General features: G+C 39.0%; 4 protein-coding genes and 1 pseudogene across 7 annotated transcripts; 1 reads left to right on the forward strand and 4 right to left on the reverse strand.

Moving 5' to 3' along the window:
• Window positions 1–2571: 2571 nt before the first annotated feature.
• Window positions 2572–5463, reverse strand: LOC148868693 (expansin-A4). The gene is made up of 3 exons (XM_088972946.1): window positions 5139–5463; window positions 4177–4495; window positions 2572–3270 (listed from the first exon to the last, which is right to left on the reverse strand). Exons 1-3 carry the CDS (start codon window positions 5284–5286, stop codon window positions 2961–2963), a joined length of 777 nt encoding a protein of 258 aa, XP_088829072.1. The 5' UTR covers window positions 5287–5463; the 3' UTR covers window positions 2572–2960.
• A 24745-nt stretch (window positions 5464–30208) lies between these two features.
• On the reverse strand, window positions 30209–83776 carry EMB2730 (Ribonuclease II/R family protein). Of its 2 annotated transcripts, XM_088968989.1 has the most exons (15): window positions 83624–83776; window positions 83202–83496; window positions 82632–82791; window positions 82368–82481; window positions 82206–82283; window positions 82006–82137; window positions 65367–65585; window positions 64930–65112; window positions 64548–64610; window positions 64320–64426; window positions 64082–64231; window positions 62468–62627; window positions 51360–51755; window positions 36420–36644; window positions 30209–31040 (listed from the first exon to the last, which is right to left on the reverse strand). In XM_088968989.1, the coding sequence occupies exons 2-15, from the start codon at window positions 83471–83473 to the stop codon at window positions 30921–30923; spliced, it is 2379 nt and encodes a 792-aa protein (XP_088825115.1). In that variant the 5' UTR covers window positions 83474–83496; window positions 83624–83776; the 3' UTR covers window positions 30209–30920. The 2 variants fall into 2 exon arrangements, with proteins under 2 accessions (XP_088825115.1, XP_088825114.1); XM_088968988.1 differs by having other exon boundaries at window positions 83202–83776.
• Window positions 83777–85770: 1994 nt separating this feature from the next.
• Window positions 85771–109693, reverse strand: LOC148868695 (RHOMBOID-like protein 1). Of its 2 annotated transcripts, none has more exons than XM_088973644.1 (6): window positions 108691–109693; window positions 92518–92681; window positions 88120–88283; window positions 87756–88012; window positions 86697–86823; window positions 85771–86137 (listed from the first exon to the last, which is right to left on the reverse strand). In XM_088973644.1, exons 1-6 carry the CDS (start codon window positions 108978–108980, stop codon window positions 86015–86017), a joined length of 1125 nt encoding a protein of 374 aa, XP_088829770.1. In that variant the 5' UTR covers window positions 108981–109693; the 3' UTR covers window positions 85771–86014. The 2 variants fall into 2 exon arrangements, with proteins under 2 accessions (XP_088829770.1, XP_088829771.1); XM_088973645.1 differs by having other exon boundaries at window positions 88120–88229; window positions 108691–109672.
• Window positions 109694–119761: 10068 nt separating this feature from the next.
• On the forward strand, window positions 119762–130097 carry LOC148868696 (uncharacterized). Its single transcript, XM_088971069.1, has 4 exons — window positions 119762–120620; window positions 121348–121451; window positions 129617–129746; window positions 129854–130097. Exons 1-4 carry the CDS (start codon window positions 120510–120512, stop codon window positions 129890–129892), a joined length of 384 nt encoding a protein of 127 aa, XP_088827195.1. The 5' UTR covers window positions 119762–120509; the 3' UTR covers window positions 129893–130097.
• A 65-nt stretch (window positions 130098–130162) lies between these two features.
• Window positions 130163–133701, reverse strand: LOC148868697 (pentatricopeptide repeat-containing protein At2g01510, mitochondrial pseudogene; annotated as a pseudogene). The gene has a single exon (XR_016107477.1). The product of XR_016107477.1 is annotated as a pentatricopeptide repeat-containing protein At2g01510, mitochondrial pseudogene (transcript).
• Window positions 133702–138424: the final 4723 nt, after the last annotated feature.

The raw sequence follows: 138424 nt of genomic DNA on the forward strand, positions 1-138424 counted from the left end.
AATACTTTTTAGCATCCACTTAACATTATTCCTTCTGCGTGAACTTTATTTGCATCCATGCAAATGGGTTGAATGCAATTTGTGGTTTACCTTTGGGTCTTTTGGCCTCATGGGGCAAAGTGTTATATGTTAGACTTAGGTTGTGTTTGGTATCATTGTCCTTTCTATTTGTAACATTTTATATTGGTTAATATAAATGTTTAATAATTGGTTTTGTTACATCATATAAGATAATTATTTTTACTTAAAAAATATAAACATTAGATTAGGTATTAACATTTATTATAGAAACACCAAATTTTATATTTCTTCATAATAATATTAAATATTGTATTGATAACTCAAATCATTTATGGGATGATACCAAACACAATCTTAGTTAGCAGGTTAACTGGGTTTGGGTAGCAGGGATGCACATAGGGCTACTGACGATTGCAACCGACAATCTAGGCTACATGGTAAATTGCAGGAAGGTTGTTTGTTTAGGAGTGAAATAAGAAGTAAAATAATGTAATTCCCACTAAAGGTAAGAGAAAATGGTGCAAATCTTGTATCAATTTTTGGGATACAAAATTTGCACAAGTTGAAATGAGACGGCAAATATAAATTTTGTACTAGGTAGGGGGTGCAAAACATACTCACAAACAAAAGCATGCACATTTGAACCATGCATGATTTTTGCATCCACTTTGAAAGAGTGACTATAAATACAGCAAACACAAAAGTCTTGAACGAGCTAGCTCTAGCTCAACTATGGTTGTTTTGGGTTTTGGTAGGTTAATTTGGACAAGCCACAGAATTTGGCTAAGGTGGTTTAGGGTTTGGGAGACCTAGATACTATCTGAACCAAAAATTGCCAAAGCAATGAGTTGGGGTAGATGAGAATGAAGAAAGAAAGGTTGCTCCTCTTTGAACATTCTTATTCCAGCTCGACAAGATGGCCGATTGGTGATACCCATTAGAAATAGTGGTTGAGGGTCATATAAAAATATTGACTACGACATCCGACACAAGACTTTCCATGGTAGACGCTAGACCTCTCTGTCAAACGTTCAATGACCAACTAAACGAGTAATTAAAACTACCAACCTCTAGAGGTCCAAGCCCACCAAGGAGAACCCAACTAACAGAAATACAGAATAATGGTATAAGTATGTAAAGACAAGAATGCCCTTCACGTGGATAAGTGCAAAACAAACCGAAACAGGTGGGAACTGGGAAGTTGTATACTTGTATACTGTTTTCCTTTTTCACCGGTGAGTCAAGGACAGAAGTAATAATCGGGACCAATCGGGTCAAGTGAAAGAAGTAGAGGGCGGATTGAGGGGACAAAATGGTTGGGTCAGATAATGATCAAATTCTGAGCAAGTAAGGTTGGGGTTCCATTTCCCAATAGTTTTGGGTGAGCAGAAGTTACTATGAATCTCGTGAGTGACCCAGACCCACAACACCACTACCCACCAAAACAAACAAACTTCTGTGACCGGGGGAGACCACTATAGTATAAGCATCTGCCATGCCTCACAAGGAACTTATCCATCAATGAATAAGAAAGGTACTTGATACCAACAAGTGTTGCGAAAGGAATTGCGCAGGGACCCAAATGGGGCTAAAAAAAATTAAAACAAAACGAAAAGAAACAATACAAAAGAAAAAAAAAAAAAGAGTTAAGAGATAGAGATTTGTGAAGGCAAGGTATCCAAAGTTGTACAGAAACAACTAATAAGAAGATCAGGCACGGAGTGGTACACTTTGTGTAGTCGCTAGCCCAAGTGGGGGTTATGATAGTTGAAATTGATCTGATGACTTGGCAACAAATGGTTCGTTGGATTTCTACCAGTATCAGTACTACTAGGGGTTACCTTTTACAGTGTTCAGTCTATCTCAGTTTGCTTCACTGGCTTCCAACTTGCATTTGGTCTCAATGCCCACGCGCTTTCTCGATATACTACCAGTTAGGTGATCAGTCTACAATTTTAATTTTCAATTTTGTATGTATATGAAGACAGGTGCTTCGATTTAGCTAGAGTTGGTTAATTGGTTTATTGATCATCTTTGCTAAAGTCGGGCCAGGTTTTCTTTTATCCTTTTAGAGTAGGGAGACCCATTTGTTTGTGACTTTCTTTCTCGTCTCTATTGCCATGGACGGAATAGCATGATCATCACATCAGAATAAATTTGAACTTTGAAGTAGATGGACGGGACCGGCCTAAGGTTGTTTCCCTGGACCCTGGGCCCTCCATGTGCACCGTCTTTACGTCTTGACCTGCCCCCACCATTCCCCACATGATCTAGCTACAGCTGCCTTCTTAGACTCGCGCCCAACGCTCTAGGGACGACAGAAAGCCAAAGCGGAGATCCCTACATGTGCAAATACTGCCAGCCTATAGCCATTGGCAGATTAGTAATTGCCACCTTCTATAGTCAATACGGAGGCCCAAGCAATGAGATTGCAGAAACATCCTTTTGCGGTTTTGCCAAGTGCCAACCCACTAACATGCATGCCAATTAAAGTGAAGAACATCCAAGAAATAACACGACATATTGGTAATTGGAGTCGGAGAAATAAGGTAAGACACAAGCACATTAATTCATTCATTCATACCTTAATATTAATATAACAAAGTCTATGGAAACATATATTTATATGGTTAACACCTAAGAGCTTATAACACATATAACCTATGCAGGCTGCGGGCTACATATTTCTGCAACCACCTCAGCCCTGGTAAAAGTAACAACTAACAATCCGTCCTAGCTCACAGTCAAAAAGAGATTCTCACACTCACACATACACAGACTTCTCCCACTTCACTCAACCCCTTCTTCTCTCTTTTGCTTTCACTTTCCAATAAAAATGCAAAAAAAAAAAAAAAAAAAAAGAGCAGCTTCTAAAACGGCGCCAAAGAAATTAAAATTCCCGAGGCGGGAAATTTGAAAAAAGCCAAAAAAAAAGGAAACTAGACTCTGAAATTCTTTCCGGTGAAGGTCTGGCCAAACTGCCAATTGGAGGGAACGATGTTCCAGGAAGTGGAGGTGCGGCGATCGCTGCCGGTGATACGGAACGACAGGGACTGACCCACCAAGACTGCGTTTGATTGCCAGTTCTGGCCCCAGTTACGGCTCATGCTCATCCACCCGGTCTGCGATCCTTTCACGCTCACCTTCACGATGTCACCTGCTCCCGCCACGTTTGTGATCAGAACTAAGTTGAAGTAACGAAACCCGTTGATAGTGAATCTGATCCCTCCTTGCTTTCGGCATGGTACCCTGTCATCGCACGAAAGATAGTTTAGTCATTTTACTCCCATCCGGAGGTCAAGGACCGGGATTGTGGGAAAGTGCGGGCCACAGCGTAGCGCTCCCTTAAAAAACGAAGAGAAAGGACACAAGCAAACTACGAATTAAAAATTATATATTTTATCCAATCTAGACTTATAGGGCATTGTACATTTACGCGGTATTAGGACTATTATACTCTGTCAGTAGGGCTAGGCTAGAACAAGATCACATCTACATCTGATATGTTGACGCTACGGTCCGCATAATTTGTTTTTTATATGATAGATGACGTGTCCGTATTTTATTGGGGGTCGCAACAAATTGCTGCGACCGTGCGACTATGGTCGTAGTATGTTTAACCAGGAAAATGACCAAACATGCGCATGGGATGAAGTGAAGAAGCTACATCCCCTGCATGCTTCCTGATCAAAGGTTGGCCGGTGCAGTGGGCACGGTCCACAATCTACCCGAGCGGCCGATCATCTTTCATTGGAATGCTAAGTATCATTAGATGACGGAAATGCCCTTGCCATTTGGTCAACCAAAAAAAGGGTACCTAATCAAGTCGGGGTACGGGTACTAATTATTAGAGCGACTGGAAATGCGTGAGTGAGGAGGAGGGCATTTTAGGCCATTCAGCGAAACAAACCAAACCAGACGGAGATGGAAAGGAACAAACCACCGAAAGTGACCATAAACGCCCTCTACCTAAATTTAGTTAAAGGACAGAGCAGTTGGCATTAGTAATTTTGTCGAAGAGCCCGGTTTCTCAAGGCAAACTAATTTTTTTAATTAACGAAAATGACCGACGTTGTAACGAAAAGCACTGGGCTTGTGACAAAGGCCGGAATCTGACACAAAAGCGTGAAAGCGTATGGAGGGAGGGATGTTAACCTGCGAAAGGCAACGGGAACAATTCCAGCTCTGTACTCGGCGATCTTAAGGAACATGGGCATGGCCAAGTCGAAGTGAGGGCGAGGAGGGTTGCACCAGCCGCCGTTGTCGTTGGGGAGAGCGTAGTTAGGCGGGCAGAAGTTGGTTGCCGTGATGAAGATGGAGGGGCTGCCGGAATGACACCACTGAGGGTCGTTGGCGCATTTAATCTCGAAGCATGCGCCACAGCTCAGGCCGTCGTTGAAGAGGGCAGTGCTCAACGCGGCCGTGTTCACACCGTAGCCCTGGCTGTACAGGTTCCCGTATCCACAAGCTCCCCCTGCAGGGTTAAACAAGAAAAATGGTGTTAAATAAGAATTGGTAGTCCAAATAACCAGAGTATGTGAGATCTTTGTTGGTAATGGAGGACACGGAATGGTTCAGTCCTTCCCTTATCTGAAAATGTAAAACCAATGTAAAAATCGATTTCGATTTTCAATTCTTCCCATGACCAGAAAGGCAGAAAATGTAAAACCAATGACGCGTTTTTAATGCACTAACACTGCGCCACTGGAAAAAGTCACTACTAAAGGTAATTTTAGCATTCTTAGCTAGGAAATGCACAGATAGATGTAGAATTCTTTGCTTATCCAATGGATTGAGAACATGGGGTGTGGTGCTTATTAAGTTGCCATGGAAAACAGAACCAAAGTGGGTTCTCAAACTTCTTAGCAGAAAAAAGAGGATGTCGTCACATTCTGGATATGCAGTAAAATGTAGAAAGAAAACTTGTGATTAGACCGTTGTATGAGCGGGAGACACGACTGAATATGAAAACTCCGGTGACTTGAACCACTTTAAGTACCATAAGTTCCAAGGAGAACAGGGACCGGAAATTTGAGAAGCATTGCCGGAGACCACATGGATGACTCCGCGGAATCAGGTAAAAACAGTTGAAACGATAGTTATTTTCTGTTACGTACCCATAGTTCCAGAAGCGTCGCTCCCGCCGTAGAAAGTAGCATGGGCACTCTGCCATGGCCCTCCGGTGTAAACGCCAGGGATTCTGGCGTCAACGAGCGTCAAAAACGAGATAAGCAAAACAGCAGAAACCACATTAGCAGTAGCCATTTCTCTAGGAGCTCAGAGATAGAGAGAGAGAGGGGGGGGGGGGAAGGCGTGGGGGGTGTGCCGGGTGGTGGGATGAGTGGGAAGGGGGGGAGGAAGGTGGGCTACTTATTGAGAATGCGTGCGATGTAACGCAGGGGCAGGAGGCGAATTATGACACCGTAATTAATGTTGTTTGACAGTGTTGTAGAATAAAAGCGTTTATTTCTTACTTTTTACCCCCCAAAAAAAACAAGTAAAGTATTTTATTTGAAAACCATTTCAGTTGACGATACAAAAGGAAAATGGCCAATGCGGAATTTCGGTCCAATGTTCGAAATAAGATATCGCTCTTAATCCATCTCATTTGACTTAATTGCCCCTATGTATCCCTCCTTAGTCCTGAGTCCTGACATCACGAAGTTTTTCCGAAAAGCAGGGGTATTTCTTCAGATATTATTAATACGATCGACGAAGAAAAGGCCCATCAGAGACCGCTTTACTTCAATCGCAAGTTGTGCCGTTACCGGCGGTCGTGATTTGATGACTTTCTTTTTCTTTGTGTTCTTTCTCTTCCTTTCTGACAAGAGGTGGTTGCTGGTGAGATGGAATCCAAACCCCAGCTTGAGCAGTAGAAGCAGTAACAGCAGCAAATTACCCGCCCTAACAAAACCAAACCAAATAACCAATCATCCTACGTAGGGGCCTGTGGGACCCAATTGTCCGTATTCATCGGTCCACGTATTACGCCGGGCTTAAACCAATGCGTGGGTCCCATCTCGAGCCTCACGCAAATTCGCTGACTCTGTCTTCCCCCCTCCCCCACCACCAGCAGTCCAGCACAAACAATTGGAGGATTTACCTTTCCCTACTTTAACCTTTATCTTTTCTTTGTTATTTATTTATTTATTTAAGCGGCTATTCCTGAACACTACTACGATGTGCCCTTCCTTTCACTACGAGTCCGAGAAAACGTCCACAAGTCAAACAGTTCACTCTTCTCCTCCCCCATGAGTCCATGACCCATGTGAACCGATTAATTGGTTTGGTTACCTTCTTAATCTCCCTCCCAATTATGCTCCCTCCCTTTCTTTCACTTCTCCTTTTTCTCTCTTGAAAATCTTCTTTAATTATTTTATTTTTATAAATTTTAAATACAATAAAATATCAACATTATTTTTTAGCTTTTATTTATTCTTTCAATAAAAAACTCTTTTGCATTAAAATATATAAACATTATTTAATTTAAATCTGTGAAGGAAAGGCATATGGTGTAAGTCACGTACCTATGCTCTTCCTCAGAACTATGCCTATGCTCTTGGATTTTCCAATCAGAGATTTTTCTTTCCTCTCCTATTCTCCTTATCCATCACTTTTTGTTCTTTTCTTTTCCATCTTGTTTATCAATTTCCTCTTGTTTGCTACTGCTTTAATTTTTCTCTATTTTCCTTTTCTTATTCGAACCGTTGCGCTTTGGCATTTGCGTATGCTTATCATGTTTCTTCTCTTTCCATGTTTTCCCAGATTTTCCATTGGAAGTGTTAAATTGGACTATGTGGAGGCATTATTATACAACAAAACCACCTCATCATCCTCTCTGAACCTCACATGCATTTCTGAGCATGGGTCCAAGTGACAGAAGGGTCGATATTCTAGATCCTTTCTTCCAAACTGAAGCCACCTCTTGCCCTCTTGGAAGATCATAGCTCACAAATCCGATCGCTTCACCTCATCTTCTCAACCTTCCTAAATCAACTTCCAATCAAAGGTCCAGATCAGTTGGTCGGTGATGCATTTTTATACCGTAATTCATGAGAGGATGCACCGTGCATCATGCATGACCCACTGTCAACTGTCATATTTCATTCTAAAAATAAAAATGAGAAAAAAGAATCTCCCTTTCTCTCGTTTATCAAAAACATATCAAAGTCAAGGGCGACGGATGCGGTTGGGAGGGAACAGGGGAGAGCTCTATTACATGCAAGAGGATCCAAAAAGTGTAAATGGGCATTGACCACCGATCTACCGGATGGAGCGGATCAACCACGTCATCATCTAATCAACTGCCCTTCAATATGGGGAATACGTACACCCACCATGTGGGGCCCGGTATGTGTCATGAATGTGCCATCAAGACTCCCCCACCATCCACGTTACTTAGCTGGCATTAACAATACCTTTCTTTCGGAATCCTTCTCAGGGTAACTGAAGGGGTAGTGGGCCAATCATGATATGCCTTGCCATGCTAGATTGATAAATGGGCCTAACATGTATAGGTGCTTATGTGTACGGTTTATCACCTAACATGTATAGGTGCTTATGTGTACTATTGATTAACCAGTTGATCAATTTTGATTTGACTTCTTATATTTATACTATCAATATATATATATACATACACCAGATGGTTTGATTAACCACCAATGTTTTTGGGTTAATAAAAAAATCGAACTAATTGATTCAGTTAACCGTATTTTTTATTTTGATTTTTCGATTTTTTATGAGCACCCATATTCATGTGACTTATGGCTATGCCCAACACTAAAAGTAAAATCATAGATTGTACAAATTTTCATTTCTTCCCCCTCTCTTCATTTCTTGAGGCTGCATTCACTTGTGGTGTAAATACTGGATCAGTGTTATATTACACTTTAGTCTGGTTTTATAACCGTTTGAATTTAATGTTATTAAACATAAAAAATCAATGTAAAACACCGTGCACATGGAGTTTTACAGAAAAAATTTAGATTTGATAAAAGCATTTAAAACTTTACATCGACAATCCCCATTACAATTTATACTTTAAAACCAATCGATGTATAACTCTAATGGTGTAAGAATACATTTGCACCGCTGTTAAACACAACTTGAGTGTTTGTTTAAAAGAAGGGAAAGATAAAGAAACCTATATAAGGTTGTTGGTATAGGTTTTTTATTTTTTTCCTCTTTTCCCTATTTTTTCTTTCAAATCAAATATAAGCTAATAGTTTTACATTTCACCAATCACCACATGGCTATAAAGGAATTGATGATTTTCAAATACTCTCCCTCTGCCTCTTTAATTTTAAAGCGTTTGACCTAATGTGTACCGATCAAATCCCTTTTCTTTTTCTTTAAGTGGGTGGGTTGCGTTTTTTTATCTTGTCTCGAGATATATTAATGTGTTTTTTTTTTTTTTTTTTAATTTAAGGGGTTGAAAAACTTGGAAGGGGAAGAGAGTGGAGTGGGCATTGAGTGTCGACCACTCTCTTGGTATTCGAAACAAGAAGTGGTATCGAATATCGATTCAGTGTGAAGGTATATTGGTTGTCTCGGCAAGTTTGGTGCTTGATTTTGCATCGCATCGCTCCCTAGTCCGTAGTCCGTAGTCCGTAGTCCGTAACCACTAAAGCCGATACATAAACTACAATATCGTGTCGGTGACGCATGCCCAGAAAGAACTCCTCGCTTCAATCGTCCACTACGTATGTGTGTGTAGTTGTGTACGCATTGACCAACCTGCCCATGGTTTTCCTCATCATCTCATCATGTTGTTGAGCTGAACTATCTTTTGGGTATCCTGTTCCACTATATTTGGCTTGATTTTCGGAGCCAGGTCGTCATGGGCAACATCTCTGCTCTGTGTATCCATCTATGACTATGGGCCTGAACCAGAGAAAACCTAATCCCATTTACACTCCCACCGGTGGATTCAGGAGTAGAGCAGCTAAAGATTCATTGGCCCACATGTAGGTTGGTGGTTGGGCATGTTAGACCAAGGTTCAGTTGACCCACATTTGGCTTCCCTTCTTGGTCCTAGAATTAGATCTTTGCACAAATCTAGATTTCGTATGCACCGACATCCCTGTTTCCTACACGCTTTTCGTTTATCCATATGAAATTTTAGTTTAATTCGCCAGAATAGCCCCTAGGATCACTGTTTTAAATTATAAGGTACAAATGTAGAGAGAGGAAAATGGAAAATCCACATGACACGTTCTGGATTCCACATTCCCATTTGTATAAAAATCAATCTTTTTTTTTTTTAAATCTGAACCTAATAATGGGGAATGAAAAACACTCTTGAATTTATAAATCTCTTAATTTCATAGATCTGGTCTTCTGTTTGTTTGCAAAACGGTTTGAATTTCCTACGGAAGATCAAATCATGTACTGAACTATTGAATTTAATTTCATTCGTGACTCCTTTCATCGTACACCATTTAAGCAGATGGAGCAATATTAAGCCCTCCCAAATAGGTCCTAATTTGTGAATATATACAACCAAATCCATTTTAATACTGGACGTGGGCTCTGGCTCATCCTCATCTATAGTAGTATTATGGTAGCTACTCTTTCCCTGTCAACGATGGGTTGAAATAAATAAAAAGAGTTGTTACTTTGTGAAACTGAGCTGATCGAGGAGAGATCTATAAATTCATACTTTCAACCTGTCATGATTCATGCGGTCAAACCGTTCCAACTGTCACCCAACATCAATTCCAGTCCCGTTTAAATCCTAGACCCATAATTTGGTTAGAATCTTTGAAATTCTTGACTTCATCAAAACCATTGGAGACCAAAACTTTGATCTCATTTAAGGATTGATATCTTGATCATTATTTTTTGTCAAAATTGCCTTTTTAGCCTTAAATTTCAATTTCAATTTTTTTATTTATAAAGAATTAAAAATTGAAATAATAAATTATAAATCTCACCTAAATATATATATATATATATATGGTGGCATGTCAAAATTTGATCCATCCGGCTAGAATGGTTGAACAGCTAATCCATGACCTAGAGGGAAAAATGGTTCCACCTTTAAATTGGGTTTAAAACATTTATATAATTTGAAATTAGTGTTGTCAATCTCAATAAGTCTGGTCCAGGGAAAAATAGACGATTCCAATCCAGCAAATAAATGTGGAGAACTAGTTATTTTGTTAAATTGATGAACTTATTTTTTTTTTATTAAATTGATGCAATATGCATCATAATATGATAATATTACAAAGTATTTTATTTATGTGAAAGATAATAATAAGTATTGATGATAAGCAATCTCTGGTGCTCCCTGTTGACTAGTAGTTTAGATGCTGGATCGATTAGGTTGTTTGGTCGAGTTGCAAGAGAGAAGTAATTAGAGTGTCCAAGTTCCTTGACTCGAGGTGGGCATTCCGATTCTTAAGTTAGCGAGCTGGCATTTGATTGCAAGAGGCCAAGAGAGCTAAAGTGTTTAGAGAGCTAAATCGCATCTACCTTTTGAGGTTGGAGATGATGCCCTTATCTAGGTGAACTACCGTGAGCCTCATAAAACACACCTGGAATCTCCAACCCGTCTAGTTTGGAGGTAGTTTAACGCCTGGAGGTGGACTCCACATAAGTGGGTAATGGTTATCCAATCCCGCCCGAAGCGAGTAGAGTGATAACTAGCTCTTCGAACGTGGTGTTGTGATCTAAGGGAATTAGGCAATAGCCCCTTTTGCTAATGGGAGTTGGGTCAAATCAGTAGAAGCAGGTCGCCTCTTACGCCGACCTGAGGTCTTGCCTGGCTGTTCACAATTCAGCCTACTGGAGTGGTGGCAAGGTCCTCGATGTAGTTGTAAAGTGCCCGAAGTGCTCCTGGGGTTTGCTTATGTGGTGTCGAGGTGTCACTCTATTGTTCTACAATGCCACGTATCGTGATATCATTGGAGGATCAAATTACCCCTCATCGATTCCCCCTACTCTCAAGTCCAATGTGATCAGTCTGGTGAGGAAGTAGTCCTAATCTGAGGTGATTTGGTTTGAGTTCCATCCTTGGTCGTGGTCCGACCAATGGCTCAGGATTGAATTGGTTCAGTTGGTCTAGCCTAGGCACGAGGTAGCATACCAGGGACACTCGGACGCCATGTAGCCATTAGGTTTCATGGACATAAAAAATGCACTAAACTAATTTCGCCTCAGAACATGAACTGTCGCATCCTTGCAAACCTTTGAATCCAACTAATTTCAACCATCCATAGTTTGGTTCATTTGTCTATAAATAAGACCCTCAACTATCCTTGCGAACCGCTGTAGAACTTGTTGTTGTTGAAATCATCGGTGTAGTCAACGAGGTCAATCTTTTCATTCTAGGTGAGTGATCTTCCCCTTGATTCGTTCTTTGCTTTTATCATGTCGGGTGTCAAGTCCAGGGAAGAGGGGTTCGTCCTACCATGCTAAGGAGGGGTCCTCGATGTAGGAATGGCGAGGTTCCAATAAGGGAGCCTCATCCTCCCATCGTCAACCCAAAAGTAAGTTTGAGTTTGACCCCACCGAACTGGCTATTGAAGATGTTTATGAGCTCGTAGATTGATATAGGATACCAGACTAGTTCGGGTATTCCCTTCCCCTTGGGTAGTTCCCATGGGAGAATGACAATGATGAAGTCGCTTTCTTCAAGGAGGCCTTGAAAGCGGGTCTTCGGTTCCCCCTTCCCCCCCTTATTCCCAAGGTGCTGAACTGCTGTAATATTAGCCTAGATCAATTTCATCCCAACTCTATTAGTATCCTAGTCGGCATTATTTCTTTCTATCACCATGTCGGCTTCCCCCTAGATCTCAAGACCTTCGCCGACATATGCCATATAAAGAAAAATTCTTCCAGAACTCCCGATATGTATAGCTACTATCTATCCTACTGGCCTGAGTGTAAGTTGCTGTACGACTTCCCTTCCAAGGTACTAGACAAGAAGATGAGGTATTTCTTTCTTGAACGAAATGGTGGATGGCTGTTCTCAATGGCCTAGAGAGTGGGGATTAAGGACTTTGGGGAGGATACATTGAGTGAGCAGATGCAAATTAGGGTGCAACTCTTAGTGGATAGGAGGTCGAAGATGAGTGAATTCTTGATCGAGGAGAAGCTGATCCAAGTTGGGTTGAGTCCTTCGAGTAGGTCATCATTTCATGTTCTGGCATACGTCTTAACTTATCTTTGAACTTCTTATGTAGAAAACATATAGGGCATACCAACTTCCAGGCTATTCCAGGCTATGAGGAGGAAGAAGAGGAAGGTGACTCCCTAGGAAACTCCTTAGGTCATAACTTCTAAGCTCATAGGATAGTGTAGCTGAAGTCGTGCTAGTAGTTGACCTTGTCAAGGAAGAATGGACTTCTAAGGAGCCCCTTCTACAGCTCAGGGCCGAGGTGACCACTACATTGGACAACAGGGCAACTCTCGAAGAGAAACACACCATCATGGACTTTTCAGACAACCCTGTTAAAGAGCAAGGAGGCCATCTTTCCAAAGGAGGTCGCAGAGCTTAGTGAGTCACATCCCAACAAATTAGGTGGGAAGCTTATGCGCTGCCTCCCGGTGGTATGTACATAATCTCCTCCTTCATATTTAACACAATTTTTTAGGCGAACACCATGGCCCACACACTGTTCGGGCATGCCGAGAGGGGGGTTGCTAGAGCCCAAGTTCTTGAGAAGGTGATGTAGTACCATTCTTGCCTAGAATGAGCTAGTCGTCTTGTCTACAACCTAAAGGCCAAGATTGTCTAGGAGCGAACTGACAATGCCGACCTAGTAAGCACCATTGGATGTACCAAGAGTGAAAGTCGGGTAGGAACTCTTTAATCTTGGCCAGGGTGGCCAAATGGTGGGCTCCTGAGCCTCATACTTCCCATTCACTTAATTCACCACTAATTGAGAGTTGATGCACACCATGAGATGTTCACATTGACCTCTTTTGCTAGCGATAGCCCGACTATCAATGCCTCGTACTTAGCTTCGTTGTTTGAAGCTCAGAACACAATCGTAGAGCATACACTATTTTCACGTCGCTAAGTCCGTAGAGGATTAGTCCAACTCCACTTTCTCACTGGTTGGAAGCATCTTCCACATGGAGGATCCAAGGCTCCTCGTCCTAAGTCGGGTTGGGTGCCCCACTGGTAGTAGCCTCTGAGGAGGTCACAAGATCCACATCCTCAGGGGTTGACATGCTAAACATACACTTGACGATGAAGCCTGCCAAGACCTACACCTTGATCGTTGGGCATGGCTAAAACTGGATGTCATAATCACTGAGCTCGGTTGCTCATTTTTTCAACCTTCCTGAGACCTCGAGCATCTGAAGAACTTTCCTTAGAGGTTGATCAGTTAGGACTACAATGGTGTAGGCCTGGAAGTAAGGGCACAATTTGCGGGTTGTTAGCACCAGCGAGAAGGCTAACTTCTCGATATTCAGGTACTTCATCTCAGCAACATGTAGGACTTTACTTACATGGTAGACAAGTTGTTGCACCATGCCCACCTCACAAATTAAAACCAAGTTGTCTATCTCGTCACTCGCTAAGAGGTAGAGTTTTATCTCGTCTTCAAGTTCCGGTCTGGTTAACAAGGGCGATGAACTTAGATACCTTTTTAGCTTGTCAAATGTAAATTGCCACTCTTTGGTCCATTTGAAGTCTTGGTTCTTTTTTTATGGCTTTAAAGAATGGAAGGCACTGCCCAATCGACTTAAACATAGACTAGTTCTGGGCGGTTATCCGACCTGTTAGCCTTTGGACCTCTTTAATCGACCTAGGGGGTCGCATACCTAAGACGGCCTAGATTTTGTTCAGGTTGGTCTCGATGCCACATCGATTCACTATGTACCTGAGAAACTTACCCAACATGACCCCAAAGACGTACTTGTTCGGGTTGTGCTTCATGTTGTATTTTCTTAAAATATCAAAAACACTATTAGATTAGAAATTAAAGAATTTGAAAACTAGGTTTTCACAACCATGTCATCAACATATGATTCTATTTTATTTCCAATTAAATTAAAAAAAGCATTTTGTTTACAAGCTGTTGGTGGGTCGTTCTAGCATTTCAGTTATAAAGGCAGTTTTCTCCTGGTCGGTTGGATCCATTTGGATTTGGTTGTAACCGAAGTAAGCATCCATAAAGCTCAACAGCTCGAACCTTGAGGTCGCGTCTACAAGGCAGTCTATCCTAGGGAGTGGAAAGCTGTCATTTTGACAAGCTCTATTGAGGTCGCTGTAGTCAACGCACAAGTGTCATTTTTCATTGGCCTTATTTACGAGTACTGGATTTGTAATCCAGCTCGAATATTGGTACTCTCTAACGAAGTCTGCTGTGAGGAACTTCCCTACCTCCTCATCCACTATCCTCCACTAGTCCTAAGCGAGGTTCCTTTTCCTCTCCTTGACTAGTCTGATTAAAGGGTCAACATTCAGCCTAGGAGTTATGAAAGAGGGGTCTATGCTAGGCATTTTTACTGTCGACCAAGCAAAAACATATAAATTATTAATTAAAAAGTTTACTAGTTTAGAACATAGTGGTTCCATGAGGTGGACTTCAATCTGCACCATCTTCGTGAGGTCAATATCCGAAATAAGCACTAGGATGGTGTCTTCCATGGGGTGAGCTCCCTCGTTGTTGTTCTCTAGGTGTGGCTCAAAGTCAATGTTAATGGCTTGCTTTCCTTTTTCCCTTGAGCGTGGCCACATAGTACTTTCGTGACTCGAGATGATCTCCTCGCACCACTCCTACTCCATAGTTTGTCGAGAATTTCATCGACAGGTGATAAATTGACACCACGACTCTAAGGTGTATAGGACCAGCCGACCTAAGATGGCGTTGTAGGGCGAGAGAGTCACGACCATTAGGAAGTTGTGGTTGAAATGCGCCTGGTTTAGTGGTGAGTCCAATGTCACTAGCACTCTTATTCGGCATAGAGGCCGCACCACTTCTTCATTGAAGTTGACCAAGGGGACATCGGTTGGTTGCAAGTCCTTCCTCTCTAGCTCCATCTGCTCAAATGCTTCCAAGAAGATGATGTCCGCCGAGCTGCCAGACTTGACTAGAATCCGCTTTACCTCAATAATTTATCACTAACTTGACCACAAGGGCGTCATCATGCGGATACTGGATCCCGTGAGAGTCATCTTCGGTGAAGTAAATGACTTCCTCAATGCAAGGGCGCTTGGGCAGGTTCTCATCTTGATGCATGAGCTCTCAGACTAAGTTCTTTCTCGCCAAGGTACTACATCCTGCTGTAATGGACCCACCCTTGATCATGTTGGTTACACTACAGATGGGCCACTCTGTTGGTGCTGGGCCTCGGGGAGGCTAGTCCGTGTTCTGATCCCTACTCGACTACAGCGCTTCTCTAGGCTAATAGAAAGGTCGGTGGTGGTTTTCGTTCTCGATGAACTACTTCAAGCAACCACGACAGATTTGCTCCTCGATCTCGTCCTTGAGATTATGGTAATTCTGTATATCATGGCCGATGTCCCGATGGAAGTAGTAGTACTTATTCGGGTCCCTGTTGGCTAGGTCTCCTCTCATCCTAGGTGGCCACTTGACGTACCAAACCATCTTTATTTGCATCAAAATGTCTCCCCTCTTTGCATTCAGGGCAATGCAGTTATGGTTCTGAATGGGAGGGGTGCGAGAACGCCGTCTTGAGGATATGTTGCATCTATAGGGGAACTTACTTCTCTGTGGTGACCTATTGCATCGACCACATGGGGACCTGCTGCGTCTTGGCGACTTGATCTTCTGTCGTTGCTTACTACTTTCGAACACATCTTCTGACCTTTTGTGTTTTTCACTCAGCTCTAATCTGGATCTAAGCGCTTCCTCCGCCTTTGTTAACTTGGCCACTTGGTTGAGAAACTCCTTTATGGAGGCTAGAGGGTTCAACTTGACCTTCCAGCACAAGTTAGAGTGTCGGATGCCATTAACTACCACAATGAGTTAGATGGTTGGGTCGAGATTTGGAATTTGTAGTCGCTTCAAGTTGAACCGCTTGGTGTAATCTTGGAGCTTCTCACAGGTTGTTGGACCATGTTCAGTAAATTGGTCATCGACTTCAAGCACCACTTGCTCGTTGCAAAGTGTGTGGTGAAGAGGTTGGCAAACTGGCTCCAACTCTTAACTCCCACGACTAGCCCCGAGTACCACATCTAAGTTGTGCCTCGAAAGGTGGTCGGGAAGGCCATGCAGAGGCTCACATCGTTGGCCTCGTGTAGCTGCATCAACGCCTAGAAGCTGTCGAGGTGGTCGACTGGGTCGGTGGTTCCGTAATAGGACTCTAGGCTAGGGGCCTTGAAATCCTTAGGCTATGGGGCCATGAGGATTTCTGCGGCCAATGGCGAGGTTCGGGTCACCGGTTACCAGATGAGGTACCAATCTGGTTCACCACCTTTTCTTCTTGTTTCTCTTTTGCCTTGTTGTCATTCGAAGCAAGGCGTCTCCTTTCTGTTTTGCGGTGTGCACGTCTATGATGCCTTCTTCAAGACCCTTTAGTGGAGCTAGTAGCCTCGGACATCACAACTCGGGTTGATTCCACGGTGGTAACCTGGTTCTGGTCGTCGTGACAATAAGGTGGGTCTGGTACATGGTTCTAGTTCTGGTTTTGGTCACTGGGCTACTGGTTCTAGTTAGTGTTCTACCTTGTGGCCTGATGATGCTGTTGTTATTATTGTTGTTGTTGCATCGCTACTAGTGCGGCCTTCCCACGTTCTCATTTGCAGGTCAGTTCCGCGGATGAACTGCACCAGCTCATTTAGTTGGCGACCATCGATTCCAATGGGAATCACGGAGGTCTCAATTGGTGGAAGAGGCACGTTCATAGTGGGCAGAGGGTGGTTAGGGTTCTGCATGAAAGGGATGCTTGGTAAGGTCATGGGCATAATGAATTGCCCGATAGTGACAGAAGGGACGTTTGTTTGCATGGCATGCTGGTCTTGCCCCTGTGACTGTTCCATTAGCACGTACGTTGTTGTTATCAAAATTGTTGTTGAAGGATACCAATGCAGATGTAGTTAGAAAGAGAGCATGAGAATATGAATTTTGTGTAGCGGTCCCTCAAACGACACCAATCAATGATGGGCGATCTGGTGCTCCCTACTGGCTGGCAACTCAGGTGTCGGACTGAGTAGGTTGCTTGGTCAAGCTGCAAGAGAGAAGTAATTAGAGTGTCCGGGTTTCTTGACCCGTGGTGGGCACTCTGATGCTTAAGTTAGTGAGCTAGTATTTGATTGCACGAGAGCAAGAAAGTTGGAGTGCTTTAGACCTGTTCTTGGGCCGGGTAACCCAATGGGTTGGCCTAGCCTGACCCATTATGAGTCGAGCTTGGTCATAATTTTTGGCCCGCAAGCCCAGGCTCGATCTTTCTCAAAAAGGTCTGATGTCGAGCTCGACTTGATACTCAATATTAAATAATAAAAGTATATTTTATTTAATAAAAATATGTATACAATATTTTTTTTGCTCTTCTTCTCTTTTTTTCCAAATAATAGTGAGATGTTTATTATTTTTGAGTTTTGGAGGTTTTTAATATAAACAAAACACTTTTTTATTGAATAAAAAAAAGAAAAAATTCTGTTTTCAGGTTTCTAGTTGAGCTTAGGCTCAAGCTCAAGACCTAGGCCCAATGGTCGGGCCAAGCTTAGGCTCGGGCTTGAGTGTATTATGTTAATGCATATACAAAGCCTAGCTTGAACTTGGTCCCGACCCTTGATCAGGTCTAGAGTGTTTAGAGAGCTAGATCACATGTACCTTGTGAGGTTGGAGGTGAGGCCCTTATATAGGCGAGCTATCGTGAGGCTGTTTGGTTTAGAGGTGGACTCCGTGTAAACGGGTAACGTTTATCTAATATGGCGTTGTGATCTCAGGGAATTCGAAGGTGATAACCTGCTTAAGGGGGATGTTGCTCGGCATGTCAGGTAGGTCTCTAACTGAAGTCAAGTTAGATCGGCGAAAGCAGGTCACTTCTTACACCGACTTGAGTTCTTGCTTAGTTGTTCGTAGTTTGGCCTACTGGAGTGGTGGCAAAGTCATCGATGTAATTGTAAAGTGCTCAAAGTGCTCCTAGGATCTGCTTACGTGATAACAAGATATCATTATGCTGTTCTACAATGCCACGTATCATGACATCATTGAAAGACCAAATTACCCTTTATCAAGTATTAAATTAGAGGTAACATTGTTATATATATCATAATTATTATACATTTATATAATCTTTACTTTTTGGGTAAAGTATATAATCAATTCAAACAACCAAAACCTCTCATGGCCTGAATTTATTCGGGAGACATAATGCTTTTATAATACTTATACGTGTCATGTGCATTTTCCATTTTCAGCCTTCTCTTTTTTCCTTTTCAGTTTGAAAAGAATATAAATGCAATTATGTACAATATAAATACATATAAAAGACAAAATTTTACACTCTACATATTTGTATTTGTACTCCTTCCAAAATAAGCCTGGGGTTGGGTGTAAAATACTTTAATTTTCCCATTGACTCGATTAACAACCAGGTGTATCAAATTAATCGATTAAAAGGCAAAAAAGGAAGCTTACAACGTATTAATTCTTACCTAGCTATCCCACCTTAACAAGTTAATTACATTGAATAGGTTTAGTCAACAATAATATTATGAGTCTCCTCGCCTAAGGCAGTATCTTAGGTTTCTTAAAGACTTGAGGCATAAGTTGAGCTAAGGTTTGACCTATTGTGAAAGCAACCTCTTGCTTTCCCTAAAATATTTCAGGTTTTTGAGTAAAAGTTTCAAATAGGATAGCAACTAAGGCAAGTGTTATATATATATATATATATATATATATATATATATTCATAAATTTAAATTTGTGCATCTCACACCAAATTTATAAGAATTTGGAACCATACATTAGGAACATCTTTCCATGAATGATAATTTACAGATACGGAAATGTTTCATATGTGCAGCACCAAGTGCTTTTAAAGTTGGTGTGATGCACGCTCTGTGAGGAGCAAATCTGAACTCTATTCATTTTCTATTTGCCTTCTACTACTTTTTTGTCTTACTAGGGTTTTTTTGCATTCTTTTTCTTATTTTCTACTTTCTCTTCTACTGCATTATTTACCAGGCTAGACACAAGGTTGGAAATGGATGGAATGAAATCAGATATGACTTGATCCAAATTTGATTCATTAATGTTTAGAATTGAATGGAATTTTATCCATCGGATTTAGACTACACTTATATCAGACTTATATTAAATAAATTAAACTAAAATGATACGGATTAATAGATTATGAACCAAAACGATTTTAATAATATTGCATTATCATGAAAATTGTAACTTGAAAAATAACTTCTGTGAGTTGAATTGAAACTATGCCTTCTTAGTAAACAAATAACATTTAAACTGACTTATTAAGGTGCAGTTCAAAAAATCTTCTAAAAGCTTTGACTGCCAAAAGATATAATGGGTTTTTACATAAAGATCTTGGCAGACCATAGACCATTTGGTTGGAGGCATGTCTTTTTGCACATCTTTCCACATGAAGATGAGACGAAAAAAACCGGAAAGTTTCAATTGAAGCTTCTCGAATTTAACCTAAAATGGGCTTTTTGCATCTTTTCAAGATGCAATCTTTCGACAGTTAGATCTTCTCCCCAACCAAACAAGAAAAAACCAAAACGTGGACTATCAAACTTCTAAACAGCCAACAGCCCACTTACGAAGATACACCAAATGGGGCCTAATAGATTTATATTTTAATTCTCTACATGCAGACACACATGCATGCATTCTATTGAATCAGAATATATTCCAGTGGATCCAATATTGAACCCAATTATAAACAATACAAATTTGGATCAAAGATGGAAAACTTTAATGAAGTTGAGTTCAAATTGAGTGGGTAGCAACCCTAGCAAGATATTCGCTTATTTTATTAGTTAGATCGGAGAAGAATTCAAATACAAATATGTACGTACGGTGCAAACTTGTCTGAGAAAGAAATTCAGGTAGCATTAGTTAGGGTGTCACTAACAAGTTTCGTTGCACTCCCCTAATTCAATTTTTTTTTTTTTTTTTAACTTTTTATCATCTTTTCCTATGTCACATTTTGTCCTTTTGCATTAAGGCTTCTATGTTACTCATTATCGAGAGTTTTTATATGTTAAAGTTATCTCATCCAACATTTTGTCCTTTTTGCTATCAAAAAGGGACGCATTTGAAGCCTTATTCTTCAATGAAACTCTAATAGACATGGAGATATTACTCGAACTTCTCCTATAATATATACATTTTGAAACCAGCTGAAACTTCCCCTGCTTTCCTTAGCACATAGCTCCTTAATTTCATAGATTTCCATTATATTACTTTCAGAAATTTGCACAAAAAATACCTTCAACTTTGTAAGTTTAGGTGTTACTTTCAGAAATTTCCAAAATTGCCCTCTAGTTTGAGTCGTAAAAAGTACTAACTATTGATGATTCTATCAAGGAAAAGAGTACTAGTGCATAGCTGGGGGTTGGAGATCAATTTCTACAAAAAGAAAATACTGATATTTTTATGAAGCAAATTAATGTTGATCTTAATTTCTTTATCTTATCTCTGTTTGAAGAAAGGTCGCAATCAGATCAAGTGGTTATTACGTTTACAATCTATATAACACGAGGGAATTGCGCATAGAGGAGAGTGTCTTGGCAACCGGGAGCAAGGTGGATGGGAGGAAAGCACATAAGCATGCATGAATGTGAGTGGAACCTTCCCCAAATGGAACAACCGAATGTGTCCTCAACACGCCTCCAAACTCCTCCGTCTAACCACAATTTCATTAATCCATGTGATTTCGTCTTCTTCTAACCAGACAGTAGCAATGCTTACAACCAAACTGTCCTCTTCATAAAACCTTCAATCTGCAATCCCATAATTAAACCTTTTATTTCAGTTTTCTTTTTTGGTAGGGTTTGCTGAGAAATTATCATCGATGTGATATTGCTGCTTCTTTTCGATTTTCCCCCATCACAAACAGCCATCCAGATAATATGCGACGCTTATTCAAGGGCGGGTCCCGGATGGTTTGAACTTTGAAGTTTGGATGGATACAGGCAGAGTTGCTCGCATCGCATGGTAGTTCGGGAATGGAGATGGCGTTTTTCTTTTTTTTTTTTTTTTTATAAAGTAGTTTCCTTCATTTCCACTTCACTTGATGTATGGGCTATGGCCCGACCATGTCCATGTTGTGACGCGGCCACCTCTCTCATGTATTGGAAAATATCGATATCAAAATCATTGTCAAGTGGACGACTCATACTAGACCTCTCTCACATGGCCACACATGCTTGGACTCCAGACTCCAGACCCATGAAGATGATGATAATAAGTTCGGTTTCCACCCCCACTCAGTTGATCACAACAGTACTTAGATTCATTGCTCCAAATCTCACTCTCTTTCAGCAATTGCGATTTTGCGACCTCCGTCACTCCGTCCTGCTACACTGTATCTCTTAAAACGAAGCAAGTTTCTTCTTCGAACACTTGGGGGACATCCACATCAGAGGCTATAAGGCACGTCGATTGGATCCCTCGGGCCGGCCAATTGAAAAAAAAAGTTGCCTTGGGCCAACTTGGTCCTGCAGCAGTTGCTTCAGTGATTAGAAATTTAGAACCAACTTGGAGATTGTCATATCGGATTGGAGCCTTTTCAGGGAAACAGTACAAAGTTGTGGCCCCGGCTCCATTCAGGACGTGCTCATTTTGGCAATATTTTATAAGTCCAGATTCAGATTCTATCTAATTTGTCGTGAGATCGTATTGTGTTGTAGATATCTACTTAAACGGTTTGAAGTAGTTCATCTCTACCTTTTTCCCTGCCCAGAACTCAGCACCCTTTCAACTCACCTGATGCTCTTGTCTCTCGGGAGCAATGTTCAGAAACAGGCCCAGATACCGAAGGGAAAAGAGGGTTAGATTGGTTTAAGCTGGCTCGAATTAATGTAACCCGACCACGGGTCAAACCCATCATGTGTCCCCAAAAGTGAAGGCAACGTTTTTGTTCTTAGACTGTCAGTGAGTCTGTCACCTAAGACCAAGTGAAACCATCTGCCTCGAACAGTTCTCAGTGTTTTTTCACATCAGCTCAGTTTACAGGACCCTCCCCCCCCCTCTTTAGTTTCTTATTCATCATAAACTGTGGTTTTATTTTCATTTGCCTAACACCTGCAAATTAAAAATGATCCACTCCAGTAACTAATGGTAATTTTTTCTTCTGGGTCTGGGTGGACCATTACTATATAAATTTCTTCTCAAACTTGGCCCAGCTTGGCCAGCCCAACCGGAAAGAAACTGTAATTAAACATGGGAAGAGAGAAGCTTGAGGATGGCATTTTCATGAAAACCTGATTGAAATTGCCATCATCACTAACCATACCCTATTTTCTCCATCTCCACGCAAGCCCAGCCCTGCCGAGTGCTGACCATTCCACAGAGAAGCTGCTGATTCATGTCAAACCCATCGGCCGACCAACTTGGCCTGTGCTGATGCCATCTCTGTTCAACGTACAGGCTGGTCCTAACAATAGCATAAGCAGGAGTATCCATTGAAATGCTAAAGCCTGGACTGATGTTCATAAATGATACACCAAGTGTCTAACTTTGTTGTCTCAGCAGTAAACACAATCCATTCTCCACTTGATGAGCTTTTTTCTTTGTTTTGTCCATGGAGGGAGGGAGTGATCAATCACATTATACTGGTTATTGGTGTTGACTTGGCCATTCCATACTGGCAGAGGACAAATGACCTTTTGGGGCTGGTGCTTGCAGGAGACAAAATGGATAAGAATTCAGGCCTTGTTATGCATTATTGCCATTGATGGTGTTTTATGTGCATTGCATGTGACTTTTTATGAGTGAAATGATCAGCTTTAATATTTTATTAGCCTAATAATTCTCTGATTTCCTTTGATTTTTTTTAAGATAAATATTTATTTATACATGCTAATTAATTGGAGTATAGCTACTGCTGCTTCCAATGCATAGAGACAAGGTTCAACATATTTCTAACAAAATGGATAGGTATCCGTTTAGCTACTGCAGGGATGCAACTTAGGGTAAATTTAGGTTGGGCGTTTGTCAAAATTTGAATGGGTTTTGGGCTTCGGCCCAAACCAAGTAAAATACTAATTCACCCAGATTGCATCCCAACAACCCCTGATGCCCTGGTTCAAAGCATGAAAATCTAAAACAATTTCTATTTATGAGTACCAATCCCTTTGAATTGCACGATACGCAATAAAGAAGAGGGAGGGACCCCTTAGATTTAGGTGGATTTCATGGGGGACCCCTCACAAAAGCGGGAGATTTGAGTTGACTCACCCGAGTTTATTTTGTTTTGCAACTCGCTGTGATTTCAATTCAAGTTTCAGTGTACCCCACAACAAGCACGAAAGATAAAGTGAACGTGCAACGATAAAGTAGTTCGTAGGCTTTATGAGATTACTGCCTTACTGGTACTGAATCTTCCATGCACGGCAGCTGGGGGAGAGAACCTGACCTGCCACATCTTTAGTGGACCGTTTGTTTGAGATGGGACCATATAGTGAAACATGTTCTCTATATTTTCTTTCTCTCTTCTTTCCTTTTATTAACCCAACAATAATAAAAAGAAAAAAAAAAACCCAACAATCCCTTAATGGTTATTGCTCGTTTTCAACTTTACACAATCCTTAAAAAGTGGAGTTTTTTCAGGCAAGCAAGGAAGGAAACAAGTAGAAAAAAAAAGAGAGGGAGAATCATATCTTCAATTTTTCTTTGTTTCCATGCAGCATCACCCCACCCGCTCCATGCTGGAACCACTTTTTCTCAGCCTGTTCGCTACTACTCCCACTCCTGACCTATAGACAGTTGAAGCACAACTACCACAATAATCAACCCAACTGCTCTTCGTATCTATATTCTTTGTAAAAGAGTGAATGCCCCTTTTTTTTTTGGAATTTTTATTAGATGCTTTCTATTCTTTTTGTATAAGCATACAGGGGATATAAAGAGGGTATATATGTCCTTTACTTTCACTTTAGAAACTGCCCACTTATAATTTCTTAAAACTATTCATAAACTGTCCATGAATTATAAATAGTTTTTATCTTAGAGATATTACCACGTAAAGTGCAGATTTACAAACAAAATTCATTCATCCATTGGGTTTGGGATCATGTTACCAAACTAATTATTGGAAATAATTCCAAACACAAACCAACACATTTATGATGGGGGCAAAACCTAAGCCCCTGGCACCCCTCCGCCACACGGGTGAGATTAGAGGTAAACACAACCAAATTTCCTCTACTTTTCTTTTTATTTATTTATTTATTTTATTGTTATTGGTGGTGCCTTGGTGGTGGTGGGGAGACCATGGGCAAGTGGGTCAGTTAGAAATTAGTACTTAGGATTCAATGTGGATTTCCTGTGAATTATGAAATCCCCTACATCTGAAGCAATTATGATGATATATGGAGCACAATCCATTTGGCTTTAGACCGTGAGAAAATAAAAATGAGCCTCGGGGGGGGGGGGGGGGGTCTGGTAAAAATTGCTTCTAAAAACATAACAATGTACAATCCAAAACACTTTTCAGCCCCAAAGCACGAAATCTAAAATCAGGGCTCTGTGCTTTTGAGTTTTGAAATAACAAACCCTGAAGCTTATTCAAATACAATCTAACTTAAATCGGAATTGATGTCAATTCACAGATGGGTATGAGTGCTTAAGGTATGATGTACAGTGGAAATCAGAAATCTACATATATTAGAATTTATAAGTTCAAAATACATTTGGGATAGGTGCCAATTCAAAATTAATGCCAATTTACGAGCAGGCATAAATATATAAAGTGTGATTTTTTGACGTTTTAAATATTCACGGCTATGTAGTGAGAATAAAAAACCTACGTTGAATATATCTCTAGTTCTCCTTAAAATAAAACAACATTGTTTATGGCATATTCGATTCTTTTTCCATACTTTTCTACACCCAAATATTCCCGGTTAGAATCAATTTTACTATCATGAATATCAAAACTAGCTCTGCTTACTGTCAGTTGTCTTAACGACAATTTCACAGCAAGAAACAACCTATGATTTTCCTTTTCATGTATTTAGTACAGACAGAAGCAAGTTGGAAAGGAACTGGCTCACGATGGAATCAATGGCATAATCTTTCTTCTTCTTTCTCTTTTTCTCCTTTTGGATTTTTAAGGTAGGGGGATATAATTTATATCAGTGTATTACTACTTTTACTGCGACTTGATCTTAGTAAAATATGAACAATCACAGAACAATCATGGTTTTTTTTTAATGAAAAACCGATTAAGTAAATAAGTTGCAAACTATAAGGGGTGTTTTAGTAAAATACAAACTATAAGGTAGGTTTAAGTAAATTTGTGAAATTATAGGGGTTGTTCTAGTAAATGACCCTTTTTATAACTAATTATTATGTTACTTCTGTCAAGAGGTGTAAAGTGGGCCATGTCGAACTGGCATGGCACAACCCGTGGGTAGCTCGCACTTTATGCGAGCCATGCCGTGCTGGCTCGCAGGCCATCACAGGCCATTCCCCCCCTCCTGGGTGAAAATTTTGGGGGTCGGCCCAGGCCCATGTGGGCCCATGGGCCGAGCCTTGGGCTGGGTCAGGCCATGTATCAAGCCAAAGCTATTTATTTAAAAAAAATTGACAAAAAAACTTAAAATTTTAATTTTATATGAATTTTGTGTATAAAATTGCTTATATATACAATAATTAAATAAATTAGTATAATAAAATTAAAAAAAATATTTATTTTATTAATATATTATATACTATATATTATAATATATATAAAATATATATGGGTCGTGGGCCAGCTGCGGGCAGTACGACCTGCTCAGTCGTGCCGGCCCATGGACCTAAAATCCCAAGCCCAGCACGACCCACATAGTCGTGTCGGGCCTAGCACAGCTTGCAGACCATCGTGTCGGGCCGTACCAAGCCGGTCCAAGTTCGTGCCGCCAACCCGATTTACACCTCTACTTCTGTCCTTTTTGCAACAAAATTTTCATTTATTTGACTCTTCTAATTTGTTTTGGTATAAATTGAAAGGAAAACAAAAGTTTTTATAGTAAAAATGGCAAAGATATAGCTCACACATGATAAATTTTGTATCCATTAATGCAGCGTTAGCATGAAAAGTGTTTCAAACTTAGGAGTGTTCTGTTATGTGGATGAGAAATTGGTGAGTGTGGACTGGTCCACACCACACCCTGTGATAGGAACCAATCCACACCACACCACAGTCCACAACTATTCTGAATTGTGGACAAACTGTGTGGACTGGACCAGCCCACACCCACAGTGGTGTTCTGTAGTGTGGTGTTGTATCTCATGTTCATTTTATAAATGATCTACATCGACATTTTAAAAAATGACCCAAAAATAAAATCGTTCTGGCCACCAGTTTCTGGGTCGACGGTCCGACCGTTCGATTCGAACGAACGGCCCGTTCTGACAAACAAATAAAAAAAATAAAAATGGTAAAAAACCATTGAACGGGATGATGGTTTGACCACTCGGGTCAACAAGTTGTTTTTTTCAATGGTTTTTAGCCAAAAACCAGGTTTGGGGTAAAATGGAACCGCTTGCCTGGACGGTTCCCGAGCTGAACGGTACGACTTTTCGAATCAACGACGGTTCAAAAACCTTGATCTACATAGTTAATCATAAATATCTAATTTTTGCATTTTATATGATAAATATATTAAAAATGCATCAACGAATTAATATTAGCCAATGAATATTAATTTTTTATAAAAACAATAGTAAAATAATTAAATTTAAGAAAAATATATTTTAAATGTTTAAAATATAATTTTATTGATAAAACATTAAAATTTTAAAAAATAAAAATTTAATTAAAATAATTAATATTTTATTAACAAAAATATTAAAATGTGAAGCAGGCAATATAGTAGCCTTTTAGAAAAAGTGTGAAGTAAGAGATCAAAAATCAAGTGTAGATGGTCCCCAACCACGAGATTTTACCATGGATGAAAAATTAAGGTGTGGACAGGACCTGTCGACACTATATTGGGGTGTGAATTCCTGTCCACACCCACCTGAACGCAACTAAATCCCGTCCACAAGATTTAAGCGGTTCCAAACACCGCCTTATGCTACATAAATGAACAACAGGCTGATCCAAATATTTCTTATGAAACTCTTTGGGGGTAGTTACGCTTAATAACTTTTTAATTTCTAAAATTTTATAAGGAAAATTACAAATAGGTAGATTCAACTTTCAAGTGCAACAACCAAACACCCTTAACTAACCCTATTACTATCTGAACTTGAATTGGGTTAAGGGTAGACCTGGTCCCGACACAATAACAAAACACCCAAGCCCAGTTCTGACCCAAAACCAACCCTATTATTATCTGATAAATAAAACCTATAATTAACAAGCCTTTGGCCTGGTAATTTGGCAATAAATCTGCTAGTTTTTTGTTCAATTTTCTCAAAACATCATATTATGTCCTTTGAAAGGACAACTTCAGGCATTTATATGAAATTGTTACAGATTAACCATGAAAAGCATATTCAGAATATTGGAAGGTAATTTCATATATTAATATAAGTTTTCTTTGTAAGTACTTAATCAGTTGAAGGGCCATCTTCTTCAGCCTTTTTAAATAACTAATCCAGAGCGCCTGGCCAAGATTATCAAACATCTTTGACTTCTTATACAACTAAACCAATTGTCAACAAACATGGCTTATATGTAATTTTTGCAGCTTCTTCAAAGCAGCTCCCAAACAGACATAACTCCTAGAATAGCTGAAGCTGCTGTTTCCTCATCACTCTTTCTTGGAAAAACAGTTTCCATGCTCTACCAGTCAATACACATAGTCGACCAAAACATCCTCCTGATCAGTCGGCTGTGAGACTCAAGCTATCATTGCACAAACTTCTCAAGACATGTAATTAGTGGGCCTATGAGGAAACAATACCCTCAACTTCCACGCTACCAGAGAAAGCTACTTATACAAGAATGACAGAGTTATATGCAAGGAAATTGGGAATTGTGGGAGCATGCCCCTTTCATCCCTTGTTTCTATGACATTCTTTGAGTGCAAGCAACGGGTGACCTATTGTTCAGTAGAGATGAACAACACAAATTACAAGGAGCAATTCAGGAGTACGCTTAGGCACGGTATAGTAGGACAATGGCCATAGCTTCCTTGCAATCAAGAGATACCACCTGCGCAAGGATATCTCGATTTTTCTTTGATGAGCTGCAGTTGAGATATTGAGTACTTGGTGATTTCCACAACTTTTTCACACCATCAAGCATCATCACATACTTCCATTACTTCATGTATTTTAGCTAGTACCTTTCAGATAAGAGGATCAATGTAGGCATATTCCACGGCACACATCCCTTGTGAACAAGATGATTACACCCTGACACAGTCTCCACACAGTCGTCTTACACAACTGGTCCTAGGCCCAGAGAAAAGAGGGATCTTTCAGGTTCGCAGTTGGTATTTAAAGCTTTTGCTGCTCTTACCATTGTAAATTGAAAGGGCTAGAGAGAGACAAATATGGGTAGAAGCAGAAAGAACAGATTATGGCAATAAAACAGAACATAATGGCTAATGGACGACTCCATATAATTGGGACAGGCCTAGATGATGATGATAAAATAAAAAGCGATGTTTTGGTCTTGTACAAAATGTATTCGACAACTAATGAATGGAGGTGTGCCTCCTTTTATCAAAAAATGCAATGCACCCATATCACTTTCCTTCATTTAGTTTTGATTACTTTCTTCAATTTACTGGTGGAACATCAACCTTGCAATTAAATATTTGATTGGTGATCAACCACTGAGTACTGCGTAGCTAAAAGGCAAGGTTCAAACTCCAAAGTATCAATATATAAATCACACGGCTTATAGTGATAATATTAGATAGTTTTTTTTTTTTTTTTTTAAGTTAGAAATAAGTTAAAAACATCTAAAGTGGTCAGATGTCGTAACTCCTCATGTTTAGTGTGTCAAAGGGTTCAAAAATCAATATGTATGATACATACTAATACTTCGAAGTTTGAACCTTGCTGAAGCTGAAATGCAATAACGGAAGCAAAGTTGACAAAAGAAGGCGAGGGGGAGTGAAGCTTTAGTACGGAAAAACCCACCACCATGGCTTTTGAACCATTTATTGTCCCAGATGGTCAGACAATTCAGCCCGGGAACTGTCCAGGCAATCAGTTCATTTTTATCCCAAACCTAATCCCTGACCAAAAATCATTAAATCGGTCAACAATCCATTGACCTAGGCAGTCGAAGCGTTTTCTAACCATTTTTTATTTTTATTTATTTAACCATACGGTCAAACCGTCAACCTGGAAAGCAGTGGCCAGAACGGTTCCATTTCCGGGTCATTTCTTAAAACCATGCCCAACACTCCCATTACAGTAAGGGCCTGACTTGATGGACAATATACACAGCTCTATTAATTTTTAAGTTCAAATTTAATTACTTGTGTGGCTTTCAGATTCTATAATGGTATAGCGAAAGCCATCCCTACCCAAAATATTTGGGGAGAATGACCAATCAGCACAGGGTCAGAATTTGTAGGCTCAAAGTACTGTCGGGGTAAGTGCTAGCTCGGAATTGATGCCAATTCAGATGCAGGCGTTGGTGCATAGAATGTGGGTTGTGGTCCTTTTGAATGTTTATAGCTCTGCAGCGTAAATCAGAAATCTGCATTGGGCAAATCCATACTTCTAACGAAAAACTTATAGATATTCTCAGTTCTTCAATTTTTTTTTTCTTTTTGAGGTAACTCGGTCCAAGAATAACCAAACAAATTTCTAGAAAGAACCTTGGGAAGAGAATCCTTTCCATCTTCCATGCCTAAGAGCAGGCATTTCCCCTCCTTTTCTTTTCTACTTGACAAGAAGGAAAAGAAAGTGCCAAATTAGAATTTCCCTACATTAAGACCAAATCAACACAATCCTAACTTACTGCTGACAACCTCTTTCATGCAGAGTGCAGAGACATCTTGTTACTCCATACTAAACACGATCATTATCATATGTCCTTATTCTTCTGTCATATTCAAAACAGCATTTCCATGAATCCAATAGGTGAGGCCTCAAGCAACTCATGGACAACAATTCCCAGCAGGAATCAATAGCTAAGGAATATCAGAATATGTCAGAATATTATTTTTTGTAGGATCATTTACCTTGTATATATATACACATGAAACACTCCACAAGTATTCCTGGTATCAAAACTTTGCAGAGACAAATATAAAATTAAAATACTGGCTTGAAGCACCAAATCACATTATCTCACCATTACTCAACCAAGTTGATCAAGGAACGTTGCCAGTTGCCAGTTGCCACATATTAGAGAACCTGCTTAGAAATTGTCATCAAGCAAGACCCTGGCTGCAGGAGTTTCAATTCTGCCAAAGATTTGACTTTTAGTATCTACTTAAAGGAGCTAAGCATCCATAATCTGACTTGGGAATGGCCCTCTTCTGCACAAAAGAAAGTCTGATTATCTTCAAGTATTCTCTGTACCAGATGATTGAGCTTCTTTACAATGACCATGACCAACTAGGCGTACCTTCAAGGTTACACAGTGACGTGTCATACCCCATAATATGTAGGAAATATGAATTTCCCGAACAATTTGAAGTAGGAAATGTTAGGGAGGTTTTGGTTACTCTCCAACTGCAGCATGTAGGACTAGTTTTTGGTGACTGAGCAGGTGGAACAAATCAGGGGTTGCTTACCCATTTGACAACCATAAATTTCATAATGGCAAATCCTAAGCTCTTTGTGGTGCTAATGAAATCTTTCAATCTCTTAAGCAACTTCCTTTAGAGAAAGGACATCATCACGTGGATGAGCTTCTTCCACCCAAACTTCAATTTCATCTCCAATCTGTGAACCTACAGATACCCATGCAGAAGCTTGAATTCCAACCTGCACAATTTAACTTTCAAAGGTAAATAAAAATATATACCTATTTAACAAGTTGTGATAGAAAACATTTACAAGGAGATTTAACCATGACAGTTGACCTATACCCATGTAGGAGAAAGCTATTAGAGATAATTATTAGCAGTCTAATTCTAACATGTTAACTTCTTACCTTTTAAAGTAAACGTCTTGCACTGTCTAATCCATTTAAGATGGAACTGTCAAGGTAACTCTTAGGTTTGAAATACATTAATCCCTCAGTAAAATAATTTATACTGCCTATGTCAAATTCACCGTTAATAAAGAGATATACTTCAAAATCTGCAGTTAGGTATCCACTAAATTGTAGCATGCGTTTTGGAGGCGGCTTCATATTAGCTTATTGAGGTGCCTGGCACATTCTCTTGTGCACATTATTAATTCTGCTAATAAAATTGAATGTTACTGATAAAAAAAAATGTGGCATAATAATGATGATCAATTCTTGGTTTTATGTTTAGGATCCACTTAGTCCAACACAAAGGTGTGGAAAATTCTCCAATCCGAAACATTTCAATTATACTTCTTCCCATTTAACAGCAAAAACTTTGTTTTGAGCATCTTCTACTTAGAAACATATGCAGCCTTGAGAACAAAATCTTCTAAAGAAAATTAATAAAGGAAACATCCAAAAATGTCATCACAGGGGTATTTTGACAAGGGGGTATTTGGGCATTCCATGGTTATACAATTCGTGAGGAAATAGAGAAAGAAAGTACAAGTTATTTAGGTCTAGACTTACTGATCAAGAATTAGGGCTTTAAGGCTGAAACTCAATCAAATTTAAAAGTAATGTTCAAGAATTTGAAGCAAGTTACTTCAAGAAAATTTGACCAAGAAATAAGCTAGAATTAGAAAACAATAGAACCAACAAAAAAGATGATGGAAATCCCGAGAATGATTAAAGGCTGCATAAACCAAAGAGAAAACAAAGATGATCAAAATCAAGGAAATGAAAGATTCAATAGAATCAGGAGAGATTGCTTTTTATCGGTAAAACCAAGAGACAACATAGATTATTAGAAGCAATAAGGCAACACATAACTAGTGTTTTGAAGGCCTAAGCACACATAAATGTATTCTTGAAAGATAACATTTTTTTCTTGATAAATGAGTAAGATTTTATTACTCCAGCAAATAAGAGTTACAGGCAACCCATGGAAAGGCACGAGATGCAACCTTTCCTTTAAAACTGCTTACAAAATTATAGGTTCAAACGAAATTATAAAGAAGCCCAAAATAAAATAGCCCAAAAAAAACCCTGTCTTGCAAGTGAGTCAGCCAGATTTTGTTGTTAGTCATTTAACCTTTTTGAGGAGATCTCTGTAGCCCCAGATCACAGAATTCGGATCCTACGACCAACCTACTATCACCTGGGAGTCCCCTTCAATAAGCAGATGCTCTATTCCTAGCTGGTTTGTGAGCTGGATTCCTTGTATAGCAGCAAGTAATTCGGCCTTTAAAGAGTCGCCCACACCCGTAGGACCTGATACAAAGATATAATGCTACTGTCCTTATTTCTCAGCACTCCTATACCCTAAGGTCCAGGGTTACATCAGCTACTCCCATCATAGTTCAGCTTAATAAACTCCTCCCCAAGTGGCATCCATTCAACCACATATCTGTTCGTCCTGGTAGAAGTATTAGCCACTGCTAACCAGCTCCTCCATAGGTCATTGAAAAAGTATGCATCAAAGAGATTTAAAGTTTTCAGCCACTGAATTTCCCTTGTCAAAATACATTCTTTAACTTCCGAAAAACTTCCTTCTTTTTCACAAAAAATTCTGGTGTTCCTTTCTTCCTAAACAGTCCACAACAAAGCTGCTCTTGTGCACTTCCACATAATTCTCCCTCTCTTTGTGTGCCATTCAAAGGTAGACGGACTAAACAGCAGGCTAATATCAAAGTATAAACAAAGAAAATGCAGTGAGTTATCTCCAAGCTTGAGAAAATGGAAGAGGATAATAAAGGCCCTAGTCAAGAGAAATTGAACCTCACGGGCTTGCAAGAACCAGAGACACAAGGACTAGGGGCTACAGCATTCTATAGATGCTTTTCTGGGAGCCACATATTTGACTCTGTTGTAAATCTTATCACATTGAAGTCTCCCTAGACACCAGGGGCCTTCCCATAGGCCTTGGATGCCATAAAGCTCCTCCCATAACTCATTCCTCTCTCTATAATTATTTGGACCGTGCACATTTGTTAGCACCCATGTGAAACCATCTTCCACCATCCTGAATTTTAGGAATACGGAGAAATTACCTATCAGCTCCTCTATTGGCTCTACAACATCCTCCCTCCATAGAATTACTATTCCCCCTGGTGCTCCCCATGAGGGAGCTGAACACCAATTCACTCCTCTTGCTCTCCAAAACCCTCGAACCCACCTTCTATCTAGTTCTAATAGTTTGGTCTCCTGTAGCATCACAATATCAGGTCTTTCTCTTCTAAGCAACTCCTTAATTAATCTCCTTTTTCTAGCACTTCCCAACAATCTTACATTCCAACTGATGAGCTTCATAGAATCATATTCACTTTAGTCCCTTAAGGACATTAACTTCCCATCAATTAGGGGTTTTCTTCCTCTCCCCTCTACCGCTGAACTCAATATCCCATTCGATATCTGAAATTAGTCTCTCTACTTCAGATCTTTTCTTCTTCGTCCTACCCTTAATGTCCAGACTTCCTAGAAAGCTCTTTATTTCCCGTCTTCTGCTCCATTTTATTGATACTTTGCATCCAGTTTGAAATTTTTTGGGGTTACCTCCTTCAGTTCCTCTTTATGTTTGTATTCCTCCAACAAAGTACAAATCTGCTCCCAAATCCTTTCCTATTCCTCCTCGTCTCTTTTTTTTTTCTTCTAAAGAAACCCCTTCCCCAACTTCTACCCTAACACTCTCCTTCTCCTCTCCCCTTCTACCACCTGCTTGTTCTGGTTGTGATGCCAGGACATCTGTTACAGGCAGAGAACCCAGATTAGTAACTGAAATCAAATGGACATGCTTACCTGAACCTAATGGAAGTGAGTGAAGTGGGGTGACATCTGCAACTGTCGAGTCCAAGACCTTTCCTTGTTCCCGATTCCATTATGGAAGTGGACTAGTTTCAACCAAAACTTGTTCACCCCCTGCAGCCGAAGTTACCTCCCTAGCCTTTCCTTTTGTTGGTATCCATGTGTTAGGCGTCAGAGTTGATTCCTGTTCCTCTGGCCTGATAACCTGCGTAGGCTGGTTTAGTGCACTGGGCTCTTGTATTAGATGAGCTGATGAGGTGAGCTCCACCAAACCACAGTAAGAGCTTCTAAGTCCATCTGATCTTTATGAGACACAAGTTCTAAAGGGGAGAAGTTTTGTTCGTCGTTGTTGGGATCTACATTAAACACCTGTTCCTTGATGCCGAGGCCACATGGATCCAGCACCTCCTCTGGAAACAGCAACTCAGTGTTCAAACTTTCCTCCTCGAAGATATCTTTCAAGTTTTGAAGATCTATACTTGGCCAGACTAAGAGTTTCTTCAACTTCCAAATCAGAGCACTCTTCATCATCAGTTAGTATTTCCAGCTCCAGGTTATCTATCTCGCCGCGCTTAACACATCTCGGATTATGACAATCTGGTGAAAGCCAAGCCAGTTTCTTTGAAGGAAGCCACTGTAATTAACAGTTCACTTGAGCAGGGTCATTCGACCAACTGGAGGAGCTTGAGGTAGAAGATGGTAGACCTTGTTTCCTGTCTACCTGAGATGCTCCCTCAATCACGTGCTTTTTTTAAGTCACCACGTGCCAGCTTAAGGCTTGGAATAATTGGTTCTGGCCCATTTAAAACAATGTTGGGCCTGTCAAGCCCCAAGGCTAGCTTCGACTTTAAAGGCTCATCATTCTTGGATCCAGCTGGCAAGTGATCTTCAGCAGCTACAGAGTCCCTGATTTGACTCAAAGGTTTACCTCCCCCCTATCTGTGGTTCAACCGCATTTAAAACCAGACCTTTCCTTACAATGTTTGATTTATTTAACCCATTCAAATTGTTCAGTTTGGCGCCAGAAGACAATGCTGGAATGAATGTTCTATTGAATGTCACACCCTTGCCTTGTTGCTCACGTCTTATACCATTCTCCTGACCTAGAACCTTTGGGCTGCTTAAAAGCTGTCTTTCCATTTTGGTGAAAGTTTCCATCTGCTTTTGTTTGTCCATCCCCAGACTGCCACGTAGCACCATCCCTTCAACCTTTTCGTCTTCCTCCTGTCTAGCCTCCCTCAACAGGGCAGCTTCAATGGAAGTTGCTAACCACACCGGTAGTAATAATCCTCCTACTCCAATGGTCACCTTCCTCGGTATTTCCTCTGGTTTTACTCCACTCAGAAGAAGAGCTGCACTACGTACATCTCCCCAGAATACACCATCTATCTAGTCAAGCACCACACAACAGAGCAATTGAGTTTGCAAACTCTGGCCACTGTCTCCTTTTTCCATCATCTTTGTTTTTCCGTTATCCTTCTGTCTAGGAAGTTTGATAAAATATCAGCCACTCCTTTCCACCCTTGACTGTTTTTCCCTTCAGGAAAACAGACCATTTGCTTCCTTTAGCAAAAAAATCAGAAAGAGATATGAAGGATCCCTTTACATTCCTCTTGCTTTGCATTACGTACCTTCTACCCATCTCTGAGAAATTTTCTTTCCATATACTCTGCTTCCCTTTAGTTGCTGCATCAGAGAGGAACTCTTTCAGCCAGTCAATCATCTCAGTTCCTTCCACAAGCACCGTAGCCATCTTCTGTTCCCTTATCTTCAGGCCAAGTCTTCCTTTAATTCACATTTCTTCAAAGAGAAAATCTTTAGCCTCTACCTTAGAGCTGTTCTCCATTTTGTTTTCTCCACAAATCCTTTCTCCATCATTCTCCCCCAAATCCACAGATAAAATACCCGTGAAGTTTGGTTGGAAACTACTTCCAGCCAAAATGCCTGTGAAGTTTGGCTGGAAACTACTTCCAGAGGCACATCCAAGCACTCATTTAGACATCCAAAGGTGGCCACTCTATCTTCCAACCATTTTAGAATAATCTGACAAGCTTTCTGGGAGCACATATCTTAGAAAATATTTCCAATCCACATGGAATTATGTAGTTGATGTCAAATAATCTCATGTGCACTCATTTATGTATTTAATCCTATCAACTCATTGTATACCAGAATTATGTAGTTGTGACTTCACTCTTAATTATTTGATGAAAAGCAAGATCTAAGCTTCAGAAGCTAATAATTATTGAAACTGGAGTCTACCAGAAATCAGCCAAACAAAAGGATTAAACCATCATATGCAACCACCAAGTTAATGTTCAATTTACCTCTGTCAAGAACAAGGCTGCAACACGATCTTTGATAAATCTAAGGATCAAAGCACGGAACTTCTTCTCCTTGGGTTGCCTTCTCAGAAACTCCAATAACCAATACCGAAGGCTGCTGTTGTAGAGCCTTTTTGCTACTCGGACCCGCATGTTTATGAGTGACGCCATCCCTTCCAACTGACCAGCTGAATATGGAAGAGAATCACCTCTAAGAAATGCTTTCACCTGCAAATATAAGCTTAAAATGTTTGAATTAACAACAACTTGGAAATCACACATAAACAGGGAAGCATCACATGAAAATAATAAAGGCTCAACTAGTCATCAAGACTGTAAAACCTAGGTGTACAAGATGACGTTAATCTTGATCCCAAGCAAGTGACAAACTCTATCAAAGCATTATCTGTTCTTATATTTGACATAAAGCAGACTGTTTTTTGTAGAAAAAGCATAGGCATATTGACAACAATAACTTGCATACTAATATCATAGTTTTCAAGGTGCCAAGGCGAGGCTAGGCAACAGGGGGGCACCTTGTCACCTAGTCGCCTAGTCACCTAGGCAATGGATTCTTTCAAGTAAAAAACATATATCCTAGTAGGGGCTGAACCCCAATTTTTTTTTATAGGAAAAGAAGAAAAGAAAAAAGAAGATATGGAAGAAGAAAATGTTTTGATTAGACAAAGTTTTAAGTTCTTCCTTATTGGTTCAGGTTTTGAAGTCTACGAGGGTTCAATACAGCAGTTAGCAATGTTTGTGTTGATTAAACCCTAACAAATAAGAAAATAGTATATAAATATATAAAATGAATATTGCTTAATAATGTCTATTTTATAATTATAATTTCAAAAAATTAAGAATATAAAAGTATTTTATAACACAACATACAAAACTACTTGGCGATTAGGTGAGGCGAGCCTCCAAGAGCACCTTGTCGCCTAGGTGTTGCCTTGACAACTATGACTAAAATGATGTGAATCAACATTTTCATGACAACATGGCAAAACTTCACTAAAGTAGCAACTAGCACTCATAAGCAATGTTTTAAAACGTGGAGGTGTGACGCTAGGCATTCCACTACCTAGAGGTGTGAGGCGTAGTTCAGAAGGCAAGAGGCATAAGCTTGCCTCCTTAAGAGGGAGGGGGTTAGGAGGAGAAAGGGGAGGAGGATGAAAAGGAAGGGGGTCTTGTTGAAGCAGAGGCGAGCGAGCAAATTGGGCTGCACCGAAAAGGGGGCGGGGGGTCTAGGGGGTGAAGCCCCCCAGCCAAAGGGGCAGAGGGCAAACCACTTTCTTTTCCCTTATCTTTTCTTCTCTTCCTTTTCCTTTTCTTTTCTTTCCTTTTCTCTTTTTTTCTTTTCTTTCTTTTTCTTACCCTTCCTTTTCTTTATGAATGATGTAGAGAACACTGATGTGGGCCCCACAGCTACGGTCCCACTGTGTTCGTAGGGTAGAAGATGTTCTAGTCTGCCTAGGGTTAGTTATTGGTCATTTAGTTGTTTCAGTTGTTATTTATTTCAGTCTTATTTTTGCTCTATTTGTTATGTAAAGACTAAGGGCAGATTTGTCCTTTCCATGTAATGAGCATAACCTATAAATATTAATTAAAGTGGCGGTGGCAGAACATTAAGCTTCTGCTCCTCCTTTCAACCCTTGTGTTCTACTGCTTCTCCTCCCTCTTCCTCTTCTTTCCTCTTACCTTTCTTCTTATCTTCGATCCTGAAATCCATTAGAGTTCAAGACTGATAACAGTCCTGAACTTCTACTTGGTATCAGAGCTAGGGCTTCTCATGTGAGTCTAGTCCAGCCGACCACATGAGAAACATCTAAGGCTGGAAGCTGAGAAAGCAGAGTTCGTTGACTGATTCTTGGAGATCTCCAGAGGATTAGCAGCTGTTTGAAGAAGTGCCACAGTTGCAGTGAGTTGGTGATCAGGAAGAATCAGAGAAGGCTAGGGTTCGGGTAACCTTGGTAGGCAGCGAACTGCATCCTATTGTAAGTCTTTTATTTTCTGAGAGAAGTCACATCAGAGAAGATAGGTTGGACCTATCCAGCAAGGGTGGCCGAACCACTCTAGGGTTTTATCTCTCTATTCTCTAGGGTTTTGTCTTATCCCTGCGGCAAACCCTAGTATTAGGCCAAACCTTGTGATCTTGTCCCTGCGGCAAATCCTAATAGTTCTCCCCAACATTGATCAGTTTTAGGGTTCCATATTAACCCTAATACAAACCTTATCCGTACGGCTCTTAAGGACTGATTATAACCTCATATTGGCTTCAGCATATCAGATTGCTCTTCAAACTGTTTTTCAGTTTTCTTTTGGGGTTTCGAACACTTCGAAAGGGGTGAAAACAGTTCGGACTGTTGCTGTTGTGTGTGGTTATTGATTTCATATCAGTCTTATACATGTTTCATGCACACCTACCATGAGTACAGATTGGTTCTATACTGGTTTTGTGACTGTGGTTGGGAGTCCTAGTGCTGGTTTTGATTGTAGTAACCATAATTTTGAGAATTCTGGTTCTTGACCGAAATGGAGCTTAAGAATCAGGCAGAAGGCAATTTTGGGAACAGCAGTTATGGTGGTGGTTCTAAGACAGGTTTTCAAATTACAACCGTAAAGTTTGATGGATCAAACTATTTGGAATGGGCCCAATCAGCCATGATGGCTATTGGGGGAAGGGGCAAAGTAGGGTATCTTACTCGACTAAACCGTGGGTTTCTCCTCAGTCAAATACTTCATCTTTCCTCTAGTAGTTGAGACCTCTAAACATGACAGGCTGCTCCAGCAACCTTACTAATAAAGGTCTTTCGAGAGGCACGAGAGGCACATCATTAGAGACCTTAGCTGCAGTTCGGGCTGCTCTAATACAATTGGAGAAGGAAGTTGGCAGTTCAGCTCAGTTACCGCAGTCATCATCAGCTCCGGCCACATCGACCTTTGCACACTCAGGTACTCGAGCCTCAGCCTACCATGCCTCCACTCCAGGTACTACTGAACCGTGTTGGGTAATAGATTCAGGTGGATCCGACCATATGACAATCTTGCCCTCTTTGTTTACTACTTATCACTTATCTTCTGGTAGGGATAAAGTATCTATAGCTGATGGCTCTCTTGTCCCTATTTCTGGCAAGGGTGACATCAAACTGTCGGATACTATATCCTTGTCCTCTGTCTTGCATGTTCCTAAACTAGATACTAACTTCCTTTCCGTTAGTAGTATTACCAAACATTTGAACTGCTCAGTAACTTTCTTTCCTGACCGATGTGTTTTTCAGGACCTGGAAACGAAGAAGGTGATTGGGACTAGCTGTGAGACAAATGGGATCTATCTGCTCGGGGAGAGTTCTCGTCGGGAAGAGTCAGTGGATAAGAAGTTACTTGTTTCTCAGGTTGTGAGTCCGGTTATGCTTTGGCATAACCGATTGGGTCATTTATCTTTTTGGTCCTTGAAGAGTCTGTTTCCTACTTTGTTTGAGTCAGTTGAGTCATCTCAGTTGAAGTGTGAAAGTTGTGAGTTTGCTAAACACTGTAGAAACTCTTATTCATTGAGTAATAAAAGGAGTAATAGTTCTTTTGATATTGTGCATACTGATGTTTGGGGGCCATATCACATTCCTTTTATGGGTGGGTACAGGTATTTTTTCTTATTTGTTGATGACCACACCCGGTTTTCTTGGGTTTATCTTATGCGATCACGAGATGAGGTGCCTGCCCTAACCTAGTTTGATGCCAGGATAAAAGTGCTTAGATCTGATAATGCAAAGGAATACTTTGTTAAACCATTGGCATCGTACCTCCTTAATCATGGGGTTATCCACTAAAGCACTTGCCCTCATACACCTCAGCATAATGGGGTTGCAGAGAGGAAGAATAGGCACATCTTGGAGGTGGCTAGAAGTATTATGTTTACCTCCAATGTCCCTATTCGCTTCTAGGGCGATGCTATCCTTACGGCGGTATATCTTATTAATCGGATTACTTCTCGGGTTCTTGATATGAAACCTCCTTTTTCCCTTCTATGTCCCAATGAGGAGTTGTTCACTATTCCCCTCAAGACATTTGGTTGTATCTGTTTTGTTCAGCTTCTCGGTCCCCATCACTCCAAGTAACCCAAGGCCTCCAAATGCATCTTTCTTGGTTATGCACAAACTCAAAAGGGTTATTGTTGTTATGATCCTGTCTCAGGGAAGAAGTTTGTATCCATGGATGTCACTTTCTTTGAGGAGACACCCTACTATTCTCGGGTCTCTCCTCAAGGGGAGAGTAGTGAGCATGGAGATTTGGGTCCTTTTCTTCAGGGGGAGTGCAGTGAGGACAGGGTTAATACCTTTGGGGCTGTTCCCTTACCTATTCCAGTTGGTGATGAGGGTTGTAGTAGCGAGGGTGGTCAAAGGGATCGGGAGTTGAGAGTCTATCACAGGCGATGCAGGCAGGTTGATCCCGGTCATCAACAGTCCCAGCCAGTTCCAATCTCTTCTATGGCTCCAAGTCTAGATATTACAGTCCTAGGGCCCACAGAGACTCCTTCCACTGTTGCTACCTCACCCTCTGCAGATGACCTTGACCTTCCCATCGCCCTCCGTAAAGGAAAATGGCATTGCACCACATCTACAGCCCACTGCATCTCCCAGTTTTTGTCCTATGATCGCCTATCTCCTTCCTACAGGTCCTATCTCACCTCCGCTGCTGATGTCCCTAATCCAAGAGCAGTGCAAGAAGCCCTATCAGTCCTGGAGTGGAGAGGTGCAATGCAAGTTGAAATGGATGCCCTGTTGAAAAATAATACCTAGGAACTAGTTGACTTGCCCAAAGGAAAGAAACCAGTTGGATGCAGGTGGGTATTTACTGTGAAGCACAATGCGGATGGTTCCATTGAGTGGTACAAAGCTCGGCTAGTTGCAAAAGGGTTCACTCAAACTTATGGTATAGATTACTTGGAGACATTTGCCCCGGTAGCCAAGATGACCACCATTTGGGTTCTATTATCTCTTGTAGCAAGCTACACTTGGCCTTTGTACCAAATGGATGTTAAGAATGCCTTCCTGAATGGGGACTTGCAGGAAGAGGTTTATATGCAGTTGCCTCCTGGATTCTATGATACAGAGGTAGGTAAGAAGGTCTGCCGGCTCAATAAGGCATTGTATGGTTTGAAGCAGTCACTTAGAGCTTGGTTCGACAGATTCAGACTAGCCCTTAGGAAGTTCGGTTATGTACAGGCCCAGTCAGATCATACACTGTTCATCAAGAGGGTGGAGTCGTCACTGACACTACTTGCAAGTTATGTTGATGATATTGTGGTGACAAGAAATGACAACCATGAGATTGAGTCCCTCAAACAACTCCTTCATCAAGAGTTTGAGGTGAAAGACTTGGGTACACTACGGTATTTTTTGGGTATTGAGGTTGCTAGATCTAAACATGGGATCTTTGTCTCTCAGAGGAAATATGTTTTATATCTCTTGGCTGAAACTGGAAAGCTAGGTGTCAAACCTGCAGATACACCCATTGAATAGAACCACGGGATTAGTGCAGAGAGTGAGGAGTTGCTTGAAGATAAAGTTATGTTCCAGCGGTTAGTGGGAAAGCTCCTATATCTATGCCTCACCCGACCAGATATCAGTTATGCCGTTAGTGTTATCAGTCAGTACATGCATTCTCCTAGAACCACACACCTTCTAGCAACAGAAAGAATACTAGCATACTTGAAGAGATGCCCAGGTAGAGGTATACTGTTCAAGAACAATGACCACATGAAGGTGGAAGTCTATACGGATGCCGATTGGGCTGGGAGTGTTGATCATAGAAGGTCTACCACTGGATATTGTGCTCTTGTGGGAGGTAACCTGGTTTCTTGGAGGAGTAAGAAACAGAGTGTTGTCTCCCGATCCAGTGCTGAAGCTGAGTACAGGTCAATGGCTAATGGAGTGGCTGAAATTCTTTGGCTGAGATCACTACTTGAGGAGTTGGGTATTGAGTATGAGAAGCCCCTGATGTTGTATTGTGATAATCAAGCGGCTATTAATATAGCACACAACCCAGTGCAGCATGACAGGACTAAACATATTGAAGTTGATCGACACTTTGTACGAGAGAGGGTCTCATCACAAGAAGTGTGTCTCCCATACATCACCTCCAATATGCAACTGGCAAATATCCTCACCAAAGCTGTACCACGGAAGAAGCTAGAGGCAGATCTATCCAAGTTGGGAATGATAAACATTTATTCCCAACTTGAGGGGGAGTGTAGAGAACACTGATGTGGACCCCACAGCTACAGTCCCACTGTGTTCGTAGGGTAGAAGATATTCTAGTCTGCCTAGGGTTAGTTATTGGTCATTTAGTTGTTTCAATTGTTATTTAATTTCAGTCTTATTTTTTCTCTATTTGTTATGAAAAGACTAAGGGCAGATCTGTCCTTTCCATGTAATGAGCATAACCTATAAATATTAATTAAAGTGGCGGCGGCAAAACATTAAGCTTCTGCTCCTCCTTTCAACCCTTGTGTTCTACTGCTTCTCCTCCCTCTTCCTCTTCTTTCCTCTTACCTTTCTTCTTATCTTCGATCCTGAAATCCATTAGAGTTCAAGACTGATAACAGTCTTGAACTTCTACTTTATGAATGAAAATAATTTATTAATCTGGAAGTAATAAGGCAATACAAGAAACCAAAAAAGAGGCACAAGCCGTAACCTCTTCTAATAAAGTATTACATCAAATTAAAACAGAAATAACCCAAAATGAAATTATAGAGCATCCCAAAATAAAGGTTCCCTTGAAGCCCCCTGCTTAGCTAACCCATCTGCTAAGGTATTTGCTGATCTTCCCACCCAAAGAGGGATAACAGTCATGTTTCTTTTGAGCCAGTTGACTTTCCTCAATAAATCTCTGTGTCGCCACATAGCTGAAGCTGGGTCTGTCAACCATCCCACAATATTCTTAGAGTCTCCTTCAACTACCAATCACTGAACTCCTAGTTGTTCTGCCAACAAGGCTAAGATGTTGCTCTCTGTATCTCTCAGCACTCCTCCTATCCCCGATGGGCCTGGGTTTCCTTGGCTGCTGCCATCAAAGTTCAGCTTTACCCATCCTTCAAGCGGAGGGATCCACACTGCAGATTCCTTGTCCTTCCGTGTATGGCTATTAGCCACCTCTATCCAATTTCTCCAAATATCATCAAAGGAAAAAGTATGAAAAGTCCATTGTTCTCAACCAGTGAATGGTCCTCGTCAAGATACAATCCTCAACAGCCTGAATGCTTCTTTCCTTTTCCTTGAACACCCTTGCATTCCTTTCTTCCCAGATTGTCCATAAGGCGGCTGCTCTAATACATCTCCACATCATTTTTCCTTTTTTTGTAGGCCACACAAAAAAGGAAGGATCGAACAGCTGACTTAAGTCTGCGGACAGATTCCACCTACATCCAAACAAAGAAAAAAATCCAACTCCAAATAGCACTAGAAAAGGAACAAGATACAAGTAAGTCGGAGCAATCCTCACCACTAGCCCTGCAAAGTACACACCAGTTAGGGGACAAACACATGAAAGGCCTTTCCTTCTGCAAGCAAACCAAGGTATTAATCTTTCTATGAAACACTTCCCAGCAAAAAATAACAATTTTAAGTGGAACAGGTCTAGACCAAATCTCCTTGGTTGGAAAACCCCCCATCTTAGAGAAGAGCAAAGGGACTTAAAAAAGGAAGCACAAGAGAAATAACCTTTTGGATGAGGGGACCATAATCTCACATCCACACTAAGAGGGTCCAGAAAGACACTGCCAAGAAGAGACAACAGATCTGAAACACTGTTAAGTTCATCATCCCTCAAACCTCTCCAAAAACGGAAGTCCCAACTTAAGGATGAGGGTGAAGTAGGAGATGGGAGAAAATGAGAGAGAGCTTTTTCCTTATAGAGGGAAATAGAAAAAAGAGACGGGAATTGGTCCTTAAGGGCAACAGTACCCACCCAAGTGTCTTCCCAAAATAAAACAGAATTACCAAAATTGACATCATACCTGACAAGGTTGAGAAACTAAGGAAGAATGCTCTGTATTGCTTTCCAAGGGGATGCCAACATTGCTTGATGTGATACACCCGCACCCCATCCATTTTCCAGTCTGCCATGTATACTAGCTATCACTTCATGCAACAACCTCTCCCTTTCTCTAGGCCACCTCCACAACCATTTTCCTAAGAGAGCTTTATTCTTGAGAGTTAACCTTCCTAGTCCTAGTCCACCTTCCTCTTTACTCCTACAGACTATTTCCCAGTTGATTAAATGGTCTTTCTTTTCCTCCCCTGGCTCACAAAGAAATGTTCTCATTAATCTCTCCAACTTCTTAGCCTCCCTATTAGGAATCCTAAAAACAGATAGAAAATATACCGGTAGGTTTGCTAAGGTGGCTTTAATAAAGTCACTCTACCGCCCTATAGAGATGTAGTTTCTTTTCCAAGAAGCTAATCTTTTCTCAAACTTTTCCAAAACTGGGGTCCAAAAACTACTCTCTTTCGGGTTTGCCCCTAGGGGGAGACCTAGGTACTGCAAGGGCCAAGAAGAAACGGGACAACCTAAACAATTGCCACAGATTGAAGAATCCCCTCGTTCATATTGACACCTACCACACAACTCTTATTCAGGTTTATCTTCAGATTGGAGACCTTCTCAAAGTGTTGTAGCAATGCTCTAAGATTCCTCACTTTTTGCATGTCACTCCCTTCACAAAATATTATGATATCGTCAGCAAAGTGTAGATGGGTTACTCGGACGTTGTTCCTTCCTATTCTCCAACCATTCACTTCCTCTTCCCTATCTGCCTTAGAGATTAATCTACTGAATTCTTTCCCTTCCCTTTCTTTTCTTTTCCCTTCCTTTCCTTTCCTTTTTTTTCTTTTTTTTTTCTTTCTTTTTATATAAGATGTGCATGAGGCGCACGCCTCTAGCATGCCTCATGAAAAAAGTGCGTGAGGCGTACGCCTCAGAGGTGTTAGCACTTCTGGCATACACCTCAAGGCGTTTTGGGAGAGCCTCAGAGGCGCACCCCCAGGCATACACCTCCCACGCCTTTTAAAACACTGCTCATAAGAGGATAATGATAGTCAACAGTAATATAACGAATCATCAAAAGAATAAAGAACAAATCACAAGAACATTGTTGGAATAATGTTAGAATAACTTAGTTGCAGTTGTTAGGGCCTGTTTGTTTAATTAAAGTGTTTTTTTATTTCGTTTTTTATTTCTGTTATGTCTATTATTGTACTCAGGGGTACAAGGGTCTTTTCCCTTGTTATTTCTGTTGCCCTATATATATTAAATAAACACTGGTGCCGCCAGTACTGTTGCATTGCAAACTCTCTCTTTTCTCTTCTCTTCTCTTCTCTTTCACCTATCTCTGGCCGGCTACACTGCCAAGATGGTATCAGAGTGGGAATACTGATTAAAAGAGAGCAGACCGATCAACCCTACTGTCAAGAGAAGATCGATCAACCCTACTGATTAGTGGAACAGGCTGGCAGAAAGGAAATCTGATTCTGGACTACAGAATAGCTACAACTGGTACAGTTCTTCCTCTACTTTTCTCCTCTTTACTCTCCTTGATCATGGGCCGAGTGAAAACCCTATGAATCTGGGGCGGCTGAATGCTATCGAACCTGTGTAACCCTAGTTGTCTTGGATCGTGTGATCATATTGATGTGTTAAGACAATTGTAGGTCAATGCTGACCTGTCCTCTCAATGGTTTGAGTTGACTATAAGCAAGAAGGATCTCTACTGCTGATTAGTGGCTGTTAGCCATTCTAGAATTCTGATAGGCAGGTCTGAAACTGCCGAATATTACCTCAGTTTTGTCCAGAATTTGGTACAGTTTGTGCACAATCTGGTTGGTAAACCCTAGTGTGTGGGTGTGAACTGAGTGGAGCATTGCTTTGTGGAGTAAGGAGGGGTCCTAAATCCGGTGTGTGGGACTGAGTAACTGCTTGACCATGTCGACTGAGAATTCTGCTACTTCAGAAATCTCAGGGAGCCACAATGGAGTGAGTGGGGGGAATGGATATGAGCTTTCCCATGGTTGTCATTCCCTTTGATGGTCTGAATTACCTTGAGTGGTCTAGGGGGATAAAACTCTACATCACTGCCAGGGGGCGAATAGGATACATCAATGGGAGAGTAAAGGAACCGAAGTATGGAAGTGCTGAGCATGATAGGTGGGACCAAGAGAACAGTATGGTGATGTCTTGGCTCTTGGTTTCAATGCTGCCACAAGTAAGGAAGACCTTTATGTGGGCTGAAACTGCTTGTGAGATATGGGAACAAGCGAAGTCCACTTATTCATAACAGAGACACTATGCCAAGATATATCAACTACAAGCAGAATCTTCTACTTGCAAGCAGGGGGAGAGGAGTCTCTCAATGTACTATTCTGATTTGACATAAATATGGAAAGAACTTGATCACTATTAGAATGTGAATTGGAAGTGTGATGAAGATGCAAAAGCCTATAAGTCACTTGTATCAGTCATATGAGTCCATCAGGGTACAGATCTAGGGTAGTAAAGACTTGCCATCAGTCCAGGAGGTGTATGCCTTGGTGCAGTCAGAAGAAAGCAGAAGAAGTGTGATGAATGGTGTAGAAGGGGAGTCAGTTGCCCTAGCGGTCCGGGGAAATTCAGATACAAATGTTGAAGGTGGTTTTAAAAGGGGTGACACTCAGAAAAAAACAAAAGATAAAAGCAAGCTTGGGTGCATTCACTGCCAGAAGACACAACACACTAAAGATACATGCTGAGATCTCTATGGAAAACCTAAATGGGCACAGGATTTGGGTAAGAAGTTAGCACCGAATCAGGGCAAGAAACCAGGCCAACAGAATCAAAGAAGGTATAACTCAGCTAATCTGGCATCGACAAAGACTAGTCCTTCCGTAACTCAGGAGAGACATCTCGGTTCTAACCCTAAGGAAGATATTATCAATTCCTTCCGTGAACATTTGGAATTGTATGGTAGGACTCTCCGCCAGGTGGATTCTGGGCCTACTCCTACCTCATTTGCGTCTACATCAGGTAATGCCACAGCCTTCCATGTGTCATCTCATACTACTGATTCACCTTGGATTATTGACTCCGGAGCCTCAAATCACATGACCGGTAAGTCAAATTTGTTCCAGACATATAACCTTCTCTCTGGGAGAGATAAGGTAAGACTGGCTGATGGTTCTTTTTCTACCATAGCTGGCCGAGGCACCATATCTCTCCCACTTGGCCTTACTCTTCCAAATGTCCTGCATGTTCCGAAATTACTTATTAATTTGTTGTCCATTAGTAGTATTACTCACTCTTTGAACTGCTCAGTCACTTTTTTTCCGTCTTCATGTGTGTTTCAGGATTTGACCTCGGGGAAGACGATTGGTAGAGGAAGCATGGTGGATGGTCTCTACGTGTTGGAGAATAACGTCGGTCTAGTGGCGACTGAGTCCACAAGTTCGGCGAGTGAGAGTCAGGCCTATTTATGGCATAGTCGTTTAGGTCATCTTTCTTTTGAGTCATTAAAAGTTATGTTCCCAAAGATTTTTGAGTCCTTGTCAGTGAGTCAGTTACAGTGTCAAACTTGCTAGTTGAGTAAGCATTGTAGAAGCTCTTTACCTTTAAGAAATAAAAGATCTGAATTTCCATTTCATATTGTTTATTCTGATGTTTGGGGCCCTGTTACTCTACCTACTGCGACTGGTTATAAGTATTTTGTTACGTTGATTGATGATTATTCTCGATACACTTTGGTTTATCCTATGCGATCTCGAGATGAAGTGCCACAAATTGTGAAAGATTTCCAACGCATGGTGTTCACTCAGTTCCAAACGGAAATTCATATTTTCCAGTCGGACAATGCAAAAGAATATTTCCATAGTGATCTCACGAAATTCTTTGCTTCGAGTGGGTCACTTCAGCGAAGCTCTTGTGCCAGGACACCCCAACAAAATGGTGTGGCTGAACGAAAAAATCATCATCTACTCGAAGTTGCTCGTGGCTTGCTGATTCATATGAATGTGCCGAAACAGTTCTGGATGGATGCAGTATTGTGTGCGACATATATCATCAATCGCATGCCCTCTCGGCTACTAGAGTATAAGGCCCCACATCAGCTCTTGTTCCCTACAGCCCCGCTGTCCACCATTCCGATGTGTCTTTGGGTGTCGTTGTTTTGTCCACAACCTATCACCTACTCGTGGTAAACTTGACCCCCGGGCTATTCCTTGTGTTTTTCTTGGTTACCCCTCATCTCAAATGGGGTATCGTTGCTATGATCCCATTGCCCGTAAGTACTATGTTTCCATTGATGTCTCATTCTTTGAGAGTCAACCGTTCTTCTCGGTTTCTCCTCAGGGGGAGAGTAGGGTTGAGGAGAAACAAGCGACGACTCAGATTCAACTACCTCCTTTACCCAATCCTCCTCCGTTCTAGGTTTTCCATCGTCGTCATTAGAGCCAGCAGAGTTCAAGAGCCATGGAGCCGAACACTATGCAACCAACATCATCGGATTCACCCGAGGCAGATCCGTCTCATCAGCCAGGTACACTTGCTCCCATTGCTCCTTTACATGTTGATTCACATGTTCCCAATGATCTTAATATTCCTATTGCTAAGAGAAAGGGTGTTAGATCTTGTACCACTAATCATCCTATCTCTAACTTTGTGTCCTATGAGCATGTTTCACCCTCGTACCATGCCTTCCTCTCCTCTGTGGACAGTGTTCCCATCCCTAAGACCGTGGCAGAAGCTTTGTCAAAACCTGAATGGACAGATGCAATGCAGGAAGAAATTGATGCCTTACATAAAAATGGTACGTGGGAGTTGGTAGATCTTCCTGAGGGGAAGGAACCAGTGGGGTGCAAGTGGGTGTTCACAGTGAAACACAAAGCTGATGGAACTATTGAAAGGTACAAGGCTAGACTGGTAGCACGAGGCTTCACACAGGTATATGGAGTGGACTATGCAGAGACTTTTGCCCCTGTAGCGAAGATGAACTCCATCCGGATTCTCCTTTCCTTGGCAGCAAATCTTGACTGGGATCTTCACCAATTGGACATCAAGAATGCCTTCTTGAATGGTGACTTGGAAGAGGAGGTGTACGTGACCCAACCCCCAGGGTTCTGTGCCAAAGGCAGTGAACAAAAGGTGTGCAGGTTGAAAAAGTCCCTATATGGATTGAAACAATCACCTCGGGCTTGGTTTAGTAAGTTCCATGTAGCAGTCCAACAAATGGGATTCAAACAATGCCAATCAGATCATACCTTGTTTGTAAAAAGAGGTGAAGGTAAAATTGCAGCACTTATTGTGTATGTGGATGACATAGTGATCACAGGAGATTGGGAGGCTGAAATCCAAAGACTAAAAAAATTCTTAGCCACTAAATTTGAAGTGAAGGATCTAGGCCCCTTACGATACTTCCTTGGAATTGAAGTTGCCCGCTCTCACAAGGGCATCTTTATTTCCCAATGGAAGTATGTACTAGATCTACTAGAAGATACAGGCAAGTTGGGGGTAAAACCATCTGATTCACCTATTGAACCTAATCACCATCTGGGAGACAGTCAAGGAGAGTGTTTGAAAGATGTAAAGATGTTCCAGAGACTGGTGGGGAGACTTCTGTATTTGTCTATGACCAGGCCTGATATTGCCTATGCAGTGGGTGTCCTTAGTCAATTCATGCACAGCCCGATGACAACTCACTTTGAGGCTGCAGAGAGGATCTTGAGATATCTCAATAAGTTTCCTGGGGCTGGTTTGTTGTTCCAAAAACATAGTCACTTAAAAGTGGAAGTATATATCGATGCAGATTGGGCAGGAGCAGTCAATGACCGAAAGTCCACCAGTGGTTATTGTGCCTTTGTAGGAGGAAACCTTGTCACATGGAGAAGCAAAAAACAAAGTGTGGTGGCTAGATCCAGTGCTGAAGCAGAATATAGAGCGATGGCTCATGGGGTTTCGGAAATCATGTGGATAAGAAATTTGTTATGTGAACTGGGTTTTGCAGTAAACAATCCTACTTCACTCTACTGTGACAATAAAGCAGCCATCAATATTGTTGCTAATCCAGTTCTGCATGATAGGACAAAACACATTGAAGTGGACAAACATTTTATCAGAGAGAAACTTGAAAGTGGAGAAGTGTGCACACCATACGTCAACTCGGAAGAGCAACTTGCAGATATCTTCACCAAAGGTCTTTATCATGTGCGGCACAAAGATTTGTGTGACAAGTTGGGCATGATTGACATCTATGCTCCAACTTGAGGGGGAGTGTTGGAATAATGTTAGAATAACTTAGTTGCAGTTGTTAGGGCCTGTTTGTCTAATTAAAGTGTTTTTTTTTATTTCATTTTTTATTTCTGTTGTGTTTGTTATTGTACTCAAGGGTACAAGGGTCTTTTCCCTTGTTATTTCTGTCGCCCTATATATATTAAATAAACACTGGCGCCGCCAGTACTGTTGCATTGCAAACCCTCTCTTTTCTTTTCTCCTCTTCTCTTCTCTTCTCTTCTCTCCTCTCCTCTTTCACCTATCTCTGGCCGGCTACACTACCAAGAAACATTAAATAAGCAAATTACATCATCCAAAACACGGTTCTCTGTAACATAAAAATTTTAGGTCTTGCTTTTTTTTCACCCCCCCCCCCATTTTGGCCTAGCAATCCTAGAAACCCAGGATTTCTTTTGACTAATTAACTCACATGCCTCGATGTGTGTGGGTTTTTGCTCAGGTGCCAAGGACAACATCATAAACATCTTTAGCAATTCCCACCATGATGGCCTTCAAAATTTTGGCGACAACATACCTCCAAATAAGGTTCTAATACTAGTTAAACAATCACAAACTTCCTACTGTCCTTTGAAGTTTGAATAGGAATATAATCAGTTAAACATATTATACAGACAGAGATAAGAAGTTCACCTGATAATGAGCAAGAAGATCCATATATCGACGGATTGGAGATGTAAACTGCACATAACCAGGAATACCCAAGACTCCATGACGTATAGGCTTCCTGAAATCCATTTCTGCTGCACGCATTATTTTGACATATGCTGAACTTCTAACAGGTCCTTCTGGAAGATGGGAAAATGCAGAGGCATCAATGTTTGATTGGGGTTGGCCTCTGTAGGGAAGAGGGATGTTATTGCATGAACCAAAGGTGGCTATAACCTCCCCACACAGTATCATCATCTCGGAGACAAGTCGCATTGCAGGATCAGCCTGATTTTCAACATAGAGATTGATTGATGGTTCTGGGTCATCTGGATTAGCCACCTTGATACGTGTATCTATTGTTGCTGTATCAATTGCACCCTGAGGATAAAATAACTTTTTAACTCTACAGAAATATTTTAACAAACAAACACTGAGGGCAAGCAAATAGATCATGTAATAAAAAACAACTAGACAAAGTAATATGAAAAAAAAAAAAAAAAACTTCTATTAGTGTTCAATAATATTTGACCCAGATGAAAGTGTAAAACACATTGAAAATTGCATTCACATGCTGACAGTAGAGGAAGCACAGCCACTGGTTTAAGAGAAAACTGAAATAATCCTACATAGCAAATCCAAATTGTAACATAGAAATGTCAAGCATGTGAGGTAAATAGTATCCATGTTTCTTCACATATTAATAAGGAACCAAAGAAGTGAATATGAAAACAATAAAAAGAGAACACCTAAGACAATTGGTCATAAAATGCCTATTGCTACCAAAATAACCAAATATAGTTTCCCTACGACCATCTCCCAATACCATACTTCAATCACCCATAGACTCTCTCAACTCATGACTCTACAGAACCAACTTATCCCTAAAATCAGAACTTCCACCAATCTTCCTCTTTAAACCATGCCCCAGGTACATGTAAAGTTCTATTTTTCAGTATCTCAAATGCTCTTCTCCTCCAAAATAGCCCTTAACAAACGCCTTTCCACTAACAGTGGACTCTCTCCACTTCTGTCCCTCCTCTCAATCTAAGAATACATTTCTTACATGATCTTCTCCCCTTATGAAAACAATTCCAAACTCTTCCTTGAATTTCTTTTTTTCAATCACAAGATTTTATCCACCTTATTGACTTTTGATGTTTAATCCAGAGGGAAACCATCATCTTCCACTTGTTGAATCATTTTATCTTCAGTTGCAGATTTGATATACTCACTTTGCATTTCAGAATCCTCTGTGGAATAAACTGAAGACAGACATGTCCCATATCTTCTACTTAGCAATTCATCTTCACATTTATTGTTCCCATGCTTGGTTTCCAGGTCCCTGCCTTCATCTAATACCACATGTGATGCCAAACAATCCTTGTTATAACCTTCACCACAAACAATATCTGTCACCAATCTAAAATCACAGGTGATGCCAAAAATTCCTTGTTATAACCTTCACACAAACAACTCCTGCACACAATTGGTATCTTTCCTATTATCCTCATTCCAAGATGTTTCTGCAGCACTGCCATTGAAAAGAAAACTGGATCATGCAAAAATTGTTCTCAGAGGAACAACTACATATTTTCATCACTAATTTTTTCATTCCCCTTCATTTTTAGCCTTTACTATTGAGAAATCTGTATTAAAAAGAAGAAAGGAATATAGAGGGAAAAACAATTATGCATTTTTTATCAGCAACACAAAGATTGATTCATTAATATTAGAAAAGATGAGTACAAAAAGTAGTGAAAAGAAACAACAAACCCAAAACTAAACCATCCCATGTATTATAAATAAGCCCAAAATAAAGTTTGTCTACGAACCCCTTGCTTAGCTAAACCATCAGCCATACCGTTTGCAGATCTCCTAACCCAATTTATTTGAATCGCCACGTCTTTGGATAGACATTTGAAGTGCATGAACTCATTTCTTAATTGCCAAGTGACCCCTTCCCACTTTTTCAGCCCATCTACAACTGTTTTCAAGTCACCTTCAATAACCAGCCTTTCAATCCCCAATTCTTTAGCTTTGACCCTGAATACAAAGCCATTATGTTCCCTCCCTCATCCCTAATTACCCTTCCAATACTCGAATGGGCCTGGATTGCCCGCACAACTACCACCAAAATTCAGTTTCTTCCACCCAACACTTGGGGGTGACCAATCCACATAAACTTTTTGTCTTCTGGAGGATGAAGCAACATTTTTTTTCTTTTGATGAGTATGAAGCAGCAATTGTTCCCTACGAACTGAAGAAATCTTCAATCTTAAAGTCTGTAAAGAGCTTCAAAGTTTTAGCCCAATGTGTCACATTAAAGTTATAACCTCTATCACAGCTACCTTACTCCTTTGTCTTCAAAAATTCTTAAATTCTTTTCTTCCTAGATTGTCCAAACCACTGCTGCTCTAGTGCATCTCCCCAATATTCTACCCCCTCTTTTTGAGCAACTGAAAGCACATGAATTAAATAACCCTTCCAAGCTACCAGGAGGAGACCATCTGCAACCAAAAAGTGAGGACAACCACTCCCAAATAAAGAGATGAAAACCGGTCTCACCATTCAACTTACATAAGAAACACCAGCTTGGAGACAAACACCACTGTGGTCCTTTCCTCTGAAGCATATCACAGGTATTAACGGAACCATGAAACACTTCCCAATAGAAAGCACTGACTTTTGGAGGAATAGGCCGAAACTATATTTCTTTAACAGGGAAATAAGGAGAGGGGGAAGTGGCTACAAGGGAACAAAAAAATATATATTTCTAGGAGAACAAGCCTGTACGATTAAGAGCCTACGCTCTTAGAGTCTAACCCACCTTCCCCCAAGACCACTAAATTCAGCATACTTAGCAAAGCAATAACACTAGGAATTTCAGGCTCTCTAAGGTTCCTAGAGAAACCCAAGTTCCAATGCAGTTCTGATTGAGAGGAAAATGAGCAGTAAAATCAGACAGGTTTTCCCTTGAGATAGGAAAGGGCAAAAAGAGAGGAAAGGCCTCAGACAAAGGCAATTCCCCAACCCAAACATCTTTCCAGCATCTAATTTTTTGACCCAAGGCCTCAAATAAAGGAGATTCCCCAACCCAAACATCTTCCCAGAATCTAATTTTCTGACCCAAGGCCTCAAATAAAGGAGATTCCCCAACCAAAACATCAAAACAGTTAATGCATGTTTTGATGATTGCTGAAATAGGGGTCTGTTCAAGGAAACCCATTCTCTGCATTTTAAAATAGTAGGAATCTGCCGAATTAAAAAATATGAAAGAAGGTAGTTTCTTGAAGAGAGAAGAGAGAAGGAGAAGAAGAGAAGTTCGAAAGAAAAGAGAGCAATAATCTGGCCGCCCCCTTCATTTATTATTTATACTAAAATAATAGAACAGTACAAAGACAACTATGCCCTTATAGGGCGGCAAAACATAAAACAGCATATATAACACACAAAAACATAATAAAATGTGGACTCACATAACTACTGTGGTCACCACCTCCTATCTAACAACTAACATAAAACATCTATGCAGAAAAACATCATAAAACTAATTAATCTTCAACACTCCCCCTCAAGTTGGGAGTAAATGTCACACATTCCCAACTTGTGTAGATCATGTTCAAGCTTGTTCTTTGCCACCCCTTTAGTGAGAACATCAGCCAGCTGCAACTCTGAAGAGACATAAGGCAAACAAACTTCTCCGATTGTTACCCTTTCTCTTATAAAGTGTCTATCAACTTCAAAGTGTTTGGTCCTATCATGCTGAATTGGATTGTGGGCAATATTGATTGCAGCCTGATTGTCACAGTATAATATCATAAGTGCCTCTACTTTCACCCCAATCTCATTCAAAAGAGATCTAACCCAAAGAAGTTCTGAGACACCATGAACCATGGATCTATACTCAGCCTCTGCACTTGACTTTGCCACAACGGCTTGCTTCTTACTCTTCCAGGAGATCAAGTTTCCACCTACAAAGGTACACACTCCTAATGTAGACCTCCTGTCATCTAAGCATCCTGCCTAGTCTGCATCTGTATAGGATTCTAGCTTCAGATTCTCGTGATTTGAGAAAAGAATGCCTTTGCCAGGGTGCTTTTTCAGATATGCACGTATTCTCTCAATAGCTTCCCAGTGCTGAACTCGATGTGCATGCATGTACTGACTCACAACACTGACAGCATAAGAAATATCTTATCGTGTCATACACAAATACAGTAGTCGGCCCACCATTCTTTGATATCTCCCCACATCCTTTACCAATTCACCATCCACACCATTAATTATGTGATTTGGATCAATAGGAGTGCCTACGGGTTTGGTCCCCAGCTTCTCAGTCTCTCGCAGTAGGTCAAGTACATACTTTCTCTATGAAATGAAGATCACATACTTGGATCTTGCAACTTCAATCCCTAAGAAGTATTTGAGCTCACCAAGATCTTTGATCTCAAATTCTTGCTGCAATGATTTTTTGAGATCATCGATCTCCTCCAAATCATTTCATGTCACCACTATATCATCCATATACACAATCAGAATTGACACCAGAGCATCCCTCCTCTTCACAAAGAGGGTGTGATCAGACTGTGTCTGTGTGTATCCAAAACGGATGAATGCCCCTCTGAACCTATCAAACCAAGCCCTAGGTGACTGTTTCAGTCCATACAGAGATTTTCTGAGTCTGCACACCTTTCCTTTACCAACACTTTCATAAAAGCCTGTTGGAATGTCCATATATACCTCCTCTTGCAAGTCACCATTGAGGAAAGCTGGAACGAGAGCCATGAATAGGTGGCTGCTAGAGATAAAAGAATACGAACTGAACTCATCTTAGCTACTGGTGCAAAGGTTTCCAGATAATCAACACCATATGTCTAAGTATACCCTTTTGCTACCAACCTTGCCTTGTACCTCTCTATCTTGCCATCGGCCTTATACTTCACTGTGAATACCCATCGACATCCGACTTTCTCCTTGTCTGGGGGGAGATCAACTATTTCCCAAGTTTGGTTTTTGACCAAAGCATCCATCTAATCTTGCATGGTTGTATTCCACTCAGGTTTAGAGAGAGCCTCAGTAACATTCCTGGGTATAGACACAAAATCCAGGGAAGAAAGAAAAGCACAGTAAGAGGGTGATAAGGCACTGTAGGAAAGATGGTGTGAAATGCAGTGGGTTGTACACTTTCTCTTCCCCTTACGAAGTGCAATGGGAAGATCAAGGTCAGTGGGATCAGCTGCAAAAAAGGTGTTAGGGACAGAAACATTATCATCAGAAAACATAACAGGCTCAGGCTCGAGAGGAATACCTAGAACTATATCTATCGAATCTGGAGTTTCAGAAGGACTGATAGAGAGTGGTGTGGGTTGAGGATGTGTGGAGTCAACCATCATCTGTCAGCGCTGATATTGCTGTGAGACTGCCCGTAGTGGCTCAGGTAATGAAACTGGAGGTGCAGGTGCTGACTGAACTAATGGTGCAGGTGCTGGCTGAACTGATGTAGATGCTGGTTGAATTGATGGAGGCACCACAGAAACAAGAAGAGGAACAGATTGTGAGTTCTTCTCCCCAAAACTCTCCCCTGAGGAGAACCACTCGAGAAGAAGAATGTGGATTCAAAAAAGGTAACATCCATAGTGACAAATCTGCTCCTTGACACTGGGTCGTAACAGCAATACCCCTTTTGGTTCTGAGTATACCCAAGAAAAACACACTTCTTGGCCTTAGAATCCAATTTCTTGCGATGAGGGCCAAGAATGTGAACAAAAGAAACACAACCAAAAACCCTCAGAGGTATATGAAATATCTCTCCATCTGGAAAAAGAATGCTAAACGGCACCTTAAACCCCAAAGTCCGTGAAGGAACACGGTTAATCAAATGCACAACTGTAAGAACTACATCTCCCCAAAACTGCATAGGAACTGAAGCACACACCATAAGACTCCTTTCCACTTCCACAATGTGTCTATTTTTCCTCTCAACAACTCCATTCTGTTGCAATGTATATGCACAACTGCTTTGATGAACTACACCATGTTCTAAGAGATACGTGGTCAGGTCCTTCTCAAAGTACTCTCTGGCATTATCTGATCTAAAAGCCTTATTTCTCACTCCAAATTGTGTCAGAACCATCTGGTGGAATTGTCGTACTAAGTTAGGAACCTCATCACATGATCTCATCAAATATATCCAAGAATATCGCGTATAATCATCCACAAACAAGAGAAAGTAACGAAATCCTCCCATGGAAGGGATTTGATATGGCCCCCATACATCAGTGTGAACAATATTAAAAGCAAAAGTACTTCTTTTATTACTTGGTTTAAAAGACTGTCTACAATGCTTTCCTAACTGACAACTCTCACACTCCAAAATAGATAATTGAACAAACTCAAACAACTTTGGGAAAAGACATTTCAAATAACTAAAAGAAAGATGTCCCAAGCGTTTGTGACAAAGCATAATCTGGTTCACTAACTTTGACCCACTACTACTACTACTGCTAACATGATGGCCCTGATGTCTCGAAATCTCATCCAGAAGATAGACTCCATTCACCTCACGACCACTCCCAGTCATCTTCTTTGACTCAATATCCTGTAAAACACAATTATCAGGAAGAAAGGTCACAGAACATTTCAAATTTTTTGTCAAACAACTAACAAACAGTAGGTTGGTATGAAGTCTAGGGACATGTAAAACAGAAAACGGAGTTATATCATTGGTCACTCTAACTGTCCCCTTCCCAGCAATGGGCATATGTGAATCATTTGTTGTAGAGACTCTGTCTCTACCAGAGCACAACTGATAGGAACTGAAAAGGGTAAGGGCATTAGTCATATGCCCAGATGCTCCTAAGTCTATAATCCAGGGAGGTCCCTCCTTACCTGAAGTGGATGCAAGATTTGTAGTTGCATATGAACTACCTATATGTGCAAAGGAAGTGGTGTAGTTGGCTCCTGCATTTTGTTGTCCATCTAGAAGGCTAAAGCTGGGTGAATCTTTCTTACTCATAAGCTGTCCAAACCTCTCCAATTCTGTTCTCACTGCTGCTACTGCAATGGATTCCCAATCAGTTTGGGAGAGAGGGGCTGAAGAGTCTCCTATAGTGGCTACATTTGCATTTCCCTTCTGGTTTCTTATCCAAGCAGGCATAAGATTTGGATGAAGCTTCCAACAAGTGTCCCTGGTATGCTTAGGCTTCTTGCAATTATCACACACCAAGTCCTTCTTATCCCTTCTAGTCTCACTACTCCCCCTGTCTCCATTCGGCTTAGGTTTTGTTGTACCAACCATAGCCGGCTGGTCAATCCCAGGCTGCCTCAGCATCACATTCCTCCTACTCTCCTCTCAAGAGACAAAAGCATAGGCCTGAGAGAATGTCACACCCTCCCTAGAAAGAATATGCTGGCTAGCAATGTCAAATTCAGGGTTCAGCCCTGCCAAGAACTCAAAAACCCTATTCCTCTCTACCAGTCCGTGATAAGTCGCTGCATCATTTATACTTTCCCATACCACAGTTTCTAAGTGATCTATTTCCTGCCATAGGGTTTTCAGCATAGAGAAATACACAGCAAGAGGTTTTTCTCCCTGTTTCATACTTATCACCTAATTTCTTAACTGATAGGCTTTGGCTTCATTTTGCTTTTGAGAGTAGGTTTCAATCACTCCATCCCAAATCTCCTTAGCAGTATTAGCCCATAGGAAATTTTTTGCAATATGAGGTAACATAGAATTACACAGCTAGGACGTTACCATGTAATTCTCTTGCTCCCATCGGGAAGAGTCTGTATCAAGTTTCTTCTCCCTAGTGAGATACCCTAATTTTCCACGGGCACCAGTAGCCATCTTAGCTGATTGTACCCACTCCAAATAATTTATACCATCAAGTTTTAGTGTAGTAATGATCCCAGACCCAAAAATATCACTACTACCTCCAACACCCAGTCCCACAGTACCGGTAGATTTCATTTCGGTATTCCAACTCTCCATTTTACTTCAAACAGTTCAACAGTAAGAAAAAAATAGATTGGAGACCTTCAAAAAATAATTTAATATCACACACACAGAAACCAATCCTTCCGGAAGAAAACCCTAGCTGGAGGAAAATCTCTCTCCTCTTCACGCCTCCCAACAGAGAAAAAAGTGAATCGATCACTCTAGGAGGCCTAGAAAATTCCAGAAACCAAACCGCCCTCTTCAGAAAATCAAAAGAAAACTAACAATACCTGGGCGCCCAAGATCAGATCAAAAACAAAGAGTCCAACTTTTCTGGGACTCTTCCCCATACTCCAGTTCTTCCTGATTTTGATGTCGAATAGTAGATCACCTTCCTGATGTCTAGATCCCACCAAAAACTCCAAGAACTGGGCAATCTATAGCAGATTGATCAGCCCTTTACTACTTCATGTACTCGGCTGATCTAGGGCTGCATGATAATGCTTCAAGAAACCCTAGCCGATGCTCTAATACCAAGTAGGAATCTGCTGAATTAAAAAATATGAAAGAAAGTGGTTTCTTGAAGAGAGAAGGAAGAGAAAAGGAGAAGAAGAGAAGAGAAGTCTGAAAGAAAAGAGAGCAATAATCTGGCCGCCCCCTTCACTTATTATTTATACTAAAATAATAGAACAGTACAAAGACAACTATGCCCTTATAGGGCAGCAAAACATAAAACATCTACTCAGAAAAACATCATAAAACTAATTAATCTTCAACAAAAATTAATTGATGAGAATGATCCTTAGATGGTGAGGAATCTATTCATCACCTGCATTTCTATCCTGCTTGCTCTTTTCTTAATAAATTTTCTTCTTTATTTATCTTCAAAAAAAATCCATTCTAAAGACAAAAGAAAGTAGATTTTGACTAACCTACCAATTTACTTTCTCTTTGTTTTTAGGATTCTACCAAGGGAAGCAAAGAAACTAGAAAAAAGTAATGAGGGATTTCCTTTGGGAGTCGGGAGAGGCTAGAGACCACTAAATCAAATGGGAGATTGTGTGTAGAAGCAAGGAAGAAGGTGGGTTAGGTATTGGGAATGTGAGCAAGATGAATATAGATCTTTTAGGGAAGTGGTTGTTGAGATGGCCATTAAAAAGGGAAAGCTTATGGCATAAGGTGGTGGATAGTATTGATTGAAGGTTAGAGAGTGGTTGGGATGCTGGTGTATCACATTGGGCAACTTCGGCAGCACCCTGGAAGGTAATTAATGGTATCCTTTCTCTTTTCTTCAAGTATATCAGGTATGTTGTATGTTCAGGGAATTTAATTAGTTTTCTGGAAGACGTTTGGGTTGGTGGCAAATGATATGTTTTCTTGTACAAAAATGAGATGCTCTCAAAATTTCTAATCCCTCCTCTATTGCCTTTGGATCATAATTGGGATTTTGGGTTTCATAGGGGGTTGAAGGATGAGGAACGAACCTCTATGACAGAAATTTTGCTTCTTCTTGATAGAGTTTGTCTAGATCCTTCTAAACCGGATAGAAGAGTTTGATGCCCAAGTTCTAAAGGTCTTTTTTCTTGTGCATCTTTTTTTAATGCCCTTTGTTAGTCCCCTAATCTCAATCTTTCCCCTTTAAGGAAGTTTGGTGTCAGCCTATACGCCTTAAAATTAGTGTTTTGTGTTGGGAAGTATTCTATGGGAAAGTAAACACTCTAAATCATTTGCAAAAGAAGAGACCTTTGTAGTATATTTCCCCAAACCGGTGCGCTCTTTGTAAATCAGAGGGTAAATCTTGTTACTACTTACTACTTACTAGTCTCTTGCTCCATTGCTGCAAATACTTGGGATTGGGTTTTCTTTTGTTTGGGTGCAGGTGGAACTTGCTAATGAAGGCTAAGATGTTACTGATTCATCTACCTTTATATGGCCAAAGAGAAGGGGAAGAATAATATAGAGGTGTAGCAGAGCAGCAATGATTTGGACTTTATGGGAAGAACGAAAAGCTAGAATCTTCCAAGAAAAGGAAAGAAGCAAGCAACAAGTTATGGATAGTGTAATGACCAGGGCTATACATTGGCTATTAACTTTGGATTTATTTCAGCAATTCTCCTTTGATGATATTTGGAGGAATTGGTATTCAGTGGCTTCTAGTTCAGTGCAGAAGGATAAAATATACTTGACATGGGTACCTCCTCTTGAAGGTTTTTTGAAATTAAATTTTGATGGGAATAGCCAAGGTAACCCAGGCCCTTCTGGAATTGGAGGGGTCTTAAGAGATAAGGAAGGGAATGTAGCGGCACTCTATTCAGGACTAAATGACTGATGGGAAGTGGGGACTCTATATGCAATTTTACAAGGTGTTCAGATTGCAAAAGAGATGAGCTTGGAGAATTTGGTGGTTAAAGGGGACTCAAAGGTGGTAGTGGACTGGATGAAAGATCCAGATTCAATGATACGGTGTTATAGGGACGAAATGAAGAAGTTTAGATGATTAGCAAGAAATATGAATCTGGTTATACAATGGGGAGGGAGGCCAGTACATTTGCTGATTCTTTAGCTAAGTAGGGGATACTTAGGGATCAGTTGTATTGGGCTCAATTGTGATATTTTTATTGTACTTAGCTAAAGTAATTTCCATTGTCCTCATTGATAATAATAAATATATAAAAAAAAAAAACATGGTTACCTCAATGCCCTGGACATTCTCCATTTTCTCTTTTACAATAATTCACATGTTCTCTATTTTCCCTTCATGTATTAAGGCATGAAAGTCTATGCATATCAGTATTCCTGTTAATAATACAATATGCTAACCCTAAGGGGACTTGAATGCCTTTTGAAGGAAGCTATACAGGAACAGATTAAATAATTTCCAACTTCAGGAACAAACATAAAGACATTGATTCCTCTTAGTACAAGGTGGATTATAGACAAAATGTTTCTGGTTTAAAGCTTTTGACATATCTTTCTTGATATGGATATCTAAAGATAGAATTAGTCCTTTCCTTGAGTCCTTGCACACTTTGATCATGGCTTATCAAACTGAACCACACATGCTGAAAAGAAATCAAGGCTTTTTGTTCACTGTTTAACATCATTAAGCCGTATGAATAAGTAAAAGGATTTCATAAAATTAAATTGCAACCTGTTGGCGACGCCATTGTAACCGGAGAGCTGCAGCCTCAGATAGAATTCGAAGTTCAGCCTCCTCTTCCAGGTTCAAGTGAATCAACTCAGATGCACTCTCATATGTCAACATATAGGTTGGTCTAATAATCGAGTTTTCTACTGTGTACTCTGCAATGCTATAAACCCAATATAGGACGTAAACTGTATATAATAAGTGAATAGTATTTTCATAATCGGACTACCATATGGATGAAATTACAATCTATAATTGTATCAGGAATTCCATCTACATTGAGAACTCCATATGGTGAGTTTTACCAGTTAGAAAGATAATACCATGTCAGAAAATCTGATGCAGGAATAGAACAAAAGAAAGAAACCATGAAAGAAGAAATCAACTACTTATAGACTCCTAAACTAATGGCAGCTTCAAAATTTTTGTGTTATTCAACTCTCTAGCTTATTAGCTTAAAGAACCTTATTAGAGAGTTGATAAGAACTTTGAAAAAGGTGAAAGATACAATAACACCAATTCTCTTTGAACCTAATTTTTACGGGTCAAAGTTTATCTGCTTCACATGATTTTGTGTCACTAGATAGGTATTTAATTTGTCTATCCAACACAACCACAATATTGAAAATCCAGTGTGTTGAGAAAATTATGCCTTACTGATAAGGTGTCAGTCTGTGACATGATTAGAAAGTTTGTACTTTAGGGGTCTGTCTTGGAGTTGTATTTGGTCTGTTTAGTTTTAGTAAGAACAGTAATGGGTAATTAGGTATTTAGGGTTGGTTTAGGAGTTAGAATAATACATAGAGATGGCAATTTTCCCCACCCCCGCCTCCATTGCCATTTTAAGTAAATTTGTTTTTCAAAAAATCTGTTAATTAAAAAATTTTGGGGATTCGGGAACCCGCCTCCATTGCCATTATGTATGTATGTATAGGTTTATCTTAGTCTTAAAGCAATTAGGAGTTGTTTCTGTTTGGTCACATTCCAAGTTGGAATATGAGTCTGTGAAGGAAGATCTAAGCCCTTGTGTTGAGTCTAGAAATAGGGTAATGATAATTGAAAACTATTAGAGTTATTTTGATGAATAAAAGTGTGGTTTAGAAAATTTTGGTTATAGCCAGATCTTACCTCTCTGCTATATGTTCCAACTCTAGAGTGCTTCCTTCCTGGAATCTAATTTCCTGCTCATTCTCTAGTAGACAGCTTGCTGTCTACTTCTCTCTCTCTGTACCCTTCATCATTAATCACCCAAATCACCTTCACCCTAGAAAGCCCACCACCGTATCCAAATGTAGTAAGATAGACCATCAAAATCAATTTGGTTGGATCATTTCACCATATGGTTATCAGCTTACCACATTCTTTTGGATGGTCAGAAAGATCCCACCATCAATATGAAAAGAAATTTACAGATCCACTGGTTGTGATCACCTAATTGGCTCAATTTCAGTTATAATTCTTTCAGGAGGGTGTTATCAGTGGAGGATCATGACTCCTGGGATTACATCCATCATGTTCCATTTATAGATTGTTTTTACATTTCAATTATCAGCACTAAATATTGCCTTATCCCTAGGAGAAAAGGATTAAAGGACAACCAATAGATTAGCAACTTACCCGCCATCATGATGCAGTACAACAGATACACTGACAGCATTGCAAACTTTTCCCTGTTTCAAGCTCATTCCCTCCATTGCAAGCTTCTCCGGGAACATAGGAAAAGTGGCAGTGGGCAAGAAAATAGAGGTCCCTTTTCTCATTGCCTCTCTACATGATGAACCATATTAAGAATAAACTAAAACTAAAAGAAACACTCCAATTTAACCCAAATGCTCTGCAGAATATTCAAATATACCTGTCTATTTTGCTTCCAGGTTGAACTAAGCTAGTTGGATCAGCAACATGTATCCACACTTTGATCCGGCCATCCTGCAGCCTTGTTGCACTGAGGGCATCATCAAGCTGCATATTCATGGTCATTTGGATAGTAAGAACATACCATACAACCAGATTAGAAAGAATGCGCAAATCACTCAGGCATTTCAAACAGAAATTCTTTGAAAATAGCCAACTTGATTTTTACCTCATCAGCTTCGTCAACATCAATTGCATAAACTTTCAAATGTGTAAGATCTTTTCTCTCCATCTGAAACACAATTATCCCCAGATAAACATATAGCATCAAGTACACTTGAATGCAATGGAAGTTGTTGAAATATGACAAAGTTTTCCATGTTTTGTTTCTTGTGGTTTTGAGGCAAAAAGAAAAAAAGGAATAACAAAACCATATTTTAAAAATATCAAAATTTATCTTTTTACTTGGCAATCTACCCAAAAAAAAAAGAAAAGAAAATCCTTCTAACATTTATGGTTTTCTGTAAGGGCTTAAAAATACATATGTTTTTTCTGGAAATCTCCATATAGAAGTTTCCTAATTTTGGAGTTTGTTTGCAGTAGAGACCTACCTCATCAGGATCAGATGAGTCTAACAAAAGGCTTTCGGCAGCTGAGAGAATTTCATCTGAATATTCAGTATGGACATTGAACTTCAAGAGATCAAGATTGACATGTACAGGAAAATAACCAATGTCTATGAGGAGATTTACTGCAGAAGATGATGTCCTTGGCAGCCCCATTGCCTTGAGGATCTGCAAAATAAATAAAGAAGTAGAAGTTAGGTACTCCATTAATATATGGAGAACCAAAAGGAGCAAATGGCATCATAGAAGCACAAAGAAAAATGTTTTTTCTTCTGGTAAAAGAATAAAAGATCTAGAAGTAACTGGTCAAGATAAATTGCAAAGTTCCTCTTGAACGGCTTCTATAAGTTTTAGCTGCAATCCACAAATCTATGCCTAACTAGCATGTAGATACTTTTGTAGAATTGTATCAGGAAACTTGCCACTCCAGCTGTTTTCTTTTGATCATCATTTTTACATGCATCAATTGCATAAGCCTCAAGAGATTCAATTCTATGTTGGATTTTATCAACTGTCCATGATTCTTTGGGAGGCTTGGAATGTAAAGGAACTCCCTTGGCTGACATCAGTAGCCCTACAAACTCCTGAAGTTCCTTTTCAGCTTCCTCTTTTGCATGCTTCCTGCGTAGAAGTTCTTCTACCTAATTTTGCAAACAAAATAGCAATCAGTCTTTTAAAAACTGTTGGAAGCAACCAAGCAATGAAATAACGGTACTACATTATCACTCATTCACCTAATCAAACAGGCATAGTTAACAATGCACAGTGAATATCAGACTATTGTGTTAAGAACCCCAAAAGACAGCCAAAAAAACATAAATCTCTTGTGAGAGAAAAGCAAGGTATTCTTTACATTATCATAGAAAACTTAAAAGCCAAAAATAAGAAGGATAGACATATATGTAAACAGCGAGGGACAGTACAACCATAATAAAGTGTTACTCTTCTTCAAAAGCATGCAAAAAGAGTCATTCAAAATCATAGAATAGTACTTGTTTTTTTATTGGAAATGGTAACTTCATTAATACAAAATTAAGTACAACTGTCAACTCCTAAACAGGTGTTCAGTCCCAAGTAATCTTTATTACGAAACTTCTTAGAGCATACTCTCCCTCAGTCCCTTGTTTAGCCAACGTATCAGCTAAACCATTAGCTGATCTCCTTGTCCATTTGAAGCAAGCACCAATCCCCCTTGTTATATTGAGGATTTCCCTTATGGGCTATCTATAAATCCAACTTCCAAGCTCCCAACTTACCTGATTGCAGCCAATCAATTAACAATCTAGAGTCTCCCTCTATCTCAATTTGGTGTAACCCCAATTGTTTGGCATATCTTACACCATGAAGTAAGGCCATCACCTCCACTCTCAATGAGTCCCCCACTCCTATTGGCCCCAAAAACATAGCCACAATTCTGCCATTTTCATCTCTAAATACTCCCCCTATACCTGAAGGGCATGGATTACCTCTAGAGTTCCCATCAAAATTCAGTTTCATTCTTTGTTGTGTTGGTGGAGACCACAATTCCTACACAATAGGTTTTATGGAACTATGGAAGTTGTAGATGCCACCACTCCCCAATTCCTGCATATGTCCTCAGCTGAGAAGTCTTTAAACAAATCCAAAGTTTGAATAGTCATAATGGTTATTCTCTTTTACAATTTCCTCCTTGGATTTCTCAACTCCTTTAAAGATCCTATTGTATCTTTCCTCCCAAACTGACCATTGAATAGCTGCTCTTGTGGTTCTCCAAATTAATCTTCCACGCCTACCAACAAAAATCCTGAATTTTTTGAGGTACAAGCTGGCACCAAACCTCCTTTGAAGGAAAACTCCTTGTAGGGTTTGTTGACTAAAGGAGGACATCAAAGAAAGAGGAACAAGTGAACACACCAGATGGGAAAGGTTTCCAAATTCTATTGTCCAAACAACACTGATCCAGATAGGTTACTTGAAAGAAGAAGAAGAATAGTCGTATACTATATTAGAGAAGTAAATACATGTTCGAAGAGAAGAAAGAGAGAGAGAGAGAGAGAGAGAAGAAGAAGAAGAAGAAGAGTGAAGAGAGGAGAAAAGAAAGAAGGGGTTCGGTGGTTCATGATCTATCGCCCCATACTTCTTTATTTATAACTTTAGGTTCCTTACAAGAATAGGAAATAAACAAAAATTAGAAACAATAAGGCCAGCCAACCCAACTTAAAAGAAATTAGAAACTTCTAATAAAAGAAATTAGAAACTAATAATAAAAGAAATTAGAAACTACTAATAAAAGAAATTAGAAACAACTAGGCGTGGGTATGAAACTATACACACTAGAGCCTAAGTATGGGTATGGAACCCCACACTCGTGGCTAACCAACCATTTCTTCACTCCCCCTCAAGTTGGGAGTAGATATTTGTCATGCCCAACTTGCGTAGATCTGTCTCCAATTTTCTTTTTGTGATTGCTTTGGTGAAGAGATCAGCTAACTGCATGTCTGAGGCAATGTAAGGAAGGCATACTTGTTGAGATGTGACTCGCTCTCAGATAAAATGTCTGTCAACCTCGATATGCTTACTCCTGTCATACTGTATTGGGTTGTGAGCAATATTAATTGTAGCTTGATTATCACAATACAGCACCAGAGGCTTCTCATAATCAACCTCCAGCTCATTAAGCAAGGATCTCAGCCATAACACTTCTGCAACACCATTGGCCATGGATCTGTATTCTGCTTCTGCACTGGAGCGAGCAACAACATTTTGTTTCTTGCTTCTCCAGGAAACAAGGCTTCCCCCCACAAATGCACAATATCTAGAGGTGGACCTCCTATCATCAACACATCCAGCCCAATCCGCATCTATATACACTTCTATTTTCATATGACCATTATTCTTGAAGAGTATACGTCTCCCTGGACATCTCTTTAAGTAGGCAATGATCATTTCTACAGCAAGGAGATGGATGGTCCTAGGAGAATGCATGTATTGGCTGACAACACTGACAGCATAAGAAATATCTAGTCAGGTTAGACAGAGATAAAGAAGTTTCCCAACCAGCCTTTGGTACATAGCCCTGTCCTCGAGGAGCTCTCCACTTTCTGCACTTATCTTATGGTTAGGCTCAATGAGAGTATCAGCAGGTTTTACTCCTAACTTGCTAGTTTCGTCCAATAAGTCCAAAACACACTTCCTTTGGGAGATGAAAATTAGGAAATAGTGTAACTTTCCTAGGTCTTCACTTCAAATTCCTTGTGAAGGTGCTATTTAAGGGTTTCAATTTCACTAATGTCACTTCTTGTTATCACAATGTCATCTACATAGACTGCAAATAGAGTCGAGGAATGACCTATCTTCTTAAAGAAGAGAGTGTGATCATAGTTGTCAAAGCGGCGCCTAGGCAACTAGGCGGGCATCTACATACATCTACTAACTTTTTTTTTAATTTGTTATTTTGATATTTTATTAGATGTTTTATTCTTTTAAAATAAAATCGGTTACATACTATCGTTATTTTATTATTAAGACAACAATACAAAGTTCTCAGTCGCTAGTCCTAGTCTTAGTCCCCTCTTTTTTTTTTGAAAAAACAGGGTCTCTACCCCTATACTCCTCTCCGCCCCTAACTATTCTCAGTCGATAGTCTCAAACTATCAATCCCCCTTTTTTTTTTGAAAAACAGAGGTCTATACTCCTCCCTGCCACTAATCTCCTATACTTCTTCTTCCTCTTCTTCTTCCACCCCTATACTCCTCTCCTCCCTTCCTAGTTCTTGCACTCATTTATTTATTTTTTTCCAGTTAATAGTTAGTGTACATGCTTGCTAGTTAGTGTATAGTTAGTGTACTGTGTACATGCTTGCTAGTTATATTAAATTTATAGTTTTATACTCATTTGAATGATTAATAGAGTTAATAGTTAGTGTATGTGCTTGCTAGTTAGCATAGAAAACCAATAAAATAGCTTACAAAAGAATTTTAAGTTTTATACTCATTTGAATGATTTATAGAGTTAATAGTTAGTGTACATGCTTGCTAGTTAGCATAGAAAACCAATAAAATAGCTTACAAAAGAATAGATAAAGTAAAAACTCAAAAAAATTAATATTTTAAAATTCCAATGCCTAGGCGCCCTGTGGTCACCTAGCCTTGCCTTGGCGCCTTGAAAACTATGAGTGTGATCTGACTAAGCTTGTATGTATCCGAATTTGTCCAAAGCCAGTCTAAACCTATCAAACCGAGCTCTTGAGGATTGTTTCAGCCCGTACAAGGCCTTCTTCAAAAGACAAACTTTATTTCCTGCTTCTGTACTATAAAAACCAAGGGGTAACTCCATGTATACTTCCTCTTGCAAGTCTTCGTTGGGGAAGGTATTCTTAACATCTAGCTGAAATAGTGGCCATGAGAAGTTTGCAGCAATGGATAGAAGAACTCCGATAGTGTTCATTTTTGCAACAGATGCAAAGGCTTTTGTATAGTTTACGCCATAAGTTTGTGTGAATCCCTTTGCAACCAATCTGGCCTTATACCTCTTTACAGTACCATCAGCATTATATTTCATAGTAAACACCCATCTACATCCAACAGGTTTCTTCCCTTCAGGCTGGTTAACTAGTTCCCATGTGTTGTTCTTGACAAGAGCATCCATCTCTACTTGCATTGCTTCCTTCCATTCAGGTATCAAAAGAGCTTTTTGCACTTTTCTAGGTATAGGAATAACAGAAATAGATGCCAAGTAAGATTTGTAGGATTGTAAGAGACAATTAGGAAAGGAACTTGGAGATGCAATGGACAGTGGATGAGGTGTAATGGCGCTTCCCTTTACGAATAGCAATTGGAAGGTCAAGGTCATCTGTTGATGAAGGCTGAACATTTGTAATAGTGGAAGCAGTAGTAGTGTCTAGATCTGGAGTTGTAGAAGATGTTGGAACTGGTCTGAATTGCTGTTGAGTACGAGAATCAACCTGCCTCCACCACTTTCTGTGATACACTCTCAACTCCTTGCATTTTTGACAACCTTCTTCGCAACTCCCCACCTCAATAACCAGGACAGGTAAAGGAACTCTTGGAGCTGAAACTGAAATCCCTTCCTCACTATTCTCTCCCTGAGGAGAAGCCTTATGATAGTAAGGCATATCCTCAAAGAATGTGACATCCATGGATACAAAGCGCTTCCTTGAAACTGGCTCATAACAGCAATATCCCTTTTGATTTTGTGCATACTTAAGGAAAATACACTTGGTGGCTTTGGGATCAAACTTGGAGCGATGAGGTCCAAGGATTTGAACAAAACAAGTACACCCAAAAGTTTTGAGGGGAATAGTGAATAAGTCGGTCCTTATCTGGATATAGAAGACTGAACCGGGTTTGCATGTTTAGGACCCGTGAAGGAACCCTGTTAATGAGGTATATGGCTGTACGGATTGCATCTCTCCAGAAGCGTATGGGAACATTGGAGTTAAGCATGATGCTTCTGGCTACCTCTAAAATATGCCTGCTTTTTCTCTCAACAACCCCGTTTTGCTAAGGTGTGTGAGGACAAGTGCTTTGATGAATGATCCCATGATCAAGGAGTAGGAGGCCAAGGGTTTTGCAAAGTATTCGTTGGCATTATCAGATCTAAGAATCTTGATCTTGATTTCAAATTGAGTTAGGATCATCTAATGGAAAACATAGGTCAAAGATGAGACCTCATCTCGAGAGTGCGTAAGATAGACCCATGAAAAATAGGTATAGCCCCCATGGTGGGAGTATGGTAAGGCCCCCAAACATCAGTATGCACAATCTCAAAAGGAAGGTTGCTTCTTTTATTACTTAAATGATAAGATTATTTACTATGTTTTGCAAGTTCACAACTTTCACATTTTAACCCAAACACTTCTACTGACTCAAACAAGTTTGGAAAAAGACTCTTTAAAGACCCAAAAGATAAATGACCTAAGCAGTTGTGCCAAAGCATAATCTTATTACAAGACTGAGAAACAAAGAATTTTCGTGCTTCACTCTGCTCCCCCTGTGAATGTTCCAGCAGGTAGACTCCATTCATCTCACGGCCAATCCCAATCACCTTCTTCATTTCCAGATCCTAAAAAGTACACCAATCAGGGAAAAAAGTTACCGAACTGTTTTGATTTTTTAGTAATACTACTTGTTAGTGGTGTTAGTGAAGGGGTATTTCGGTCTTTGTACTTGTTGAGAAGGTTGATGTGTACTGCTATGTTAGTTCGAGTGCTTCTTACTTAAAGAAGGGCACTTAAGTCTTTTCCATCAAGTTAATAATATAATAACAGGTCTGGCCGAATCTAGGGAGGTTATCTTTCTCTAATTCGAACCAGCCTTTCTCTCTTTTCTCTCCTTTCTCTCTTCTTCTTTCTTCTCCTACTTGCTGTTTACTTTACTTTACAGTCAACGAACAAGACAGAATTCTAGGGCAGGTCAAACTTCAACTTGGTATCAGAGCGAGGTTCAACAAATCAGACTTGCTAGAATTCTGTCTTTTGCGCATTCGAATTAGGGTTTCTCTTGGGTTTCTCAGCTATGAGTTGGAGACTGGGAAAAGGGCTGAAAAGGAGTGATCGCCCTCTTCCCTAGGAGGTTCCTATGCCTCCGATTGTGTCGTTGGTGATTGGTTGTTGTGGTTTCTAAGCCCTAGTTAGGGCTGGTACGTGTGGTGCAGTGGTGTCTCAGCCCTTCGTGTGGTTGGCCTTCAGGCAATGAGGTAAAGTTTTTTTTATGCATATTTTCTGTTATGGAATACATGAGAGGTGTAGTACAATTCGCATGATGGGTTTTGATTGTAGTATGCTAGGGTTTATTGTGGTTTGTGTGTGATTCAAAGGGCAATAGTGTGGATTAGGGTTTGTGGTGTTACAAGTGTGGTTTTCAGCACTTGATATCGCTGAAATCAGGTTGTAGACTTCGGTGAGTAGGGGTTGTGGTGTTGCAGTTTTTCAGCATTTAATACTGCTAAAATCAGTGTGCAGATTTCGATGATTAGGGTTTGTGGTGTTGCAGTTCTCAGCATTTATTATTGTTGAAATCAGTGTAGATTTCGGTGAAGTGTCTGTGTGTAGTGTGCAGTGTGTAGTGCTCATAATTCAGTGCTCAGAATTCAGTGATAAGGGAGTTCGGCAATGGCAGATAACAGTGATAGTAAACCTAGTGTCATGATCTCTACTGACTACCTGAATGTCTAAATGACCTCCATTAAACTGAATGGAGAGAATTATGTTCCTTGGGCCAAGTCTGTAGAGGTTTTTTTGAAGGCAGAGAAGAAAGTGAAGCATATAAGAGAGGAGAAACCCCCCGCTAATTCTCAAAAGTATGAAGACTGGGAACAGGAAGATGCACAGATCATTACATGGTTGTGGAACAGTATGGAACCCAAAATCAGTGTGAACTTCATGTTTCTTGACACAGCCAAAGAGGTGTGGGATCATGCTAAGAAACTATATTCAAGTCAGGATAATACCACTAGGGTATATCAACTGTATCAGGAATACTTCAATCTGCAACAGGGAAGTCAGAGCCTTGAGGAGTATTATGCCAGTGTGAGGAATATCCGTAATGGGTTAAATGTCTATCATCCTCTCACTTCTGATGTCAAAGTTCAACAGCAACAGCGAGAGCAGCTTGATGTGACACGATTTCTGGTGGGGCTGAAGTCTGAGTATGAACCAGTACGAGCTCAGATACTAGGGGGATCTGCTCTTCCATCTTTAGAGGAGGTGTTTGCTCGTCTTCGGAAGGCTTCCATTGGATCTATGGATTCTAATGTCTCCGATAAATCAGCATTTGCAATGTCGAGAGGTCGAGGTGGCAGAAGTGGGGCTCGAGGAGCCCAGCCTGGCAGAAGTGGTAGTGGTGGATCTACACATACCCGTGGTGGTGGTCGTACTGGAGGTAGAGATTCAGGGGGAGCTCGTGGTAGAGGATGTGGCTCGGGTCCACAGAAGTGTACTCATTGTGGATTGGATGGACATACCATTAACTACTGCTACGACTTACATGGTCCTCCCTCGACGTGGGCCAACCATGCCATGACTAGTGACACCAGTTTCAGCTCTAGACAGGAGAACCGATCAGCTGACCTGATGCCTTCTACTCCCTCAGATGGCCCAGGCAAGGAGATGGTTAGTGTTCCTCGGGATGAGTATGAGAGGTTTGTTCAATCCAAGTCGCAGCAGAACACAGCTTCCTTTGCACACTCAGGTATGGCTTGTTTGGCATCTACACCCAACCCCTGGATTATTGATTCTGGAGCCTCCGATCACATGACGGGAACTCCAGGTGTGTTTTCATCTCTCACTCATTGCTCAACATCACAATCTATTACCCTTGCTAATGGCTCCACATCATCTATCTGTGGTGTTGGTAATGTTGACCTAGACCCTGTATCCCTATCCTCTGTTTTATATGTACCTAAGTTTCCATTTAATCTTATGTCTGTTAGTAAGCTGACCAAATCCCTTAAGTGCTCCATCACTTTTTACCCTTCTATGTGTGTTTTTCAGGATCTCAAGACGGGGATGAAGATTGGTGGAGGGCATGAAGCCGGTAGACTATATTATCTTGATGGTGGTGGACAAACGTCGACGGCCCTTCAGTCATCCATTTCTCCTCTCCAGTGGCATTGTAGATTTGGTCACCCTTCGTTGAAAGTGTTGCAGTCCTTAGTCCCTTCATTGAGTCAACTTTCTGTTTTAGATTGTGAGTCGTGTCAATTTGGGAAACACCATCGTGTTCCCTTTCGTTCTAGGGTCGATAACCGTGTGTCGAGTCTTTTTTCTTTAATTCATTCAGATGTTTGGGGTCCTTATAAAGTGATGTCATATAATGGATACCGATATTTTGTTATTTTTGTTGATGACTGTTCAAGAATGACGTGGCTCTATTTAATGAAAGAAAGAAGTGAATTATTTGCCATCTTCCAAAAATTCTATGCTGAGATCCGCAATCAATTTGGCGTTCACATCAAAATTTTCCGTTCTGATAATGGACGTGAATACTTGTCTTCATCTTTTCAAGAATACTTGGACCAACATGGCATTATACACCAAACTTCATGTACTTACACTCCACAACAAAATGGGGTGGTTGAGAGAAAGAACCGCCATCTTGTAGAAACGACACGCTCCCTCATGCACCACATGAATGTTCCCAAAACCTTTTGGAGCGATGCAATGCTCACCTCTTGTTTCTTAATTAATCGGATGCCCACGTCTATCATTGATGGTCGTTCCCCTTTTAGTGTCTTATTCCCCAACATGTCTCCGTTTCCGCTTCCTCCTCGGGTATTTGGGTGTGTCTGCTTCGTTCATAATCTGGGTCCCGGGACTAACAAGTTAGATGCACGTTCCCTGAAGTGTATCTTCCTTGGCTATTCCCAAACTCAGAAAGGGTACAAGTGTTATCATCCCAGTTCTCGTCGTTCCTTGGTATGTGTTGATGTTACATTCTTCGAGTCTACTCCATTCTTCGTCGGGTCCGGTGCTACTGCTTCCTCCTCATCACCACCTCCTCTTCCTCTTCCCGTGGCTGATCCACCTCCTCTAGTTCCAGTCATGCCTACGTCCTTGCCTCCGGTTCCACCGTCGGTTGACCGTCCACCCATCCGTCACGTGTATACACATCGCCCGCGTGTACCGACTGTAGCTCCTCCAGCTTCATCACCATCGACAGATCCAACTCCAGCTCCGACACCAACCTCCGACCTAGATCTTCCTATTGCCTTCCGGAAAGGTAAACGTACTTGCACCCTTCACCCTATTTCCAATTTTGTTTCACTTACCCACATCTCTGCCTCCCATCGCCAGTTCATCTCTTTGTTATCCTCCGTGGTTGTTCCTAAGGATGTCTAGGAAGCCCTTACCTCTCCAGAGTGGTGTCGTGCTATGGAAGAAGAGCACTCTGCTCTGCATCATAATCACACTTGGGATCTCACCGCTCTTCCTCCTGGGAAGCAGACTGTCTGTTGTAAGTGGGTGTATAGTGTTAAGTACTTGCCAAATGGTCGTGTTGAGCGCTTGAAGGCGCGGCTGGTTGCCAAAGGGTACTCCCAAACCTATGGCATTGACTACACAGAGATATTCTCCCCGATTGCTAAGATAGGGTCAGTTCGTGTCGCCATCTCCCTTGCAGCTATGTATGATTGGCCTCTCCATCAGCTAGATATCAAAAATGCCTTTTTGCATGGTGATTTGCTCAAGGAGGTCTACATGGAGCAACCACCAGGGTTTGTTGCTCAGGGGGAGGATGGTAAGGTATGTAGACTTAAGAAGGCTATTTATGGACTTAAACAGTGCCCTCAAGCATGGTTTGGTAGGTTCAGTGAGGTGGTCAAGAAGTTTGGTATGAAACAGTGCCAAGTTGATCACTCTGTCTTCAGTTTTGACTCTTCAGCAGGCAAAATAATATTGGTGGTGTATGTGGATGATATCGTTGTGACTGGGAATGATAAAATGGGCATTGACAGATTGAAGGCATTCCTACAGGAACACTTTCAGACAAAGGACCTTGGCAAGTTGAAATACTTTTTGGGCATAGAGGTAGCAGGATCTAAGCATGGCATTAATTTGTGTCAGAGGAAATATGTGCTCGATTTATTGGAAGAAACAGGGTTGTTGGGTACTAAACCGGCTAAGACACCTATGGAAACAAATACAAGGCTGAGCAATGATATAGGTGAAGTATTTAAAGACCCTGGCAGATATCGACGGCTTGTAGGCAAACTAAACTATCTAACCATTACTCGGCCAGATATTTCATTTGCGGTTAGTGTGGTGAGTCAGTTCATGCAGAAACCTTTGGTCCCACATTGGAATGCAGTGCTAAGGATTGTGAGGTATCTGAAAGGAGCTCCTGGTCGTGGTTTGCTGTATAGGAGTGGTGGAAAACTGGTAGTAGAAGGATACATCGATGCTGATTAGGCAGGTTCTATGTCTGACAGACGATCCACCACTGGCTATTACACCTTTCTGGGGGGTAACCTGGTAACGTGGAAAAGTAAGAAGCAAACAGTTGTGGCAAGAAGCAATGCAGAAGTAGAATATAGGGCCATGGCACATACTGCTTGTGAATTAGTGTGGCTGAGGAACCTTCTACAGGAGATAGGATATGACATTAGTACTCCAATGAAGCTCTATTGTGACAATCAGGCAGCAATTCATATCTCTTCCAATCCAATGTTTCATGAAAGAACCAAGCACATCGAAGTTGACTGTCATTTTGTGAGAGATAAGGAGCTGAATGGGGTGATAGAAACTGCATATGTTAGTACGGGAAACCAGTGGGCAGACCTGTTTACAAAAGGTTTGAGTCGGGGGAGAGTGGACTACATATGTAACAAGCTAGGATTATATGATATATACTCACCAGCTTGAGGGGGAGTGTTAGTGGTGTTAGTGAAGGGGTATTTCGGTCTTTGTACTTGTTGAGAAGGTTGATGTGTACTGTTATATTAGTTCGAGTGCTTCTTACTTAAAGAAGGGCACTTAAGTCTTTTCCATCAAGTTAATAATATAATAACAGGTCTGGCTGAATCTAGGGAGATTATCTTTCTCTAACTCGAACTAGCCTTTCTCTCTTTCCTCTCCTTTCTCTCTTCTTCTTTCTTCACCTACTTGTTGTTTACTTTACAGTCAACGAACAAGACAGAATTCTAGGGCAGGTCAAACTTCAACACTACTAACTGAAAGTAAATTAGCACTAAGCTTGGGAACATGCAAAACTAAGGACAAGGTGATGGTATCTGATAATCTGATGTCTCCCTTGCTAGAAATTGGTACAAGAGAGCCATCAACAATAGAAACTTCCTCTCTCCTAGAGGATAAATAATAGGTGTTAAATAGAGTAGATATGTTGGTCATATGATCTGAAGCACCTGAATGTATTACCCAGGAAGGTCTAGTATTACGTGGGACAGAAGCGTGGTAAGCAGTAGCTCTTGTACCTGTATGAGCAAGGGCTGAAGTAGGTTGTTGAACTGATGTAGGCTGAGCTGAATTACTAAATTCATTTTCTAGCTAAGTCAGAGCAGCTCGGACTACAGCTAGGGTATCTAGAGGAGTGCCTCTTGTGCCTGATGAAGTTGTACTATCGTTGTTAACAGCCATATTAGCATTCATTTTCTTATTTCTAAGCTTCGTTGGAACTAGATGAGGGTACAACTTCCAACAGGTGTCCTTAGTATGTTAATTCTGCTCTACTAGGGTCACCAATCATAATCAGACTGCAGTAATTAAGCCATTACCATCTCTAAATACAATCCTATGCCAAAGGCACCTGGATGCTGAAACTACTACAGTACAGCTATCAATTTAGCTTAATCCGATTTGTGACTGGAGGGTTCTATTGTGATGAAATGAAAACTCTAGACCTAGAGGAATCTGCTATCTATTGTCATCCTCTAGAGATGTAACCCATAGGTATTTTCACCCATCACCTTGATGCTTTGAATAATTCCACACCCGGAACTGCTCTTCCCCTTAAAAATTAATTCACCCCTCTCCTCCCACAATGTCCATAAAGTGGATAGGTTCTCTTTTATCACCAGCTGCATGGGACTGGACAGCCAGTGCTGCATCTATACCTATATCAGGACCTATACAAATCAGGTTGCTTACAATATAGAATAAACCAGTCATCAATTAAATGCTTTGCTGCAAGTATAATGCTTCAATATGAATAATCACCATATTAAATATGAAAGCGCACTTCCCATATTACTGCCCTTTTAAAACCTTTACCAAGTCCTTGAAATCTCTAAGAAGAAAAATCCATTTCAAATATTATGTATGCGTACCAATTTCCTTTTCTGAATATTGGCTAGTTTACCGTCATATTATCTTTTTTTGCTAAGGATTCCTACTGAAGTGGCCATGAAATTTGAAAAAAGTTCAAAGAGACTTCCTATGGTAAGGAGTAGGGGGAGTTAAAAAATTCCAAAAGGTATGCAAACCAAAGGAGGGGGGGGGGGTGGGGTTTGGGGCTGAGAAGGGTAAAGCTGATGAACAAAGCACTTATAGGAAGTGGTTGTGGAGGTTTGGGCAAGGGAGAGAGAGGGAGGCTTTGTGGAGAAGGATGGTTGTCAGGAAGTATGGAGTGATAAGATTCGGATGGGAATCAAAGGAAGTGAAGAGATCCTATGGGGTGAGTGTCTGGAAAAGAATTATGGGCTTTAACCAAGAATTTAAGAGTTTTGTCTAATTTAGAGTGGGGGAAGGCTCGAGGGTTAGGTTTTGGGAAGATGAGTGGTGGGAGATAGGGAAGTTAAGTGAGGTGTGCCCAAGATTATACAAACTAACAGAACAACAAGTCTCAATAGTTCAATGTTATGAGTGGAGAGGGGAGCAATTGATCTGGAATCCGAAGTTCAGAAGACCTTTACTAGATCAAGAAGTGGAAAATGTATACTACTGTTGGAAAAGCTAGAAGGAACTAACATTTCAAGAGGCACAGAAGATGGTCTCTGGTTAAGGAGGGCAGATTCACAGTTAAGTCATTCTACAAAGCATTAATCAAAGAAGAGGGGGGCTCAGTCCAGATAAAAGGAGTTTGGGGGAATCCAATACCCCCAAGGTAGAGGCCTTTGCATGGTTGGTGGCACATGACAGCATCCTCACCACTGATCATCTGAAATCTAGGTGATTTCATATGGCAAGCAGGTGCTATTTATGCAAGGAGGAAGAAACTTTGTTCCACTTGTTCTTCACATGCAGCATAGCAAGCTTCATATGGAAGTTCTTTTCCTTCTTATTTGGCATGTGTAGCTTCCAGCCTTCAGATCCAGTAGAAACATTTGCTCTGTGGCCAAAGTTCAGAGGAAGTAAGAAAGCCAGTATTGTTTGGAGCTGCATCCCTTTTGCAGTATGTTGGTCTATTTGGAGGGAGAGAAACAGAAGAGTATTCGAGAATTGGGCCAACAATATAGAATACCTGGTAGCTTCAGTGTCCAATCTGATATCAGAGTGGGTCCTCGGGCTCCCAGATTTTGATCAAGTCTCCAAAGTTGATTTATTGGAAAATTTCTGAAATTCACTTGAGTTACAGCCTTGTAATGTAGATGCATTCACAGTTTAATGTTCTGGACATATAATTGAAGTATGTACTTGAAGTTGTTGGTGTGTCATCTAGACAACCAATGTGATAGGATGTAACCTTTTCTTTTAATAAATTTTCTTTCTTCTTGATTCTTAAAAAAAAAAGTTTCTGGATGTTGGGTTAAATGACATAAGAGCATATGCAGATACATAAATACACTTGAATTTCTCAGTTTTTTATCAGTAGAAATTTGATTTTATTAATTAAATATATGTAAAAACAGTACAAGTTGAAAACGATAATGTCATCCCCAATAATAAAAGCTAGGTTACAAAGAAGCCCAAAACAGTTGCTGCCTTGCTGCCCCTTGTTTCGCAGGGGAGTCAGCTAGCCCATTTGCACTCCTTACCCACTTGAATTCAGCATTTAACTCTCTTTTTTTTTGATAATTGAAATGATTTTATAAATCAGCAATAAAAATAGTACAAAGTCATCCTGGAAAGGTATGAGTTGCAACCTCTCCGGGCTGGTTAAGTACAGATTTCCTAATTAATAACAACTTACATAGAAGCACAAAAAAGATCTTACATAGAAACCCCCTGTTTGGCTAGAGCATCAGCCAAAGAATTAGCAGACATACTAACCCATTTTACCTCAACTCTCATATTGCTGGTTAACCACTTTACTTTTTTGATGAGATCTTTGTAGCCCCAAATGGTGGTATCCAAGTTTAGGAGCCACCTGATTACCACCTGAGAGTCCCCTTCAACTAGGAGATGCTCCATCCCAAGCTGGTTGGCGATCTGAATTCCTTGTACTGCCGCAAGTATTTCTGCCCTTGTGGAATCCCCCACTCCCACCGGTCCTAAGAATAGGGAAATTATGTTGTTGTCCTCATTTCTCAAGATACCCCCTATACCTGAAGGCCCGGGATTGCCTTGGCTGCTTCCATCAAAGTTCAACTTAATGACACCTTCCAAAGGCGGAACCCATTCTGACAGAATTCTCTCCTTCTTTGTTGAAGTGTTGGCTATTACTAGCCAATTTCTCCACAAATCATCAAAGGAGAAGTCATCAAAGATATCCACAGTTTTCAGCCAAAGGATTGCTCTTGTTAGGATACAATCCTTCATTTCATCTAACCCTCTTTCCTTCTCTAAAGAAATTCTTGCATTCCTTTCCTCTCAAAGAGTCCACAGAGTGGCTGCCCTAACACATCTCCACATGACCTTACCTCTTCTAGTGTGCCAAACAAAGACAGATGGGTTGAATAAGCTTAAATCAGAAGGCAGAGACCACCTACCTCCAAATAGACAAAGGCTCCACCTCCATATAGCTGTAGCAAAGGAACAGGAGATCAGCAAATGGACACAGTCCTCATTCTCGGCCTTACACAAGGAACACCAATTTGGGGAAAGACAAAGCGAGGGTCTCTTTTTCTGTAAGTTTTCCAAAGTATTGATCTTCCCATAGAAGACTTCTCAGCAAAATACAGCAATTTTTGGGGGAATAGGTCGCGCCCAGACTTCTTTGACAAGGAATCCTTGGGAAGAGGGGTTAGAACTGAGGGATTTTAGAAAAGAAGAGCAAGTAAAAATACCTTTTGGAAGAGGAGTCCAAATCCGTTGATCAGAAGAAGTGTGGTCCAAGCAAACGGATTCTAGTAAATGAATTAGCTCAATAACACAATTCGACTCACCATCCCTTAACCCTCTACGAAATCCAAAGTCCCAGTTTAAAGATAAGGGATTTAACGGGCTCAAGAGAAAAGTTGCAATTGGCTCATGTTTGTAAAGGGAAAAGGAATAGAACAAAGGGAAACAATCTTTGAGGGGTTGAGTACCCACCCAAATATCCTCCCAGAAAAGAATAGCATTACCAGAACAAGCATCATACCTGATGAAACTGAGGAAGCGAGGGAGAATACCATGTATAGCCTTCCAAGGTGTAGTAAGGGTAATTCGACGAGATATCCCGGAATCCCAATCATTTCTTGCACAACCATGAATGCTTGCCACCACCTCATGCCATAATCTCTCTCTCTCTCTCTCTCTCTCTCTCTCGGCCATCTCCATAGCTACTTCCCTAGAAGTGCTACATTCTTCAACACTATGTTCCCTATCCCTAAACCCCCTTCTTCCTTTGGTTTGTTAACTATCTCCCATTTGATCAAGTGATCCTCTTTCACCTCTCTTGGTTCCCATAGAAAGTCCCTCATTCTCTTCTCCAGTTTCTTAGCCTCCCTTATAGGGATCCTAAACACAAAAATGAAGTAGGTTGGAAGGTTGGCAAGTGTAGCCTTAATTAAAGTCACCCTACCCCCTATTGAAATGTAATTCTTTTTCCAAGCCGCCAAGCACTTATCAAATTTCTCCACAATAGGGGCCCAGAGACTGTCTTGCAATCCTTTCAACTTCCCTATATACATTTTTGATAGTCCAAGGAATGTTTCTATTACATCTTGCCCATGAAATGATTACTTTTGAGTCCCCTTCCACCTCCAACTGTCTAAACCCCAATAGCTTTGTCAACCTGAAACCATGTAGTAAAACCATCAATTCATCCTTCACGGAATTAGCCACATTTGGATTTTCTCATCTGAAAATATAAGTATTTAAGATCCTTCTGATCTTTCATGCATTTTCAAGACATTGACTAGTCCTCTGTATTCTTTTGATACAAGTAAACTGAGTTCTATGTGGTACATGAAAGCACCAATGGATCTTCTAATTTTTTACTTGTACCATTTTTTTCTTTTATCCTAGACCCTGTTACAGGTAAAACATTTATTGTTTGTTTTCTAGCTTTTACTTAAATTTGGACTTTTATGTAATAACTAGCTCAATAGGTAAGTAGAAGTAGGTTAGTTCACTACACAACCATAAGTGACCTGGTGGAAAATTGTACATTCCCTAGATGGCTATATAATACTAGCATTCCCCTAGAATTTATGCAACAATTCAATAAGACTGATCATTCTCTATATACATGTATAGCCAAGGTTACCAGAGTATAAAACAAATAAAGCAGAAATAACAAGAACCTGCACAGCAGGGCGAGGCCCATAAACAGAGTGGGATCCTTTAGCCTCCACCACACTGAAGTAAACTTCATCTTTTGATAGTAATAAATGGGCGCAATAGCTCTCCACCGGCTCCACGCTACCAAAAATAATCTGTAATTGTGCAAGAAGTTCACTAAAGGAGAAACAGATCCAAATTATTGTCCTTTGAGAAAAATTACCTCAGCAAGCTCTTCTGCTGCCACTGACTTGTTCTTCTCCAGTAGCTCCATCCAAGCATATTCAAGTAATGTTGGGTCCTACATGACAACATCATTGTTAAGAAAAACAAAAATTTTGGGGGCTTTCGTTTCTTCCCTTAAAAAAGAATGTAATCAACATACCAAGTTTTTATGAGCTTTCTCAATGAAATCTGATATCTCCGTGTGGTCAAAATTTTCCACACCAGGAACAATGAATGTAATTTGTTGTGGTTTAATTGAGGATGTCACCCCATTCTGTCACATAAAAAGGTGGGTGTATGAAAGTTAGAATATCTTGTAGATATTCGAGTAATTACTCCTCTATAGCAAAGAATACAATTATACAAAGAATCTAAACACCTAGCAACCTATTCAACAGGCCGCAATATTTGTTTCTACTAGAACCTGATCAGACACCACCCAGTTCTTTTTGCCATCGGGTTTCTGTGCAACTGCCAGTAGTACCCGTTCAGAATCCTTCCGGAATTCCAGAAGTAGCCCTTTCTGCAGTACCCGCTTATGGACTTTACCCTCAACAAGCTGCCCGCTGCTTACTAATCCCACTCTGCAAAGTACGTCCATTTGTTAGCTCAACATAACGATGGAAATATGTTGTAATTGTATTGTCAAGAACCACCACCTTTTGTCATTAATATATCGAGCATATTCGTCAGCAAATCTACTCTACATATCAAAATAAAATAAATAATTTTCACAATAAGACGAAGAATATTTTTTCTAAAAATCCATACGTGATAATTGAGAAGTTAAGCTAACAAGGAACTAATTAAAGACTTGGAGACTAATAAATATATACAGAGAGTACATTATAAACTAATCCAATCTCATGTGTTTAACGGCTATTAACCAAAGTGGAGAGGCGCCTGCCATCGAGAACTTATACAATTAGACTAAGAAAAAGCATCAATTTCAACAGAAATTGCTAAGGGGGAAGAAGGGATAGGAAGAACTTACTTGCTGCTGGCATAAACTCGCTTCCTCGCCCTCAACACTTCGAGCTCTTCCATGACGCTCTCAACGAGACTGTAAACAGAACAGCTGAGAATGCCCCAATAGGGAAGAAGCTTCTCCGGCCGAGAAGCCGGTGCTTGAAACCTTAATTTTGAGACTCTGAGAAATCGAGAGGGAGCGAAATGGGAGAGACGACATCGAAACGAGGAGAAAGGAGGCGAAGAAACAGAGCGAAAGACGGAGCAGCTATTCGCTGCTCGTACAGCCATCGTCATCTTCGAAACTTAAAGACACATAGCTACAGAAACATGGATAAGAGTTAAACTGAAAGAAAATAGAAAGATCAACAAAGGTTCTTCAGAGCTAGATTTCTTATGAGAAATGGTAGAGAAAGCTTGAGAAATTGATAGCCTGGAATAACGGACTTCTTTGGCTTGTGTGGCCTCGTTGATAAATGGTGATAAAGTTTGTCTGGTTGTAAGGGAGAACAATGTCCATTGAAGTGTACAGAAAGCCTAGAATGCCCACCATTACCGAGTGAGCCTTGTTTTCTCTCTGCAAGAACTGATATCCGGGTCGACTCTACATCGAACCAGTCCGACCCTATTTCTATTGGTCCGGGTCCAAATCCTTCCAGGACATAAATTGGAGATTATAGGCCCGTTTGGGAGGGCTTCCGCTTTAATACAACTGCGTTAATCAAGCTATTTCACCAGAAAGTCGATTTTAAGGCTTCGAAATACCTGTTTATGGCTTTCTGGGTTTTGTTAGCCAAAAAAATGACTTTCAGGGTTTTACATTTTATCAAATATAGCTTTACAGTGTTCCAGGTTTTTCAGCTAATAGAATGCCAAAGTTGTTGTATGAAAGCCCTCCCAAACGGGCATTATATTTCCCTGCCACTATCAGAAGGGCCAAATGAAATGTAAATACGCCGGTGTTTGATAGTAACAGTTTAACTGACCACTTTTTTCTTTTCTTTTTTTTCTTTTTGGCATTTTTTGAGTTCAGTCTGCCTCATATTTGTTTTATTGTACGATTCTGAGGTGGACTGAAGTCAAATTACCCCTTTTTTTAAGTAAAACATGTGTCAATTCATTCATCAACTCGATGAAGAATCAGTTACAATGAAAGAAACAAGAAAACCAGGCACAACCGACCAAGTAAAGTATGTGGCAAAATTAAAGAAAGCCCAAATCTAACAACTTCATGGGCTGCAGCATTGGCATCCCCTGGCCTTGGTAAATGAATTCACATCCGCACTCTGTAAATGCACCGCAACACATCCCAATCATGTATTAGGAACACGAACATCTCTCATGGTAAATAGCAAATCAAGCAAAAAGGTGTGGTAGAAGGCCTCTCCAGCAATCAAAGTACGAATCACCATAGCGGTTTGGGCCAAGGACTAGATTCCTCCATTCACAAGGGGAGTACTAGAAATCTAAAATAGAATGGCCATTATAATGATTCTTTGAGGAAAGAAAGGCACATCGGCAAAGACAAGAATCATTTCTTGCAAGAACCATATATAGTGAAGAAAAATATACCCCCTGAAGTAAACATATCCGCTGTTCCATCAGTCCGCCACCAATGCACAAGCACATCCCGAAGATTTTGAAATTGATGCTTAACGGGTCTGAAATTCAGGCAGGACCCAAACCACGTTGCCTTGGCACCAAGGCTGTAGAGAAGGAGATGATGAAGAGATTACGTCTCATGATTGCTGCTAACCGGAACTTCTAGGCAGCATGTCATGAGCACATTTCAGAGGTGTCGCCAATTGCATATATCACCAGCCAAGATAGAGCTAATAAAAGAACCACTTGGGCGAGAGGCTGCAACGCAAGCCATTTCAGTACCGACCGACGACGTTGTACATCTCCCATCATCCCATGCAGAGTGAAAGTCCAGACTAGCTTGTCCTTGGGATACTGAACCAACCTTTGGGAGTCGGACCTTTGAAATTAATTCCACATCACTATCTTACAATGTCTCTCGAATGATGTCAAGCTTCCAACTCACATTAATAGGATCAATAAAATGAGCAACTTTACCATGTTCTAATCTACAAAAAGTACCATTTGGGTTTAAATTGTTAAATAAGGGCATTCTTGTCCATATACTACACATTGTGTGAAAGGGATAAGTGTCTCTTGGAAAGTTTGTAAATGCTATCTGAGCATTTTTAGTAGAGGTCTCTTGGAAAGTTGCAAATGTTATCTCCGCATTTTTAATAGGTGAATTCAAGGGGATGTCATAGCATTTGACCAGAACTTCAAGTGTGGTATAATTATAAATAATTGCCACTTAAAAAAACAAGTAAGAAAAGATTATAAGCCTTTTTTAGAAGAAATTGGAGCAACGATTAATGAACTTAGTAATGTATAATTCTTTTTTCCTATGATTTTAATATAAAAAACATAACAATCTCTGCATAATCCAATAATTAATATCCACATACAGTCATTGAAGGTTTAATCAAAGAATCAAACAATCACACGGGACTGATCGTGGGCTGGGCCTAGGTTTCTTAAAACTCATAAGCAATTGTAAAGCAAAGTCTATAACCTGCAAGCTAATAAATTCCCACGCATTTAATTAGAAAATTTAGCAACTTTTTTCTTAATCAATTAAAAAAATGCTATATATGAAAAAAGAAAACACAAGCCCAGCTCAGAAAGAAAGAGTATTTATTCACTGAATATATATACAATAACAATATTGCACATATGAATCATTTACGTGTAAAAGCCTGAAAGAACGAGCCCCAACCTTCTCATAGCCTCTTTAAACCAACCGTATGCATGTGTATGTCAAGAACAAAGTTCAGCACATAGAGTACTGATCTGCGAGTCAGATGGGTTCAAAAGTTGATAAGTTTGGCTTTTCCCGTTGCTTTGGCATGTCAAATTTAGCCGTCCTCCGTTTTGTCTTGACTGCAAATGGGTTTGGCTCAAGTTAGTTCCATGCAGCCAGCAAAAATCAAAAGACATGAACTGAAATCAACTCAAACAAGAATTGTCAAAATTGTTTAGGTCAGATACATAACCCGGTCTACCATTTTATGGTGACAATATGATCTATTCCAGAAATCATCAGACAAAATCATCAAAGCAATCAAGTCTATTACATGGGCGATCAGATCATCTTTTGGGCACTCAAAACAATGAAGAAAATATCCCAAAAAGAACCATAAATTTAGAATTGTCCAACTGGGCAAACTTGAACTAGAAGACCTTGTTATGGGTCCACTACCTAGTGGGACCTGCTGAGCAGGACATGAAGGATTGAAGGGAGGTGACCATTTCCACCAGTCCCCATGTAATCTTTCTTATCCTTTGCTTGCTGGAAGGATACACTAATTGGGTACTAAGGTGAAGAAGATGAATCTGAGCACAAGATGGATGGACAGAAATGAATTTACCAACTTAGCAAGGTTTCAGAATTAGTAATTGTAAGAACATGAGGAGAAAAATTGAGTGAAGCATTTGTTACCATGCAGTACATTTGCCCGGACTTGCAGCTCCATTTTGAAGTAGGGACGCATGTCAAATAATGGCACCAGGAACAGTGATCATTAACATTCATCCCTCGTAAAAGCATAACCAAGCCAACAGTGAAACTGTCAAAAAGTACGGTTGCATTGTATCAAGGAACTGACCATTAAAATAAATATTCTTGTCCTTTAAAATCCTATGCTATTTATACGTAATTTCTAATCTAGTTGTGCACTTATATGGTGATCCTATATCTCTTTTATGCCATAGAAAGGATTGTCAATTAAAGAAGCTTTCAAGATTCTATCATTTTCTCTGGAGGGCTGATGAATCCTATTTGCCTAAGCCATTATTAACAAAATATAGTATGAAAAAGGAAGAGATTTTTTTTCTTGGCTAAAAAGCAAAAATAAAAAAGTTCAAAAATGATAAAAATATCTCTTTAATATTTTGGTTACATCTTAAAAAAGTAAAATGCAAAGGCTGTTTATATGTCTCATAAAATTGGCCTTAATTTATCTACCTTTTCATTCATCTATCCTCAAAGAAAATGTGAAAGCAAGAACTACAAATTGGGGAGTTGTATCAATATCATCCATCTTCTGATGTAATTTTTTAATTAGAATTTTATCCATGCTTCTAAGACAAAATGTTTATGGAAATTATTAAACATAGAATTAAAAAATTCCGGACAGTTGTATCACTTGTTTTAAGGGGCAAACTTGTCAATTAATACAAATATTATACCTTGCAGAACTTAAGCAAGCTAGTTGTTGAAACAAACTTTAGTCTTGTAAGTAAAGATGTAAAAGTTGAAACTGGAGAGGAAAAACATAATATGTATGAATTAAAATAAATTTGATAATGTTAAACATCTACATTTTAGGGAAGAAATTATAGTTTGCCCCAAAACAAAGATTTCAAATAACTCCCACAAGATTGGGTAATGTAAATTTTCAAAGAAATCATGATGGCACTAAAATGGCATTCAGATGCACTATAACACAAACACATATGACTAAATTTAGAATAACTAAAATAAGCTTCAGAAACTCACCCAACAAATAGAAGGATCAGAGAAAGGATCCACAGTACATACTGATATATCTTATGCTTAGGTTTTATTGAAGGTGCAGAATATTGAGGATTACTTCTTTGGCTAGCCCATCCAAATTGAGGTCGAATCAGGAACACAAATCCAAGAAGAAAACCTGAAGAAAATCCTCCAATATGGGCAAAGCTGTCCACATGTGGGAGGATTCCTACTGCCAAATTGGCTATGATAATGAAGATGAGGGTTAATAATGCCGCAAACTGCACATATGAATTTGAAACTGTTAGATGTTCTAGTGTTACAAAGTAATCGGAGATAACTAAAATTTCTGCAAGTCCTAGTTCCGCTTACACAATTATATAAATACCTTATTTACATATATTGTCCAATTTGTGATGAGTTCTGAAAGCATGCTTCCTAGTAATCCAAAAAGTGCACCAGAAGCACCAACAGAGATGCTGGATTGGATAAACAAAGCTGACAACAAACTCCCACCAAACCCAGAAATCAAATAGAGTAAGCCAATTCGCACTGAAAAGGTATGGTGCAAGAAGAGGGTAAGAATTCAAGCTATACAAAATTGCATGTTTTTGTTTTTTTCTTTTTTTTTTTTTTTTTGATCAGTTACAAGTTTGCATGTTCATAGACGAGATAATGCAATTTCATAATTTGAGTTGAGCAAAAGAGTGAAAAGCTCAAAAACCTTAAATGGCAAAGAAGCATCATGCTAATGCACCATTGATGGTGAAACTAACCATACAAATATACAATAGGGAACATATTAAACTCTAGAAATCAACATGTGACAAATCAAGATTCTAAATCTGATTAAGCTCCCATGGAATTATTATGCAAATATGGAAGCATTCAAAAGCAAGTATTTTGAATGGCAACTATACTTGGCATGAGTGCAAATAAATAAAAGAAATACAAATATGTGATTTATAGTAACAAAGCAAGAAGAGGTTCTGGATGGATTGCTGGTGTAGGAACAACTTGTTAAAGGATGATTTCCCGGAACTCTTTGCAATTGCAGTTGATAAGGAGGCAAAAGTCGTTGATTCTGTGCAGTTTCAAAATGGGGATCATGTCTGGAGCCCACAATTTAAAAGAGCTTTGAATGATCAGGAGATTGAACCTTTTGGAAGGCCACTCCAGAAGCTGTACAACATGCAAATTGATTTTAACACAGAGGACAGAAGGGTGTGGTCAGCAGATAGCAAGGGCCTTTTCACAGTAAAATCCTTTTATAAAAAGTTGGCTCAAGAGGACGAGCAGGATTTCCCTTGCTATGTAATCTGGAGCAAGTATATCCCTTCAAAGGTGGCATTCTTTGTTTGGTCTACCTATCTGAACAAGATTCTTACAAAAGACAACCTGATTAGGAGGAGAATGGTGATTGACTCGCCTGAATGTGTGTTGTGTGACAGAGTAGAAGAATCAGGTGACCACCTGTTGCTGCATTGCAGTTTCACCTACAACATTTGGGTGAAAATCTTCAGAATATTTGCCATCAAAAGTTGCTGCCCAGCATCAGTGGAAGCCTTTGTAAAAGGTTAGTGGACCCAAGGTTTGAGTAAGAAAGGGAAATTTCTATGGCAATTGGTCCCAGGAGCAGTTTTCTGGTCAATATGGCAGGAAAGAAACTCAAGGCTTTTTCGAAGCAAAGGCTTCCAAGAGGAGGAAGTGTGGCAGAAAATACTTGGGAAGCCGTTATCCCGGTCATCTGCACAGCTAGCCATAGACAGTGCTTTCCTTAGTTCTCTTCTTTGGTATGAAAACCTTTTTGTAAACACAAATGGGATAGTGGTCTAATGTATTTTGTATTCTCCCATTTTACAGCCTCTGGTTGTACATGGGTCCTTTTTTTCTTTCTATTCTAATGAATTGATACTTTAAATATAACATAAATCTATTCTAATGAAAAAGCAAGAAGAGATGCAGAGGTAAGAAAGAGAAAGAGAAAAAAGAGAAGAGAATGAATGGAGAGAATTATTTATATAACACTGCTAAAAAGACAACCATGCACCCTTCAGTTACATATAAATGAATAAATATAACATGAATCTACACTTTACTTCAAGAAAGAAAACTTTTCAACACCCCCCACTCAAGCTGAGTACAGATAATAATAATAATAATAATAATAATAATAATAATGTCCAGCTTGCTTACATAATGATCAAGTTTGGACTTGAGAACACCCTTAGTGAACATATCGACTAGCTGTCCTTCTGAAGCAATAAATGGAAGACAAACTACTCCAGAGATTACTCTTTCTTGAATGAAATGCCCATCAACCTCAATATGTTAGCTCTGTCATGTAGAATGGGAGTAGTTGCTTCATTATCACAACACTTTTCATACCCCTTAGCTCATGTTTTCAGTGAATCTCTTCACCATAATTTCTAATTCTTTTTTCCATTTTAATAAAACCTTTTGGTCATTACCAAAAAAAAAAAAAAACAATTTGCTACATCCATCTATGTACATGTAAGCAGATTATGCCCACTCAAATAATTTGTTCCATCAATTTTTAGGATACTAATGTATGCATTTGAGTTCTTCCTAAACACATATTAAACAGCCCCAAACTCTAGATTTTGTTTTGAATCACTTCCATTGGGATCCATTGACTCCAAATAAATTTCAAGAATCTCCTTCAATTATTAAGAGGCCTGTTGTATAGATAACCTACAGTCAAAATCTTCATGGATGGACAGTGTGAAACTAACTTTAGCACAAAAATAAAAAGGGGAAAATAGAGGGTAGTTGGGCTCTCTTGCTAGACACCCCAAAAGCTCCTAAACAAGTATCAATATCTAAATAAATGTTAGAATCAATTGAAATATGCTTAAGCACCACCCTCAATCAGGCTAACATGCTTCAACAAACACATATTTTCTAATTTCTATCTTTGGTTTTTCTTGATGTTTGGGAAAATATCTATTAATATTTTCTAGGCACCAAAACAGACCAATTTTATCTCCAAAAATACTCTAAAACCAGATAAATTGATCTTAATGAATCAATTTCCTTTATTCCCATAAACATCACTGGTGCTAGTTGGGTATGGATTTCATGAACAGAGAAGAAAAAAAAAAGAACTACTCTGATATCAACTTGTCTTGAATGCAAATAAATAAAATAAATATGAAACTATGATTTGTAGTAACAAAGCAACATGAAGAGATGCAGAGATAATAGAGAAAAAAAAGACAAGAGAAAGAATGGAAGTTAAGAAATTATCTTGGGGATCGTATGCAGTCCCCCTTTTTGTTTATATAACACTGCTGAAAAGAAAATCATGTCCCTGGCTGTTACATATAAAAGAATGAAGGGTCAAAAAACTTAAACCTCCCCTGATTTTTCACCTAAATACTGAAACATCCCCTCACTTTTTAAATTGGACTTATATCTCCCCTTCAGATTTATAAACCGTTACTTCTAACAGAGAGAAAATGACTAATATACCCCAAGTTAAATTTGGATTAAATTAATTTGTAATTAGTTTAGAGAAAAAACATCATCTTCAACCTTGGAACAACGAAAATTTGACCGCTGAAGGAGCTGCATCTATCCACTAATCAGCCCATCATCCTGCATGTAAATTAATTAAAAATAAGGGTAAATTGCTAAAACCTCCCCTGAAGTTTCTGGTTGTTGCTGAAACCTCCCCTGAAGTTTGGTAATTGCAAACACCTCCCCTGAACTTTCTGATATAGTTGCAAGCAGACCCCTTCTGGTAGAATCTTCTAAAAAGAGGCATAAAATGTTCAAAGTACCCATTCAGTTACTTTTGAGAAAATATTTATTTTGCAATTTTTCTCTCCATATGAATCACCACCTCAAACCCTTTCCATCTCTTTTCTGGAATTGATTTATTTTCCAGATTTTACCTTCATATCAATCACTCGAAGGTAAAGTTGCAACTTTAAATTCTCTTTTTCTGTTGTTCATAAAGTTTGTATTTTTTTTCCATAGAAACCAGTTTCAATAGTAGCTTTGTGGCTATTTTGGACATTTTCATGGCTCTTGTTAGAGGATTCCACATAGGGCGTCTATTTGCAACTGTATCAGAAAGTTCAGGGGAGGTTTCAGCAACAGTCAGAAACTTCAGGAGAGGTTTCAGCAATTTACCCAAAAATTTGAAATCAGAAATCTAACTGCAAAAAGGTTTGTTTGACGTTCACATTTGTTTGTGTATATTTACAAAAAAAAATGCTACCAAAAATGGATTTTTTTTATGAGCAAGGCCCTTTGTTCAATGTTGCCTGTTCTCTGTAGGGGGAGGTTTCTGTCCATGCAAGACAACCAAACCAACTAACCAAAGAGAGGTAATAAAGAGCAAATCGGAATTTTCAAAAAATTAAAACCACAAATGATGTCATGTGCTAACAGACATGTACAGAGAGTTAACAAATGGAAGATTTTTGTCCACTGATGTCATCTAAGAGGGGAGGCCTAAGTCCAATTTGAAAAGTGAGGGGATGTTTCAGTATTTAGGTGAAATATCAGGGGAGGTTTAAGTCTTTAACCCAAGAATAAATATAGAAGACAAATCTACCCTCTACCTCAAGAATATGAACTTCTCAGTAACCACGATATGATGAACCACTAAGATGAGGGTATCCAGTGCAAAACCTTTTCAACATAAACCTTCTATAAACATTAAACTATGTAATTCACAGAACTAGAAAATTTTTAAGAGTTGATATATTATAGTATTAATAATATAATGAAAAGGAAAACTTTAGATACATACCGAATCCAAATTCCTGCTCAAGCCGAATTCCAATAAACAAAAGGCTCAACATATTGGCAAGAATATGAAAAACCCCAGCATGTAGCCAAATGCAAGTAATAAGGCGCCATGCCTGGTGTTCATGGACCACTTTACTCACGTCTAGAGCCCCCATCTTCTGTAGCCTGAAGGAATCAACATACAACAACTGTTTAGATGCAACCCCCTTCTTTAGTATATGCTTTAATTATATTAGGAGAATGTTTTTAATAAAAAGAATCCAGTTGTTCATAGTTCACAATTTAGGTCTTATGTCAAATGGCAAGTAATTTAACATAGAAACTCCTTCAGAAACAAAATTAGCATAAATTTTTAGTATTTATTACTTAGAGTTACAGATGTCAAATACAGTCACCCGGTCACTACTTGTGAATTTGATTCTACTAGAATTGGTTCCTATGAATTCAGATTTCAAAATAAAGCAGTGAGACTTCAAATATCTAATAAATGGAATATGAGAACCAAGAAACTAATAAAAGTATTGTTTGGTGGCATCTAAAGAACAACTAGGATTTAGGGTAGTAGGCCTGAAAAAAAAAACTTAGGAGTAGGACCAAAGATTCTAGAGTTAAGTCAAAAGGTTTAGGGTTAAAGGTTTTTAGCCATGAACTCAATATCTAATTTAAGAAGACCAGCATCATGGATCATGATAGCAGTCCAGGTAATCAATAATCAGCATATAAACAAGAATCAAGAGATTGGACTGGATCAAGGAAATACAGACATGTTATAAGGGAAATCTGAAAGATGAATAAAGAGATCCATATTTTTTACAGGTGCACATCAAGAACAGCCAGCTGGTTGGCTGGTCCCCAAAGGAGGGATTATGAGAATGGAATACAAAAGAGGACTAGCTACTGCTTGTCAATCATCGCTGTGCTTGGCACACAAATATTGTATGTCATTCCTTCTAAATAACTTAATAAAATATTTGATTGTTACTGATAAAAAAATAAGAATCAAGATTAGTAATTAATGAAATGAAATTAAAACAGTGCAGAAATTTCAAGAGGAAGTTAAAAGAGACAAATTATAAGAATAACAAGACTCTTATGGAAGAAGAATCAGATAAATACATTTTTATTGAACCAAAGCTCTTGGAGTCATCACAACCTAGTTTTTTTTTTTTTTTTGAGAACCGTACCCAAGTTGTATGGAACCTATAGCAAACAAAAGAAGCGCCTGAGCCAAAATATTTATTTGAAACTTTTTAATCCACTTTTGTCATTTTATTTTGCTAAAGAGTCCTATTGACTTTGAAAGCCAATAAATACATAGAAAGATTTCAAACTAACTATTTAGTCCAAAATTCACAACCCTCATTAATAGATTTATTTCCTGAACTTGGACTCTGAATGAATCTCCACACCATAACTACAAATGGAAAGACTTCAAAATAACTAAAACTCTTAACGATAGTTTTGCATGGACACAGACATGGGAGTCAGAATTTGATGCATGTTTTAGGAGTATGACTTGGCAAAGTGATAAAACCATAGACAATGAAATTGAAATTTGCTGTTAAAAAATTCTTATCTTGTGTCTATCATCATATTCCCATACACAATCACGATCTAAAAGTTTGTCCTTATTACCTACAAATAAGAAAAGATTGAATTCATTATGTATATTAGGTGTTCATTTATGCCAAATAAGCAAGGAAAAAGACAAAATCCATATGCATGTATGTCCTTTCTAAAATCCGTGAAGTGCTAGAATCAAACATGTATCCCATATAGAGACTTTGCCTCTTTAAAAGAGTCCATGTAACATACTTAGCTTCTAAAAGTACCCTTTTACCCATTAAATATTTTGCCTGAATTTCAAAAACAAATAAAAATAAATTCCTAAAATCAACTCTTACTCGTATAAATCTCATGACAATTAGGAGGAATCTAAATATTGAAGTCATACCTTACTGTTTCAAAAAACATAGATAACCTAAAAATGATAATTGTTAATTCCCATCACAAAACCATATATATACACAGCTAGCAATGACTCTCAAATCCCAATTGAGCTGCATGATTGTATGCTCACTGAGTAGACCACATATAACAAAATCAAAGGTATTTGGACATAATATTGGCTACTAAAACTTCAGGTAGGTATCTGGAGGAAGACTCAGATGTGATCATTGACTGCTTTAAAATGGGTTATTATGGAGAATGGAGACAGTTCATTAGAAAGGTAAGAGCCTAGACCTTAAGAAGGAACATCTCATTCAGATGGATTCCAAGGTTCATTCATGCTTTGGCCAACAGTATTAAGAAGTAATTGGTGTGTTCTCTGTAAAGTGGCCCAAGACTTGTTTATCCCCTAACTGGTGTGCTCTCTGTAAAGTGGATGGTGAAACTGGTTTTCATCTATTGGTAAATTGCCAGTTTGCTAAGTCCATTTGGGTGTGGGGATTATCCCTCTTTGGGGGTAGTTGGAATCCTCCAACAAAATTGCAAAGCCTTTTTCCCCTTCCTTCTTCAGGTGCCGATTGAAAAGGGGAAGAACCATGTGGAGATGTTGAGGGCTGTGGTATGTTGGGCTTTGTGGGAGGAAAGAAATTCCAGGATCTTCTCTGAAGAAGAGAGGGACAGTGAAGAATTGAAAGAATTGACCCATATAAGGGCTGTACACTGGCTGAAATCTTCAAAGCTGTTTACAGACTTCACAGTGGATGATTTATTGAGGAAGAGGAGTGAGATTGCTAACTGCACCCAGCCCAAAACAATAATGAGTGTGTCTTGGACACCCCCCCCCACTGGCCGGTTTTTGAAAACTTAACTTTGATGGGAGTAGTTGGGGGAATCCAGGACAATCGGGGATTGGAGGTGTATTTAGGGATGAGAATGGGATGGTTTCAGCTCTATTTTCAGGCCCAATTGGAGTGGGTGATTCTCTCAGGGCTGAGATTTTTGCAGTTCTGGAAGGAGTCCAAAGAGCTAAGGAGATGAATATTAGAAAACTCATCATTGAAGGGGACTCGGAGGAGGTGGTAGGGTGGCTGAACAAAGAAAATAGCAGTTTATGGATGTACAGTAATGAGAGGAGGAAATTTAGATGCCTTGTTCAAGAGATGGAAATTAAGATCTGCTGGGTGAAAAGGTCAGCTAACTCCTTTGCTGATGGGTTAGCAAAGCAAGGAGTCAAGAGGGAGTTAATGTTTTGGGCACAAGTGTAATTTTTTCCATTTTTGTTCTTGGGAGCTCAAGCTCCAGCTGGAAGATAAGAAAGTTTATCTTCATCCTTGTAATATTTTTGTGATTAATTAATGAAGTGTGGTTATTGATAAAAAAATAGTATTAAGAAGTAAAATAAACAACAAAGGTTTATTAATTTAATTAAGAAAAAATGAGCAGAGAAGAGAAGAGTTGAGAGAGAGAAATAGGGTTTTTGAGGAGAAGAGAATCAAGCAGTCTCCAACCCCCCCCCCTTCTAATTGTGTTTTATTAGTTCTAATCATAAAATAATGTACAATTACAAGATTGCCCTTAATAGGGTGGCTGTACTAATAATCACTTAAGAGACAATCAACTAACTTAGGCCCATAAACATCTATACTATATAAAGGGAATACTTGCATTGGGTTCCATACAAGTCATAAAAGTTAAATTCAAATACCATATGTCATGTATGGTTAATACTTGCTTGCACATATGTGTAGCACATGCTCTTACACTAGTAAAGAGAGATAAGAATAAAGCCTACAACCCAATAGCTCAAAACTCCCCCTCGAGCTGAGCATAGATGTCAATCATGCCCAGCTTGCTTACATACTATTGTAGTTTAGGCTTTGGAAATCCCTTGGTCAAAACATCTTCAAATTGCTCCTCAAATTCAATAAAGGTAGGCAAACTTCCCTAAAAGTAATTCTCCCTCTAATGAAGTGTCCATCCACCTAAGTGTATTGTTCTATCATGCTAGATAGGATTATGAACTATATACATAGCTGTTTGATTGTCACAATACAACATCATAGGTTTGTCATGCTCTATGCCCAACTCTCCCAATAGAGATCTCAGAACACAACTCAGAAACTACATGAGCCATGGCTCTATACTCAGCCTCAGCTGAAGATCTAACCTCCACTGCCTGCTTCTTACTTCTCCAAGAGACTAGATTTCCATCTACTAAAGTACAACAACCAAATGCGATCTTCTATCATCAACGCAACCTGCCTAATCAGAATCTATATATGCCTATATCCTCCGATGCCCATGATTAGCAAACAAGATCCCTTTGCCAAGTATACCCTTCAAGTAGCACAAAACCCTCCCAATAGCCACTAAGTGGGTGCCTCTGGAAGCATGCATAAACTGGCTAGTAACACTCACAGCATAGAAAATGTCCGGCCAAGCCATATAGAGATATAGTAGCTTTCCCACAAGCCTCCAAAATAACCCCCCCCCCAATCAGGTAATAGATCACCTTCTAAAGCAAACAATTTGTGATTCAATAAGAGTAGATGCAGGCTTGGCCCCAAGTTTCCTAGTCTCATGTAGCAAGTCAAGCACACACTTCCTCTGAGAGATAAAGGTACCATCTTTATCTCTTGCTATTTCAATGCCTAAGAAATACTATAGCTTACCAAGCTCTTAAATCTCTCAAGGACACACTTCCTCTCTCAAGGGGCTTTCATTCATAATAAACAGATCCAAGATGGGGTCCTAATAGCTAATGAGTTAATAGACTCAAGGAGAACCAGTGACAGAAGGGTCTTATTTGAAAAATTGATCTTGAGATAGCCTAGGATCACGTGAATTAGGCTTTTTTATCAATAACAAAAACTTTATTAATGATGTGAAGATTTGTGAAACTTTAGATACAAAAGGGGGAGATAAAATGTCTTAGCTCCCCTTCAACAAATACAATGAAAGAAAATTAAAAGTTAGTCCAAAAGATAGACTCCCTATTCACCCCTTGCTTGGCCAGCCCATCTGCAAATGAGTTAGCAGTCCTCTTCACCCAGCTGTATTGTATCTCATTGTCCCTACACAGCCATAAGATGTTTTTCTTTTCATTGTTATAGCTCCACAAACCATATTCCTCTTTCTTCAACCAACTAATCACCACCTTCGAATCACCTTCCAGGACCAAACGTCTGATATTTAGTTCCCTTGCTCTTTGGATTCCTTCCAGAGCTGCAAGGAAGGATCACGCGAATTAGGCTTTCCTAGATTATATGTTTGCCAGGATGCACTTTGGACAGAAATGGAGAAATTCGATGAAGGTTTATGTTACTACAACCAAGTTCTCAATTCTCTTAAATGGGTCAGCCAAAGTAAAATTTAAAAGCTCCAAGGGTTTGAGGCAAGGTGACCCCCTCTCACCACTCTTATTTTTGATGGTGATGAAAGGTTTAAGCAGGATGACTGCTAAGGTGGTAGAAGGAGGCTTCCTGGAGAGCTTTGCTATCAACAATTTAGGTGTGAGTTTTGCCCTCCTCCAATTTACTGGTGATACACTCCTTTTCTGCAATGCTAAAGCTGAACAAGTGTTACATCTAAGGCACTTGTTAGTATGGTCTGAGGTGGTTTCAGGGCTGAAAGTAAATCTTGCTAAAAGTGAAAAGGTGGCAATAGGGGAAGTGGAAAATTTGCATGAGTTGGCAAACTTGCTTGGTTGTAAACTAGGTACTCTACCCTCTAAGTATTGTGGTCTACTACTGAGGACCAAATGCACCTCAAAAAAAAACATATGGACCCTAGTGGTGGAGAAGGTGAAGAACAAATTGGCTTCATGGAAAATAAGATACCTTTCAAAAGGGGGCAAGTTGACCTTGATAAAATGTGTTCTAGCCAATATTCCAGTGTACTTAATGTCCCTCATCCCTATACCAGTATAAATAGCTACAAAGATTGAGAAAGCTATGAGAGATTTCTTATGGATTTGTTGGAAGGACTCTCGAAAATATCGTTTGGTGAATTGGAGCAGCTTTGTAAACCCTTCAAAGAGGGAGTTTGGGCATAAGGAAGCTAAAACTCTTTAACATGGCACTCTTGGGCAGGTGTTTTGGAGATTCCAAATGATTTGTGGAGGATCATTATTGTACAGAAATATGGCCTTCACAACAATGGTTGGGTTGCAGCTAATTCTGGTCGCTCTTAATGGTGTGGTGTTTGGAAAAGAATTTATAAAGCTTACCTACACTTTGTTAAAGGGATCAATCAGAAGGCTGGGGTGGGCGATAGACTGAAGTTTTGGAAAGACTATTGGTGCACAAATTTGCCTCTCATGGAAGTTTTTCCAGATCTATTTTCACTAGCTTCAGATGAAGAGGTTTCAGTGGCAGCCTTCTATGCTACCCAAGGTGATTTAGTGCCTTAGGTTCCTTCATTTAGAAGGAATTTTAATGATAGGGAGTTCAGAGTTGTAACAGTTTTCCTGGTAAAGCCACATGGAGTGGGATTGCTCCATTGAAAATCAAGTTTTTCTCCTGATTGGCTGCAGAAGAGAGATGCCTCACGAAAGCTTTATTGGTTAGGAAAGGTCTGAATTTTCCTAACTACCTATGTGAGCTATGCAACCAAGAGACAGAGACTTCCAAACATTTGTTTATGCATTGCAAGTTTTCTGCTAAAATCTGGTCTCATTTTCTCAAAGCCACTTCTCTCCAAGCTTGTTTCCCTGCCTCAGTTAAGACCCTTTTAGAAAGTTGGAAAGTTGGAGGTATGATAAAAAGGGCAAATTCTTTGGTCAGCTATTCCCATGGCTGTTATTTGGGCAATTAGGAATGAAAGGAATAGGAGGATATTTGATTAAAAACAAAACCAAGAAGAAGTGCTGATTAATCAAATCATTGGTAACCTAGACAATGGAATAGGAGGATCAAAACCCATCATCTCATCATAACCTGTTGTGCAAAAGGCTCCAAAGATAAAGGGGGAACAACTTGTCTATGCGTATACCTTCTATAAACCTGCATACATTGGAGTTGTTCTAATTTTCTTGTCTTCCTCTTTTCATACTTTCACTTCATCCTTTTCTAATGTTTCTATTCCTTAAAGCTGTAGTTGAAAGCGATGTAAATACACTTTTACACCATGGAGTTCTGCACCGATTGGTTTAAAAAAGTGTAAATGGGAACCGATTATTTTCGATGTAAAGTTTTACATTGTTTTTATTATTAGAGGTAAGTTCCCCTCAATTATCGATGTAAAACTCAATCTGCGTGGAGTTTTACATCAATTTTGGGTGGTTATTTACACTTCGCCCAAACGGATAAAAACCAGATCAAAGTGTAAAATAACACCAATCCTATATTTACACTGCAAACAAATGTAGTTTAAAGTATTAAAGAGGCCTTGAATCACAACAAGTGGAAGGAAACTATGGCTGACAAGATGAGAGCACTTGTAAAAAACTATACCTAGGAAATGGTTGATCTTTCACATGGAAAGAAGGTTGTTGGCTGTAAGTGGATACATATTTTGAAACAGAAGACTAATGAATGTATAGACAAGAATAAATCATAGCTAGTGGATAAGAGAATTATGCAAACATATAAATGACTACTAGGAGACTTTGCACCTATTGTCAAGATGAACTTCATTAGGGTAAGCATCTCATTAGTTGTTAACAAGTCATGACTAATTCATCAATTTGATTTAAAGAATACTTTTCAGCATGGTAATCCTAAGGAAGAAATTTACATGATCACTTGACCTGGATTTTTATTAGTCAAGAATGAAAGGTCTGCAAATTGAAAAAAGTAATTGATGGGCTTAAGTAGTATCTAAGAGCTTGGTTTGAGAGTTTCAGTCACACAATGAAGAAGCTAGGATTTATCCAGAGTTAGGCTGATCACACCTTATTTGTGTAGAAGACTGAGTTGTATGTTACTGTTCTTATTATATATGCTAATGTCATAATAGTTACTAGTGATAGCAATTAGTACATTCAAATATTAAATAAGTTTCCTTCAAAGGAGTTGAAATTAAGGGTTTAGGCCTTTGGAAGGTTTGAGCTGTAAGAAGGGAGATTTGGAGATAAACGAGCCTTCTATTTGCATAAAATCCGATCTTCCCAATCAACCACTCTCTTTCTAAGGGGTTCTCCCTTGCCCAAGCATGGTTTTCAAGGCGCCAAGGCAAGGCTCTAGGTGATGGATTTTTTTAAGTGAAAAATACATATCCTGGGTAGTTCCCTAGGTTCCATAGCCATCTTTCCTTAATGAAAATTATAAACTTCATATTCATGTCTAGAAAATCAACATATTTATGAGAAGAAAAAGAAGAAAGAAAAGAAAATTCAAAAAATATGAGGACTGAACCCCTATTTTTGTTATAGGAAAAGAAGAAAAGAAAAGGTGGAAGAAGAAGAAGAAGGAGAAGAAGAAGAAGAAGATGAGGAGGAAGAAATGTGTTGATTAGACACATCATCATCCAAAGGGCTTGATGATGTAATTCAGAGAGCAGTGGGCAAGCTGATTTCTTGGATTTCCACTTCTGGGGAGTTCAGAGATCTAAGCTTGTCCGATTTGTATCAGTCTTGCTCCTGGTGGAGGTTGTAACCCCAGCTGTTTTTCAGACTGCCTTCTTGGGTCTGAATTTCAGTCTGCAATTGAGTTTTTTATTTGAATAAAATTACATTACCTTCTACAAAAAAAGAAAAAAGAAAAAAAATAGTGTTGATTAGACAAAACTTTTAAGTTTTTCCCTTACTTATTGGTTCAAATTCTGAAATCTTTGAGGGGTTCAATACAGCAGTTAGTAATGTTTGTGTTGATTAAACCCTAACAAATAAGAAAATAATAAAAATAAATTAGTTTATAAACACAAAAAAATGAATATGTTTGTTTAATAATGTCTATTTTATAATTATAATCTCAAAAAAGTAACAATATAAAAGTATTTTATAAGACAATATACAAAACTGCTAGGCGACTGGGCGAGGCGAGCCTCCAAGGGCGCCTTGTTGCCTAGGCGTCACCTTGACAACCATGTGCCTAAGAATGATTCCTTACAAAATCCCCAAAGAGACTTGTTCAATTAGTTGGCCAAAACAATGAACATACCTAATAATCAAACTTCCACAAGTGTTGAAGATTTCTTTTTTTTTTTTTTTTTGATAAGCCAAGTGTAGAAGTTTCCTACGATGCTCACTTCATAACCTTTGTTCTTCAATCAAGCCAAGTTGTAGGTGGCACAACTCCTTTCGTTATCTTTAGTTTGATTCCCCTTTGTTCCAAATTGCTTCCAGAGCTCTGGAACTTGGTGCCCATTTGGGAAGGCTTTCCCACAGCAGTTTCCAACGTTCCAAGGTAAGCCCCACACAGAAAGTCAGGGAGTTGTGTTGGGTGAAAACCCCAAAAATCCGAAAAATACCATTGTTCAGCTGAGAAATCAACTTTCCAATGAAACTGGTTCTGGTAGCTTCTTCAAAGCCACTCAGTCAACGTAGCTTAATCAATGCAAAAGCCCTCCCGAACGAGCTCTCAAACTAGGGTTTCTTCTTAAGAACCTTAAGATCCAATATGATTTTCACAATTAAGGTTCATTTTTTCTCAATCGATCTTATCAATTAAGTATCGTACCCAAGGGCAAAGAGAACCCCCCCCCCCATTATATACTCAACACATCTCCCAAACAGGCTTACAGAAGATGAGAAGAATTAGAATTTTCCCAAACCTATCTCCTATACAAATGAGACTAAGCTTAAACTCATTAGAAGAATAGAACAAGTGCACTTCGGCCCATAGGGTTCCTAGATTGAACCAACTATGATTTTGGTCCAAAATCAAATGACTCTGAATCCTACTAGGAGCAGAAGTCATAGTGCTATGCAGGAGCTCAATCTACCACACGGTTGTCTAGACTGCTATACAATTGTGAGGATAGCTGCATAGTTGTGTTCTGAATCTAACTTAATTACAGTTTGATCTGGACTTTAAAAAATGTCAGGTCAAGCCACCTGAAGAGCCCAAAGTATTCAATAGGTATCAAAATCCAATTAAATACTTGCTACATAATCCTTCTGTTCTGCCCCAAATACTTAGCACTAACAATGATAGGGAAAAAACTTATTCCTGTAAGAATCCAGTGTCAGTCCTCTACCAAGATGGAACCAGAAAAACACTTTTACAGACCAGAAAATTAATATAAGTTTTGCAAAACTAGATCATCAAACCATTTTGAAATCAGGAATTTCATCTTAGAAAACACACCAAAGTATTCTTTCAACAAGTAGATGTGTTGAGCCGGTCCGGTTTGTTTTTTATTTAGTAAGGAAGCTGTTGGGCTTTAGGCCCATTAGTTTATGTTTTTCTAAGTTGTGACTGTTCAGCTATATTAGTAGCCGCCCTACTAAGGGCATCCTTGTAATATCTCATCCTTTAAGTTAAGTATAAATATAATGAGAGGTAGGCGGCTAGGGTTAATTTTACAATCCTGGTTGACTTCCTACTCTTTTCTTCTTCTCCTTTCTTCTCTACTACTGAAATCTTCATCTTCCCCCTCTTTCCTTTGACAAGAAACTTGACTAAATCTACAATTAGTGATTTCTACTTGGTATCAGAGTAAGCCGAAGGTTCCTTGAAGTTGTTCTCTCATGCAGCCCTAAATCGGCCGACTGCATGGTGATTTAAGAGGCTGATTGAAGCTCTCAGGTAAGCCCAATTTTTGGAGTTTTTTTTGTGGATCTGTGTGCCCTGTAGCTGGTCTAGGGTTTCTTATCAAAATCAAGAAAAACTGGAGAAAGGGGAAGAATCTTGTTTCTGTTGGACTCTTCAATTTTGACCTAGGAAGTGGCGCCCTAATTTTTTGGGTGGAGTTTTTTGTAAGGGGCGATTCAAGTCCTGCCTGATTTGGAGGCTTCTAGAGAGAGCGGCTGCCTCTTCTCTCTCTTCTCCCATCCCACAGAAAATGAATCTTTTGTGGGAAGAAAGTCTAGGACACCAGAAAGGTGTTGTTGGTTCCAAAAAGTGTTTTGTTTGATTTTGTTACAAATTTCAGTTATTTTCTTTACATTTTTTGAGAAGCATGGAGGGCCACGGAGTTGAAAATAAGCCTGGGAGTGAAATGGAACTAGTAAAAGGAGGTGTTGGAGACCCTTTTGGGGCTGGGACCATTACTACAGTTAGGTTGGATGGTGCAAATTACTTAGAATGGTCACAATCTACAAAGATGGCCATTGGTGCTCGTGGGAAATTAGGGTATATCACTGGTGAAGAGGTGAAACCCGAAACTAGCAACTCCCGGTGGGTACAGGAGAATTATATGGTGATGACTTGGTTGTATAATTCCATGTTGCCCCATATAAGTAAAAATTTGTTATGGGCAAATACAGCTAAGGAAATATGGGATGAGGTTGCAGAAACCTATTCACAGAGGGAGAATGTTGCTAGGGCTTATCAGTTGAGAAATCAGATTATTTCTACAAAGCAGGGAGATAGATCTGTTGCAGCCTATTTTTCAGCCCTTAAAACCCTGTGGCAGGAGATTGACCATTAGAGACATTTGCTTGGGAAACCACTAAGGATGCAGCTACCTATCAGAAACATCTAGAGAAGTATAGGGTGTTTGAATTTCTTGTTAGCCTTAATCCTGAGTATGATATTGCACGACAGCACCTTCTTTCCAGGGACAGTGTTACTCTCTCCCAAGCATATGCCTTTGTGTCAGGAGAGGAGTGCAAGAGAGATGTGATGATGAAAAACCTTATTCCTGATCAGTCAGCCATGGTAAGTGTTGTGAAACCTAAACAAAGTGGAGATCGAGGTGGCAGTGAAATCGAGAAGGAAGATAAAAGAGATTTGATCTGTGACTATTGTAAGAAGCCTAAACACACAAGAGATACTTGCTAGAAGCTTCACTTGAAAAATAAGAAGGGAAATGCACACATGGCAGTTACTGGTGACATTCGGCCCCTCCTACTACAGCTGCTCTGGAGTCTGTTGCAACTGTTGCAGTAAGGGCCGAACTTGAGAGGTATGGGTTACTTCTGAACCAGCGGGATACAGCCAGTTCCAATTCAGCCGCAAGCGAACAACAAGGTACAAGTGGCATTGGTGGAGTCCACTCTACTTCCTTTGTCCACACAGGTAGTTCACACGTCACTGAAAATTATGTTTCTACTTCAGGTAAGGAGGGACCTCATTGGATTATAGATTCCGGAGCCTCATAACACATGACCCAGAGCTCCACTATTTTTACAACTTACCAGCTCAGTTCTGGCAGAGATAGGGTCTCCACAGCTGATGGATCCCATGTTCCTATTGCTGGGAAGGGATCTGTCAATATTAGTGATTCTATTTCTCTACCCTCTGTCCTTCATGTTCCGAAATTGAGCACTAATTTGTTATCTGCTAGTAGTTTGACTAAGAACCTGAATTCCTCAGTAATTTTTTCTCCTGGTCATTGTATTTTGTAGGATCTGGATTCAAAGAGGACGATTGGGAGTGGTCGTGAAGTGAATGGAATCTACCTCCTAGATGTACTTCCTCCTCATCAGAGTCATCATGTCAGCAAGGATAGTGAGTCGGGGTCTATGAGTCAAATTATGCTTTGGCATAATCGTTTGGGCCATTTACCTTTTTCTTCTTTGAGTTTTTTGTTTCCAAAACTTTTTGAGTCTGTTAGTTTGTCAAGTCTGGAGTGTTAAGGTTGTCAACTTGGAAAGCATTGTAGACATTCATTTAAACCTAATAATAAAAGATGTTCTTCTTTTGATATTATTCATTCGGATGTGTGGGGCCCTTACCATGTTCCTTCTATGAAAGGCTATCGCTATTTTCTCTTATTTGTGGATGATTTCTCACGATACTCTTGGATTTACCTTATGAGATCCCGCGATGAAGTACCATCCTTGGTGAGGCAATTTCATCAGATGGTACTAACACAGTTTGGAACAATAACAAAGGTGTTCAGATCCAACAATACCAAGGAATATTTTGAAAGACACCTTGCCTCATATCTGTTAGAACATGGTGTTGTCCATCAGAGCAGTTGTCCCTACAGTCCACAGCAGAATGGTGTTGCAGAAAGGAAGAACAGACACATTGTTGAGATTGCAAGAAGCATGATGATCACATCTACAGTTCCAGTTCGGTTTTGGGGTGATGCAGTTCTCACAACAGTATATCTGATTAACAAGATGCCCTCTCGTATACTTGGATTTAGCACCCCATTCAGTCTCCTTTTTCCTCAGGGGGAGATGTTTCATATTCCTCTCAGGGTGTTTGAGTGTATCTGCTTTGCACATATCCTTGGTCCTCACCGCTCAGAGCTTGATCCCAAGGCAAAGAAGTGTGTCTTCTTTGGATATGCAGAGAATCAGAAAGGGCATTACTGCTATGATCCAGCCTCTGGGAGCCAGTATGTTACCATGGATGTCACCTTTTTTGAATCCACGTACTTCTTCTCAAAGAATCCTTCTCAGGGGGTGTTTTGGGGAAGTGAGTCAACAGTCTATTCCTCTCCCAGTTCCAGTCCCTATGTCTACTCTTGTGCTTGACCACCACCCTGTGTCACCTACCTTGCCACCTCCTTTGCATTCTGCTTCTCAACATTACTTACGACAGAGACTTCACAAGGAGGTTGATTCCACTACAGCAGAACTCACATCACTTCCTGTCGATTCCTTGGAGACACCATTGATCCTACTAACACTGTTACAGATAACATTGATCTCCCTATTGCTCTCAGAAAAGAGAAGAGAAAGTGTATTGCTCATTGTATTTCACAATACTTATCCTACAATGGACTTTCTCCTTCCTACCGTGCTTTTCTTTCCTCTCTTGATTCAGTGTCTATACCCAAGGGTGTTAGTAAGGCTCTCTTCAAACCTGAGTGGAAGACATCTATGTAGGAAGAGATGGCAGCTTTGATTAAGAATCAGACATGAAACATTGTGGATCTACCAAAAGGCAATGAGACTGTTGGATGCAGCTGAGTTTACACAGTAAAATATAAGGCAGATGGAAGTATAGAAAGGTACAAGGCAAGACTTATTGCAAAAGGGTACATACAGACATATGGCATTGATTACTTAGAGACCTTTGCACCAGTTGCAAAGATGACCTCTGTTCGGATATTTCTTTCTCTTGTTGCCTCATACTCTTGGCCCTTGTTTCAACTTGATGTAAAGAATGCTTTCCTAAATGGGGATCTGCAAGAAGAAGTGTATATGGATCTTCTTGCTGGCTTTTACAATGATACTGAAAAGGAAAAAGTATGCAGGCTTAAGAAGTCACTTTATGGCTTGAAAAAATCTCCCAGAGCATGGTTTAACAGATTCAGAAAGGCCTTTATTGCTTTTGGCTACACTCAAACTCAATCTGATCACACCTTGTTTGTGAAGCGAAGGGGATCTTTGGTGTCAGTCCTAATTGTTTATGTGGATGATATTGTTGTCACCGGGAATGATCTGAGTGAGATTGATGGTCTGAAAAGGAACCTACATAAAGAATTTGAAATTAAGGATCTTGGAGAACTGAGATACTTCTTAGGCATTGAAGTTGGAAGATCAAAACATGGAACTTTTATTTCTCAAAGGAAGTATGTCTTGGATCTTCTTCAAAAGACAGGGAAGCTTGGAACAAAGGCAATCAGCACCCCTATTAATCAGAACCATAAAATCAATGCATTAGAAGGTAAACCAATAAAGGACATAAGGAGATATCAGAGACTTGTGGGTCTGTTGCTATACTTGTGTATGACAAAACCAAACATTTCCTACGCAGTAAGTGTAGTAAGTCAATACATGCATGCTCACGAGTCCAGCATTGGGAGGCAGTTGATAGGATTCTTGCTTATCTGAAGGGACACCCAGGCAGAGGCATATTGTTTACTGATCATGGACAGTTGAAACTAGAGGCTTATACAAATGCAGATTGGGCAAGATGCCTTGGTGACAGAAGATCAACTTCAGAAGTATGCACCCTTGTTGGAGGTAACCTTGTCTCATGTAAGAGTAAGAAACAAACAGTGGCGGCAAGATCAAGTGCTGAAGCCGAATACAAGGCCATGGCACATGAAGTTTCTGAACTTCTCTGGATCCGTTCCTTGTTAGAAGAAATTGGTGTACAGGCAGAAGAACCTATGATGCTATACTGTGATAACCAAGCAGCAATTCACATTGCCCATAGCCCAGTCCAGCATGACCGAACTAAGCACATTGAAGTGGATAGACATTTTATCAAATAAATGGTAACTTCTGGAAAAGTTTATCTTCCATACGTTGCTTCTGATCTGCAGCTCGCTGATGTTCTCACAAAAGGTGTTGCAAAGAACAAGCTGGAGCATGACCTACGCAAGTTGGGAATGTGTGACATTTACTCCCAACTTAAGGGGGAGTATTGAGTTGGTCCGGTTTGTTTTTTATTTTGTTAGGAAGTTGTTGGGCTTTAGGCCCATTAGTTTATGTTTTTCTAAGTTGTGACCTATATTAGTAGCCGCCCTACTAAGAGCATCCTTGTAATATATCATCCTTTAAGTTAAGTATAAATATAATGAGAGGTAGGCGGGTAGGATTAATTTTACAATCCTGGTTGACTTCCTACTCTTTTCTTCTTCTCCTTCCTTCTCTACTACTGAAATCTTCATCTTCCCCCTCTTTCCTTTCACAATAAACTCGACTAAATCTGCAATTAGTGATTTCTACTAGACGGGCAGATCATATCACTGCCACTTGCTTCCAATTTTTGACAATATCAACCATAGTGAAAGGTGTTAAGTCATCCATTGTCTTAATCCAATGTGTCAACTGCTAGTTAAGCACTTAAGCTTAATCTGAAAGTGTGTTTACTTACAGAGAATTATTTGTTTTTTCCCTAACAAGGAACCTTATGCCAATTCTCACAACGAAGAATGAATAAATTTCAACCACTGCACAAAAATCCTCCAGCCAGTTATCCACAGAGAGTCACATTATATGTTATAAAATGATCAAGAGTAATCTTTCTATGAACCTACAGCTGTTCCATAAGAAACAGGTTGACACTTCTGGAGAAATATTCCATGAAATATAAACAAAGCAAAATAATTCAGTTTATAGAAGTTGTTCTAAAGTGAATGATCTTGGAGAAAATTAAGAAATATAAATTTTGCATTCTTATAAGCGCTTTCAATGGAAATTGCAGTCACATCGCTATCTACAACACCACAATAGAGAAACAAAAACAAAGGAGAAATAAGAACTCACGTGGATGAAGAAGGACCCAAAAGTGGATTCTCCTTGAAGGGCTGAAAAGAGAATCTTCCCAGGAACGGAGCTAAACAAGAGACAGAGTTCTTGGGGCAATTGTTAATGCCCATGGTGATCACAAACACAACAACATTTACAACAACAAACGAAGGTATCAACCAAGGGAACCATTTCCGAAAAGGCCGAAACTCTCTGTTAGAATACGGAAGCACTGAGGATGTCATCGGCCTATCGCATCGTCTGGGTTGCACCTTACTTTCAATGTCCGAGGGAGCATCCCTCCCCATCACCCCCAACGGACGAGGATAAAAAGAGAATCAAACAAAGGCAAATGCGTTTGCAACCAACAGACAATTTAAAATGTGAGTTGGAAGCTTCTTTGCGCAACGAAGAAACAGAATTTGATGGGCAGAAGAAAACAAAGATTCTGAGGGTGGATTCAAGGTTTCGGTTGTGTAGCTGTAAAAGAGTTTCTAGACTTGGATGAATGTGGAAGCAAGGAAGATCAGTCATGGGGACAGGGCTGAAGCTGCTGTCTCGTTGTTGTTTGTTCTCCTCTCTCTTTTCTTTCTTCGTCCCAAAGTGAATGGTTACATTTCGACTGCTTCTTTGCCCTGTTCCCAATTATCAACATATCCTCTCTCTCTCTCTCTCTCTCTTCTCTCTCTGATCCATCCTCCACGGTTTTTGCTTACAAAAGGGAGAATTGATTGGGTTGCGGGGAGTCTGGATCTGCTGGTAACAACCAACGCTGGGCAAATCACAGTTTTAAACCACCTGTCTCAACAACACAGTGTTTTCAAGTAGAAGTGCATGTTTGATTGTTTGTATTCGTGGAACAATCAAGACTGATGGTACAAAATTGTGACATGGGTAGCGTTGTTTTGTTACCAGAAGCTCCGCACTCGATTGCGGGCGTGACGGAAATGAAGAGACGTCCCAAAGATGAGAAAGTATTTCCATCATTGAATGGGGTCCCATTGCAAAGATCTGCAATGATATCCATTTGTCCGTTTGATTACCAAAAAATTCCAAACCCACGAATCGGTGATTCGAATCAGATTCATTTAAACCCAAAAAAATTGAGAGAGAAAGGGAACTGGATACTTAATGAATTTCTCCGTTTTTTTTTGTAAAATGAATTTCTCCGTTTGATTACCAAAAAAATCGATTTAACCAAAAAAAATTGATTTCATTGGGCTCGAATTCATGGGCGCACCAAATTTTCAGTTTTTTTAAGTGCTTATATTTTTTGGGTAAATTATAAAGACCCCCTTTACTATGAGGTCAATGACAAAGTTCCCCTGTACTTTTTGTTGCCATAAAAATTCCTTTAACTTTAGTCGTTAAACAAAGACCCCTTTGGCGGTTAAGTTAGATGACAAAAAATATTAAATTATTAAAATATCCTACTAAACCTTTTTTATCTTCTTTTTCTTGCCCTTTTTCTCTTAAAACCTATTTAACATAGGAAATGGATATTTGGTCCTAAGAGTGGTTTTGTTTGTTTTGATTTTTGGTTATCTTCCCTTTTATGATCAAAACATCATGGTCATGTATAGGAAGATTCCGATGCCCTTGCTGGTTCACTCGAAGCTTATTTAGCTCATTTCTTTTCTTTTCGACACAAACACCCTGACCAAAATAACAATTCCAGAAATCGTGGAGAATCACTAATTTAATAAGGGATTCAAGCATATTAGATTCTACATGGAGAATGACGAGTTCCACAACCTTTGTTTTTATGCCATTTCACCCAACTTAAATGGAGAAGACAATGAACAGTATAAAAAGGGGTAGTTTGGATGTTTAAAAACTTTTGAACAGTTGGATGAAAAAAAAATTGAAATTAACTAACAAAAATTTAATAGAAGGGGGCTTTTATCTAATGGCTAAAGTTCAAGGGGTCTTTGTCGCAAAAAAAAGTACGAGGGGACTTTGTCATTGACCCCATAGTACAAGGGGGGTCTTTGTAATTTACCTTATTTCTTTCAAAACTATCCCTAATTAAATTTTAAAATACCATTTATAAAATTATCCCTAATTGAATTTTATAAAAATACTTTTATGGGAGCACTTTTATAAAAGTAATTTAATGAAAACATTTTTACAAAAGCACTTTTATAAAAGTAAAGTGCTTTCAAAGGGTATATTTTGAAATTTTGAAAGAAAATGAAAGACAAAATAGTCACAAATGCTTGTTTAAGTGCTTATTAGAGAAAAAGACCACCAAAGACCCAATATAAAATAAGTGCTTATTTAAAAAAAAAAACAAACAAACACTTGGAAAAACCTGAGTGCCAAATGCGAATAAGTGCTTATTCGAATAAGCACTTATTTTTAACTCAAGCACTCCCAAGCATGGCCTCAATCTAATTATAACACAAATCTAATTTAGATCACCCTTAATTAGATCAAATACAAATTTGAATCCAAACAAATGGATATTGTTTATGGCCATAGTAACAATTGATGACAGCTAATGTGGTAGGGTATCTAGATACGGGTGCAACTTGGGTTAGTCTAAATTAGTAATCTACTATTGGGAAAATTCCTAATCATTACCCTATACTTTGGGGGTTGTATCAAGTCAAAGTCTCCAAACTTCAAAACGTGTCTCTACATACCTAAACTTTCAAAAAGTGTCTAATAGGTCTCCATTGTTAGTAGTCTTTTAATTATTCATATCATGTGATGACATGAGTGACTTGACACTTTTGAAAATATCAAAACCACCCTATGCCATCACCATTATAGTCATTCAATTAGGTTGTTCTTCACATCCTCCACCACCCAAGTGGCTTCATCCTCCAAACCTAATCGAAGAGAATTCCACCCGCTAAAAATATTTTATCCTAAACATTACATGTTGTAAATATAATAAATAGAAGGCATAATGGAATTTATCATAACGCTTTCCATACCAAAACGTAGAAGTGTTGCAGAATTGTGAAGATGATACTAAGAATTGCGGAGAAAAGGGGGTTGAGTAGTACCATCTAGTCACCCTCTTTAAAACTGCATTTGCCCCCTACGATGCAATAAGATGAATGCAAATCAGCCGCTAAGATAAAACAACCTATAGATTACTGGTAGACATGCATTTGCTTACCAGACCTCCATGGACCACTCAAAGACGATGTTCAAATATAGACGATTGACAAACTTTACTTTACTAATTAAATTTGTAACTGAAGAGCGAAGCCAAAGCAGCATAAAGCATTTTCGAAAAAAAAAAGCAGCATAAAGCAAATTCAATACTAAAAAGCTAATTAAAAAAATAATTAAAACTATCATAAAATCAGTACCTTGTCCCAAGAAGCCTCAGGATTCAACAATTTCTCGAACTTGAATGGAGATATATGACCATTCTGCTATTGTTGTTATTAGTGATTGAATTTTGATTTCCCTTCTTTCATGACGATGGTGAAGAAATTATATTCTCCAAAATTGTATATATCTCTCTCCCCCCAATCAAGGGCTGACTCGTCGGTGTGTTAGAGTAGGCTCTTCATATTAAAAGTAAAATAAAATATATGATATTCAAAAGGCATGAATAACTTTGACCAATCAAACCATCCGTTGCATTTTGAGGAATACCACTTGTTTGGTCACCTCTTTTTGATACCAGCTTATTGATTGTAAGTTTTCCCAATATCATATCTTTCCAGTGCCATAGTCAAACGCTAAAAGTAAAGAGTGACAGGGGAGGAAAAAAGAAGAAGAGAAAACATAACTAACATATGATCCCTAACAGGTGGAACTTTACTTAGGAACAGGATGCTGAATAATTAGATGAAAACATGCTTTTGAAACTAATTCAATAACACATTTTTTGTTTCATTTTTGAAAACAGAAAACACACCCACTACCAATAACTTTTTTAGGTCAAAAGACTTAAACCTCCCTTGAAATTCAAGCTAAATACTAAGACCTCCCCTTTATTTTCAAAATGGAATGGCACCTCCCCTATTGGTTGACGTCATATCACAAAGATCTTCCTTCCACTAGGTATTTGTTTAGAATTGGTTTCATGTGAGCTCATGTGCTGTTAAACTTTATTAAGTTTTTTTCAATAACCCAATATTGTTCCTCTATAGCACACTGGTGGTTTAAGTCTGCAATGATTGGCTTAAACAGGGGATAGAAAGGGGAAAAGAATAATGAAGAAGAAAAAAGAAAGAATGGAGAGGAAGGAAAAGAGAGAGAGAGAGAGAGAGAAAGGGGTGGAGGATGGAGTCGCTCTGGTTCTTAATCAAATGGATTGAAAATAGTAGATCAACAACTTTGTGCCATGATAATAACAATTGTTGTTGGTCAAAACTACAATGCACTGAACGACAAACGGCAAAAGAACAACAAGAACGGAGTGGTGATTCAATCTATGTTTTGATGGGTCTATGTCTATGTCGATTCGACAATAGAAATTGTATTTTATTTTATCTAGATTTGAGTTTCATAGAGTGAACGAGTACTTTTACATTTTCAATGAGAATACTTTTTTTGGATAGTAGTATATAGCTTTAGTTTTCACAACTGTTCTACAATGATGATCTTGCTGCTGCTACAATGACTTTGAAGTTAAGATTTTAGGGTTTTAAAAATTAAACCCTTCAATGAAATGATTGATAGTTTTAGAAATATCTAAAACCTTAGGCAAAAAATTAAGACATATTTAGTTTTAGATATATTTTTATTACTGTTTCTATGTCATCGTTGTTCTAGCCCAAGTAGCCTAGGTTTAGTCTTTTGCATAGTTTCATATGGAAATTCTAAAATTTTCATTCTCTAGCAACCTCCCATCTACCCAAGGCTGTCATTTCCTGGTTTCAATAGGCGTATTTGATTTCACATCAAATTATCCCAAAATGTTAATGAGATCAACTTTGTGAATCAATAGGCGTATTTGAGCAGCCCTCAAGGTAAGTATAAAGGTTGAGCCAACCTACAATGATCATTCTTATTTCAAATTGATAAAGCTGATGGTACTCTTTGAAATTTTGAAGGATAATAAAGGATAAAAATGTCTTTTTATCAATTATGTTAAATATAGCGGCATCTCATTTAAATAGGGGAGGTTTAAGTCCTATTAGAAATTAGAGGGGAGGTGTAAGTATTTACACCAAACCTCAAGGGAGGTTTAAGTCTTTTACCCCCTTTTTATGTTTTGTTTCAAGAAATAATCTGTTTTCAAATAAGATGGTTTTGATTTGTTTTTGAAACTAGCAACAATAAAAACAATTCACATTATAGAACAATCCCTTAATAGCATCATATATTGTTATTGCTTTTAAATTTTAATTGCCCAAATGCTTTTATCTTCAAATCTAATCATTGAGTTAAGACATTCAAAGATGTAGAGTAAAGAAATTTGAAATTTAAATGTCTTTTTGTCTTTATTTGTGCAAATAAAATGCTCTCAAGGGATGATCCTTTTAGTGCCTAACTAAAAAACCCGGCTCTGACCAACTTGGCCTAGGCTTGCAATACATATGCATATTTTATGCTGAGATGTAACCTTTGAGTTTAAATGTAACTTGCTCCATTGGGGATTAAAAAACACATGTATATTATACAATATTTTATATCTAAGCACATGCGTCGCATGTGATAAAATTTTATTTATATTAATTACTTTAATTTTAGATATATCATAGTTAAGATAAAAATCAAAAATTAACAAAAGCAACAATATGATTAAAAATAAACTTAAATATTTATTATTTAGTTATGACATCATGGGTTTCTTTGAAAAGTTTGATCACTGATCCACCATCTAGATAAGAAAATTGCTTTACTTTTGGATTAGTTTTAAATTAGAGAAAATTATAGTGAGAGTCGATTGTACATTTAAAATTAGACTATAAGTTGGTCCATAAACCAATAAAGTTCTGACAACCGACTCTACATTTCAAATTATAAAGCCCTCGCCATATCATCAAAGGCTTATATGGTTGTTGCCAAGATGGGACTCTTAATCCATGTTGGACACAACAAAAAACTTATACTTAAATTGTCCTCTAATGTTGGGTGATTGGAAAAAAAAAAAAAGGTTTTTACTCTCTCTCTCTCTCTCTCAATATCCCTCTCTCTCACTCATAGTCATCTTTATCTGTTTCAACGACTATGTGATTTGAAAATAAATAAAATTATTTTTTGGTTTTTATATTTACGTCCTAGATCTATATCAATTTTTTCCATTCTCTCTCTATACCTATCGTTCCCCCTCAATCTCTCTCATTCTCTTTCTTGGTCTATCTCTCATTCTCCCTCATTTTCTCTCCTATTCCCTCTCTCGTTTTTTATTTGCTTACACACTTATATAGTATTAACTAGATCGTATAAAATAACACGAGATCAACTTGGTATGGTTAAAAAATTATTATACCAACTTGATAAAAGTTCACAAGAAGTATTGGCTATGAAATTTATACTAATTGGAGAACAATAAAGATTGGGGGAGAATGAGATATTGACCGAGAGGGGAGTGAGGGAGAAGAATAATAAAGATTGAGGGAGAACAATATAGAAAGAGAGGGAGGGTTTGATTTGGCTACAAACCAAAGCTGAGAGAGTGAGAGAGTAGATGGAGCGAGAGATCGAGAGATAACTGAGAGAGAGAGAGTGAGAGAGTGAGAGAGTGAGAGAGAAGGGAGGGAGATCGAGAGATAGAGGTAGTGGGAGAGAAACTAAAAACCTATTTTCGGTATAGGTTTTTTGTTGTGTCGAATATGGACTAAGAGTCCCACATTGGTAACAATCACATAAGCCTCCGATGACATGGCAGGGGTTTTTATAATTTGAAATATAGAGCCGATTGTTAGAGTTTTATTTGTTTATGGACCAACCTACAACCTAATTTTAAACGTATAGTCGAATTTGACTATAATTTCTCCTTTAAATTATATATTTCATTTATATTATATAAAATATTTTTTACTTAACACACTTAATTTTTGTTTGTCTATGGTATCATTTGACTCAAACCACTAACCCACCATCTAAAAACCAAAAAAGTTTGATTTCTAGGTTGACATTAAATTTTGTATTACATTTCCATCATTGATAAAATTATTTCTTATGTATAAGACTTATTTTTGTTCAATATAATGAATGCACAATATTAGAGATGTGCCCTATATTTTATTTTTTATAAATATATAATATTAGACATGTGCCCAAAATTTTCTCTATCTTTTTTTTTTTGTGATTCTTTGTATTTTCTATTATTGAAAATTTTATTATTTGACTATGACATCATTTCATTTATAGATAGATTTTGAAATTGGTATTCCATTTTCATCATTAATAAAAACACTTCTTACATTTCATAGCTATTTATTTTATTTTTTATTATTTAATTATGTCATTATTTATTAATCCATTTGACTCCAAATGGTCGAATTGCTTACCCACCACCAGGAGGGAAGAAAATAGTTTTGTTTTCAAATTATTTATTTCTATACTATTAAAATTAATATTGTGGATTTAATTACAATAATTTAATGATGAGAAAAAGATATCTTAAATATATGATTTAATGAGATATAATAGAATTTTTATTTATTTTCAATTGGTTTTAAAATTTACATTCCATTTCCACCATTAATAAAAACCTTTATTATTTCATACTTATTATTGTTTAAAAATGTTCCCAATTTTTTTAATCTATTTTTTATTTTATTATTTAATCATTGTAACATGAATTAACCCATTTGACCCAAAATGATTTAATTTCTTACCACTACCTAGATGAAAACACTATTTTCTGCTAGGTAGATTTAAAAAGTATAAGCTTTTATGTTATTATGATTATTAATTTATTAAGTATGGATTTAATTAATAGAACTTAATGATGAGGAGAAACAAAAATGACTTAAATATGTGATTCAATGAACATGAATGCAAGTTAATAACTAAAATGTTGGATTTATTGAGAGAGAATTGAATGCAATAAATATAGAGGGGTAAATTTTGTCCTTATAAAGTTCTAGAAATATTATTGAGGCCATTTATGCTTTTTAAAATAGTATATATATATATATATATATATATATATATATATATATATATATATAAAGGATTCAGTCATGATGCTAGAAATAAATGATAATGGAAAAAATTATAACTAATCAATGGATATCATAAAAATGGTAACCAATCATGTGGGTTTTCATAAAAAATCACAAGGTTTTGATTGGTCAAAACCTTTTTTAGTATCATGTATTTCTAGTATCATAGATTTTTTTTTTCTTATACAAATTACAACATATATTTGCTAAGCTAACCCCGGTCCATTTCATCCTTGGCACCCATTCAATCAAGAATCCAATATCCAAGTGATTGGATATGTAATATCCAAACAATAAATGATTATCAATTTATCACATTCATAGACACTTTGCATCTCTTGCCCACAAAATTTTTGTACACAAGTCATGTATTGGAAATATCTCCTAAGAATGATAAAATGATTATCAATTTATTATACCAATGGTTTACAACACGGATTTCAAGACCAGACCGAACTGGAAAAATTAGGAACCGATCAAGTGACAGAGAAGTGTACATATTACAATTTAATCAAAACAAACAACGATATTATGGTCTTAAGAAGTTATGTATCTCTCATGGACTTACAAAGTGTTGTATATCTGAATTTTAAATTAGTTATTTTGATGGTTGATAACTTATGGTTGGTGAGTGTGATGAAGTTGGAAACTCCTCACATAGCTGATTGAGATTTGGTCTGTTCCCCAAGATATAAGGCAAGCATTGTCTAACTCATAGTTGTCAAGGCGACGCCTAGGCGACAAGGCGCCCTTGAAGGCTTACCTCACCTAATCGCCAAGCAGTTTTCTATAGTGTGTTAGACAAAAATTTTATATTATTAATTTTTGTGGTTATAATTTTAAAATAATTTTTAAACTAAAATATTAATTTTGTGTGTTTATATACTAGTTTCTTTTTATTATTTTCTTATTTGTTAGAGTTAAATCAACACAAACATTGCTAAATGTTGTATTGAACCCTAAAAGACTTCAAAACCTTGACAATAAGCAAGGAAGAACTTAAAATGTTGTCTAACCAACACATTTACTTCTTTTTCTTTACTAATTTTGTGTGTCTATACTATATACCAATTTTATTCTTCCACCTTTTCTTTTATTATTTTCCTATAACAGAAATATGGGTTTAGCCCTTATATTTTTTTGAAATTTATTTTATTTTATTTTTTTCTCATGGATATGTTGATTTTCTATACTTTAACATGAAATTTATACTTTTCTTATGAAAAATATGGATAATTATTAATGAAGTGTGATTCTGAAACTACCCTAGGATACATATTTTTAGTTGAAAAATCCATCGCCTAGGCTTGGCGCCTTAAAAACTATGGACTAACTTTGATCAGGTTATATGGGTTCATGTACGTAGGAAAACAGTAGCTTATGCTTATTTTCTTGCTGGTAAAGAATGTAATAATGAGAGTTGGTTTCAATTTCTTGATACTCATCAAACTCCATATAATGAGTGGGAGTTGCTCCCTGACTTTTTGGAGGTTTCCCCTCATTTGAATGAACCTCGAGATTGTCTTTACAAAAAAAAAAAAAAACGATATTTTACCTTTTTTTTTTCCTTTTCTCTTATCCAAACCTCTCACCCCTGTTTCTCTCCTATCCAAACCTCTCACTAATGACCAAGGGTGGAACTAGGAAATTTTCATGAGGGGGCCAAAAACGCAAGGTATATTATTGTTTAAAAAATATAAACAATAAGAAAAATGAGTTTTATGTGATTATAACTAACTTATTTAAACATAAAAAATCATTCTTTAATGATTTATAGGAAGTATTGGGATATAATTAGTAACCATTGAAAAATAATAGAAGAACTAAAATGTATGTGTATACATACTAATATTTATTAGTTAATATTTTTTTGAAGTCATTTATTAGTTAATATTGATTATATATAGATTTAGATGATATTTATTACGTATACAAGTTAATATATTCCTTAATTTGTAATAAATAAATTTAACTTGTATTCATCTTATTATTATAAAAATATTAATAATCAAATTTATAGCATTTGTTGGGAAACATCCACCAAGGCAAGAAAGATTACTTTAAGTATAAAAAAAATGTTGTTTTACTAAATAATTGAAGTTGGCATAATGGTTAATTAATTGGTGTTGCAAGCAAATGACTTTGGTTCAAAACTTTTTACCTTTGGTTTGTGATTTTTAACAAGTTATTTGACTTAAATAACATTTAATGACATATTAAATTCTATAATTAAAGGTAACTTAAATGAGCATTTAATTAAATTATATTAGCATTTAGTGACGTCTCAGACTTAAAGGCTTAATTAAAATTGATATTAATGAGAGAGAGAAGATATAAATTAAATTTAAATTTAAAAAGGAGAGGGAAATTAAATTTGATTAATACATAATGCATATTGGCCCGTTTTGGCATGCCGATACATACCCAAAACAGATTGGTACAAGGTCGGTACGGACCTGTATCGGTTTGATACGGATGAAAAAATACGAAACCATTTAATTAGGCATATTTTGTGTAACGTAGCTCTTCCGAAACGATATGTATCGACCAATATATTACAAAATTTAAAACCTTGTCGGTGACCACATTATTCCTCCAACTCGATTCCAATGAATGCAATTCTTTTTTAGTTTGAAACCGAAGCATGGAGAGGCCAATTCTAGGTTTGTATTTCAGCTTTTATTTAAGACTAGTGAATGACCTCGTAATAAGTATGTGGATAATGTCATGTGTCTAAATTTGAAAAAACCACATATCTAAATAGTAGGGTTGTAGCTTGAAAGCCTTCTTCTAATTTGGGGACATGTGGCACAACCAACTGTTGTGAAAGTGGTGTAATGCGCCCCTTGTAAAGAATAGACCGGAGTATGAATCCGCACTCAAACTTTTTTTTTTTTTTTTATATATCTTTTGAATGGCTAGACAAAGGATTTGATCCCAAGTCTCCTCACGGCCGGCAAGAGACTTTATCAACCATGGTTGGCACATTGCGAATTAGACTCCACATAGGAAGTGGGATCTATTCTCACAAATGGGCGCCTCATAGAAACATCCACGCTGCACTGATAATATCTCCCGTGAGAGACAAGATCTCCTCCTCATATAGTGTGCCTCACATGCACATTCTACCATGCATTGGGATTTAGAAACATTTTCCATACTTAATTATTCATGGGAGTGCACGGTGGACGTGCATGGGAGTAACAGATGCTGTTCCCTCCCGTGAATGATAACTAGTAGGATGTGGGTGTGAGGCGCATGTGAGGAGCAGACTCTCTGAGAGCCGTAAAAGCCTAAGCCTTCCTCAATGTTCCTACTTCTACAATGTAATGGTTCCGTGTTCTTCACGTGGTATACACTGCTAGTGCGTACGATCGCGTAGGAGTTGATCACAGTCACATCACATCACGTGTAACCATTAGAAAAGGCGTACAAACTGAAACGCTCGCTCGCGAGTTCCCTCGCGTTCGAAGTTCAATGAGCCCCAGAAGTCAGATCTACTACCGGCGTAGTATTCATTAGAGTAGTACTGCTAACTTGACCGATCAATCGACGTTTAGGTGGTTTCTCCATGTTATCCATCATCTTTTCGAAACCCTAACATGCACGGTCCTTTGCCACTCCTGCTGTTTACAGAGAAAAGAACCGGAAATTGAACCCAGTTCAATCGGGAGTTTCACTGACATCTGAGCTTCATTCTGGGTCAGATACAATTTTCGAGAATATAATTTCATCACCATCGTCATGAAAGAAGGGAAATCAAAATTCAATCACCAACAGCAACAACAGCAGAATGGTCATATTTCTCCCTTCAAGTTCGGGAAATTGTTGGATCCTGAGGCTTCTTGGGACAAGGTACTGATTTTATGTTAGTTTTAATTGCTTTTTAATTAGCTTTTTATTATTAATTTTGCTTTATTCTGCTTTGACTTCGCTCTTCAGTCACGAATTTAGGTTTTCTGCAAATTAACCTGTGATTTAACTACTGTGTAGAAGTTGGTATTCTAATTTAATGTTGGTAACAACGCTCTCTCTCTCTCTCTCTCTCTCTCTCTCTCTCTCTCGCTCGCTCGCTCGCTCGCTCGGGTAAATTAGTAAAGTTAAGCGAAACCCTTTCTTTTCCTATTAACCTTTCCCTTCGACGTTGCGGCTTGAGTTTGCTTCAATTACTTTGAGGAAGAATGTTGTTTTCTCTTCTACCAATTTTCCTTTGGCGAGGAGTTTAGCCGGTGCCTCGTAATGTTCCCATGGAAAGGTAACTACGGAACGGAAAAGCTACTATTTTTTGCTCCCGGGAAACCAGGAGCGTTCCCGTAGGATGTTACCAAATGGTGCCTTATTTTCTCGATTTCTGAAATTGAAATAGAAGAAACTTCCTTTTTATTTTCACACGTCTTTGCACAGTAGAAAGGTTCGCTCTTTTCAACAATGCCTATTAATCGTTTTTTTCCCTTTATTTTCTTTGTTTTGTTTTTACATTAAAGTTTTCAGAGGTCTTATGAGTGCTTTTAAGTTGAGATTGGACCTCCAGCATCAAAATTCCAAAGGGAATCTGTTTTGATTGGGTTTCTTTTTGATGTAGGATCAATTGGGAGATGCCTTGCATTGGATTCGACAGGCAGTTGCTCTTGTGTGTGGATTGCTTTGGGGTGCTGTTCCTTTTGTAGGGGCCATTTGGATTGTCATGTAAGTTTAAATTAACAGTCCAGCGTTAGGATCTTCTTTATGGAAAAACGAAAGTCGATATGTTGTTTATGTTATTTCTTTTTTTTTTTTGTTTTTTTTTTTGTTTTATGCTATGCTCATTAGGAACCGATTTTTTTTTATCAACATTAGGAACCAAATTCAGAGGTTGGATGCCATATTTGAATGACATGCACTTTATGCAGACGTGGTCCATTTTCAAATGCTAGTATAAAATATTAAGTTCTTGGATGAGGTTTGGCCCCAGCATGGAATTTTGGTTTAGAGGAGCTAGTTGCTCATGTATATTTAATTATTTATTGAATCCCAGAACTTCTGTTGTTATCCAGAGAAATTCTCTTGGATTATGAGTGGATGGAAATAAATTCTAACTTTTCTTTGGAAGGCATTCTGTTGCAAGTCAGAATTTGAGTATCAAAACTTTTTCTTTAATTGGCGTTTTTTTGATAAGTAACAAGTAAAATTCATTAATTAAGGAACTGAAAAACATCCCGGGATACATCAGACAGGCCCCAAAGGAATAAGAGGCCAAGCACAAAGCTGAAGGCTGAAGCTAAACTAAAAAAAAAAAGACTAACAAGATACAAATTACAGCCTAGCCCTTGGACATTCTCACTCTAGATGACCCTTTAACACTCCGGTTCTAACCAATGTGCCAGCCATTAAATTGGCACTTCTAGGTATCCAGTTGAATGAAGTGTTCAAGGGATCCCCCGGGGAGAGTGCCTGTCTTACCGAAGGCCTCATCCTGCATGGAATTTCTTCTCTATTCTTCAACCAAGAGATAACTATTTGGCAATCTCATTCAATGTCCACTTCTTTCCATCCCTTTAACCTTAGCAATTTTAACCCTTGAACGACTGCCAACAATTCTGCCCTGAGAGAGATTCCATGTCCAATTGGACCTGAGAAACTAAGAAGAATATTACAAGTTTCATATCGCACTACACCCCCAATTCCTGATTCCCTGGATTTCCCTCCCAGACAGCAGCAATTAAAGTTAAATTTAAGCCTTCCAGCTGCTGGTTTGTAAAGTTTATCTTGTTGGTATCGCTTCAAACTGATTATTTACAATGGTGTTAATGAATTGAGATGAATCAGATTCTCATTCAACTCTGAAGTAAATTTTTGGAAAGGAAAATCTGTGATGCAGGAAAGACATGGTATCGAAAGAGTTTTGACCAATCAAAACCCACCCATGAATTCTGATAAATAACACATGATTGATTACCACGTTTTTGATACTAATTGATTGGTCAAAAAAAATTCAGGTATCATAGTCAAACCCTTTCGGAAATGAAGCTTAAAGAAATTCAGTTTTCTCTGTAGAGTTTTTCCCCCTAGAGATCAATGAAAGTCAATTTTGGGTGTTAGGCTAGGGGTAACAATTGGGTGGGTGGATGTTGAGCTTAAATCCACCCATTTAACCCAACCCAACCCACACTCGATGGCCCACCCTCTCTAATTCAACCAGCAAAGGGATAAGGGCTTGGGAATTTCATCAACATGTTTTCAAATTTTGCCCATTCAACCTGCTAAGTGAATATGTTGGTTATAAGCATGTGGGTTATGTGGGCTGTGTCAGAAATTGCCAGCCACACCTATGAAGTTCTTATTAACATTTAATTCCTTATTGGGTGGATTTGATGAATATAAGTTCTGATCAATTTTCTACCAAAAAAAGTTCTAATCAATTTGAAAAGAATTCTTGGTATGAGTAAAGGCAGGATTCTTTATGGCATTACTAGGACACCTAAAAACTAACAGTCTAGCCATATGAACAATTTACACTTGGCATTATAGTTTTAACGATGCTAGAAGCTGAAGTCAGCTGAAGAAACAGAAAAAAAAAATTCTACATGTAATACTAAACATGATATCACCAAAAAGGGTGCGTCCAATTAAGGACAGCACTTTGATTTTCAAAGTTTTTCTATTTTTTTCCCTTTCTTCTACCATATTTTTTGGTAACTTATTTAATGTACTTTTTATTTATTGGCATATTTCCATACCATGAATTTTGGAGGTTGATGTTCTAGACACCTATAAACACCTAAGTAGTTGGCACTACAGATCATTTAGCAAGGTGACAGTGGCTGTGTTTTCGGAGAGATTGTGATCTGATCTTGACATTTCCATAGTTATGTGATCCAAGAGTTCATCAGTTCCCTCTAGTTCAAATTCTGCTTTATTTAATAATATTCCATTTGTCGAAGAATCAGGTTGACAGGTTGGTTAGGGGGTAAGCTTTTATAATCTAGTTTAGGTTACTCTATTTCTAGGTTATGTTTGATGTATGATATTTTAGCTAAACTCATAGTATGAGTAAACATTGTCTTCCATCATTTTTCCATTTCAACCAAGACCTTTTGGTAGAACTTTGTAATTATAAGCAATTTACCAACCATCAACTTTGGATCTTATTATTATAATTCTGCATTGGACCTAAGAAAAGGTTTTTGGCTATATGGGAAGGCAGAAGCCAGGGAAGGAGCAATGTCTATAAGGAACCATGGGTAACTATGACTTGCCCCATATACAAGATCTTTGATATCGATTGACGCCATTCACCTATGCCTTATTCTTTTTTGTTACAGATCTATGGATTGATTAAACAAACCTTTTTCAGTTTCCCTTGAAATCATTGGCAAGGAAGTGCTTATGGAATAATGTAATTCTGATAGAGATGTTTAATTTAGCTGTTAGAGGTTTCTCGGTTTTCTATTTTTTGTTATTCCTCTTTTATTTTTTATTTTTTTTTATAGGAAACAGTAACTTTCATTAAAAGAGATTAAAAGAATACATCTGTCACCACCCAAAGGATGGATAAAAATACCAGTAGCATAAACAGTCTACAAGCAAGCCCAGAACAAAGCCTCCCTATTTACTCCTTGCTTAGCTAGAGCATCAGCCATTCCATTTGCTGACCTTCTTACCCAATTAAACTGTACCCTTAACTCTCTTGCTAAGTACAATATTTCCCTTAGCTGTTGCCTGAAAGGCCAAGCCCCTAAACTTCTTGCTTGCATCCAACCGATTACGAGCTTGGAGTCGCCTTCCACTTCTAACTGTTGCATACCCCACTGCTTAGCCAGTCTCAGCCCTTGTAGCAGGGCCTTTATTTCTGCCCTCAGTGAGTCTTCCACTCCAATTGGACCCCAGAAGAGGGCCTTTATTTCCTTCCTCATCTCTGAAGATTTCCCCAATGCCTGAAGGACCTAGATTGTTTAGAGAACTACCATCAAAATCCAACTTTACTCTAGCCTGCAGAGAAGGGGCCTTTATTCCTCTTGTATTTTTCTCTACCTCTTTAATAAATTGTTATCTAGCTACCTAAAATAAGAGCTTTTGGTGGAACTTTCCTTGTAAGTTATAACATAGCTACTGGTTATGCTTATGCCTCAGGAGGCCTAAGGATTGGATATTATTATTCAGTGTAGTTAAAGTGTTACCTAGGTGTCAACTAGATAAACTCCTAGGTGTTTTAGAGGCCTATCACTTAGGCAACCAACTAGACAGGAGGCATAGATACAAACATTTTAGTTGGTTGAAGTAAGAAACTATTCCCCTTTATGTATTGTTATGCCTTTATCTAATCTATGTTAGGCCTATAGGGGTCTATATGGACATCCAGAGCTAAAAGTCAAGGCTTTTATTCCCTTTTGTCTTTGTCTCATTTATTTCAAAGTTCAAACCAGGGAGAGGTTGTTCACAAATCTTGTTGTTTTTCCCCTTAAAAGCGTGTGCGAGTTGTCATTTACTCAGTCAATGATTTAATTTGCCATTTTAATAGTTTATAGTTCACATTTAATTACAATGCTTATATGTGTACATATTGTTATGACTTTATCTAACCTATGTTGGGCCTATATGGATATATCCAATGCTAAAAATTAGGTCTCTTAATCCCTTTTTGTCTTTATGTCTCATTTATTTCAAAGTTCAAACCACGAAGGTTAATCACAAATCTTGTCATTTTTCCCTTAAAAAGCATGTGTGTTGTCATTTAATTTGTCAATGATTTAATTTGCAAATTTAATAGTTTATAATTCACATTTTATGTATTCGTTTATTTATCAGGCATGACTTGGCCACTTTAACTATCTTGGGTGATCCACTCATGTACCCAAACCTAGGCTTTTTTATCTTCATGTGTTTCATATCTTGTCAGGTCTGTATCTTGGTTAGGGTTCCAGGCCTGACTTGACCAAATAATTAGTAGTTTGGTACAGACTGGATACATGTAAATTGCTGGTCTCTTATAAAAAATCACAAAGTATCTATACTTGCTTGCATGCATATAGTAAATGAAATTTTCCCATTTAGTAATATTCATTCATACGCATCCAACTATAAAAAAGTCCCCTTTTGGCATTTGGAAACCTGTGTCTAAATTAAAGAACTGGTACAATCAGCTTTAATCTGCACGGAAAAAATTGCTAATCAGTTATAAGTTATAACCAGGAAAGGTCTAACAAAGTGACAAGTTCTTGATAAGACATTATTAATAAAAAAAGCTAATAGTCTAATTAACACTTCTATTTGTTTAAACCAAACAACTAAAAAACATTAAAGTGAGACATCAATTTCTGAGTAAGCCACCTAAATATCCAACAATATTTTACAACTATTATTTATTTTATCTTTGATTATAAAAAATATTTATTTTATGCTTTTATGTTTATTAGTAGTTGTAATTATGATGCTAAAGCACTACTGGCTTGACACTGCGTTCTAAGTGGTTGGTTGGGTCTCTTAGCATTGGGAAAAAGGAACTTACTTTCCCTTTTTTCAAGAAAGATGCACTTCCCCATTATAAGAATCAAGATTTGTATACAATATGTTTATTGGGGGTGAAAGTCAGGATGGGTTAGGTTGGATTGAGGTCAACCCTATCCCAACCTGAGTTGTTGAACATCAGATTGGGAAGAAGGAACTTACTTTCCTTTTTTTGAAGAAAGATGCACTTCCCCATTATAAGAATCAAGATTTGTATACAAATGTGTTTATTAGGGGTGAAAGCCAGGATGGGTTAGGTTGGGTTGAGGTCAACCCTAGCCCAACCTGAGTTGTTGGACATCAGATTGGGTTGGACAGTTGGAGTTGGGTTTGTGTTGGCCCAATTTGTTCACTTCTTTTTTAGTTTTTAAATAAAAAACATGTTCTTATTTCTTAGACTTAGGATTAGCCAATGGTTCAGGTTGACTTGGGTAGGGTTTCCAAGGGCCTAAACCCTAACCCAACCTTAAGTTAAGTTGGGTTGATATTTTTCAATCTTAACCTGGTCTTTAACCCAACCCGGCTTGGAATTTGAATTGCAAACCATGAACTAACTGCAGTCCAATCATTTTGCACTAATCCTACTAACCAAGGCCAGTTACGTCAGTATCTGGATAATTCAGTCCATCAAGACTTATACTAGAGAGGTCAATTATAGGGCTAAGATAATATAACTCATGCAATCTCTCTCTCTCTCTCTCTCTCTCTCTGGGGGTTTGGAGGCTTGTTTATTGGTTTAGCATCTTCATGACCTTGTAACAGAAACTTATGTCTTAGCCTTTAGACTGTAAATCTTTTTGTTATGGAGGAATGTATTTGCTAGTGAGGGATAGTTATTGGATTGAAATTAGATCAACGGCGATATTATGCTTTATAGTTTCATTAGCTTCTTCTATCTTGTTTTGCTTCCCGTGGTGGATTTGGCTCTTGGGATTCCTAAAGAATTTCAGAGCCTTTCTTTATCAGTAATAATTAAGATTTTTGAACCTTTTTCTATTGCTTCTATTAATAAAATACTCTATTGCCAAATAGCTGATGTGTGCAAAGATCTTCTAGAGGGAATATTTGAAGTAGCTTGTTATCAAAAAGTCAAATATATTCTATTTCAATATCTTATTTGGCTAACCTAACATTCAGTTTCCCTTATTGCTCTAAAAAAGAAAGAATAAGGCATGTACATAATGGAATTCCAGATATCCACCTTATGGTGTATGAAGAGGGGCCTACAACAGGTGACATGATCACTAAAGATGAAAATGAAGGCCATGCTGCTACAGAAAAGGAGTGTGACAACAAATTGTTGTATTCATTAGGTCAATTTTATTGCACCAAATAAACCTTTCTTATTCTCATTGGAGTTCAATAACTGAGATGACTTGGTCATGTGGAACAAGGACTAATGACTATACAACTGAGAAATGATTTTGGCATGGATTTTGAGGGATCAAGACAAGAGGGACAACAAAAAGGATACCGGTTTAGCTAATCAGGAAAAAAGTTGACAATTCATATTGTTACAGAAGATATGGCCCTACATAATAGAGGAGCATGATTATAGTTAGACCCTCATAATTTTGCATATGTCTAATGGTGATGGTGATGGTCGCTACTTGATGTTTGATGTTGAAACTTTGTCACCTGACGGAATAAAAGTTCTCCACAGGGTCATTATGATTTATGAGAAAGGGAAGATACTTTCCATGAAATGAGTTGAAGTGCATTTATATAATTATGTACTTCTAATGGGCAGATTACTTGCATTGGAACAGATTCACTACAAGGTCATTATCACATCACCAACCCCCTTTTCAAAATGGAAATCCTGTGATAAAAGAGCTTCCAATGGGGGAAATACATGGCAACTTGTATGGCGTTTATGGCATTGAATGAGTACCACTCAATGAATCAACTGCTGTGACATGGCACCCAAAAATGGTGTTAAATATGCAAACTTTACAGGAAAGAGTGGCAATCCCATTTAATAGAGGGGTTATTGCTAGGAGTAGCATAACATCTTTTTTATAAGAAAAATAATTGTACAATATAATCACACGGAAAAAGAAAATCAATTATAGAATATGAAACTAAGTCATGTTTCTTTCTGGGAAGAATTGCAAAGTACCAGTTTTATTGTAAGGGTTGGACCTTTTTTTTTTCTAAGTAGAGGTGGGATAAATGTTGACTAATGCACCTCCTTGTTTATGCACCATAAGATACTAGAATCGTGGTTTATCTGTCTTGGAATTCCTGATCTTCTCACCACAGTAGAGGTAGTACTAAGCTTTGAACAACTTGTCAATACATGGAGACAAGAATGGAATGTATTATGTATCATGGGCTCCATTGATGAACAGGGAGGACATTTCAAGCCTGGCCTTTGTATGAAGATGAACTTGATTGGTAAGAAGCACAGTATTGAGAAGAGAACAATCCATTCTTAGAATGGTTAAGAAATACAGGAAAATTATATATTTGCATAGGGAAAAAGGGCTAGAGGTTTTCTTTAAGTTGCATCTTCTTCATATGGCATTAAGTGGTTGGTGATAGTGTTGTTCTCTTGAACGCAGTGATGGATGACTTCCATATGACAAGTGCCCATAGTTTCATTACACTCCAACAGTGCTATTGGAGATGAAAATCGAGTGAATTATTTCTGGCAGGAGCAATTTTTTAAACTTGGCATGTTGAATGCCCTTTCAGGGAAATACATTGTGTTTGATTTCTGCAAACTTAATGAGAATAACCAAGGCATCTCATATTCTATTTTGTTGCCAAGGTGTGAATTTATTACAAGAAAGTTCTTCATAGTCAATTGTATCTGTCCGCATCCTTTGTGGAAAAAAACTCTAATGTTTTGTTTCTGAGGATGATAAGAAAATGGTCACCATCTCTTCTTCCATTCTACTTATAAATTTTATGTTTCTGAGTTTTTCTTGCATGCTGTTGCCTGCTATGTCATTTTCGATAGAAGAACTAATCACTCTTCTTCAAAAGTTCGATATGTTTATCAACTTTAAGGAGCTGGTCCTTAAAATTTCATCTGAGCCATCCATCCTTCTGCTAAGATTTACGCTATAATAGTAGCTTTTTGGTTGACCTCCCATAAAAAGCCTCTCCCTCTCTGCAACAAAAGAAAAAAAGTGCTTACTATATTTGGCTATTTATTCAAGCTTTACAATTTTCTTGGTATGACAGCCTGGAAGTTGTTTACCGGGAAAAGAAAACCTGGGAGTAAGTTGCATAAACAAACAGGAAAGCGTTTTTACCTTAAATCTTTTGCTATGCTATGTGGGAAGTCCTCTATGCATGTGTGCATACATTTTATGATATTCAAAAACCTAATCATGCATATGTATATTTCTTTCCAGATTCCTTGTGCTATCCTCTGGAATTATTTATGGGTACTATTCGATAGTATTAAAAATTGACGAAGAAGATTTTGGTGGTCATGGAACTCTGCTTCAAGAGGGGCTTTTTGCTTCTTTAACTTTATTTCTGGTATGTTCTTTAGATTTTCATGTCATTTAGATATTAGAACATGCCTCTGAAGGCATATTGCCACTGTTTTAATGACTGAGATATCCTTCCTCTTTTCCATTTTGCAGCTTGTGTGGATTCTAGTATACAGCTTGGTTCATTTCTGATCAGCTAATTTCTGCCGACTGAACAACTATTCCCCTTCTTATTTTCTCCTCAATTTTGTTCATTATTATTGATCAACAGTTAAATAGTTTGCTCAACTGTATTGGTATCCATTGACCATATCCAAAGAACAGTGGAGATTATTTCTTTCCTTGACTTCAATACATGGGCTATGCCCACAAAACAATGGAGATTTTGTTCATCCAACCACAATTTTCTTGATTGTGCAATATGTAAGTTGCATAGCATGAGCATGAATCTTTCAACTAATGTATGCAATGGGAATGTACTGGAATATTTGCAGACAGTGAATTCATATGGCTTAGCCATATGACCCATAGTTGAATTTGTCAAAAGGCATCCCTGCCACAGTGGAATGGGATCAAACCTGCACATGCAGGCTGTCCTTTGTATGGTCAGTGGGCCTTACATGCATCTTGCTCTGTCCCCACCCCCAAATCCCCACTAGTGTACAAAGTATGACCTTAAAAAAATCACATGGCTTAAACAAACCTTCCATAGACAGTCCCTCTATCTTGTCAGTGCGCCTTGCCAAATATCTGTAGTTCCATAGAACAATCACACCATATGACCCCATTTTGATGGTGCTCCCTGAACCCAATCATTTGCAGCCCGTTACAGAACAGCATCCATGTTATGACAACCTGGCATCCTTTTGGTGAATCGGCTATGGAACCTCTGAGACTGTCTAGATCCCTCTCATCAGTACCTGTGCTGTGATACCTAGAGGAAACTTAAATCAAGAGCCTCCATCTAACCATACTGACCACATTTATCCATTTCAACCTTTTCGAGTCTTGATCTTTGGTAGTGCTTTTGCAAATCAAACACCCAGTTTCTTGGCACTGCAACTTTTTTTCTTTGCTAGGCAAACTTGGAGATGGAGGTGGGGAGGGTGAAAGTAGGTTCGTTTCCAGGTCAGTGGGAATTATATCCATTGACTGTCAACTAAACCAGCTAGTACCTTCCTCTAGCCACTGCCACATAGACGTATCCCATCCCTTCTAAAGCTTACTTGTGACCCTAAGCTGAACTCAATCGTGTATGTGGTTGTAAATTCAGGCTGTCAATCGCATGAGATGAGAACGGCATTTGACTACTTGATTAGCAATTTGGCATATAAATGATACATGATCAACAGCCCCATGATCCAAGATAACAAACTCACCAGTAATCTCGACAAGAACATGTACCCTTCTTGAAATGGTGGAATCGGCTCCGATCTCTAACCACTATTTCTCTATCAAAAATCCTTGAAATAATCTTTATAGCGGAGTGACAATCAGCACAGATCCTCAAGTTCTTTACGATGCGTAAGGTAACCCCTTTATCAGTGGCGATCAGTCCAAAAGCAGCAGCCAACTTCTCACTGTGGAAGAATAGGGCCTTTTCTTTTTCCTCCTCTTCCACATCAAAGAATACCTCTGTTGTACTTGCCGCATGACCTGCAATCCTTAACTGCTTGGAAATCTCGTCTATCATCTCATAAATTTCCTTGGATCGAGGGTGGATTTTCTCCGCCGCCCCGAACTCATGAATCTCACCATTGATTTCAATGGAACTACACCCCCGCAATTTACTAGTCCCTTTCTCTATCATCAACTGCCTAACCTTGGCAACATCATCCCATCTTCCAGCGTTGGCATAGATATTGGACATTATAGATAAATAACCCCCATCTTCCGGGTCCAGTTCAACCAAGTGTTGGATGGCAAGCTCTGCAAGTGTAATATTGCCATGGATCTTACAGGCACCAAGCAGGGCGCCCCAGACTCCGGCATGTGGCACAATAGGCATATCTTGAATGAATTTATAAGCTTCTTCCAACAATCCTGAACGTCCAAGTAGGTCAACCATGCATCCATAGTGCTCGATCTTGGGGGTGATGCCAAGCTCATGGCGCATGCCATCAAAATGCTTTCGCCCTTCATCTATTAATCCTGAATGAGTGCAGGCACTGAGTACTCCAATCATGGTAATTTCATTAGGCTTTACATCTTCCCTTCTCATTTGAGAAAACGACTCCAAGGCATTTTTACTTTGTCCATTCATGGAAAATCCCATTATCATTGCATTCCAAGCCACGACATCTCGATCTGGCATGCAATCAAAAACATGTTGAGCACTCTCTAGTGCCCCACATTTTGAATACATGTCCACTAAAGCAGTACCGACTACAACCTTCAGATCAACAGCGTTCCTGTCAATGTATGAATGTATCCATCTGCCTACATCCAAGGCTCCGGCCTGGGCACAAGCAGAAAGAATGCTTACTAGAGTCACCTCATTAGGCTTCGAATTTTCCATTTGCATTCGATGAAAGAGTGCCATAGCTTCATTAATCCTCTTATTCTGGACAAGCCCTCCAATGGCCGAATTCCAGGAGATCACATCCCTCTCTGGCATCTTATCAAAAAATTGCAGTACGACTTGAGGTTCACCATGTTTTGCAAAGCCACCCAACAACGTATTGTACATCAATAAATCCTTGATCGGAGCTTGATCAAACAGCTTGTTAGCAAGTTCCATGTCCCCAACTTTCACGTAGCCTCCTATAATGGTATTCCATGCTACAAGATCCTTCACCGGCATCTCATCAAAAAGTTGGCGAGCTTTCTTCAAATCACTGCAGTGGTTCACATACCCTGATAAGAGGGTCGTCCAGGACACTGAATCCTTCACGGGCATCTCATCAAAGACTTGCTGAGCCGTCATCATATCCCGAGAAATTCCATAGAATTCAATCAAACTGGTAGCGGTGAAAACATCATCGTGGAGGCAAATCTTGAACAGCTGCGCATGAACGCATCTCCCAGTACGGAAATACTGCAAATTTGCACAGGCCCTGATGACAAAAGGGAAGGTGAAGCAATCGGGTCGAATGCTTCGAATCCTCATCTGATCAAAGAACGCAAGGGCTTGCTCAGGTTGTTGGTTCTGTTGGAATCCTCGGATTATTGTATTCCAAACAAAGGAATTAGGTTCGGACATTTGATTGAAAACCTGGGTTGCATAGCCCATGCTGCCCAAGGTGGCGCAATGAGCCACGAAGTTCCCAACAGCGTAGCTGCTTTGATGCAGCCCGGTCCGAATGAGGTGAACATGGAGAGCCTTTAAATGCTTTGAAGTTGCGGTTGCTTCACGGCTCTTTAACAAAGAAAGTGTGAGCTGCTTCTGCACTCGTTCAATTTCCGCAAGAGGTTTCAGCAACCTTATCTCCATGTCCATTTGAATTCTTCGACGAAGATGCTTCGCAACTGTGCCTACAGGCCCTACATCATAGGCTCATTGGATGTAAATTGATCGGAAAACATTCGGAGCAGTATTGAACGCTGAGACTTGAGAGTCTCCGGACTCGCTTACAGAGTTACAGTCGCTTAGGCTTGGAACTCATAGGTCATCAAGGGATACGGTGGCTGAGGCTGAGTGGACCTGTTCATGGGCTGGCGGGTTTGCTTCGCAACTGTGCCTACAGACCCTACATCATATGCTCATTGGATGTAAATTGATCGGAAAACATTCGAAGCAGTATTGAACGCTGAGACTCGAGAGTCTCCGGACTCGCTTACAGAGTTACAGTCGCTTAGGCATGGAACTCATAGGTCATCAAGGGACACGGTGGCTGAGGCTGATTGGACCTGTTCATGGGCAGCGTAACCCGCCAGCCTAACCCATTCTTTTTCGAACTTCGACAAAATTTAGGCATGTAGGTTCAGGCTCGGGCTTTCCCAAATACGTTTTATGTTTAGACTGGGCTAGGGCTTGGTTCGGGACATTTTTTTTTATGGAAAGAAAAGGAGTTGCACACCGAAATACAAATTAAGCTAAGCTAAGATCATAAGGAATAAAACTCGAGGTATTTCGTTGATCATTGATCTAGGGCTGTTCATTATACGGTTTAAATCGTAAAACTGAACCAAATCAAACGAATTTGTGGTTTGATTTAGTTTTGAGAATTTTCTAAATTGTGGTTTACGATTTTGATTTGGTTTATTGAATTTTATAAATGAACTAAATTGTAAATTGAAAATAAATAAATAAATATATATATATATATATATATATATATATATATATATATAATATCTAAATAGAATGCATAAAATTATGAATATATAATGAACTCTTTAGTTTATAATAAAAGTTTTAAGTTTTAATTTTGGGAGAATGACGGTTCAGCCAAGCATCAGAATTCTTAGGCCCAAAGTACAGTTGGGGTAGGTGCCAACTTGGAATTGATGTCAATTCATGGGTGGGTATTGGTGTATAGGGTGAGGGTATTTGGCATTTTGAATTTTCATAGGTTTGAAGTGGAATTTATAATTTTGTAGTGAGTTGCAACATAATTTTCCGTTTAATTTTTAGGGAAGTTATTTGGACTTTCTAATTGGGTTACGCCCAAAAGAATTATAGAATGGTCCAAAGTCCCCAAACCAAATTAGAAACCACACTAAACCGCAATAAAATGGTTTGGTTTGGTTTGGTTTCCATTTAAAACTGTTTGGTTTGGTTTAGAAATTTCTCAAACCATAATTTACCGGTTTGGTCTAGGATCTTCTCCAAATCACACCGAATCGAACCGTGAACACCCCTACATCAATCACCTTAAGAGCCAGCCAATCAGCCACTTGATTCGCCTCTGAAAATATATATTTGAATTTGATGCTTAAGTTATACATGGAAGACAGGTTGAGGCACTCTTTGATGGTGCAGTCCAATCTCCAAGGGGGGATAATTCTACCATAGAGGCAGTCGGCAACAAGCTTTGAGTCTCCTTCGATTGTGATTGCCAAGTCCCTATAGTTGATCAGATAGCTTCCCAAGCTTCAACAAGATTTATCTTAGTATGCCCAATATTATACGCCTTTGTTCTTTACTTATCAATATATATATATATATATATATATATATATATATATTATAGGCCTTCGTTTCTAGGATCTCACCCTGATGATTTTTAACGATGCAACCGATGACACATTTACCATCAATTCTATAGGAAGCATCAAAGCTAATCTTGATGCTACCTGGCTTAGGCTTATACCAACCAACATAAGTCCAATCCTTATATTGCAATGATCATAATCACATTATCCTTAATCTCACTCCAATCTCACTCCATAAAGCATAAGATATATCAATAACACTTTGAGTATTAACAACTTTATCATTAAAGCTTTTATTGTTATTATTTATATTTTTTATACAGGTAAGTTTTTCTTTATAAAACCGGTCAATCAAGGAAAAAGTGCAATTAGAAATTCTGACCCACCAACTATTAATGGAAGTATCCTCCAAACATGACTTGATACTTCACATTTAAATAACAAATGGTCAATGTTTATTTTTCTACTAATAAAGAGGCAATGCCTGACTTGAACCCAGCCCGTGAACAATGCTAAGATTGATATAATTGATGCTTTCTCTAATAAGTTATGAAATGTGTAAATAGGGGTAGCATTTTTCAACCCAATCCATTTGATCCACCCATACCCGTCCATGTGAGTAGCAGGTCAATACGGTTGAGTAACCATTCTAAAACAATTCTCCTATTATTAAATAAGGCCAAGTTTGGAATGCTTATTTAAAAAAAAAAAGTGTTTAAAAGCAAGTGTGATGTGGGTATTGGTATAACCAACCACTTCACTAGATGATGACACATGGCACCATTCAAGGGCATTTTCAGCACTTTGACCTCAGTTAAGGGTATTGTCCTAACTCCCACGAGTCACTACGAGGCATTTACTACAGGCATCACCTTCTCGGCTATACTTGCTCTCAACACGCTTATGAAGGGGTAATGCTTGGCCGTCATCCCTGTAACAGCCCTATTCATGATCGAGATTCACGTGACGGTTATTGATTTCCCTTTACTCCTCTACGAGGTGACTCCGACTATAAAAGGGCACCAAAGTCTAAGGTACACTTACACACATTTCAATTATCTACTATATTTTCTTGCTGTGACGTGGACTATCTTGATTGTCAGAGTTCTTGTCCCTAAGAACACTCCCAGGGCCTATGACGTTTTTTATTCTTTGTATGTGGGACCCTTGACTCTTGGCCTCAAAAGTTATCTTGTTGCCATTGACTCCAAATTTAGTAGCAATAAAAGTGCTTATTCAAATAAATATATATTTGCATTTGACACTTAATTTTTTCAAATGCTTATTTTAAAAAATAAGCACTTATTTCATAATAGGTGTTTGGTGGTCTATTTCTCCAACAAGCACTTATTCATTTAAAAATGCAACTTTAGCCCTCATTTTAAAATTGGCCTTCAACATTGGCTTCAATCATGGCAAACCTAGATGATCATCCCCCATTTGGATTGTCAAGCTCACCTAAAAATTCATACCCACATGCCCAAATCCATTAAAAACACATCAAAACAAGAAATACAAACCAAGACAAAGAGAAACCAACCAGCACCATGACTTTCTCTTTTGCTTGGTCTTGACAACCCCGACGGATTGCTGTTGATTCTCGATAATCAGCTTGTCAAGTTATGTATCATAGGAAGAAGTGAGACTGTGAGTATAAACGAATTCGGCTCAGTTGGAATGGTGGTGGCACGAGCCTGCCCTGACTGAAGATGATCTTAGTATTAACAATATATATGATATGATATATGGTATTTGGCTTTATATATTATATTGTTATACGTGTGTATGCATGATGTACTAGGGGTGCTCATGGGGTAATTTTCTGGACCGACCTGATATATTCACCTTTTACATTTAATCAAATCGAAACCGAACCGATGTAATCGGTTAACCATAGTTCGGTTTGTCGGTTTTTTTATGCCCTCAAAATAAAAAAGGGAAAAAAATAGTCGAAGACGAAGAGAACTGGGAGATGCAGCAGAGTGATCGCTAGTGTTGCCGAGCAAATGCAACCGAACCTTTGGTGTTGCCAAAGCAGGAGGGATTGCTAGTGCCGAAGGCCATTGGTGATTCGATCAGAGAGCGGAGCGCTAAAGGCCGTTGGCCCATTGAGGAAGAAATAGAACTCATAGAGAGAGTCTAAGAGAGAGAGAGAGAGAGAGAGAGAGAGAGAGAGAGAGAGAGAGAGAGAGAGAGAGAGAGAGAGGGGGATTAAGGGAAAACTGAAAAGTCCTTGGCTCCCTGTGCGATGGGTGTCAGTCTATCAGACTGGCGAACTGAAACCTCAATGTTTGAGTTTGACCACTCTCAGTTTGACTTTTTCAAATTTAATTAGATTTTCAAAAAATATATAATATATAATATTATATTTTATAAATATAAATTATTGACATATATATCGATCAGTTTGGTTAACGACCGGTTTTTTTAAATTGTTAATTGAAACCGAACCAAAACTGTTAATTTTTTTAAAACATCAAACCGAAACCGAACTGTTCGGTTCGATTTTGGTCAATTTTTTTTGTTGGTTTGGTTTTTTTTGCTCACCCCTACTATGTACTAAATATCATTATATGTTGGGTAAATTTCTTAAACTACCCTTATGGTTTAGCTAATTGATTAAGTGTACCCTTACTATTTAAAAATTGACTAACACTACCCTCACTGTTTCTAACAATTGACTAATACTTTCCTTACCGTTAGCGCCTGTTAACATAAAGATTAAAAATAAAATTTTACCCACTATTTTTTTTTCAAAATTTCAAAATAAAACAAGGAAAAGGGGAACCCTTAAAGTAGGGTTGTTCATGGGTCGGTTTACTGGGATTTTCCCAACCGACCCGACCTGGTCGGGTTACCTGAGGTGGAAATCGAAACCGATCCACTGATAGGCAAAATCGACCTGGCCTGTTTGAGTCGAGTTGGGTCGGTTTCGATTTTGCTCCTGTACAAAAAGGATAGAGAAGCCTAGAACTAGAAGGAAATTTATTTGAGCAGATGGGAGAGTTGGGAGAGTCAAGTTCAAAAATCAAATGATGTCTTGAGTTGAGGACTTGAGGGGGGCGGACCAAGTTAGAGAATAGAAGAGAAGACAAAAGTTATCAATAAAATAGGGTGTTGATGAAAACCCGGCCGACTCGAATTGGGCCGGTCCAGGTTGGTCGGTTTGGTCGAATTGGGCATTCTTATGAACAACCCTACCTTAAAAACGGAGACTTGATCACGGGAGATGAAGTCAAGTCTGAGGCAGACGACGGAGATGCATTCTCCGGGGATGATGACAAAGGGGGTGAATTTGAATTCGATGTAGTTGTGGAAACCCGAAAACTGAGCTCTCCAATAGAAAAACCATCAGAACCATTGCTCTCGAATAGAAAAACAAACAAAAGCAGCTTCACAACATCTACAGTGTTTACAGATCCACCGGAGGCTGCATGGTGGAGAACAATGCTCTTATCCGTGCCACATTAATGATTTATATCAGCCTTGGACAGAGCAAGGATTTGTTTGAAGAAATCAATACTACCATAAGTTGCAGCAACCATCGAAAGAGGACTGTTTACTTCGAGCCCTTTTGGCGGACATACCAAAGACCAATCTCATTGATAGAAGAGGCATCACTCTCCA

Source organism: Nelumbo lutea, chromosome 2, assembly GCF_056320005.1.
Source record: "Nelumbo lutea isolate HS-2025 chromosome 2, American lotus-T2T, whole genome shotgun sequence".
Taxonomy (NCBI): Eukaryota; Viridiplantae; Streptophyta; class Magnoliopsida; order Proteales; family Nelumbonaceae; genus Nelumbo; species Nelumbo lutea.

What these genes read in the sequence shown, in the direction of transcription:
- EMB2730 (XM_088968989.1), bottom strand. Translation starts at nt 83,473, where the DNA reads ATGACGATGGCTGTACGAGCAGCGAATAGCTGCTCCGTCTTTCGCTCT. An exon ending in AAAAGAAAACAGCTGGAGTG is followed by an intron (nt 65,113 to 65,366) that starts GCAAGTTTCCTG and finishes TTTATTTTGCAG; the next exon opens with ATCCTCAAGGCAATGGGGCT. An exon ending in GTACTGCATCATGATGGCGG is followed by an intron (nt 62,628 to 64,081) that starts GTAAGTTGCTAA and finishes TTGGGTTTATAG; the next exon opens with CATTGCAGAGTACACAGTAG.
- LOC148868693 (XM_088972946.1), bottom strand. Translation starts at nt 5,286, where the DNA reads ATGGCTACTGCTAATGTGGTTTCTGCTGTTTTGCTTATCTCGTTTTTG. An exon ending in CGACGCTTCTGGAACTATGG is followed by an intron (nt 4,496 to 5,138) that starts GTACGTAACAGA and finishes TTAACCCTGCAG; the next exon opens with GGGGAGCTTGTGGATACGGG. An exon ending in GTTCCCGTTGCCTTTCGCAG is followed by an intron (nt 3,271 to 4,176) that starts GTTAACATCCCT and finishes GTGCGATGACAG; the next exon opens with GGTACCATGCCGAAAGCAAG.
- LOC148868696 (XM_088971069.1), top strand. Translation starts at nt 120,510, where the DNA reads ATGAAAGAAGGGAAATCAAAATTCAATCACCAACAGCAACAACAGCAG. An exon ending in GGGGCCATTTGGATTGTCAT is followed by an intron (nt 121,452 to 129,616) that starts GTAAGTTTAAAT and finishes ATTTCTTTCCAG; the next exon opens with ATTCCTTGTGCTATCCTCTG. An exon ending in CTTCTTTAACTTTATTTCTG is followed by an intron (nt 129,747 to 129,853) that starts GTATGTTCTTTA and finishes TCCATTTTGCAG; the next exon opens with CTTGTGTGGATTCTAGTATA.
- LOC148868695 (XM_088973644.1), bottom strand. Translation starts at nt 108,980, where the DNA reads ATGGGGAGGGATGCTCCCTCGGACATTGAAAGTAAGGTGCAACCCAGA. An exon ending in TGAGCAGGAATTTGGATTCG is followed by an intron (nt 88,284 to 92,517) that starts GTATGTATCTAA and finishes ATACCTTTTCAG; the next exon opens with TGCGAATTGGCTTACTCTAT. An exon ending in GGACAATATATGTAAATAAG is followed by an intron (nt 88,013 to 88,119) that starts GTATTTATATAA and finishes TCATATGTGCAG; the next exon opens with TTTGCGGCATTATTAACCCT.